The 121,436-nt window shown below is 40.4% G+C and overlaps 3 protein-coding genes across 10 annotated transcripts; 1 reads left to right on the top strand and 2 right to left on the bottom strand.

Moving 5' to 3' along the window:
* The first annotated feature begins 33,115 nt into the window (after window positions 1-33,115).
* LOC127649148 (rho guanine nucleotide exchange factor 4-like) lies at window positions 33,116-96,016 on the top strand. 7 transcript variants are annotated; one of them, XM_052134110.1, is made up of 15 exons: window positions 33,116-37,896; window positions 41,734-42,048; window positions 43,009-43,138; window positions 44,954-45,007; window positions 72,868-73,013; window positions 82,582-82,758; window positions 83,035-83,229; window positions 83,801-83,980; window positions 84,073-84,305; window positions 84,479-84,608; window positions 84,692-84,823; window positions 85,038-85,281; window positions 92,780-92,857; window positions 93,094-93,341; window positions 94,681-94,820. In XM_052134110.1, the coding sequence occupies exons 1-14, from the start codon at window positions 33,196-33,198 to the stop codon at window positions 93,333-93,335; spliced, it is 6,957 nt and encodes a 2,318-aa protein (XP_051990070.1). In that variant the 5' UTR covers window positions 33,116-33,195; the 3' UTR covers window positions 93,336-93,341; window positions 94,681-94,820. The 7 variants fall into 7 exon arrangements, with proteins under 7 accessions (XP_051990070.1, XP_051990071.1, XP_051990073.1 ...); XM_052134111.1 differs by lacking the exon at window positions 44,954-45,007; XM_052134113.1 differs by lacking the exon at window positions 41,734-42,048.
* Window positions 96,017-96,091: 75 nt separating this feature from the next.
* Window positions 96,092-106,132, bottom strand: LOC127649156 (endophilin-B1-like). 2 transcript variants are annotated; one of them, XM_052134127.1, is made up of 11 exons: window positions 105,761-106,132; window positions 105,185-105,326; window positions 103,580-103,708; window positions 101,201-101,334; window positions 100,999-101,091; window positions 100,541-100,627; window positions 99,429-99,452; window positions 98,651-98,740; window positions 97,102-97,202; window positions 96,651-96,876; window positions 96,092-96,512 (listed from the first exon to the last, which is right to left on the bottom strand). In XM_052134127.1, the coding sequence occupies exons 1-11, from the start codon at window positions 105,821-105,823 to the stop codon at window positions 96,405-96,407; spliced, it is 1,197 nt and encodes a 398-aa protein (XP_051990087.1). In that variant the 5' UTR covers window positions 105,824-106,132; the 3' UTR covers window positions 96,092-96,404. The 2 variants fall into 2 exon arrangements, with proteins under 2 accessions (XP_051990087.1, XP_051990086.1); XM_052134126.1 differs by lacking the exons at window positions 99,429-99,452; window positions 100,541-100,627 and having other exon boundaries at window positions 96,100-96,512.
* A 657-nt stretch (window positions 106,133-106,789) lies between these two features.
* Window positions 106,790-112,903, bottom strand: LOC127649158 (crystallin J1A-like). The gene is made up of 10 exons (XM_052134128.1): window positions 112,828-112,903; window positions 112,578-112,644; window positions 112,107-112,283; window positions 111,881-111,979; window positions 109,523-109,615; window positions 109,065-109,221; window positions 108,721-108,836; window positions 107,854-107,931; window positions 107,621-107,760; window positions 106,790-107,378 (listed from the first exon to the last, which is right to left on the bottom strand). The coding sequence occupies exons 2-10, from the start codon at window positions 112,642-112,644 to the stop codon at window positions 107,277-107,279; spliced, it is 1,029 nt and encodes a 342-aa protein (XP_051990088.1). The 5' UTR covers window positions 112,828-112,903; the 3' UTR covers window positions 106,790-107,276.
* Window positions 112,904-121,436: the final 8,533 nt, after the last annotated feature.

Genomic DNA, 121,436 nt, shown 5'->3' on the forward strand with positions numbered 1-121,436 from the left:
AAAAAAATGAACTTAAATGATTTTAGCAAATGGCTGCAATATAACAAAGAGTGAAAAATTTAAGGGGGTCTGAATACTTTCCGTACCCACTGTATATTTTAAAAAAAAAGTATATCTTGAATGCACTGAAAATTTATTAGGATTAAAGTGCCTGTCAAATGCATAATTGTACATGTAAATTTCCTTCATATCTATGCTACTTTAAGTTGACAGGTGTAAGAAATCAAAGCTATCTGCTGGTTTTTGGACACACTCCAAGCTCCCAGATTTTAGTTAAAATATCAGTTAAATTGCTTTGTTTTTGTTTGCATCTGATGAATTCCCTAGCAGGGATTTCTAGACCTTTACGGTCCATTTTTGTATTTCCACATGCATACAGCAGAGGGCACCCTGCAATGTTAAAAAACAATTTGCAAAAACTATCTTTAGGGGGTACAACAGCTTGTCACTGGGGCAGTACCCTCAGTGATAACTGTTCCCAGTTTTCACCTTAATCAACTAATACTATGTACCCTTTAGGGACAGATAAGGTTCAATTGCATTACAACTGACATGTAAAGGGTACAGTGGGTGTACCTTTAAGGGCGTTGCCTTAGTGAAGCTGTTTTTGCACTTTTTTCTTTTCTGTGTTTTAAGAGATAAGATTATCACAAAACCAGATTATTGATGAGTGAAATTTAAAAATTGACACTGAAACTGTATCAGCCCACCTGCCATCATGATGCTATTGTCATTCCAACATACTTTGTCATTGACATTATTCAGCAGGCCCTGTTGAATGTAAAGTACAGTAATTTAGTATATTTGAATAATTTGTCCTTCCTGTGCATTTTCCAAAACATATCTCTCCTCATCCAACAATCCCAGTTTTCCTTTTAAAGGGAACATATTCTGAAAGACAAGGTTCTACTACTATCTACTATGTAGACAGATTTACTCTAACATTCACAACGCAGAGCTCCAGTCCACCTAGACTATATGGAAACTAAGCTGCAAAACAGGCAATTTAATTCTACGGGTCTGAGAGAAGGTAGAAAATCCTTGTGTATAAATAAATTACAACCATTTTTGATGCAAGAGGCCTTGATTAATATTAAAGTGAACCTGAAAGTGTAGAACATGTCTCTTGTAAAGGTTATGTGTGTTATTTTTCCATGTTAAAATACTTTCTCCTGTCCCAGTTGAATACAGTGTGCACAGAGTAGTATTAGTAAGCCATTCGAAGGTTGATTTACCCCAGAAAGTGTACACACAAAGCAGCTCTGTGGCACTTTAAAAAGTTTGCTTTATTTGAGCATCCTGACCATAGAATATAGAAAAGAGAATATACATAGCGGCACTAGTTCAACCACAGTGCTGGGTGTAAGCCAATTACAAATTAATTAGTTTCTGTAATCAAATAATTTTTTTAGTATAAAAAGTAGTGTAATGCATTACATTTTAAATTCTTGTAATCAGATTACCGTTACTGACTTACAGTTAATTTAATTACTTTTAAGTACATTATAGGGTTATGCTTATTTCTAATATGTTATTTATGTGGATTACATGAATTATGGCCCCGTAATGAGTCATTTTGAAGGCGCTGAGTGTATGACTTGTGTGTTTTAGAAAATAACTTCGTAATTAGTAATCTGAATACAATGTTAGAGAAATAATGACCTTTGTAGTGGATTACTATTTTTAAGTAATTTACCCAGCACTGCTCAACCAATGGCGTGAGTGCCATCTGTTTCTTTGACCAATGACTGTTTGGTGATTCTTGTGATACAGAATTATACAGCACCTTTATGTGTACTTTTTCTCATAGGATAAATGGGAAATACTGATTCACTTTTTTCATCACCTGATAGGTCAGTTATTAATCATCTGCTATGAACTCACTGGATATTTCCTATATTAGAGTTTCCATTCTGATGTCCTGCCCTTGGGGGTTCAAACTCACCACAATTTTTTTCCAGCACCTCTTATATTCACTGTCATAAATACACATGAAAACTGCAGCATGTGCCCACTTGATCCCACTCAAGTAACAGCCAAGTGTCAATAGATTTTCTTCACACTTAAAGTGTTTATACAGTATGAATTAAGACATTACAGGTACCGTTGCTGGGTTTGGTGGGTTAAGATTTAAACATTAGCTCGGACACTGGCCGTTTCTCAGACATGTGTTTCAACAAAATTAATACTGACATAAAAAGGACAAAATGACCTCATACACTTCCTCCCACAACACAATTTTTAATCTGCCTCAGCCTGGCTTGCACACTGTTATTGTTACTCTCAGACACCTCACTACCCTCAAACCAGGCCTCACTAATTTAAGATGTTTGTTATTGCCCCTATTTTGCCATTGCAAAGCCTTTATATCAAACTAATCAGAGAAGTTAAATTACACCACGTTATCTCGCATTGGCACTTGGTATGGACAAAAGTGTCCAGAGTGTTTAATTTGGACATTTATTTAAATGTTGACTTGAGTATATGGCAGAACCCTAAATTATGTATTAATAAGTTCCCTTTCTGCTGGTCAGAGTGGATTGTGAGGGGGTTAATACACTCAGTAACCTAAATGAGAGTGGAGTTTTGAGATCTTTTGAAAATTTGGTTCAACATTTGTGATTCCCAGATCTCACAAAAGATCAAGCGCTACAGAGCATTTGATTGGACAAAAATCTGTGTAGTGAAAAATTTGTCAATATTAAAACTGCTTAAAGTTCATGTTGCCAACTTTTAGGTGTACACTAGCATATAGATAATTTCAAAGCTAATAGATTTGGACTACAAGCCACAAAACTCACCGTTTTCACAGGGTCTTTAAATGGTTAAACATGTTACATGGTTAGCCCGGTTGTTTTTATGTAGTTTTACGTATATATTTGAACCGAGGAGTTCTCATTGTTGGCAAACTTAAATAGTTGGCATGGCTTGACAGGTTCAGTCTGTCACTCGGTCTCTATCTCTCTCTCTAACACCCCCTTCTGGCCATGGCTTGAGTCTTAGAGCTCTCCTAAATAGCAACAAGTAAGCATGCGGCAGCAACAGGCTAGGGAAACTGTCCACAGGGCTCATGAATACAGAAGGAGAAAGAGAGATAGAGAGGGAGAGAGAGAGTTATAGAGGGAGTGAAGGAAGTTTGAAGCCGTCGCCTCCTCAGTACACTCACAATGTTCTATATACTTCCTATTCCTATGATAATTATATACTTTCTACGCAGCTTCTTTGAGGTAAGGATCTTTCAGCTTGTTTTCATACCTTTGTGTATGTATGGAATTGTTAGCGGAGTTACTTATTGTTGGGACAGATAAACATCAAATTGTCACCCTGTTTAGTTATGGCTTTCATTTTCTTTTGAACTGCTCTTAATATGCTGGTAACTTCATTTCTTGGAAAGAGAACAGTGTTTAGTGCAATGGAAAATATTTGAAGCATTTGCTCAAGTCAAAGATGTGTTGGTGTTTTGACTGAAAAGTGTTGTAACACTATGGGCATGTAAGGCTCTGATACATTGGTGTTTATTATATCATGAAGTCTATTGAGTTTTGATTTTGGGTTCACAAAATAGTAATTTTTTCTTTATAAATGTCTTACCAAGTTGCTATAATAGCATTTTGGTGTCTTTGGATTTGTTTCTTGAGACCACATATGTCTCTGATTAAATGAAGGACGCTTGGTTCACTGCCTGGATTTTCTCCCACCTTACACTCAATGAGTCAGTGAAGCTTCACCAGTGGATTTATTAGTGTGTATGTGTGTGTGTGTTTGTGTGTGTGTGTGTGTGTGTGTGTGTGTGTGTGTGTGTGTGTGTGTGTGTGTGTGTGTGTACTCACATTGGTAAGCAGTATTTGCAGCCCATATAGTGTTGTCATGGATTTGGGGAGGTGCTTTTAAATTTTTTTTTAAACGTTTTCGGTGGCACAACAAGGCAACTTGTTTTTCATCTTGTTCAGAGCCTAATTGAGAGAGAGAGAGAGAGAGAGAGAGACTTAGAATTTTTTCTCGTAATTATGAAATATAATCTTGCAATTGCGAGATAAAGTCACAATTGTGAGATATTTAGTCAGAATTACTTTTTACCACATGATGGGATTAAGGCACCATAGAGGTTACAATAAATGTAAAAAGTATTTGAACACTTAAGGTGCACTTACAGATGTATAAATGCCATTATTTTACATAACAAAAGACAAGTGGTATTTAATCTGAAGATAGATTTAAAACATGTAAAAAAAAAGTTCAAATAAGGACAAAATATTTGTAAACTTTCCAGTTGTCAAACTTGCAAAATGTCTATAGTTTAATGAACTATACATGTGGTTCCTCTGCTAGGACAACTGTGTTCAATTTGTGTTGAGGGAAATTTACTTCATTACAACATCCATTAAAAATGACCTTGACACCAGTTGGTTTAAAGTATTTTAAAAAATGACTAAGAAACATGTAGTTAGTTATGAGAAAACATTAGCATAATTTGTTTGCAGATTGGTTTGTTAGTTTATCAAATACAGTCAACTTCACAGGGGTGCACATAACTTTTTAGTCTGGTTCTCTGGGGAGCACTAGCAGATTATGTTTGGTACTCACCCTATACGCAGTGTGGTCTGACTAAGCATCATCTTCCTCATTGCCCTCCTCCTCACTGCCCTCCTCACTGTCTCCCTAATTATCATCAGTTTCAGGTAGTAGAGGATGATGTACTTGCTGCTTCCTGGATGGTGGAAGATGATTCACTTCCCTGGTTGAATCTGCGATGGGCTGTTTGTATCCCTAGGTGTACAGCTGGCTTCGGGTCAAATGTGCTCATCTTTGACAAGTGGATGCTCATCAGGGCTGAGAGATGAGAATGTGACAGACGGGATCTGTACTTGTTTTTTATTATATAGAGGTGTGAGAAACCCCTCTCACAAGCTGCACTGCTCAAAGGAATACTAAGGGACAATTAAAGTATCTTGTAGATGTTGGAGTAACTGTCTGGATTGCTTGTATTTACTACCTTGACCAAGTCATACACAGAGGAAGCTGCCAAGCATTTTCCTGCTTGCTTTAAACACATTCATTCTCTTATAGTAAAGTCTCTGCCAATAGGGAAGATGGCCTCATACTTCTGGAGAATTGTGCTGATTATTGTATTGCCAAAACTGTGGAGGGCTTGCATTTCTTGAGGCGAAGTTGAAGGATCAAAAACATAAAAATTATCTCATGACTTCAGAGATTTATATCGGTTTTCAAACTCTCCAATTAAATCTCTGAGTAAATTAGTTTTGTCCCTCTCAGTATCAGCATTGGAAATAGTGTTTTTCCTATGCAGGCCTTCACCATCAAGCAAAAGCGTGAACTGTCCAATGGCTAGCATGAGTTCATATTTACATTCTCCTTTAGTCATCTTTTCTTGCTGAAACCTTTGAGATGTCACCTGCAAAATGTTGCAAACACTGGAAATGCTCAGTGCAGATATGCTTAATTCACTGTCATCCTTCGTATCCAGCTGCATTTGAATGGCTGGCCACAGATTTGATATTTGTAAAATTTTCTCATGGCTCCATGCAGGCCATATGTTATTAAGAAACTTTCCTAGTTTTAAAAATTATATACCATTCTCGTCACACAACTTCATTAGCACTTAAAAAATGTTTGATCCACCTTTATATAAATAAAATTGCAGCAGCTGGACAACTGAGTGATTAAACTCTCACAATATGAAACCATGCGATCAGCTGATTTTGCACAGTGTGTGTGCGCAGTGCAAAAAATATGCACAAGGGAATCCCCAATCGCAGTCATTTTCCCTAGATTTGGTAGAACACTGATGTACTGTACATACCGATGTTGACAGCAGCCTCATCTCTACAAACATCGACCAACTTTGTCCTCCATTCATCCAACCCTGTGTCAAGGAATAGATTGGCCAGGCTGTCCATTATGTCCTGTGCCATTCGTTTGACGCCCAATTAAATTAATCCAAGGAAATCAGAAGTGAACTCTCCATTGGTGGAAACACACACAATGGAAACAATTTCCTGCTCTGTTTTTGTTATGTCTTCCATTCTGTCAAAAAACAGACCCTAGAATTCAGCTGATTTCAGCTTTTCCTTAAATTCCGTACTTATAGTCAGTGCAATGCTTTGCATTATTCATGCTCTGCCTTCATGTGAATGATATGCCCCTCTGACAGTGTCTCCTAGCCTTTTTAATAATGCAATATCCTCAGCATACAAATACATAGGATGTGTGTGTTAAGCCTTATGGAAGGCCAGGAGAAAAACATTACACAGAGCTTTTCACAGTTTGTCATTCACCTTGTTTTGTCATCTTTCGAGCAGGTGACTGAATTTTTCATCTTTACTAGCATGTCTGTTAGCGATTGCATGTGCTACATTTGTATGCTCCAAACTTTTTTCGTGCTTATCAAATGCTGGATGACTGAAAGTTTTTGTACCTGCATAGAAAGCAATAGTTATATCTGCTAGATGGATGTGAATGACAGATTTTTCACCACATTTGGTTGCCCTCATCGGATTCAAGCCACTGTACTCCTTGGAGCCACTTCTCTGAGAAAACTCTCTTCTTTCACTCTGGCCTGGTCTGACATTTCTTTTGAGGTGGAGGAATGCCAAAGAAGTTACTTAATGTCTGTTGTTTTTTGGACATCTCTCACAGTCTTACATTTGTTCGACCCAAAACGGTAACTGTGTATTGACACCTGTCATATACGTTGATGGTATGAAAAGGAGCGGTCAAAAAAACCTGCGCACCAGTTATGGGCACTCCTGCAAATTAATACATTTTAAGTGTGGTTAGATTTTCAAATAATATTCAAGACCATTTTACATATTGTCCACTACTTAAACTGTCAAGAAACGCAAGCAAAGTCTACATAGGTTTGTTGTTATTGTGGGATATTGAAATGTGCCCTACAGATCTTACCACCTGACATATGGATCATAGAACACTACAGATGTGAAGTAATGAAGAATCTCCTCCTCTAGTGTCTCTGCACTTATGGCACCATTAAGGCACTCTGTAGTGTGGCTTACGCTGCGCCACTATTGTCACCAAACAAAAATAACACTTTGCCGCCTTTCGTTGGTCAAACAAGAAGATATCCTTGATCCAAACTTACACCATTGGTTCAGCCAATGTTTCTATATTGGTCTGGTTGGGATTCTCCAACAAAGAGATCAATGATTTGAAAGTGCTACAGAGTCACAATATTTTTAATTTACAGGGGAGTCAACCTACGAATGGTACTTAACTTACTGTATGTAGTTGCTGGGAGGGCCAGTGCCTATCCTAGTTCTCTCGGGACTAGCTACTTTTTTATTTGTCTCTGCATAATAAGTTGGGAAAGGACAAAATATTTTAACATCGAAAAACACACATCACTTTAAATCTTTCCATCATCTGAATGTCTGCAAACTTCATGCTATGAACACAAACAGCCATGAACTTTTATATCCCTACACCCCCGGCTGAAACCAGAGCCATGAAACAGCACTATTCCCAAACATTTCGAACAATACTGTTCTCCAGCAAAGAGCAGTGTGACAGAGGATCCCTCCCAAGCTCATCTCCCGCCAGGAATTTCACTGCTCGGATTGCATATGAATGAGAGTTGTTTTTGCATCTGTGTTTTCCTGAGGCAGTTTGATTTTCTGGTTACTCTTTAGATGCAGTGTTTGGTATGTCAGAGCTAGGCATTGTGTGTAAAAGTGTGGGTGTGAATGCATGTATTAGCATGTATGTTGTTGTTTTGTTGTGGAAATGAATTAATCACACAGTGACAGTGGGACTGATGGGTGCTTTTGCTAGTGTGTGTATGTGTTTGTCAGGATTTGCCCACATTGTAGGGACCAAATGTACCCATAAGAAAATCAAAACCTGAATTACCTTATTTATTTATAAAAAAAAAAAATATTTGCGCTGGTTCTGCCTAGTGGCTGGAGTTTGTTTTGTGGAGGAACACACCTTTGGGACAGTTATGTGGATGAATCTACACATTCTTTGTGTTTATTCCACCTATTGGCCGGACTTGGTTTTATAGATTATCTTTTGTTTTGTAATTGTATCTCACAAAATTTTTATAGAAACACCGGACTTGAGCAATCTGACAGCAAAGTTGTTGCGTTGGCTCTCATAGGCGTACATGGACTGTTTGAGTTTAGAGGGATGGATGCCAGTTGGCACCGTCGTGTTTGGGGTTAATGCGCACATTTTTCTTTTTTCTGTTTGTTTGGTTCTGGGGGAAGTTTGGGGTTTGATTGTTGCTCTGATGTTGGAATGTGGTCTTTATAATTTAGTTTTTGACACAATCTATTTTCAAAATGTCAAATGTTAATATGTTAATATTCCAGTGGAATGTGAATGGGTTGGGGCACCCCATATAAAGAAGGAAGGTTATTTATCTTCTTAAGCGTAAGAAATATGATATATTGTTTCTTCAAGAAAATTTTCTTTAGTGCTGGCTCAAGTAGGGCTGGGACGGTTACCGCATTACCGCAATACCGCGGTCACGTGACTCCAACCGCGGGTCTGAGCTTGTCACCGTCGTCACCGCAAAAAAACAAAAACAAAAAAAACATTGGCCTGCACATGTGTGCACGTTGTGTCTAATGACATGGATTCGTTGTGTCTAATGACATGGATTCATTGATTCTAATGATATGGATTATGTCTAATGATATTAGCCTACATGGATTCAAGGTTTTCTAAACAAAACTTATCAAAATATGGAGCAAATCCTACCTTTCGTGAGTTGGGGAGCGCAATGTTCCATGACACATAATAACATTCCATTTGTATTAGAGATGCGCGGATGGGCTATTATTATTTAATCCGCAACCGCATCACAAAACTCATCTGTCCGCACCAACGTTTTTTGATAAATTTTCAAAACCGCATCCATGGCGCTGACTGTTTTAAGGTCTGAGCGATGCAAGGCGCTGATGCCGCGAGGCTAGAAAGCTCTTGGCTGTTCTAGAAAGGAGACTGATCCAATGCAGCAAAGATATTTTAAAGGCTAAAGTCCCTAGTAGGCTATAGCCTATTGGCTATGTTGTATCCCCAGAATATCAGCAGTGAAGTCCGTTTCCGATTGGCGCACAGGGATAAAAATAAATAAATAAATAGTAACACACATCGGCAAACCTGACTACTAGGCTACTGTAGCCTAAAATTTTATCATTTTGTTTTGAATTTTGTTTAAAATGCATTTTAAGATTTCTATTTATTTCTCATGTCTGTGAGGCAGTAGGCCTAGCCACCGAGTTTCGGTTCATTTATGAGAGAGCTCACGCGCAAGAGATTGCATCGGCGCTTCCACGTCCTGCTGCTGATTATATGTCTGCTATATTTGCTTCTTATTTATTTATTCCAGGCAATTAGTTAATGAAACAGTGATTAAAATTAAGATACAATTTATACAAAACGAAATTTTAAGTTAAAGAAAGGCTTTCTACAAAACAAAACTTAATAAAGTGGTCAAAATCATGTCTGACCCATCTTCAATGCTGAATGTATCTGAGAATAATCTTAAATAAGGAAATCTATACAGTGATTAGTTCATGCCAAATTACTGCTTGATGAAAATTTGACAATTTAAAATTGTGCTCGTTTTTTTTCTTCGGATGTAGGTGACAATATTTAAAGTCTGTCTATCAAAAGCGACTTCTGATGTGTGCGCCAAAGTCTGTCGGGGGGGGGGACTTCTCTGATCCAATGTAATGTATTTAATGCGTTTTACCGCTATACCGCGGGAATATCTTGCTTTTCAACCGCGGTTAGAAAAAATCCATACCGCCCCAGCCCTAGGCTCAAGTAAGAGCAGGGGAGTTATTACACTGATAAGTAAACATCTACAATTCAAATGTCTCAAACAGATTAAAGATAAATTAGGAATAGTAATTATTGTTTTAGCAGAAATTCGGGGGTAAAGTCTTATTTTGGCTAATATTTACGCACCTAACATTGATGATCAGGGCTTTTTTATAGATCTTGAAAGGATGTTGCAAGCCGCTGGCACCCTTAATGATATAATATTGGGTTGAGTCTTTAATATTTTGATGGGCTCAGTCCTTGATCATAGTAAACCAAAAGTGTGTAAGCCCCCTTACAGGATGTGTAAAAATCTTGGTCTTAGAGATATTTGGAGACTTTTGAACCCACCTGGTAGGGACAATACATTTTTTTCATCAGTCCATAAGATTTACTCTAGAATATAATTTTTTTTTTGGCTCTGACAGCATACTGTCCAGTAACTGCTTTTCAGCCGTGTGTCTTCCAGTGGCACAAATAGGGCATTTTATTCCCAGCAAATTTGTGTGATTTAGTTTGTTCATTTTTACCCTTTAATAAAAAGGTTTAAGCGATGTGGACAGGTGGGCTTTATTACATTTATCTATGATTGGGAAGGTTAATGTTATTAAAATTAATTGCATTCCAAAATTCAGCTACCTGCTACAATCTCTCCCTGTAGATGTCCCCCTCTCTTATTTCAAGCAATTTGATAGCATAGCGAAGCCCTTCATTTGGAATGGTTTACATCCCAGATTACATTTCAGTAAGTTGCATAGGCCGATTGAAAAAAGGTGGGCTAGGCCTACCCAAGATTTTGTTTTATTATTATTATGTAGTCCACCCGAGATAGCCCCTCCCTGGTTTTGTATTGGACAGGAAGTTATTGCCCCTATTTCGCCATTGCAAAGCCTTTCTATCAATCTATTCGGAAAAGTTAAGTTACACCGCGTTATCTCACATTTGCACTCGGTATGGACAAAAGTGTCCAGAATGTTTAATTCTGACATTTATTTAAATGTTGCCTCGAGCATATGGCTGAACCCAAAATTATGCATTAATAAGTCCCCTTTCTGCTGGTCAGAGTGGATTGTGAGGGAGGTTAATACACTCAGTGTTATTAGTCTTATTACTCCCTGTTAATTCATAGTCTGAATGTTAATGGATCTTCAGCTTCTCTCAAGAGATTATGGGAGACAGATTTAAACTTGGTATTGGACTAGGGAGTGTGGGCTAGGATTCTAAAAAAACGGCATGTCTGCATCTAAAAATGCAAGGGTGTGCCTCTTGGAATTCAAGATTTTACATAAATTCTATTGGACCCCCTCTAGATAGTCTATATAGCCAATCAGAAGATGGAGACACAACCCATGTTTTTTGGTGGTGTGTTAAGATCCAATAATTTTGGTTGAATGTTCAGAGTTTTATGTGTGATGTATTGGGCACTCAGATTTCATTTTGCCCCAGACTCTGTGATTTAGGAGATGGGGCGGTCATCAATATAGGAGATAAACACATCAAAAATTGGGTTCTAACCAGTGTCATGATCAGCAGACAAATTGTTTTTAGGGATGGAAGTCGGCTGGAGTGCCATTATTTCAAGAATGGTACACAGAGATTGGGAGTGCGGCAGCTTTCGAGGAAGCGTCATGTAGAAGGTTGTGGAGTTGGGATTCATTTGATGGGTGTTTTTGGATGGCTCTCAGGGAGGGGAAGTGGAGAGAGAAGTTTAGTTTTAAATCTGTGTGATTATATATATATATATATATATATATATATATATATATATATATATATATATATATATATAATTTTTTGTGTGTGTGTCTATTATCATTTGTGTCCACAGGGATGTTGTTGAGTGTCAGGGTGGGGGTGGGGGTGGGGTTGGGGATTGGGAGGGTTAAAGGTTGATTCTGTATTTAGATGTTTTTCTTTTCTTTGTATATATACACTCACCTAAAGGATTATTAGGAACACCATACTAATACTGTGTTTGACCCCCTTTCGCCTTCAGAACTGCCTTAATTCTACGTGGCATTGATTCAACAAGGTGCTGAAAGCATTCTTTAGAAATGTTGGCCCATATTGATAGGATAGCATCTTGCAGTTGATGGAGATTTGTGGGATGCACATCCAGGGCACGAAGCTCCCGTTCCACCACATCCCAAAGATGCTCTATTGGGTTGAGATCTGGTGACTGTGGGGGCCATTTTAGTACAGTGAACTCATTGTCAAGAAACCAATTTGAAATGATTCGAGCTTTGTGACATGGTGCATTATCCTGTTGGAAGTAGCCATAAGAGGATGGGTACATGGTGGCCATAAAGGGATGGACATGGTCAGAAACAATGCTCAGGTAGGCCGTGGCATTTAAACGATGCCCAATGGGCACTAATTGCCAAGAAAACATCCCCCACACCATTACACCAGCCTGCACAGTGGGAACAAGGCATGATGGATCCATGTTCTCATTCTGTTTACACCAAATTCTGACTCTACCATCTGAATGTCTCAACAGAAATCGAGACTCATCAGACCAGGCAACATTTTTACAGTCTTCAACTGTCCAATTTTGGTGAGCTCTTGCAAATTGTAGCCTCTTTTTCCTATTTGTAGTGGAGATGAGTGGTACCCGGTGGGGTCTTCTGCTGTTGTAGCCCATCCGCCTCAAGGTTGTGCGTGTTGTGGCTTCACAAATGCTTTGCTGCATACCTCGGTTGTAACGAGTGGTTATTTCAGGCAAAGTTGCTCCTCTATCAGCTTGAAGCAGTCGGCCCATTCTCCTCTGACCTCTAGCATCAACAAGGCATTTTCGCCCACAGGACTGCCGCATACTGGATGTTTTTCCCTTTTCACACCATTCTTTGTAAACCCTAGAAATGGTTGTGCGTGAAAATCCCAGTAACTGAGCAGATTGTGAAATACTCAGACCGGCCCATCTGGCACCAACAACCATGCCACGCTCAAAATAGCTTAAATCGCCTTTCTTTCCCATTCTGACATTCAGTTTGGAGTTCAGGAGATTGTCTTGACCAGGACCACACCCCTAAATGCATTGAAGCAACTGCCATGTGATTGGTTGATTAGATAATTGCATTAATGAGAAATTGAACAGGTGTTCCTAATAATCCTTTAGGTGAGTGTATATATGAATGAATAACAAATATTTTAATCAGAAAAAAAAAAACCCTGAATCACAGCAGATTAAAAATGTCTTAATAAACATACTGAATAATGAAGTAAGGATAATATAAAAATGCAAAGAGGTTCTGTATGCGTGAGTTATAGGGATAGGGTTTTGGAGTTAGGGGGTAGAAAAGATCATTATTTCAGTATTAAAACAATAGAAGTAAATAGAAATTCCACACCATGATAGAAAAACTAATGTGCATGTGTTAGTGCTCAGGGCCCTCAATCCCTGTGACACATTGGGTTAAGAATGCAGATTACATACCACATTCAGTTACTCAATACATTGGCTTGTGACAGGGAAACAGACTTTAAGATTAAGAGATTAATCGAAGAAAACATGAAGGGAACAGTGAGAGATTTATGTGCTTCATTTAAGGCAAACAAATCATTTAGTGAGTAATTTGAGTCTCGTGGCATCAGATCCAATTGGCTTCAGTGTAACCCTTCTACAGTTTTCATTTCATGCCGATACTCTTAGTATTCCAGGCCAAATTTGACAGGACATTGTGAACATGTTTTATTTTTTTATTGTTTTGTTTATTCAATTTTTAAGAAATTTTATAAACTAACTTCACTAAAGTAATAACACTAAACGTATGCATTTCTTCCGAAATGTTATGGCATTTATACCTAATTTACATCTAAATGTCTAAATTACACCTTTTATTTTCATATAAAATAAACATATTTTATATGACTTTCACTTAATTAAAAACATATAATTCATTAAACTGAAAAAAGAGAAAAATATCAAAATGTGTCATCATTTGGAGCATCTGCTGTCATCTGCTGGAAAAAATATATACAATTAAATGAAACAACATTTATAACCAGTAGATGGCTGCAGTGATCCAAACATGCTGCCTGGTCAGTGTAGACCAATGTTGTTAAAAAAGTTAATTTCTAGATATTAAGTTAAGTTAAGACTATTATTTGTCAAAGTTTAGCATGTTTTCGGTTTGCAGTCAAACTTGACCATTGTGTTACATAGTGAAGACATTTGTTGCAAACCATTTATTTTGCAAACATGAAAATTCAAATCAAATTCAGTCAGTGAAGTAAATTAAGTATTCAAATCACAAGATTTTCGCAAGAATTGCAAGAACAGCAAAATAATGAACAGTAATATACAAATGATTCATTAAAACAGTAATAAACAGTGAATAATAATAATAATAATAATAATAATAATAATAAAGTCTTGTTTGTGATAAAGTATTATAATAAATATTAAAGTCTTCACACAGACTCATAGAATCAAATTATTTGTGTTTGTGTTGAGATGGCAAGTTTAGAAAAAGTCACCAAGCCTTGTAAAATTTAGGAGGAAGCCATTGTTATTACAAAATCAAATGTCAAATCAGTCAAAAATGACCAAGCAGTAATGTAAGAACACTATTTCATCATTGTGCTGCTGAAATAGAACTGTGAGCAAGGCCCAAGAAAGCCACATTTATAACTTTACTTAAAATAAATTTCATAATAGATGAAGTGTTTTGTCTTGATGATGTGGCTCCCACATCTAAGTTCTGTGTATATATATATATATATATATATATATATATATATATATATATATATATATAGGGCTGTCAATCGATTAACATTTGTAATGTTAATGTACAGTCAGGTCCATAAATATTGGGACATCGACACAATTCTAATCTTTTTGGCTCTATACACCACCACAATGGATTTGAAATGAAACGAACAAGATGTGCTTTATCTGCAGACTTTCAGCTTTAATTTGAGGGTATTTACATCCAAATCAGGTGAACGGTGTAGGAATTACAACAGTTTGTATATGTGCCTCCTTGAACATATTGTTCTTTTCATTTCAAATCCATTGTGGTGGTGTATAGAGCCAAAAAGATTAGAATTGTGTCGATGTCTCAATATTATGACATACAGATGTCTCAATATATTGACATACAGTTCACAGCAATCCATTTCAGTTGAAATTCAAGTGAATTTGTCAATCAGTTGGAGATTTATTATGAGAGCTTGTTTATGGATCCGTCAATGTACACCTGCATCAGACATTTTTTTTTTTAATAAACTAGGGGTATACATAGTACACAATATTACAGATATATTTTACAATAATGGCAAGACATTATATTCATTACGTAGTGCAATGGTTTTCAGTGCTTTGGAGTTGTTGGAGTTACAAAGAGTATTTAAATAATATTTCAAGTCTTTACAAAAAAGTGCAAATCGGGGCTTTATAGACATAAATTTACACTTATGTATAAAAAAACTTGGCAAGAAAAATAAACAGATTAATCAGAAAAGATTACCTTAAGTTATCAAAACTGTGAAAACCAAATAAAACTTCTTTATAACGCAAAGAAAAACTAGTTAAAATAGAGGTACGTACAAACAAACAACATTTTCTCCAAAATACTACTGCGTGGACACATTCCCAAAAAATGTGAGGGGCAGATTCATCTACAGCATTACAGAAGGAGCAAAGTGGATCTATTTCAGGGAGCATGTTTCTTAAATAAAGATTGACTGGGTAAAAACAGTGTAACAGTTTAAAGGACACCTCCTTAACCTTGTTTGTAATTAAATATTTGTGAGGTAAAGGCCATACGACCTGCGTCAGACATGCTTGTGTCGCGTCTTGTGTGTGTTGCTTCATAAAAGTTAAATCACTGTATCAAGTTAAATATAGTTTAATACTCAATCTTTAAACACATCTTGAGATCCCTTAGTTCAGATTTGCTCTCCATCAAGTGTTTTGAACGCAAGAACGTAAAGCATGTCTGTGTTGTTCTGTCTGTTGGATTGTTGTTTTCTTCACTGTATAAACAGCTGAAATTTCACTTACTGCCCTCTGGAGTAAACAGGTGGTACTACAAGCTTGCATTTCTCAGGAATTTCTCAGGAAAGCATTGCGATTAATTGCGTATTTTTTAACGTTTTATTTTTTTGTAAAATTAATCGCACGTTATTAACGCGTTAAATCGACAGCCCTAATATATATATATATATATATATATAGGCTGAGGAAGTTAAAGTTTTTTCTTATGCTTGGTCAAATTTGACCAGGAACGCGAAAGGTGTAACATTGTTTGATAAAACCATTTAAATTTATAGAATCGATTCAGAATTTGTTTGTGTGTTCATATGGTAAATGTAGGAAAAGTAACCAAGCCTTGTACCGCTCCGATGGAAGAAACCATTTTATATATATATATATATATATATATATATATATATATATATATATAGGGCTGGGATAAACGATTATTTTTTAAACGATTAATCTAGCGATTTATATTTTCGATGCATCGATTAATCTAACGATTCACTTTTTCAGTCCGATTCGATTTCGTTTCGATTAATTGACTTGTGACAACACCGGTAATACCAGTTTCATCGGGGGTGGGGGTGTATAAAATGTAAAAAAAATAAAAAAAAAACATTTGCTGGGAGTTTGACTGGCGATCTGATCAATCAATCATAATACGCCATTTTTGTCCGACAAAGTAGTCAGGATAGAGAAGATTAACGTCGGTGGATTTGAATTTGAATAATCTTTCCGCGGTTAAAACAACAGTCCTTCTGATGTAGGCTACATTCATGTTTAGCCTATTTGATGCTATAAATTAACCAAGGAAAAGATGATCGGTTCACGAGCAGCTTTAACTGAGGCAATCTGTCACGACACATTAAAGAGCCACAAAATAGTAGGCCTATTTATGGTTTAATTTTCTTTGAATGACCAAATTTGAAAGTTGAGACTTTATTAAATGTTACCTGCTAGGTCCTGTCTGTCAGCGCGTTGTCAGTGTCCTCTATGTATTTTTCACGACATTCATAGCTATAAGCGCATTATTAATAGCTATAAGCGAAAACTTTAGGTGTCGACAACGTACTCCAGCCTACTCCAACATCGAGTGCAAAGTGGGGAGTTGAAAAAAAACTTAAGGTGCTCTGTCATCTGCAGTTGCTCCCGGGTGGCGCCTCTTCAGATGCTGGTGAATTGCCGTGGTGCTAGAATGGAAGGCCATCTCCATTTTGCAAAGACGACATATCACGGAATTGTTTCCTTTTAAATTAAAGAATTCCCATATTTTAGAGGAACGAGTGCATGCCGCCTTGCACTTCTGATAGTCTGAGGAGCCACTTGTGTTTGTACTACTCACCGGCGACGCCATCTTTGTTTTGGGTCCGACGAATCGACGCGCATATTTTGCGTCGACGTATTTTTCGCGTCGACGTCAGCGTTGTCCCAGCCCTAATATATATATATATATATATATATATATATATATATATATATATATATATATACACATATATATACATACATACACATACACACACACACACTGGTGGCCAAATGTTTGGAATAATGTACAGATTTAGCTGTTTTGGAAGGAAATTGGTACTTTAATTCACCAAAGTGGCATTTAACTGATTACAAAGTGTAGTCAGGACATTGCTGATGTAAAAAAAACAGCACCATCACTATTAGAAGTCATTTTTGATCAAATCTAGACAGGCCCCATTTCCAGCAGCCATCACTCCAACACCTTATCCTTGAGTAATTATGGTTCTAGAAAATCACTTTCCATTATATCAAACACAGTTGAAAGCTATTTGGTTCATAAAATTAAGCTTAACATTGTCTGTAACAGATGGTTGCTGAGATGACACGGGAGATGCTGGATCTAAATGCAGGCTTTTAATGAAGATGATAATATTGAAACAAACAGACAAGAACTCATAAAGAAACAAACAAGAACTGACAAAGGAATGCAAAAACCAAAAAAGTGTATTTATACAAACAAGAGCTAATGAGGGAATGGAAAACAGGCCAGAACAATAAGAAACAGATGGCAGTGATGAGGGCAGTGCATACTGGGTAACGTAGTCCAGGGGAATCACTTCAAAATAAGATTCCTAGGAAACACGAGGGAGACTGTGACATTGCCTTTTTGTTTGTTTTTGAGTTGCCATATTATGCAATAGACTGGCATGTCTTAAGGTCAATATTAGGTAAAAAATAGCAAACAATAGAAACAGCTTTCTCTAGACACTCATCAGTCAATCATTGTTGTGAGGAATGAAATCTATACAATGCTTTAAATTGCCAAAAAACTGAGAATTTCATACAAAGGTGTACAATACAGTCTTCAAAGACAAAGGACAACTGGCTCTAATGTGGAAGGTCAGATGTACAACTAAACAAGAGAAGTACATCAGAGTCTCTATTTTGAGAAAAAGACGCCTCACATGTCCTCAGCTGACAGCTTCATTGAATTCTACCCACTCAGCTACTGGTTTCATGTACAACAGTAAAGAGAAGTCTCAGGGGTGCAGGCCTTATGGGAACAATTGCAAAGAAAAAGCCACATTTGAAACAGAAAAACAAAAATAAAAGGTTAGAGTGGGCAAAGAATCACAGACACTGGACAACAATGATTGGGTTCCTGTGTAGTAAGTGTTACTTCTTAATTGCTTATGCCTCAAAAGTATAGAAAATGGCTATTATTCCCCACAAACATTGCTTTTGTGGTCAGGACAGTGGTATTTTTAAATTTACCTATTTTCCAGAACATTCCAGATTTATTCAGTGCTGAGTAAACGTGGAGTAACTTATAGAACTTTCCAGTAATATAAATAGTAGTATAAATACAGGGGCCTTAAGCCCACCAGTTCAGTTTAGTTCCAGCTGCCCTGGTGTGGATACATATCTGGTACTTATACTTTTCTGAGATGGCATCAAGAGGCTGCAAACATCCGGCAGATGCATTTTGCTATGTTTGTGGCCAGTTTATAAAGATAAGAGCGAATAAGTACTCCGTGGAAGCATCTGCTAGGATGTACCAAATGACAGTTGTTTTCCAGTAGCTTTCAGCCTTTTATGGCCTTCCTACAGTTGCAGAAAACATTTGTGAACCCTTGGATTTATCATGGAGTTCTGCCTAAATTGGTTACTAAACTAAAACTAAGTAGACAAACACAGTCTGCATAAAAAACATATGCAAACAATAATACATAAAAAAAATTTAAAACACGTTGTTCAATACAGTTTCCTGCAATTTGCTATAGAGTGGTATAAGTACAGGAAATTATTAAATCATGACATGATGTTCATTCACAAGGAGAGATGCATGGATTTTGTGTTTAAGTAAAAGTAAGTTAATATATTTATTAAAAACTGTGTTATTGATACTAGGTCATAGACACGAAATAATTTTTTCTGGTTAGTTTGAGGCTATGAAGTATTGGTCTGGCAGTCATGTCCTTCTTGTGTTATGTCTGTTTTATAGTTCTAATGGGGCACAGTGTCTGTTGAAAAAATATATATTAAGGAATGTTGACTGCTGTGTCTACATTACATTTGCCTTGTGCATTCAGGTTAAGATTGTTGTCTTTGGTGGTCAGATTAGTTCATTGCTTCTGTCCATTCCAGTGTTTCTGAACTGTGGGAAGAGTGATGTGTGAGGCCTATGGTGAAACTAGTACATTTACATTTACATTTATGTATTTGGCAGACGCTTTTATCCAAAGCGACTTACAGTGCACTTATTACAGGGACAATCCCCCGGAGCAACCTTGAGTTAAGTGCCTTGCTCATGGACACAATGGTGGTGGCTGTGGGGATCGAACCAGCGACCTTCTGATTAACAGTTATGTGCTTTATCCCTCTACGCCACCACCAAAACTAGCTCTTATGGCACTATGTTTATATATATGACAATCTTTAATTTGTGTGCTATATGAGCAATGTTAATGTCTTGAATTTAAAGCAATTTGATCATGAAGTTTGCCGTTGTAAGGCAATAATTGACATCTATAACATTTCTGTGACATTACACTCATCTGTATAATGTGTTATGGGCACAGCATTTAATAATATGTATTAAAAATCTTTGATGCTTTCCCATTCTCAAAGCGCATGGCACATGCCTGGTTTAGGATTGTAGGTAGTGAAGAGCTTGGGACTGTATGCATTCTTGTGGCACCATCAACCAGTAGTTAGCTCGGCTCCAGAGTGATTATGACATGTATCAGTGTGTGAGACCCTCTATGTCTCCACAATCTCAGATTTTGGAGAATATTTGAAATAATGTAATTATGGGCTATGCTGATAGTCAGCATATACCGTACCTGTGGGTGGCAGTGTTCTGAGGATAATTTTTCAAACATAAAACATCAGAACAGGATGTCATTACAAATTTCGTTAGTGATGGAGTCCTTTATGCCACCACGATCTCAGTTTTTTGAGAATATTTAAAATTATGTTGTTATGGGCTATGCTGATAAGCTGATTTTGTACCTGTGGGTGACAGTGTTCCGAGGACCCTATGTCAAACATAACACATCAGAATGTGATTAAATTGCTATTTTCATTAGCGTGTTGTGAGACCCTCTATGCCACCACGATCTCAGATTTATTAGAATATCTGAAATAATGTTGTTATGGGCAATGCAGGTGCAATTGGAATATCCTGTACTATACTGTGCTATGGGTGGCGGTGTTCCGAGTATCATATGTGAAACATAACACATCAGAATATGATGAAATTGCTATTTTCATTAGTATGTAAGTCCCTCTATGCCACCATGATCTCAGATTTTTTCAAGTATTTGAAATAATGTAGTTATGCTGATAGGCGGCATATATTGTACCTGTGGGTGGTGGTGTTCTGAGGAACCTATTTAAAACATAACAGATCAGAATATGATGAAATTTATATTTTCGTTAGTGTATGAGTCATCTATGCCACCACAATCTCACAATCTCACAATCTTCTCTATGTCACAGCAGGGCGTCATATTTACTACAGTCTTTAATTTTAAAAGAATACATTTTTATTTAATTTAAAGAATAGCATGGAAGGTCAGAATTACATACTGTTATCACACATGCCACATTAGAAGATTTGTGTGTCAACAGTTTATTCAAATACCTGCTGACCACAGCCTCAGATTTTCAGTACAACTGTACCTTTAAAAAAATACAACCATTGAAAATAAGTGGGCGGTCCTATTTGCTACCCACCATTTTTTAAGGTGGAACGGTTATTTTGGCAAATAAGGAGCTGGATTCAGCCTCATGTGATTTGGCTCAAAAATGTCCGTGCCCAGAACTGAATGCTTAAGAGCAAAAATTGTATACTTGTGGGCCGGGCAACATCCAGTCCTGGTTATGTGGATGTATTTTTGTGTCCATAGTTATTTGCCCCTGCCCTGCAAACCTGATTTGGGGAAAACAGCTCCCATGTGTTTAGGTTATGTATCCATTGATAAAGAATAGAATATGATTCTGTTTCGTAAACAGGATAGTGAAACTGGAGATTAGAACAGCCAAAAGGACAAGAGGAGTTTATAAGGCCTTGCTCCTGTGCATTTTGGATTTCACTCTTTTTGTCCTCAACACCCCAAGTGAAAGTTATCAGAGCACAGCCTTTAGATCTTACTCTCTCAGCAGGGGAACATTGCGTAAGCTGCTCATCACCTTCTCATTAGGGACAAGAAACAAATTGTTGTTTAGTCCTGTGGTTCAGCATACCGTACCTCTATCTGGGATTCCTAATATTTTGCAGAAATCGCTGGGATGAGGGTGTATTATCTTCTCGCGATTCAGTGTGTCTTGAGGGATTTGAGATAAAATGACAATCAGATTTGGAATGTAATAAACAGACCGCTGTCAGACTCCTGTGAGAAAATTCTGATTTATAGTAAATCAGGTGTTATTAAAAAAGCATGGACTTTCTCAGAGAGAATATCACATGAACCAGTACATAAATATATAGTGTTCCACTGATTGTCATTACAATACAGTTATCAAAATACTAGTGGTTGGCTGATATAGACTTTTCAATGGCAGATGCAGATAATTAGAGTGGGGTGGTCAATGGTCAATATTATGGTGATGTAGATGTGGTATAGAGTATTACAATTTAATTTTACTATATTATTTCATGCGTACAAAATGCGCTGAAATTAAAAAAATATTACACAATATTTCTACCTGGTCTCAGAGAAGTTTACTCTCAGTTTACTGTTACAGGGTCTCAGAGAAAAATTTTTGCTAATTGATTTTTACATGGCTCATTGTATTTAATGTGGCAGTTTCCTGGTGAAATCCAGTAATAAGTTGACACGTGACCCGGAGGTTTAAAAGAAGCACCACAAAATGATGATGGTTGCTTCAGCAATTGCATTTTTCATGTCAATTTAGCTTTTTTGACACTAAAGGTTAGGTTTAGGTTTAAGGTTTAGGGTAGAGAGATTTAAAACTAATAGCTGATCTGTTGAGAGATTTGAGAACTACTGCAATACTTGGATGGAGCCACATAATATAAATTTGAAAAAAAGTAAATAAAAATAAAATGTTTCCACAGTCATGTATTTTCATGGGATCAGGCTCCATTTATTTGTAATTTACAAAAAATAGGGGGCCTGGGTAGTTCAGCGAGTACTGATGCTGACTACCAGCCCTGGAGTCGAGAGTTCGAATCCAGGGCATGCTGAGGGACTCCAGCCAGGTCTCCTAAGTAACCAAATTGGCCCAGTTGCTAGGGAGGGTAGAGTCACATGGGGTAACCTCCTTGTGGTCGCATGTGGTGAGCAACTGAGATTCGTCCTCCGCCACCTGGATTGAGGCAGTCACTACGCCATCACAAGGACTTTTGGAAATTAGGCCTTACAAATTGGGGAAAAAAGACCAGAGTATGTAATAATGTTTGGTGAAACACCCATGTATATATGGGATAAACAATGTATTTAATGAAATCTGCCAGAAATACAGGCAGATAAGTCTCATCTTCAAATCAAGCAGTCTCACAAAATGTACTTAATGGCATAGGCTTATAATACGTAAAGAACATAATTGTAATGAGTAAAGGACTGGGCCTGGACTGCCTGGCAATTTTCCATGGGATGCCAGGGGAGTAATTTATGTTCATGATTCATGAGTTTATGTAACATTCATCAGAAAGTGCTACCTGATCAACCCTTAAACCTAACCCTAACAAATGAGGTGGAGCTTACCTAATTAATATTACTGAGTTTTTCCTTGCCATCATATGTTTCGAAAATCCGCCACCCACTGTATTTCCTACAGACACATTTTTTAAATTGCATAGAAAGAGACTAGTTGACTTCAGGCTGACATTAGTTAGAGTCGACTTATCTGCAAGCCCTAGTACAGATGCAATATAGGTTTTTTATAAGGTTATATTCTGTCTCTCACTATTAAATGCATTATAAAATTGTAAGTACATTTCACATGTATGAGGATACACACCTGTGTTTTATGATTGTCAGAATATAAGGGGGCTGAAAATATCTGGGCCCAATTTCAGATCTTTGATAGAGAATGATCATTTGGATACAGAATGATAACAACAAATTAATGATTTGTGGATAGGATCACACTCTTGTCATAATAATAACACTCATTCTAGATTTGATTGCCTTTATTAGACCTTAGCTACGTTAGGGTGCTCCACCCATGTGTTTAGGAGTAAGGGATGTCCTGATGTGTAGTTGATACAAAATCCTCACCATTCTGTGGATTCAAATTCATTTTGTGTCATCAGTTTGTGCTAGTTCCATCCTCAATGTGATAGAAAATCTTTTCAAAAGCCTCCTACATGTGTGTGTATCTCCTGACAGCAAATGCCCAATTCCCAATGTGCTCTAAGTCCTTGTGGTGGCATAGTGACTCAGTTTCTGAGACCGTCAATCTGTGCATCTTATCACGTGTCTTGTTTAGCACGTTACCGCAGAGAGGCATAGCACGTGCGGAGGCTTCACACTATTCTCCGCGGCATCCAAGCACAAATCACCATGTGCCCCACAGAGAGTGGCTCCAGGGGTGGTAGTCCGCATCAATACTCGCTGAACTACCCAGGCCCCCTGATGGTCTGGGTTGAGTATTTATGTAACTGCTGATCTCTTGGGATTTTCACACAAAACAGTCTCTAGAAATTACACAGAATGGTGCCAAAAACAAAAAAGGTCAAGTGAGCAGAACTTCTACGGATAGAAACGCCTTGTTGTTGGGAGAGGTCAACAGAGAATGGTGAGAAGAATATGATCTCAGAATGCTATTCTGAGATGCGGGTTGGTGCTGTTTTGGCAGCACGAGGGGGACCTACACAATATTAGGCAGGTGGTTTTAATCTTGTGGCTGATCGGTGTCAAGTAATTTTTGTTTGTATAGTGCCTTTCACAACATACATTGTTTTCATCAAAAATGTATCTATAATATCTATAAAGTCTTAGAGTGGTCATTGTGTAGTTTGATTAAATATGATTGTAAATTGTTTATAAAAAAAACAATAAAATAATAATTGTATTTAGAACCCTTGTGAGCAAGCTAAAGGTGACTGTGGCAAGGAACACACAAATCCATAAGATGTTGTTTAATAGTGAAAAATATCCTTGAGAGAAACCAGGCTCAATGTGGGGGCCAGTTCCCCTCTGGCTAAACAAAATGAATATAATGCCAATATTAGTTATTTGTGTGCAGTGCAAGATCTATCTATCTATCTTTAAAAAGATCTATATCTATTAAATGATAGTCTAGGTATTAATTTCAAGAGTGTATTCCATCAAGAGTTAAAGGTGATGCAGGCAGAGATCAATGAGGTGCATTGCCGTTTAACTGGCAGGTAATTTCGTTGAAGTTTGGTGGGTTCCAGTTTGTATTTGGGAAGTTCACATGTGAGGTTTGCTTTGTAAAAAATCTCCAAGTATAATAATAACTAGGTCCGGGTATTGTTGTTCCGTGTCTGTGATTTGATCAGTCAGCTGTTGCAGTGCGGCACTCATGTACGCGTGTGTAGGGATGTAAACACTCACCAGTATAAACTAGGAAAACGCCTGTGGTGAGTAGAAAGGCTTACAGTTAATAAAGAGCACTTCCAAATTAGGACAGCACATTTTCTTTAATGTTGTTATATCTGTACACCAACATTTATTGATGTAAAAGCATGTTCCACCACCTCTTGTTTTCCCTGTTAAATCTGCGATGCGATCAGCTCTGAACAGCTGAAACCCTGGCAAATTTAACACGCTGTCCAGAATGGCTTCACTCAGCAAGGTTGAAGCACAAGGCAGCAGAGTTTGAAAAGTCTGTGTTTGTACGGGTGAGGAGATGCAGTTCGTCCATTTTGTTAGGAAGAGAGAGGAGATTCACTAGATGAATACTCAGTAGCGCTGTTCGAAAGCTGCACCGACGGAGTTTGACTAGCGTTCCAGCTCGTCTCCCTTGCCTGCGTCTCTTGAACAGCACAGCTGCACCTCCGGTGAGAAGACATAAAGATTTTTTCACCCTCTTCAGCGTTTTGCAGTGAAATAATGCATATCACTTATTAGCATTTGCGTGAAGGCATCTCAACGCTGTTATTACAGGATAAACTATAATTTTTTCCTGTTATGACTATTTTCATGACAAGCATATATCTCTGTTAAGCTATTCAAACAAGTTTGACAGATTCGCACTGATGAGGGACTTTCAGGTGAGATTGAGAGTGTGCTCTCTTGATTGACAGGCTGCGAGTGTGCGCACATACTCTTTCTATTAACGTGCCCACTCAGGGACCACCACTCTCATTAAACATAGCCGTGCTCTGATATGGTTGAGTAACCCTGATTTAAATGATCACACTGCATTGTTTATTTTCAGTTTTTGCAAATATCTTATTTGTTTTGTTCTGGCTAGACTCTAAAAGTTACCGCTTGTCATTTTGCCTTGACAATTAAAAAATGCCGCTACTGGAAATTCTTCAGGACCAGACATGCGCAGTAGTGTTCTAATTCCTTTGTTGTTGAAAGGAAGTGAAATAAAAACAATCACTGACACCTCATGGGGATTTATTGTATCTTAATCTTTCATCATTGACAATATTTATCCTTACATTTTTAAAATGTAGTGGTTGTGGAGGGCTGGTTGGGTGGTGCTCCTCTATGGGGATTGATGGTATGGATGCTCTGTGGATCCATGGGAACTGCTTTAAGCGGGTGACAGCACAACTGTGTACCTGTCACGATTGAAGGTGGAGGCAGACACAGGATGAGGATCTAGTCGCAGCGGAGGTTTTATTTAGACAACAAGGGTAATACAAAACATGAACAAAAGTAAACGTCCACGATGGGAAAAAGATAAACAAAACACGAAAGGCAAACAAAGGGTTAACATAACACGGGAAGCATACACGGGGATAACAACGGAGAGAACAATGATGGAAGCATGGGAAACAGGCATCAACTTACAACAAAGACCGACAAGGGAAAGGAGAAACAGACACAGTTAAATACACGAACACAATGAAGACTCAACGAGACACAGGTGAGAACAATGAAGAGTGCAGGCAGTGAGAGGGGCCGGGAATTGTGGGAATTGCAGTTTTACGCTCGGACAGTGAGACTACAGGCGGACAACAGGGAAAACGTGACATGGAATGGGAGTGGTGACAGGTGAGACGGAAAATACGGAGCAGACCAGGAAACATGACATAAACGTGATGGGTGAAAACATAGGACAGACAACACCGGAACGTTACATAATCCCCCCTCAAAAGGACCGGATTCCAGACGGTCCTAAGAGACAGGAGGGAAGAACCAACAGGAATAAACAGATGTACAGGGCGAGAGGGGCTAGAAGGGAGGAAAAACTAACAGACCAAAGGGGACACAAGGCACACAAAGACAGAGTAAGGGGGTACAAGGAGCAATTAGGCAGTCCATGGGGGCACAAGGGGGAAATTAGGCAGTCCACGGGGGCACAAGGGGAAATTAGGCAGTCCACGGGGCACAAGGGGCAGTTAGGCAGTCTGTGGGGGCACAAGGGGCAATTAGGCAGTCCGCGGGGGCACAAAGGGAAAGGTTTAGGAGGCCAGGGAGGTATCGACCAGGCAGGGACAGGTTTCGGTGGTCTGGGAGGTGTTGCCCGGGCAGGGTCGGGTTTAGATGGCCCGGAGGCTGGCCGTAAGGCAAGGGCCGGTTCAGGGGGCCTGGGAGGAGGCCAAAGGGCTAGGGCTGATCCAAGGGGCCTTGGAGATAAAGCTGAGGGAGGCTCTGGGGGCTCAGGAGACGGTGCTGAGGAAGGCCTTGGAGGCGGAGCCAAGGATGGCTCAGGAGGTGGAGCCGAGGGCGGTGGCGCCGTAGGCAGCTCTAGAGGTGGAGGCCTGGAAGGCTCTGGGGACGGAGCTGAGGAAGGCTCAGGAGTCGGAGCTGAGGAGGGCTCAGGAGACGGAGCCGAGGAGGGCTCAGGAGGTGGAGCCGAGAGGCGGTGGTGCCGTAGGAGGCTTAAGAGGTGGAGCCGTAGAAAGCTCTGGAGTCTCTGGGAGCAGAGCCATGGGAGACTCGGGAGGCGGAGCCGTAGGAGGCTCGAGAGGCAGAGCCGTAGGAGGCTCAGGGGGCGGAGCTCTAGAAGGCTCGAGAGACTCGAGAGGTGGAGCCCTGGAAGGCTCGAGTGACTTGAGGGGCGGAGCCCTGGAAGGCCCGAGTGACTTGAGGGGCGGAGCTCTAGAAAGCTCGAGAGGAGGAGCTCTGGAAAGCTCGAGAGGCGGAGCTCTGGAAAGCTCGAGAGGCGGAGCTCTGGGAGGCTCGAGAGGCGGAGCTCTGGGAGGCTCGGGAAGCAGAGCCCTAGAGGGTTCGAGGGGCGCTGGCTGTTGGACGGTCCTGGCTGCTGGCGCTGGCTCTTGGACGGTCGAGGCTACAGGCGCTGGCTCTTGGACGGTCGAGGCTTCAGGCGCTGGCTCTTGGACGGTCGAGGCTTCAGGCGCTGGCTCTTGGACGGTCGAGGCTTCAGGCGCTGGCTCAGGGACGGTCGAGGCTTCAGGCGCTGGCTCTTGGACGGTCGAGGCTTCAGGCGCTGGTGCTGGCTCGTTGACCGTGGCAGGCGTGAGCTGGAGAGCGGAGGCTTTCCTTCTCCTCCTTCTCCGGGCGGAAGAAGTTGGCTGCGCTGGCTCATCGATCCGGGAAGGCAGGGGCTCAGGCTCGACAGCCGGAAACACAAGGAGTGGTTATTCGGGTGCGAGTTTCCTGAGGGTGAGACTCACGTACTCCCTCCAAGTGTGCTCTCCGAATTCCGGCGCTTCCCACCACTGGGCTGATGGTAACCCGCTCCGGTAGATGAGCTTCAGGGAAGCGTCGTCGAACCCGGTGTGGATGGCGACCGTGGAGAAGAGCTGTGAGTACTCGCAAACGGGAAAATTTGCATGGGCCAGTGTGGTGAAAACCGCTGCTAGATCCATTTGCGGTTCGGTCTTTCTGTCACGATTGAAGGTGGAGGCAGACACAGGATGAGGATCTAGTCGCAGCGGAGGTTTTATTTAGACAACAAGGGTAATACAAAACATGAACAAAAGTAAACATCCACGATGGGAAAAAGATAAACAAAACACGAAAGGCAAACAAAGGGTTAACATAACACGGGAAGCGTACACGGGGGTAACAACGGAGAGAACAATGATGGAAGCATGGGAAACAGGCATCAGCTTACAACAAAGACCGACAAGGGAAAGGAGAAACAGACACGGTTAAATACACGAACACAATGAAGACTCAACGAGACACAGGTGAGAACAATGAAGAGTGCAGGCAGTGAGAGGGGCCGGGAATTGTGGGAATTGCAGTTTTACGCTCGGACAGTGAGACTACAGGCGGACAACAGGGAAAACGTGACATGGAATGGGAGCGGTGACAGGTGAGACGGAAAACACGGAGCAGACCAGGAAACATGACATAAACGTGATGGGTGAAAACAGAGAACATAGGACAGACAACACCGGAACGTTACAGTACCCTGCTGGATGGTTCTGACTCTTTCCAAAGCCTCCTGACTGTTAGTAGAACTTTCTCATGATTTCTTATGTTATATATTCAAGTGTAGATACAGTATGTGATGCTTGTGATGTATTATAATAGTTATGGAATGTGCTGAATTTTGTTTGCTGTCATTTAATTTTAATTAGCTGTTTTTTTTATTGTTGACTGTTGTTTCTGCTAATGACTCATACAATCTGTTATGCTCTCGTGTTTTTTTGTGTCTGCGTCTTTTCTTCATTATGATCTCTACAGATACAATACAACAGATACTCTATAAGCAGATGCTCTCTAAAGGGCTTTTATTTAGGTACATAATGGAGCTTATGGCTGAGTGACACATTAGAACCAGGTGCAGAGGGGACAAAATTTAAGATGTAATTGAATAATTATAATATTTCCTCTTTAGACTGTAATTGATTGTGGAACAATAAAGAAATTAGTGCTGTAAGATTAATCATATCGCAATCGCAATCTCGATGTCAGCCTGTGCGATTATATGATGGCAAAATGCTGCGATTTTATTAAATAAATAAGTGTATGTGTGGACGTGACAGCCCATTTTCTCTGAGACCAATTTGCTAATAAAAAGATGACCAGTCTATAATGATGACACGTGAGACGAGAGGAGCGCTGCAGTTTCTGATAGAAACACAGATCGCAGCATGACGATATATCTTTATTTCATCCTTAATTAAGCTTCAAATAATACGGGAGCGTGCCATGTAAATAAGCACAAACTCCAAAAATGTCATTCTCTGTGCGGTAAGAGCTGCTTCAACCATTCGCGGAAGAGACCCAATCTGAGTGGGAGTCGAGACTGGGCGGGTGGAGAGATTTAATGTTCTGCCGGCTGATGCACACTCTAACACCCCCGCTGTCTGCTGCTCGCAACGTCATCATCATGAGATCATCATGATAAGATCAATCTTGTGTGAAAAATAACACTAAAATTACAACAATTATATATATATATATATATATATATATATTGGTTTTGGATAAACAAGATTGACAAATGCTTATCAATAAAACTCTTATAGCTAAAATGTTTACAGTGTTCAGTGACTAAAATATCAATATGACTAAATGTTACTAAAATATGCTAAAATGTCACTAAAATGTTACTAAAATATACTAAAATGTCAACAGTTTTCATTGACTAAAACTACATAAAAAATGCCCAGACTTTGTCAAACAAAACAACTAAAAACAATAAATATAAATAGGATAAGGATGACTAAATATGATAAAAACTAAAAAGGACATTTGACACTGGATTAAGACTAAGATTAAATAAAAAAAAAACAGCAGACAAAATTAACACTAGTGTTCAGTTGCCAGGTCATTAGAAGTGTATTAATGCAAAGCCAAAGTTTACATGTTTTTAACGTCACTTTTTTGATCTGTATGGTACCACCTCCGCCTCATTTTGAGCCAGGAAAAACCCTGGTTATATGGTGATATTTTGGCTTTAAGATAACCGACACTGAGCAGAGAGAGGTACAGTGCAAAATTAAAGTTTCTACATCACGTGGCAACATGTCAAATTTATATCAGCACCTGAAACAGCACAGAGAAAAGTAGAAAGGTGAGATTTCAGAGAATGATCAACACACTGGACAAGAGATACCAGCGATAAGTAGAACTTTTTAGAAAGAGGATTTGGAAATACCAGTTGGTTATTTTAAAAAAACAATAACAATCATTTTAGTGGTTTGAGTGAACCACACTTTTATATCCAGTTTCCTTTTCAAAAGAGTTTATAGAAAGTATGTTATGTTTGGACAATCTTATTTTCATGAAAATGTGTATGTTCTTATTTATTGTTCTATTTTATTTAGGTGTAATATTGAGAAAATAACAAGTTTGCAGTAATGCAAAGATGTTATTTAATTTAGTAAAAATATTATTTTAATTTGAAAACACTGTTCATTTATAGTGGTTTTTGTTGCTAGTTTGTATGTTTGAGTTGAGAAATACACATTTCAGCATTATCAGTAATCTATTTGTGCATTTTCCTTGATAACCAAGCAAGTTGACACATGATACCATTTGTTTATTATATCGCAATCGCACCGCAATATTAGCCTCAATAATCGCAATATGACATTTTCCCCAAATCGTGCAGTGCTAAAAGAAATAATAACTCTAAAAACGTTTCTCTTTACTGGTTTTAAGTTTACTCTCCAGCAATTTTTTATTGTATACAGTCTTCTTATTTTGTGTATACTGTATATTGTATATTATTAGGTCTATATTGTGCTGTGTAATAAGATGTGTAAATTGTGCTATGTATATATCAGATGTTTATTGTAATTGTCATACTGCTATGTTGTTTGGAACTGCACCCAAGACTTTTACCCACTGTTGCACTTGTGTATATGGTTGAGTGACAATAAAGGGATTGGATTTGATAAGGGGATAGTTTACCCAAATAGTGAATATTCTGTCATTGTTTACTCACCCCTATATTTTTCTCAACTTTTATGTCTTATTTTATGTCTTTTTTAGAATGGAACACAAAAGAAATGTGAGGCATAAATTTAGCCTCAGTCACCTTTCACTTTCATTACATCTTTTAAGAAAAAAGAATAAAAGAAAATGGTGTTCGAGGTTGTCTTTCTGCTTAACATTTCCTTTTGTGTTCCACAGAAGAAAGTCATGGAGGTTTAGAAAAAAAAGTTGAGTAAATGAATATAGAATTTTCATTTCATTAGAACTTTTATCAACTATCCTTTTATGAACAACAAAATAATGCCAAAATTCTCTTTCTCCTCTTAGGCCCTGACTATAGAGGACTCTGGGAATGAGGCAGGCTGTCTGGAAGATGGGGAATCTCAGCAGGAAGCGTGTGGAGAGCAACAGGGCCACCAGGAATTGTGCGAACCCATTCCTGAAGCAGCACAGGACACAGCAAAGGAATATTTTGACACACAATCATGGCATAGTGACACTTTCTTGGACCTCATCCATGAAACTGAGGACTGCTGTAGGACATCGCTCAGCTCTGAGACCAGATCTTGCTCTGGGGGTTGTCTGGACTCACATTCTCCCTTTGTCCAACTTTCTACTTCTGTCAAAAAGAGAGGTCTCTCTGAATCAGCGAGGCATCACACCTTCTTTGGCAGTCGCCATAGGACAGTGTATGGAGAGCAATCACAAACACAGACTGGAAGTAAGGAGATAAGGCAAGTAGGAGTTGATGGTACTGGATTGTATGATGCTAAGGATGTCCCTGAGTGTGAGGAGGCTTTCATTAATTTGCCAGCAGGACCTGGACTTGATTCTTCCTCACAGAATGATCTATCCAATAAAGAAACACCCTTTTTGGCATCAGGGGACTATGTAGAATCACAAAAACTCTCTAAGCTAAATACTGAAGAAACATTATTGATATCAACTGACAGTGATGAAGCTAAGTCTCAGCCTGTTGACACTCTTGATGGAAAATCTCATCGTGATCAAATTGGAAAAAATATGACAGACACTCAGCCAACACATAAAGAGCAACATACACAAATTATGACCCCAAATGAGAAAAAAATACATTGTATTGATAATGATACAAATAACACTGAAATAAAGTTGTTTCCCAATGCCACAGTTATAACAAATTCAGGCAGTGAACATGAGTTAAACACTCAACAGTATAATACGAGTTTAACTGTATCACAGCTTTCTCCTATAGATGCCACTGTATCGGAATCAATTTTGAAGCCTATTAAAGAACAAGGGGAGTCAACAGTGCACAGCCAATCACAGTCTTTTGTAGAGGCCTCAATAGAACATATCCAGTTAAAGGCTTTAGTAGAACACAGTCAATCACTGTGCTCAATAGAACAGAGCCAATCACATGCCTCAGTAGAAAACAGTCAATCACAGGCCTTAATAGAACATAGGCAATCACAGGCTTCAGTAGAGCACAGTCCATCACTGTGCTCAATAGAACACAGCCATTCACAGGCTTCTGTTGAACATAGCCAATTACAGGCTTCAGTAGAACACAGTCAATCATTGTGCTCGATAGAACAAATTCAAACACAGGCTTTAGTAGAACACAGACAATTACTGTGCTCAATAGAACACAGTCATTCACAGGCCTCAATAGAACACAGTGAATCACAGTCCTCAATAGAACACAGCCAATCACAAGCCTCAGTAGAACACAGGCAGTCAGAGGCCTCAGAAGAAAACAGTCAGTCAATGTGCTCAACAAAATACAGTCAATCAAAGGCCTCAGAAGGACACAGTCAATCACTGTGCTCAATAGAACACAGCCAATCACTTTCTGAGCTAAATGCTGAAGACATATTATTTACATCAATTGACCATGATAAGGCTAATTCTCAGCCTGTTGACACTCCTGATGGAAAACCTCAATGTGATAAAATTAGAAAAAATATGACAGACACCCAACCAACGCTTGAAGAGCTGCATATACAAATTATTACCCCAAATGAGAAAGCTTTGAAGTGTATTGATAATGATAAAAATAAAGCTAAAATGCAGTTGATTTCCAATGCCACAGTTATGGAAAATTCAGACAGCGAACATGAATTAAACACTCAACAGCATAAGGTAAGTTTAATTGTTTCACAGCTTTCCTCTATAGACGTAGCTGAATTTGAATCATTTGAGAAGCCTATTGAAGAGACAGAGGAGTCACTAGAGTACAACAAGTCACAGGTCTCTGTAGAGCACTGCCAATCCCAGGCCTCAGTTGAACACAGTCAATCACAGGCCTCGGTAGAACATTGCCAATTACAGGTTTCACAAGAAAACAGTCAATCAATGTGCTTAACAGAACACAGCCAATCACAGGCCTCAGAAGAATATAGTCAATCACTATGCTCAATAGAACACAGCCAATCACAGGCCTCAGAAGAAAACAGTCAATCAATGTGCTCAACAAAACACAGTCAATCACAGGCCTCAGAAGATTATGGTCAATCATTGTGCTCAGTAGAACACAACCAATCACAGGCCTCACTGGAACTCAGTGAATTACAAGCTTCAGTAGGACACAGTCAGCGACTTTGCTCAATAGAACACAGCCAATCACAGGCCTCAGAAGAACAAAGTAAATCACTGTGTTCAATAGAACAAAGACAATCACAGGCCTTTGAAGAATACAGGCATTCACTGTACTCCATAAAACACAGCCAATCACTGGCCTCAGAACAACACAGTCAATCACTGCGCTTAACAGAACACAGCCAATCACAAGCCTCAGAAAAATATTGTCAATCACTGTTCTCAATAGAACACAGCCAATCCCAGGCCTCAGAAGAAAACAGTCAATCAGTGTGCTCAACAAAACAGAGACAAACACAGGCCTCAGAAGAAGATAGTCAATCACAGTGTTCAATAGACCACAGCCAGTCACAGGCCTCAGTAGAACACATACAGGCAATTTCCATGAACTCTCATTGGCATGTTGTGAATGAGTCAGACTCTGTTTTCATGGGTGGCAGCATTTATGAAAATGAACAATTAAAAAAGGACTACAAGGACATTTACACCACCTGTGAAGTCAACCAATCCTTAAAAACATCTGAAAAGCTGTCATCAATGCACAGGGACAAAGAATTCGATCTGGCCATAGAAAAGAACGACAGTCTGATTTTCGAAAAGGAGGGCTTGAATGAAACCACAGCTGTTTTCACTGAGTATTATGCACCTGGTAGCGGTTCCTCAAATGTGCCTTATTCAATTTTTACTGGAGTGTCGGATTTAGTGCATCAGTGTGTGATCAATGACCAAGCATCAGTACTGTCAGACTGCACTCATTTCAGCCACCAAAATGGCTCAATATTACAAAATGATACTGAAAAAGATGAATACTTAATGAACAGATATCACATGGGCAATCACGTTTTGCAAAAGAGTGAGCAAATATATTTAGAAGACTATGAGTCTGAGGCAGATTTTTGCAAAACCCAGCAGTGCCACCCTAATAGTAAAGTTCCTTGCAACAAACAGGATGAATTCATCAAAGCACAAGCTTGTGTTAGCACTAAAAGTGCTGATAATGAAGATTACACAGATGATGTTTTAGAAGAAACAAATAACAACATGCAACATCATATTGTTATAGAGTGTCCAAATGAATGTATAATTGTTCCATCATTTGAGCAGTCAGTAATTTACTCTGATAATTTGGGATGCATGGAATATACCAAGCACAAGTCAATGAGAGTTTCAGCAGTTGATGGGTGTCCAAGTAGTCCTGTAGACAGTCATGTCGAGTCTCTGGACGGTCTGTCTGAGATTTTGTCTGACAAATCTCCAGTCAATGCCACAGACATTTGCTTGGAGCTCAGTAATGACCTGCATATGAACTGTAAACAAGTAGCACATTGCTTTGTAGATGTTATGTCTGACACATATGAAGATTATACAGAAACCTCTAAACAGTTTCACCAACCCGGCAACCAGTTTAACAAGCACACAAGACAAAATAAATCGATTAAGTTTGAAACGTTTGAGCCTGCCAATATATCAAATCTTAACGTTGATATTTTGTCTAATGCACAGTCAAATCCGTGCACAAACACACAATCACCCTTTGATTATTCCCAGCTGAGCAGTAGAAATGAGGCTTTGAGGACAACAGGAGAATACAACTCAGACACAAATAACAACATTAAGACCATTACTCTAGAAGACAGTGCCTCAGGTCTACAAAACTCTTTACCTAGTTCTTTGATAAAATACAATACGTTTACTAACAATACTAGATTTTTAGTCTCAGAAGGGGTTGATCACTTTAAAGAGAATGCCCCTCCTCTTTTAAACAGCTCAGCTACCCCCTTAAAAGCAACTGAAATAAAGACTGCAATGGACTATAAGGATAATGTTGCAAAATCACCTGACCTTAGCGCATGTTTCAGCCACAAAGATGTTACACAAAAGCAGCTCTGTGATTGCTGTGGTGGGAAGGATTGCCAGTGCTTGTTTGCAGTGGAGGGAGAACAGACAGCCAGAGCATTTCAGTTTAAGGACACCGACGGCATCAGGCAGTGTAGCACTACAGTGTTACAAACCTCGAGTACCATGTACACAGATGACCATCATAACACACATGGAATTTTTAATGCAGACTCTGCAAACTGTGAATTTTCACATGTTTTCCATTTGCATGCACACATCCAGGAGGCAAATATGTTACCACTGAGCAGCTCTGCGCTCAAGGTCAATGACACTTGTACATCAGAATACACAGGAAGAAGGCTTCAAACTTCTTTCAAAACAAGCTCTCCTGGAAGCACTGTCTCATTATGTGAACCGTCTGCTTGCAGCAATCCTCTTTCTACACAGTCTTTCCAGATTTCAAAGAACTCTGCGACAGAGAGCACATTTGTTGAATGCTGTCCCATGTTTCCCATCACTAGTTTAGAGGCCATTTTGGAGTCTGACAGTTCACTGGAGAGTTCATTTGTGATGGAAAATGGATTGGAGAAACAACAGAGAGGAAGTCCATTATCAGAAGGTGGATTCAATGAGGAATGGAGCTCCTGTGATGAAATTACAAACCGCAATGTTCCTCACAGTCCATATGAAAGCAACATTTCTGCCATATGTACAAATGTAAGTGAGATGAATGCTAATGTAGCCACTGTTAAAGAAGTAAGTACTGTTATGAATCAACCAGATGCTGAAGAGACATTGGCACCTCAATTAAATGGGGTTGATAACTGTGATGGCCATAGTTTGTCCAGTAATGTGTCACAAGATCTCGATTCCAGTACCAACAGCGAGGAGACGGAGGACAGCACTCAGTCACCTTCAAGCCTCCACGGTTTTGCGAGAATTAAGAGAAACCAGTCAGGGAAGGGCTCTATGTTTTCAGTTTTCTCTAGAATGCCCTCGTTTCGCAAAACTAAGCGAGAACACAAGGGCAATAACAAGGTAGATCAAGAGGAAGGAGAGGGGCAGGAGGAGGTGAGGTATACTAAGACACCCATATGTAACAATGCACACCCTTCTCTCTACAAGAGCCTGATGTCTCAGAGTACAGATCATTTTACAGATATTATGAAGGATGATGACCACTCCAATGATGATATTTTTGAACAGGCCGACGCCCTGAATTTGCAGATCAGAGAGAAATACACACAATCCCAAAATTCTTATTACTCCAGTAATGTACAACATCAGCACAAAGATGTTGGCGCACTGCATTTTACAGCTTCCTCAATGACAGAGGGATTACAGCAAAGGAAAAGCAAGAGTACTGATAACTTGAATTTACGCATGAAGCTCGCAATGGCTCATAGGTCTCTGTCAAGCCTGTTTGAGTCCAAATGTCCTGAGAAGGAATACCAGGAGCAGATCCTGCACTCCGAGAAAGAGGAAGGGAAAACCAATCAGCCCTGGAAGAAGATGAAACGTTCTAAAGAAGCAGAAATTTACAAAAGAACACTATCTATTCCTGAGACAATTTGTGACAAGTCCGCACACCAGAGCCATAGTGCCTGTGCTTACTGTGCTCCTCAGAGCAGGTCCAGGCTTCACAGCTCACCTGGTTCCCAACTACACTTGAAGAACATTTGCCATTCTGACCAACTGAGCTTGAAAACTGCTCCTCAGGACCAGTTAGGAGGTACACTGGAGAAAAAGTGTCTGGAAGGAGGCGAGCTACCTAGTGCTGCTTCCTCTGACTCTGACCAGGCGTCGGTAGAAAGCTTTGAGGCTGTTCGCAAAGTGGATGATAGTTTGCAGTCTTCTCTACACCCTACAAGTCTTGCTCTTGCAAATCAGATGTCACCATCCTGGGGGAGGTCTCTGAGCTGCTTCGAAGCCACTGATAATCCGACGAGGCCCATGAGCCCCAAACCCAACAGTCCAGGGTTGTTGGGACAAAGGAGGAGCTTCCGTTACTCCTCTCGATCTGTGGCATCTTCTCTCTGCTCGCTCGGCCAAGGAGTGAGCGTTGAGGGTCTCTCTGACCCGCCTCAAAGGCCGAAGTCTCTGAAACCAAGGACAGCACAACTTATCACAGCCCACTCCTTTGATTCTGAATACTTACTAGAGGACAGCAGTTCAGACAGCCAGTCGCAGACCAGCCTGATATCAGGATCGCTGATCAACAAACCAGAGGTAAGTGAATAGCTGACATTAAATACTTTGGTAAAGTTTTGTAAAATGCTATGCATTCCATACAAATAAGCCATGCATTGCATACAAGAGACATTACAGGTCATGCTAGCTACTGTACAACACTCATGTCAGAACAACATACTAAACAAACAGATATTTAGAACGTAGGGCTTCACATAATTTTATAATAAAGAAACAATAACATGAATATGCATGATTTGTTTTTCCTTCAACATGGCAGCCAATATGAGTAATGAAGAATAACCACTGTCTTACCTAAAACAGCAAAGTCCAACACTTGAACCTGCATCATATGTCATCATGTGCTGTGCCCATTGACCACGTTAGAGTCAACTTGTGTTTTTCAAAAGTCAGGATAACATTCAGTGGGGAATACCAGCCGAACATGTTCAAGGAATAAGTCTAATGAATAAATGAATATTTTTCACTTACATCATCTCAGTGCAAGCTTGTTTTCAGTCGATCCATGGTACGTACAGACACCACAACTTCAGAGGCGCATGTTGATACAATTTGAATGGGATTGTTTTTAATGCTGCTAAAATGCATATAATTATTTGTTTAATTAATGAAACTACTTGTTTATTATAAAACAAATATGTAGAATATTTTTGGGAAACTAAGACATTTTCTTTGCGTACACAATCGATGTAGAATGTTGCTCGAAGCGACTGATCCAGAGTCTTTTCTCACCCCATTCTCCCAGTTATAGGGAGATGTAACACGGAGCAGTTTGGCTGCATAAGTCAGTGAATTGAGCGAGTATTTCACCCTGTGTATCATGTTGTGGCCAGTGGAAGACTAGTCTTATAATCCCTCTGCCTAGGCCCATTTACTGATTTTTTTAATGCAGTGTGTATTAACACATGAATCAATCACGTTTCACTCAACCGAATGTTGACCTCATATTATACTAAAACACGAAATGCGCATGCGCGTTAGTGAAGTGACAGGCGATGTCTGTATCTACAAGGTAATTGGCTCTTTTACCAGCAAGGCAGGACTTCCATTCTACATCCATTGACTGTTCGGTGCTAGAGCTTCTTGGTTGGGCATTCCAATTTCTCCCATTAATTTAAATAGAAGTGACTATTGTTAGTCTCTGTCCTCACACTCTATAGAAGTACAATGCCCATCATGCACTACGTCTCCTCCCTAAAGTTTGCACAATTTTACTCCTGATTTCTTGAAATACAGGGACAGTAGAGGTGTACAAATAACTCAGATATTATGGTCTAAAATAAAAAAATAATTGCGCTAATTTACTCGTTACTTGAAAAAAGTAATTTGATTATGTAATGCATGTTACTTTTATTGTATTACCCCCAACACAGGTTGACATCTGTTGCAACATGTTATACACCATCTAAACCTATTTAAAATTGAGCTAATTCTGTTTTAAATTGCCATTAAATAAGCATGCAACTATTTTACTTCATATTAATTGAGAGACTTCTTGGAATATTTGTTCTTTTAAAAATGTATTTGGACCATTTATAATTAACTAGTGAAGGCAAGAATGTGATTAAAAATGGTGACCAGTTGCAAGAACCTAAATTAGGTATGTACCCAAAGCTGAATACCTTATTCAGAAAGGCACAAATAATGTCTTAAACATGAATACAAATTCTACCAAATAATAGAAAAAATATTTGTTCGACTGATTATCCAAAGAGCACGGGCATAGAGAGATATTTATATAATAAACATATATAAAATAACAACGCAATAGTAAGTCGGTGAAGTTAATATGAATAAAGTTTAAACTTTTTTAATTAAAATGCGCACGGTGTGAGTGGGTGAGGTGAGTTACGTTAACATTAACTAAGCTACCATATCATACACATTTTCCACTTTTTGAAATGTAATTTTGAAGTTAGTCATTTAAAAACTTCCGAGTGAGATATATGACAACATGCCTCTGTGTCTCACTCGCTCTTCTATCAGGTGAGCAGGCAGTGTGTAAGGTGATGGTGGGGTGAAGTTTGTCATCAATAAGAGCAATTTCTTTCTAAAACAAAGCAAATGCAAGTAACCTGCAAAGAACAAGCACAGACAGTTGTGTAAGGCTGTATAGGGTTGGGATATCATCGCAATGATTTTGCTTGTTATATAAAATTAAACAATATGATGAATATCACAATGATTATAAAGCACTTTTTATTTGGGCACTTGATTTCCTAAAGAGTGCACAATAAGACTAATTTTAACGATCCTACAGGGCTGTACTATTAATCAAAATAACATCAAAATCGTGATATGGTCATATGTGAATTTTAAACCACAAAAAAATAATTAAATTAAATGAAATGGTTTGTGTGCTCTACAGAGTGTTTTGTGTCACATAGGGCATCATGTCATCATGATTATGCTCAGAGCAGTTTGTCTAATATAAATTACTATTGCATTGTCTAAAACAAATCTAATCCTCAAAATAATATAATAATGTACAATCATTATTTAATTACAATAATATTGAACTGGGTTAAAAATTAGTTAAGTTTAGTTAAGCACCTTGTTCATTCAGAGAAAACATGTTTTCAAAGATGTATAGTATATATATATATATATATATATATATATATATATATATATATATATATAGGCAAAAAATTTATTTTATTACTGTATTGTTATATATTTGTGCATATAAATGAAAATTATTAAATATTAACCTTCTTTGTGTTTATTCAGTGAAAAAAACACACCTTCAACTTGACGTTGCCTCTGATTAAAAAAATTACTTTTAAGCCATTTCAGATAATTACATAATTATATACACACACACACACACACACACACACACACACACACACACACACACACACACACACACACACACACACACAGGATATACTGTATATCAAATAGGCTGAAAAATGATTCAAATGGAATCTTTTTGTATAGCTTTTTTTTGGTTGTTTGTTTGACAGTATGGATGATGATGGAAAGTAATACACAGTTTCACACATTTTCAGCATTATCTTGTAAGAAAAAATTATATAGTTAAATATAATAATAATAAGACGAAATAATTGCATGAATTATAAAAGACATATTTGTTATATGGGAACTATAAATAGAAAAGTCCAATTTGACTCTTACGGTTTTAGCCCCACCCAAATCTGGTGATATCCGAATACAGACACAGATAATTTTACCATTGCAACAGATACAGATAACGGCTTTGCTGCACACCCCTACCCAAGATATACATTTTCACCTGAAACCTTGATGTTGATAAAAAAAAGTCTATAGACATGGTATGTGACAGCTATCCATGTAAAATGTCAGATATTATTATATTTTATTGTATAGATATTAGATTGTATTGTGTATTTTCTATCTATGAATGTTACTCTTGTATTCAAGAGCATTGATTACATCCACATAACTGGGAAGATATTAAAAGCATTGTGTTAGGAGAGCTTAAGTGTGTCCTTTGAACATATTGGACAGGAGCCCTCTATAATTTACTCACTTTCTATATTAAGCTTTACAGATTGGACATAGTAATCCCACTACAGTTTGAGTTTTACCAAGGCTCTACATACTTGAAAGAAGTGGATTGTTAAGGTGCATAGGCATAGACAGTCTAACCCATATCATTATGTCCAGGAAATACAATGGTTGTTAAATGTTTTGTTAAAAGATTTTTCAGAAACAGTGACACCTAGTGGTTAATGACTTATGATTATTGTGGCTCAAACATTTATCATGCTATGTAACAAAATTTGACAAACTTAATCCTTCAGTGCAACTTTCATCAAAAGATATCTGTATAACCTCCTAAATTTGCACTCAAAACATGTACAGCACAGTGCTGAGCCAGCCGCCCATTCATCAGGGAGAAGACAACAAGGACATGGATGTGTGCTTCGGACGAAGAACAGAGAGCAGAGCAGAACCACACCCAGACCCATCTCAGACATCTACGGCTGGGTGGGGCCTCTCCAGGGCATCAGAGAGGTGGCACTTGACCAAGAGAGGAAAAGAAATTCCACAAAAGAACATTGTTGCTCATGCTCATATGAAATGTTGGCTGATGCAGAGAACATCTATAAAAAGAAACTTGGCGTACAGAGAAGTTTGCGGCAGCTTAGCACTCCAACATCTGAGAATCATGAGAAAGTAAGGAACTCATCAAAATGGGAGAAACACCTTGCCATCAGCATCTTCCAGTGCATCCTCTCTTGTCCTGTTCTGCTTTCTTCCTGTTCCTACACATCTGGACTCATTATCTTCTACTCTGCTTGTAGTGTCTTTAGGATTTCAGACTTCTCTTCTATTTCTTGTGTTTTGCCTGATTTTTGGAAAGTCTGGCCAACACTTTAACCTAAGGAGTCTCAGAATTTCACAGACTATTTGAAGTTCTTTTATCTAGTTAATAGAGGGACAAAAAGTTTACACAAAAGGGGCTGTTCACACAGGACACATTCTTGTATTTCATTTGTGCTATTTTTTCATTTTTGGTCTATGTACACATGCACATGCAGGATAGATGTTTTTTGCCATTACAGGTGACGTGTCTCGCTGCATGTTCGGTGTCTCTGGCCTTAAGTGCCACATAATACACAGTGTCAACAAGAGATCAATCAGATGAATCTGGTGATGGGTTAAATGTGTATTTAATATGTATATTAGCAATTGATGTATGAGAGTTCAAGGGATAATTAACCTAAACATTAAAATCATCATCATTTATTCACCATCATGTTTTCCCAAACATTTTTGGAACACAAAGGGACAAGTTCAGCAGAATGTTTGGAACTGACAGGCTGTCAGTCACCATTCACTTTCATGTATGGAAAGAATGCAAACATTCTGCCAAGCATTTCCTTTGTTTTCCACTTAAGAAATTCAAATTGGTTTGGAACAGCATTAGGGTGAGTAAAAAGTAGAATTTTAGTTTTGGGGTGATCTGTCCCTTAAATGCATCCATAAACATGCATTTTGTTAAATTCCATTGAGCTCTTTACTTAAAGAACGTGCCCTGTGTAAATACCCCCTGTCAAAGTGTTTAATTTTTTTTTTTATTGTTAACATGTTTAATTATAGACATGTGTTGTGTCTGATCACTGTCATTTATAGGTGCGTACTAGACTCTCTCTTACGTCTCCTGAGCAGTTCCCTTCCATCTCTTTGAAAGACCACTTCTTCTCCCAGAGCACACCTATAGGCCTCGACTGTTTGGGCTGGCCCCATCGTGTGTTGTTTTCAGGTCAGTAACATAAGCTTTTTGAACACAACATGCACCTTATCACTGTATCACAAACTTTTATTAATATGGGAACAAGTTTAATGTCTTCCTAAATCTTTGAGTTCCATAGTGTCCTACAGGGGGCAATGGTTGCTTTTATTCTAAAACCTTTGCTTTGATAAATCCTGGTGAGCTATTTATAGGTTTGTTTGTGACATTTGGATCCCGGAGACTTGCAAACGTCTTTGATGTGAATTTGTAGTCTTTCTTTATCAAAGATTGTTTAATTTATTTTCATATACCTGGACACAAAGCTGAGGAGGTCTGTGCACAAATGCAAGCAAACATCTGTGATTAGATATTGAAAATGACTTCATTAAGGACTTACATCTACAGGCATCTGAAATGTGTGGTTTCTTAAGAAGAAGCTTTATTTAGTCATGTGTGAATGTAGCAAGAGCTCAGAGGTTATCTTTGTGCAGTAATGCATGGAGTGTGGAGCTCAGGGGCCCCCAGCGCTGATCCTCTCTCTTTCTGCCAAACAATCCTGCTGATTATTTCTCACCCACTCACTGGCGTCAGGCCTTCTCTTGCTTGCTCTCTCTCTCTCTGAGCACGGAGGTAGACCTGGCTTGAGTTTACAGCACCCCTCTGCCCAACACAAACACACTTTTAAAAGTAGATTTTGATTTAGGAAAATTTAGTTCAATATCTAAATAAAGGTGAAGTCTTAGATGTTTTTTTAAACAACTTACCTTGACTGACCTTGTTTGGATTTATTTTGTTCAACCTGGTCTCATAGAATCATGTTACTATACCTACATTTTTGCAAAATTCATTTTTTATATCACATATAGTAAAATAAACACTAGGGGAGCTGCAACAACATCTTTTATTAACTTTCACACAAATCACATATACGTCAAAATGGTAGATTATCAGTTCCTAATAGGGTTACCAACTTTCCCCAAGCGAATACGGGACGCTTCAGCATTTTGAGCACATTCAAATGTTGTATTTTGTCAGTGTCCAGGGATCCCCTGAGCATATAGCCACTTAAGTATGGGACATGTGGCAACCTTAGTTCATAAATACTTACTTTTCGCTCTGTTCCTCATATGGTGCTATCTTATGAAAACACTTTAACTATAGGCATGACTTGAAAGGTGACACATTTTAACATTTGTTTTACATAACCTACTACATTACATCATTGGTTAGGTGTAAAGTTTGGTGTAGGGAGGTAGGTTTTATTGATATAAAGCTCGAAAGACCATTAATCTCAAAAACTTGTTTAGGGGAACATTTAACTCTCTTTTAGGGCCACTCACTGGACATTTCAACTCGGAACAGCAATACTTGTTAAGTCATTTTGCAAAAATGGTCTCCACAGTCACGTAATTTTCCTGAGATTAGGCTGGTTTTATTTGTCTTCTCTTTGCATCATGTTTTTATAATAAAAATCAAACCTCAAACATGAGCCTGCTATATATTTACATTTTTCACTCTCTGATCTAAGATGTGGCTTCTGCATATCTTGTTTACTTTTATTGTTCTCATCAAAATAGTCCTCCCACTATTGATGTCTTGTCTCTATGACATGCTCTGTGCTTTTTGCAGGACCTCTGCAAATGCCTTGCCTTATTTAATATGGATTTCTATGAGGAGAAATACACAATGACCTCATTTTGTCCCTGTCTGACATCATGCCCACTCTACGACCTTTCCGTACACTGCATGACAAGCCAGTACAGAATTCCTGGCCATTATGCTAATGTAAAACTTGAGTCTAACTTCATCAGAGAAACTAACACAGATACATGCTGCTCTCCACAGAATCGAATCTTACCACTCCATCACAAGAGTCACATGGACCGACCGCACCTTTGGGTGAGTTCACTTGATCAGAACCAACATATGAACTTTCTGCTTTCAAACAGAGCCTGTCTGGTTTATGAATGTATTGAAAAAACATCCAAACCTATTTGTTTAATTTGTGTCTGTTGGGTTAAAAAGATATTCTTCAGCATGGAATTGTTGTAAGCATATTGTAGATTTAAGATTGGGACATATCCTATTTATATTTAGATGGCTTTCATTTTGGAATGACATTTTTAAGTGTGCATGTGTGTGTGTGTGTGTGTGATCTGAAACAGTGATAGATCAGATCTGTCATATACATGAATGTGAGGAATGTTCCCCTGAGTTTTAACTTTGATCTGCATCCAGTTTCCAATGTTCTTACATAAAATGTATTCACAGCTGCAAGGTCTAGAGCAAGTCAATATTCTCAAATTTGTGTCTGATGAGAAAGGTCTGCTAATAAACCACATTCCTTCTATTAATAGTTTTGAGAGATAATGAGCATTTCTGTGGAAATTGTGTATTTTAGTATCAGTCTGGTGTGCTGCTCAAGTATGGTTTCGTCAAATGCTTTTGTTGTGATGTGTTGTGCACATTTTTGGGCCTGCCATTAATGTGATATCTGCTAATTAGGGGTTAAATTCTTAGAAGGTGGTTTCAACTCTCGACATTGCTAGTGCTCTCTCCAGGCACCGTCTTTTGGTTTACTAACAGCTTGGCTTTAACAGTGGATGAAGGGGGGGCTCAAGGGGGTACTGCGGGGAAGAGAAAGGCAGTCCGTTTCAGTGCCAAACTGAGTGCTTCACATTGAATCATTTGAGTCATACGAGTCCTCTTCCCCTTAGAGGATCCCCGGTGATGCCAGCCTGTGACTGTATGTGTGTGTATGTGCGTGCGAGAGAGAGAGGGAGAGAGAGAGAGAGAGAAAGAGAGAGCTGATTGTGTATCTGGGCGTTTATGTTGAGCTCTTTGAGACTGCAACCAAGAGTGAAGGTAAAAGAGCAGGAGAGCGAGTGAGGAATGAGAGGGGAGAGCTGAGGGCTCGTTGCAGACTCTATAAGCAGTCGCGACTGAGAGCTCAGTGGTTGACTCGAGCCCATAGACGTGCACACACGCAGCACGGTTGGAATTAACACCTGCCGAAGCGACACCACCCTTCTCCCTGTTGGTGTGCGGCCACATGCGCACCCAGCACAGTGCCGGTGAGGTGGGCGTCCCGCTGGCAGGAGGAGGCTGCAGTGGTGGGGGGAGCTCAGAACAGTCACCTGGCTCTGGCTCAGATTGCAGCCCCGCTAAGGGACTGCCTGGAGGGGTCAGGGCAGTTAGAGGGGTCATGTCCCATTACTGGAGTCTGGAGAGCCTTCATTCCACCAATGGTAAGACATTTCCACCTTTGGACATCAGAGATCAAATGTGTTATTTGCTGGAAATGGGATGCTTTGAGCTTACCTGCTGAAAAGACCAACTTAGCTAGCTGGTTTATGCTGATTTTATGCTGGTCTAGCATAGCTAGGTTGTTCACCAGCAAAAAATGCTGGTCAACCAGAATACGGTTCCAGATGAAGCTTTTTAAACTAGTTAAGAAACCTGGTAAGAACACCAGCATCCCATGTTGTGGACCTGCATCCAAAACACAACAAATGCTGGTCTTTTCAGCAGGGCTGATGTGCATGTCAGTTAACACTCATGAAATGGGTGACATTGCCCATGAGGTTTTTGTGACAGCGCTTGTTCATTGTATTTCAGTCTTTTGGTTTATGTGGCTGCATTGTCTTCAGCCCTTTATGGGCAAAAGGAGGTAGCTGAAAGAGCCACTGTCTCTATGCAAATGTAAACACATGCGTTCCTGCGTTTAACATGCCAAAGCAACAGGAGTTTGTTTCTGAATCAGTTTTAATCAATGTGATTAAAAACAAGATTAGTTTGAAAGCTGACTAGTTTACAGCCAGTGATGTTGTAATTCACATTAGATATAATGTTTTACAGTTGAATGAAGAAGTGCCACTCTCTTTACTCTCTTCATCCTGCTTAGGTAATTGCAGTTCTGTCACGACTCACGGATGTCATCTATTGATTTATGTTCCTTCTGGCTCGTAATTGGTTAAGTGGTCGTGTTGTGGAAGGCTCTGTCAATTGAGCAAATATGTATTCTGGATATATAGATGGATGGCTTAAGAGCGAACACTCAGAGCGATGTGACAGCGTTCCCTGCATTCAGCAGCTACGCATTTTCCCTCACAAGATATTAATGTACAACAAAATTAACATGCTATGAGCTTTTCAACACAAGGTAGCCTTAATGATTGCATTAATCAATGTAGCCATATCACGCCAGCTTTGCTATACAGTCAGTCTCCATGCAAATCTCACATACAGTATGTGAGCTATAATCTGTACTATAATATTAATTCTGCAAAGCTCCTGAAAGCAGAATCTGTGTTAAAAATATTTCAGGGGGGAACCATCACTGCCTGTTTTGCTTTTAAAAGCCCCTTTGCCTATAGAGTAGATATATTGATTAACACAAATTCTTCAGGTTTCTTCTCTAAGAATAGAGCACCTCTCAAACGGCACTACTCGTTTGATCCTTAATACTTGCCTGCGTCAGTGCCCATCTAGAAAATTGTACAAAATGAGTGAGATGTTTTTAGATGAGGTGCCAGTTTGAGGTGCTCATTATATTTTCTCAGGGTTGGCATGGTGACAGACAAGCCAATGACCATCAGCCAAGGTAGCACTGATGTCACAAACGACCATCGCTATTCACGTCAGCTGTAATTTGGATGTTTTTGTCATTTTGTGCTTTGTCCTGTGAGAGATAGGATGTGACTTTCTGCAAGCGAGGGAAATAAATGGTGCACTGCGAGCCGGCGGCAATAGCTACAGACATTTCAAACTGCACTGTCACCTCGTCACGGTCCACTGACCTCATTAAAGTGCTCATACACTATCCATAGCTGATCATAGAACAGTGGTGGGAAATCAGAGGAACAGCACGTGTGAAATACTCCGAACGGAAACGTTTATATATTTGAATATTAAAAATATTTAATAGCACAAATGAGAGTTTGCTTTCACACAAAACCCAAGGGACTGCTTTTAGCATCTCATAGAAGGGCTGATACATCCAAGAGAGACAGAGATGGTTTTGGTTTGAGCCAGACTGAACCTCCAAAACTTATACTCTCTCATAGCCCTTTCCCACTGTCAGGTTGCTGGTGCTGGAGCCTAATCTAGACTTTTCCATGTATTCTTGAATGTTCTTGTCTCAAACCAGGAACCTGGTCTCAAACCAGGAATATGTCAAGCTTCAGGGATGGGATAATGTCCTCACCAAGTAAAATTTTCAAATCTACAATAACACTGTCTGGCATGACTAATGCAAAAAAACATTTATTATGAACACCTGTACACCTACAGGACTTATTCATGCGATTATCTAATCATCCATTCGTGGGGCAGCAGTGCATAAAATCAGGCAGATATGGGTCAGGAGCTTCAGTTAATGTTCAAATCAACCATCAGAATGGGAAAAATGTGATCTTAATGATTTTGACCATGGCATGATTGTTGGTGCCAGATGGGCTAGTTTGAGTATTTGTGTAACTGCTGATCTCCTGGGATTTTCATGCACAAAAGTCTCTTGAGCTTACTTAGAATGGTGGCAAAAACAAAACATCTAGTGGGTGGCAGTTCTGCGGATGGAAACGCCTTGTTGATGAGAGAGGTCAACGGAGAATGGCCAGACTGGTTTGAGCTGACACAAAGGCTACAGTAACTCGGATAACCACTCTGTACAATTTGAGTGAGCAGAATAGCATCTCAGAATGCACAACATGTCAAACAGCAGAAGACCACGTTGGGAACTTTAGGACCATAGTGTTCTTAATAAAGTGCTCAGTGAGTGTCGATCACTCCTAATATAATAAACAAAGCTGTCGACACTTGAAATGCCCGATTTGGCGATATAAAACACTTTCAGTTGATGGACATTCTGTTCCTACGTACTCTGTTGCAAACAGTGGCTTCTGCCTCTTTCTGTGTCTGTCTGAAAAAATTGATTGCTATGAATTTTTAACTGTTGTCCATTGCATCAAAGCAGTTTATGATTGCACAAGCATTGAATTCAATTACTTTGGAGGCTAAAAAAGTTCTAAAAACTCGCAAGTTATGTTTTCAGTTGTGTCACTTTTCAACTCTCAAATTGAGCCAAGCACGGCTCAGGCACCAGAACCAGCGCCATTTTAGTGGAAAAGGGTGTGGGTAGTTGATATAACATGTCCATTAATTATTTATTTATTTTTTTATCAATATCAAAACTTTAGGTTAACATAAATGTACAGTACTGTTCAAAAGTTTTAGGCACTTGTGAAAAATGTTTTCACGTAAATTAGGACGTAAAGGGCTTGGTAACTACTAGATAGTTTGTAAATAAGACAGTACTTATTTCGGTTTCACCACCTGTTCTTAATCCAGAACTTATCTAGTAGGTCGTAAGCTCTCTGTATAGTGATGCGTAGTTGCACAGAATGACGTATTTTTTTGTAATCCAATCAGCAGCCTTCAAATTTGTAAACAGGAACCGTACGCATAAGCTGCTGCCTTGCGTGAACTGTCAAAACAAAGACGTACAATTTTAAAAAGTTATATATTGATATCAAATCAGTTATACGCATTATTCCCTTTCTTTTAAACCGCAAATGAGCATATATGTTCACATCATCATAAATATCCAAAGGACGATGTCTGTCTCGTAAAACTCGTCGATGAATTTGCGGTTCATTATTTTCATCATCAATGATAATCTCATCGATGTACTCCAATCTGGCTGCCATCTCATTCCATCCATCCATTCATTATTCACGGGCTAAGGCTGCCGTAAATATTTTGTTTATACGTAGGGTTATGTCCTACTATCTATTTAGGCTGTCTCAGTTGCTTCTGTTTCTTCATGTAATCTCAGACTCGATGGTCAGTGGGGGGCTTTGTGGGGCCCATTACATCTGTTGCAGGGCTACATGTTCTTCTATTCTATTTGCAAAAGTAATGTTTGCAAGTCTAACATTAATATTTCCTATTAACACACTAAAGCGGAAGATATAAATAACCATCTTAAAACAAATGCTTTTGTGAAACATCTTATGTGCCTAAAACGTTTGCACAGTACTGTATAAGGGAAAGTGTATATTTTAGGTGCTATGATTGTTCACCATTTCGCTTAATGTATTCACAATTTTGAATCACCTTTTGACTAGTTCATTTGAAGTGGTGATGTGACATGTTTTTTTTAAAATGTTTTGAGTTTTGAAAGTTACAAATATTCTGTTTAGTTTCTCATTTAATATGGTCATACAAACTGCATACATAATTATATATAATAATTGATACAATTCTATTTCAAATTGAGATTGCTGCAAATTGAGACACTTTTAGAAATTTTGCTTTTCCTGGAACTTTTAATTATGATCCAAATGCCATATAACCTGATATTAAAGGGGTCATGCTTGCTTCAGCAGCCTGGGCTCTTTATTTCTTGCCACAATAATGGCACTGACGTGAGGGTAGGTGGTCGATCTGAGGCCCGTGCCACTTTAGTCTAGTGTCATAGTATCAAGACTTTCCAAGTCAGAGGGCTTGAGTCCTAGTCAAGTTGCAACTTATTGTTGTCAAAGTCTAAGTCGAGATGCAAGTCTTCTTTGATTATGTTGAGTCGAGTCACAAGTCATCACATTTTTGACTCGAGTCCTGTTAAATTCCATAATCAATGTGATGAAAGTTCATCATAACATAGATTCATTTTACATGCCTTCTATTATCAAAGGAATAGTTCACCCCGAATTTTTAATTCTCTCATCATTTATTCTCATGTCATCACAAATATGTGTGACTTTTTTTCTTCTGCTCAACACAAACAGAGATTTTTAAAAGAATATTTCAGCTCTTTACATTTACATTTACATTTATCCATTTAGCAAATGCTTTTATCCAAAGTGACTTACAAATGAGGAGAACAACAGAAGCGATTCATCCCACAAAAAGGGCAACAATATAATAAGTGTTGTAATACAAGTCTCGCATAGCTTAGGGCAGTACACAAGGAAAGTTTTTTTTTTTTTACATTTACATTTACATTTATGCATTTGGCAGACGCTTTTATCCAAAGCAACTTACAGTGCACTTATTACAGGGTGTTAGAAATAAAAGTTCTTCTAAACCACAGCAGTGCCTTTTTCTCTCCGTCTTTTATTGAGTCGTGAATGAATCAGTACAAAGCATCCAACGTTGGGGAGCGAACAAATATGCAGCTCGCTCTTCTCCTGTATAACATGCAAAGATATACTGCAAGAGTGAAAAAGGGAGTTCACAGCACTATCCAATAAGAGCAGACATTACCTCATACAGATATCACAGATAGCAATTCCATATGGCAAAGGCTCCTCTATTCCTTGAGAGCCTAGGACCTATATGGAAAAGACTCCAAGTTCCGTAGGAGCCTGTCGGACCCTTGCCATATACACTAATACAATATACACACACACACAGACAGAGTGAGGAGGGTGCTCAGCTCAACTCCATGCTGATATGAAACAGATGTTTGATAATGCACACACAGCATTTCTTTCTTGGACAGAGCTGAGATAGAAATAACATTTCTATTTCTTACACAGGGGCAACCTGGAGTTAAGTGCCTTGCTCAAGGACACAATGGTGGTGGCTGTGGGGATCGAACCAGTAACCTTCTGATTAACAGTTATGTGCTTTAGCCCACTACAACACCACCACTCATGAAAGAACATCACTCGTTAAAGAACATGAATGTAGTGCATTAGTATGAATGGGTTGAGTGTTCACAATAAAGATTTGTCTTTAGCTGTTTTTTGAAAGAGGCTAATGAATTAGCCATTCGGGCAGGCCATTCCACCAGTGGGGAACAGTCAAGGTAAAGGCCCGGGATAGTGATCTTGTGCCTCTATGAGATGGCACCACGAGGCGCTGTTAACCCGCAGAAGGCAGGCTTCTTGAGGTTACATAAGTCTGGAGTAGTGAGTTTAGATAGTGGGGTGCGGAGCTAGTGGTTGTTCTGTAAGCATAAATGCCTTGAACTTAATGCAAGTAACCATTGGCAGCCAGTGCAGTTTGATGAAGAGAGGTGTGGATCAATTGCAGAGGTTTGACAGTACATGCTGAAAGGCCTGCCAGAAGAACATTGCAATAGTTCAGCCTGGATAGAACAAGAGCTTGGATGAGGAGTTGTGTAGCATGCTCTGATAGGTAGGGCCTGATCTTCCTAATGTTGTACAAGGCAAATCAGCATGATCAGGGAGTCCTTGGTTGTGAAGTTCAACTGATCTTCAAACACAACTCCAAGATTTCTGGCTGTCCTGGATGGTGTTATCATTGACGAGTCGAGTCTTTAGGTCCTCACAATGCTAGTGAATGGGTACTACAATTTGGAAGCTCCAAAAGCACAAAAAGATAGCATAAAAGTAATTCAGTGGTTAAATCCATATTTTCAGAAGCGATATGATAGGTTTGGGTGAGAAACAGATAAATAATACATGTTATGCTGCCCATATGTTTTTTTGGAACTTCAGAATTTTGGTCTCCATGCACTTGCACTCTAAGGACCTACAGAGCTCAGATGTTTTTCTAAAAATCTTAATTTGTATTCTCCAGAAGAAAGAAAGTCAAACATATCTGGGGTGGTATGAGTGTGAGTAAATTATGTGACAATTTTCATTTTTGGGTGAATTATCCCTTTAATCATTAAAAAAAAAAAAAAGTGTTTGTTTGGGTGTGCAAGCTGACGTTTTGGTTGGCATTTGCAAACCTTTGCACACACTTGGCTACACCACTGGTACTAATGATCTACAGCTAGGTTCTCCGGGGAACATTTTAATCACAGGTTAAAATGTTAATCTCTGATTTGTTAAACCATATTTAAAATTAAGTGGTACAACATAACTTGATTTTAAATTTAAGAGTTTAGGGATCAACCAACCTTTAATTATGTCCTTATTGGTACAACCCACACTCAGTTTGAGTTGATTTATTTGTGCAGGTTATTTGTGTATATCATTTGTGAACTCTTCTTCACAGTATGTGCAGTACATGATCTCATTGTATGTTCCATATGTTGTTTAACTTTCCTGTTTCTCTTCCTTCATGCTAATGCATGCACCATGACACATTTGATGCCGTGAGGGGCTTTTAGTATTTGATCTGGAATAAGAGTGTTGAAGGTTGGGCTGGGTTTAAACACTGCAGGTATCAGATGCGTTGTAGAATAGGCCTCGTGCAGTGGAAACAGTCTCACAGGATGTGTCACTACCTCCCATCAACATGTTATGCTTCTGCAAAGCCACATCTCTTCTGCTTTCAGTATGTGTGTGAAATGCACCATCACTTGTCACTGAGCTGGAAATAGAAAGTCTCAGTTCTTCTCAAAAGCTTTTTCATTAAATTCTTAAGTTTACAATCTGGAAGGAGAGCAGATGTATAGTTGTCCATCTTTTCTCTGGGGGGTATTTTGTCTGATTGTGGAATTTTGACAAGCCAGTAAGAGCTAGGTCAAGTGATGGGTTCATTTCTTCAAAACTTGGGGCAAAAGGTCAAAAAAACTATTTAATATAGATTTTTCTTAAAATAGTTCTTATATGTTTTGTGGTAGTTCTTAAAATTCACTGTAAAAATGTTTTTTCAAGTAACCTAAAAACGTGTGCCTCATGTGGTAACATCTAAATTAACTGGTCAAAAATATTAACATTAACACATTTAACATGACGGAATCAACCTGAATATCTAAGGTTACACCAACAAAAGTTAAGGGTGTTATGTGCAGACCTTTTTTAAAACCAGTTAGTCAACTAGTTGCTCAGGCAACTCACCGTCTATGTCAAAAATATGTAGTTTGCACATTGCTATACTGTAAATTTGTTTTCTTCTGTTCACCCAAATGATATACAGCTTGTGGTAACATCTAAATTAATTTATTTTAGTCAGAAAATATTATTTACTATGACCATATCAACTTGAATATAATGGCTTATACCAATTAAAGTCTTTTTAAGGGTTGGATTTGGTAGAAAAATCTTTAGATAACAAGAACTTGCATTCACTGTTTTACATTGGAGATCAATCGTTGCCTAATCCCCAATGATTGTTACTTATCTACACACAGGGTGATATGGCATTTAACTTATAATTTGATCAAATGTATTACACTCAATAAGCTATGCCTTTAGCTTTCCATGATCCAACAATTGTGTTGCTAATCCAGTTAATGTGCATACAGAACAGCGGGGTCTGCAGTATGTTTAGATGTGCTAACCCTCAGGCATTCTCACAACTGACGGCAATGAGACAGATGGTGTTTCATTCACACCTTTATTTATACAAACCACCAGCATACAACACAGTAGTTCAAAGTCTGAATAATCTTTCCCCCATACACCTAAGTGTCTTCTGGGTTCTGGTATGCAGAACAAAGGTGAAGAGATAGATAGTGTTTAACAAGATCTGGTGTGTGTTACATCTCTAAATAGACATTCAAATGGCAGGGTGGCATCTCTGCAGGTTTCACCATATGTTTGTTACAAATAAAGGTTAATAATTTATTCTTTGCAGCATTTTGTTTCAGCAAAACCTAAGCAGGGCTTGATACACCTGGCGGAGAACCTCACCTGGTCCCTCAACACCAGCTCTATCACCAAGAAAGCCCAGCAGCGTCTCTACTTTCTTCGAAGGCTGAGGAAAGCACATCTCCCACCCCCCATCCTCACTACATTCTATAGAGGGACTATTGAGAGCATCCTGAGCAGCTGCATCACTGTCTGGTTTGGGACTTGCACCGTTTCGGACCGCAAAGCCCTGCAGAGGATAGTGAGGACAGCTGAGAAGATCATTGGGGTCTCTCTTCCCTCCATCAAAGACATTTATAAAAAACACTGTATCCGCAAAGCAACCAGTATTGTGGACGACCCCACACACCCCTCACACAAACTCTTTACCCTCCTGCCGTCTGGCAAGAGGTACCGAAGCATTTGGGCCCTCACGGCCAGACTGTGTAACAGCTTCTTCCCCCAAGCCATCAGACTCCTCAATACTTGGAGACTGGTTTGACACACACACACACACACACACACACACGTGTCCTGAGTCGCACTTTAAATTACTGTCACTTTATAACTGTCTGCTACCTCAATAACTGCTATGTGCATAGAACACTATCTCATAGTATGTTATGTGTATGTTTTTAGAAACTGTCATCTTTTTGCACTACTGAGTACTGGTCGGCGCTGCACTGTGTCTATTGTCCTGTTCATTGTCAGTAATTTGTTGTACTGTCCCGTACTTTGCACATGTTTGCACGTGCACTTTATATAGGTATATATAGGTATTTTATATAGGTATTTTATTTCGTTGTGTTGTCTCATGTGGTCCTGTGTTGGTCCTTTGTTGTTTTTATGTAGCACCATGGTCCTGGAGGAACGTTGTCTCGTTTTGCTGTGTACTGTACTAACTGTATATGGTTGAAACGACAATAAAAACCACTTGACTTGACTTGACATGGAGTACCAAAGAGGGCAGTGGGCTGTCACTGTGGAAGCAATTAAGTTAACTGGTAGATTTGGCGGTGCCAGAGACAATCTGAAAGGAAGGACTTTGAATTGATATGTCATCCATTCGAACGCAAATCTCAAGAACAGCCTGTGGCGCGGTACAATCCGGATATGAAAGTACCTTCAGATCTATTGATGCAAACCAATCCTGTGGGCGGATGTGCGATAAGATCTGTTTCTTATTTAACATCTTGAATGCGCGTTTTGCCAGCATATGAGTAAAGCATCTCAGATCTAGTATCGGCCAATGCCTGCTGTCTTTAATTGGAAAGAAAATTTAGCAGCTGTAAAACTAACCTCTATCGCATCTTTTGTGAAGAGATTGTGAATTTCTGCACATGATAAAGGCACGTCCTGTGATGGAACCATCAAGGACATAACGCTGTTGAAGCAAGGCGGTCTGCGTGTAAATTGGATCGAATACCCATGTTCGATCATTTTAGCACCCAATCTGACATGTCTGTGAGCGTCTGCCATGCGATCACATAACGTGATCGCATGCACTTTATATTTTTCACTAATTGTGATAGCGTGCCGCTCACCATTGGGAAGCGGTTGTGCACAGTGTGTGAAATGGGGAAGCAAGGCAAATTCTCAACAATGGTCTGAGCCAAAGTTAATAAATACACTAAGGTATGGTTTATGAGCGTGCAAACATAAGAGAGAGAATTGTTCTTATGTGATCATTATGAACAGAACTCAATTCAAATGTCACGGTTTCAGATAGACCTGAGGCCACCGTCTTTCTTCATTTTGATGAGGAAATAATGGCTGTTGCCATTCTCTCTCTGCACGGTATGGGGAATGACCCCATTGCCTCTCTCACAAGGAGATTTATTACCTCGGAGCACAGAATGGGCATGTCCTGCATTGTGGCATGGAGGATAGAACACTGTTGAAGCAACGCGTCGCAAACCGGAATGTATAACCACACACTAATGTTTTTAAACACACTAAGAAATGCTCGGTACGCGTGCCACACGACCACGTAATGCTCTGGTGGACGCAGAGTTTCGCGCATGTTTTGAGGGGAGCTGGCTTTTATAAGACGGGAGCATTTTGTGTGGAGTGTGAGTTGATTTTTCTCTGAGATGCCCAGAAACGTTTATGAAATGCTTGAGCGGGCACAGATAATGAGCACAGATAGCTGCCGCTGATCAAACGGGAGCTTCTCATGTAGAGCGCATCACGCATTAGTGTACAGCGCTTATAGTGTAAAGGCTTGAGTGAGCAAACAATAGACAACAATCACCCGTGGTTGTCACGGTGAGTGAGTTTGCTTGGAGAGGAAGAAGAGCTTTTTCAGCCGTCTGCGCATGTCGAGCAACCGCTATTCGCACACTATTCATGCAATGCATAGGAAGCATTGCAATAAAAACTTGAGTCGTTCCCAGCGAGAATAGTGTTGTATCTGGACCAATCAGACATACAATTATTCATTATTTAATTAATAATTCAACAGACATTTCAAAGACTGTAACACGCAATGTTCCAAGTAGGCCCAAGCAGACTCCGAGATGTTTGCTCCCCCACTGATCATTATCAGCCTTTACAGTGTCTTTGACGACACTGGTCCAGCAACTAGTGGACATGAGTGACATTCCAAGTGGAGGAGGGTAGCCACATGCAAACGCAACAGACTTTCCTTCATTAATTTTTACAAGCTGTTCTATAAATGAGCATGTATATCCTCAGGACATTGTGTGTATGATCATTACTGTCTTGTATAGTTTCTTTTGTACTGTATACTGCTTTATGCATACCTTATGACAGAACCACTGGATAATTTAAAATTATTGGTATCATGCTTTCTATCAAATTAATCCTTGTGTGACGCCCTGCACACTGGTGTATATCACCTCCTTATAGCATGCATTGTATGCTTGCTATATACATCAGAGTGCATAAAGGGGCATAAACTGCAAATGAGTCAGCTTCTAAACAAAGGAACTTTTCCCACTGGAAAATTGCACCTTTCTCATTGGACAAGCCAAACTCCAGAGGAGTGACCTCCCTCAGGAGTTCAAAGGCACTATTGGAGTGACCTCCCTCTCACTTCCCTGTTCTCTCTTCTGCTGGTTGCTGGTTGTGTGGGACCGGGAACACCCAGTCTGACCGCGAGGTCGCAGGCCAGCAGGCCTCAACACATCAAACCATGTGGAGCATCCTTGACCATAATAGAGTCAAACTAACATCGAAGTTCATACTAATTTCTTCATTCAATGCAAAAGACAAATAATCTAGTTATTTGTCATTTATCTAATTTATAATAGTTGTCGAATGTGAATAATTCCATTATAAATTTCCTTGCATAATAATGGAGAATAAGGACAGTTTAATTTAATTCCTAGCTCAAAGATACTACCAAATTCGCTACAGTAGCGGGGAAGGCAGAGTAAAACATAATAGAAAATGGCATGAGCTCTAGATGCCTATAAATGCTATACTTGCAGGGGTATCCTTCCCGCTGGGAACTGACAGCGCTATTTGCCTTACAGAACAAAGACACTGAAATATGCCTGAGGACGGCAGTCCCACCGATCTCTGTGTGCGCCAGGTCCCAGTAAGCTCTGTGTGAACCTCAGGAAAAGAACAACATTGCTTTCCTAACCACAGTCTTTTGACGGCAGACAGTGAGGAAACACGCAGCCCTGCCGTGTTCCCTCATGTGGTTCCTCGAGACTTAACACAGAGGAAGCGGTCGGGAGGGTGCATGAGGTGGAATCGTCCCTCCAACACATTCTCACACCCCAACTTTTCACATACGGACGCTCGGGCAGGACCCCTTTGCGTCGCTTATTTACGCGCCGGGTGTACCTTTGGCGTCGTTTTACCCGAGACGTAAACCGAGCTTACCCGAGACGTGACATTTCAACGCTGCACGCTCCGGTTCGGAGATATGTAGAACGTGACGTCTCCGGGGTTTTAAACGTCACAAAACAGTTGGAGGGCCATTGCAGCCTATTCCTTTTGATTGTTATTGATCGCGGTCTCGACTGTCCACCCGTTCGAGGCGTGAGCTTACCCGAGACGTGACATTTGAACGCTGCACGCTCCGGTTCGCGGAGATGCATGGAAGTCTATGGGACTGCCCTGCGCGTCGAAAAATGACGCCAAAGGTGTACCTGGCGCGTCAATATGCGACGAATGTGTTAGTCCCTCAGAATGAGAATGTGTTGGTCCCTCAGAATGAGGGTGACCCTAAAGCAGAGCCTTGAGACTCATGTCCTCACAGTGAAGGCAGTCTGCCCCCATTAAAGCTGGACATTAATTTTGAACAAATAATTTGTGACTTCGAAGAACGAGTAGTCTCAGAGAGTGATTAGTTCATTTTGTGTTGGTCGCACATGCGCAATGCGCAACCTCCATTCGTTTTTTACTTGAAAACCGCATAGGCACTGTACAGGAAACAGAAATTATTCCGAAACATTCCAAACTTTGGTCCAGCTCATTCGTTCTTTTGTCACGGGACAGCCATATACGCTATGCATTTCTCACAAAGGAAACAGAAATGATTGGTTCACCTCTCGAGACATCTGTGCAGTGCATAGCATATATGGCTGTCACATTACAGAAGAACGAACGACTCAGACCAGAATATTTGAGAGGTGAACTAATCATTTCTGTTTCCTCTGTGTGTGCATAGCATATATGGCTGCTACGTAGCAAAAGAACGAACGACTCGGAAAAAAAGATTCCAAAGGTGAACCAATCTTTCTGTTTCTCATAATTTGTCCTTGGCTGCACGTGTTGGGGGAGATTTGGCTATTGAAAATTTAAAACAATAAAACATTTTTATTTAATTCTGCTCAAATGAACGAAATCACTTGAATAAAGATTCATTAATTTTGCTGAACGAGCTCAAAGATCCAAGTCAGTAAAATTATCCGATCTTCCCATCATTAGAAGAAATGGTGTGTGAGTGCCTGGTTATATAGGGCAAATGCACACCTAAAAGGGCAGGGCTCAAACATCATTGCCAATCATAAGATTGGCGTTATGGTACAAAGGCTTCAACTAGGTAGTGGAAAAGAAATTCCCCAAAGCATTCAGCAATGTCTCATGAACCGTTTTTTTGTGTTTCTCAGTATAGCATTGTGGTTGTGATTTTTGAAACTTCACTCGCACTTTTCAGGATCAGGATTGCTCAGGATTCTGGGTTCTTTAAAGCATCCTTACATTGATGGTTTTCTAAATAGCTACAGAATAACTAACTTAAAAAGAGTTCTCCTGTGTCATCAGGGTGCAATTTTATCTATATCTACCTTGTCATCACTGTTACTATACACAGTGTTTGTTGCCTGTACCTTCTGTGAATCAGTTGCTAACAGTAGCATTCTAATGTATTTTGCTCCATATGTGGGTGCAGTGGCACTGCAGGCTAGCCATACAGTGCTGGTTACATCCACAGCGACAATGAACTGAGGCCCACATGGCCAGAGTGTACCGCTGCACCGACCAGAGGAATTCATGCATTGTGTGAACGCCTCAGCTTGGCTCATAAACAGATTCCAATTTGTTAAACCAGGCAGCTCAAAAACTGCTTCTTTTTGGCTGTATTCTTCCTTAATATAGTGTAATAAATTCTCATGACAAAAGCGGTAATATTGTGTATTGTTATACATTTTGAAGAAGACACAGATGTGTGAAAAGGTGTTAGTGAGTGGCTGGTGGGTGTCTCAACTGTAATTAACTCAGAAATCATTCTTGAATTTTTCCATTCCCAGTGAGTTCATGGACCTTACTTGGTATTATTTTTTCTACATAGAAGAGAGAAGTTAGAAGAACTCAGATTATGATCCTTAATCCTTAATGTTCACCTCACCTCTCTGTTTACTCTCTGAGCAACACTCTGCCCAGAATTTCTCAACCATCATCACTCTGTTTGGAGTGCATCAAACTATCCTGGTAGCTTAAGTGCACATCATAGGCCTTTTCAGCTTAAAGTGAGGAATATCATGCAGCTTTAATTTGTCAGTAAACGGCATGTGCTTGTTTGTAGTACATACAGCTTATCAGTCCCTCAAGCCTGCTCTCAGACAGGCACCAGCGAGACTCCCAAGTTGAGCTGTGCAAGGTACGGCCTGCTCCTTTCTAGCCCTACTACGGGCCTCGTCTGCTACTCAGGAAATTTGTTCTGAGCTCTTTTGAGCCAGCTACCATAAAGCTTTGTTTGTGTAAAGTGTCTGAGGCACAATAAGAAAATCATGTTCTTTTAGGATACTGTTTATGGTGCAGAACTTGCAAATAAAGTTCAGCTCCTATAAAATATGACTCATTAAACTGGTTACAGAGGTCTGTGTGAATTCAGACAATTCATAAGCCACTTGTGAATTGAACAAATACAAAAATGTATTTGAATGCACAGCCTTCAGTGGATTATTGATTTTACTAAACAGTGACAATAATATTTAACAATTAAAAAAAAATATATATATATTAATATATGTATATAAATATTTGTAAATATGTCTTTTTTAATAATAATCAACAAACCTTTTTTCTGCAAAGTAATATGGTTCATTCATTTAAGAAGACTTGAGTGTTTGCACTCGGTAACTGTTAGGGTTACCTTGTCTTGTTTTACTGTTGCCCTTTGGTTTCCATTTTTGTCCCTTTTTTTTTTCCGTATTTTTCACTTTGTCCCTTGTTTAGCTCCACTGTCTCACTAGTCTATTGTTTAAAACAACTACACTTCCCAGTATCCACCTGTCATCATCACTGCCATTTTGTTCATTGTTCTCACCTGTGTATCATTTGTAATCATCCTGTCCTTGTGTATTTATATCCTGGTTTTTGGTTCAGTCCTTGTCTTTCGTTGAATGTTGTTAGCCCGGTGTGTGTTCCCTGCCTGTGTTTTCTGTGTTTTCTGTGTTTTCTGTGTTTTCTGTGTTTTCTGTGTTTTCTGTGTTTTCTGTGTTTTCTGTGTTATGTTTATTTCCCCATTGAGGGTTTTCCTTTGTGTTTTTGTGTTTCAATAAATTAAAGCTTGCACTTAGATCCGCTCTCCTCGTCTGCCTTCTCTGTCTGCATTCAGTAACAGAACGAAAGACCACAAATGGATCTAGCAGCTTACCTCATGGAACTGACCCAGACCATCCGCAAGTTCTCCCACTTCTTGTCCGCTGTTGCCCCCCACACCGGCTTTGACGACGCATCCCTAAAGACCATCTACCAGCTCGGGCTACCAACATACCAGCTGAGGGAATTGCCGAACTCCGGAGACCTCACGTGGAGGGAATATGTGAGTTTAGTCTTGGGAGAACTCGCTGCCGGGGAACCACCACTCTCGATCCCGGTTTCCGCCTCTGGGCTTTCCGTGCCTGCCACGGCCAACGAGCTAACGTTGCCAGCTTCATCCGCCCGGCGGAGGAGGACAAGAGGAAAGGCTTCTGCTCCCCAGTCTCCGCCTGCCACGGCCAGCGAGCCAGAGCCCACGCCTGCCACGGCCAGCGAGCCAGAGCCCACGCCTGCCACGGCCAGCGAGCCAGAGCCCACGCCTGCCAGCGAGCCAGAGCCGTAGTCTCCGACGCCAGCAGCGCCTGTAGTCTCCGGCGTCAGTGAGCCAGCGCCTGTAGCCTCCGACGTCAGCGAGCCAGCGCCTGTAGCCTCCGACGTCAGCGAGCCAGCGCCTGTAGCCTCCGACGTCAGTGAGCCAGCACCTGTAGCCTCGACCGCTCCTGAGCCAGCACCTGTAGCCTCGACCGCTCCTGAGCCAGCGCCTGTGGCCTCGACCGTTCCGGAGTCAGCGCCTGTGGTCTTGTCCGTCCCAGTGCCAGTAGCCATGACCGTCCAAGAGCCAGTGCCAGTAGCCATGACCGTCCAAGAGCCAGCGCCAGTAGCCATGACAGTCCAAAAGTCAGCTCCTCCCGAGCCTCCCGAGCTTTCCAGAGCTCCGCCTTCCGAGCCTCCCGAGCTTTCCAGAGCTCTGCCTCCCGAGCTACCCGAGCTTTCCAGAGCTCCGCCTCCCGAGCTTCCTAGAGCTCCGCCTTCCGAGCCTTCCGAGCTTTCCAGAGCTCCGCCTTCCGAGCTTTCCAGAGCTCCGCCTTCCGAGCTTCCTAGAGCTCCGCCTTCCGAGCCTCCCGAGCTTTCAAGAGCTCCGCCTTCTGAGCTTTCAAGAGCTCCGCCTTCCGAGCTTCCTAGAGCTCCACCTTCCGAGCCTCCCGAGCTTTCCAGAGCTCCGCCTTCTGAGCTTTCCAGAGCTCCGCCTTCCAAGCTTTCCAGAGCCCCGCCTTTCAAGCTTTCCAGGGCTCCGCCTCTCAAGCCTCCCGAGCCTCCTACGGCTCCGCCTCCCGAGCCTCCTACGGCTCTGCCCCCAAAGCCTCCTGAGCCTTCCTCGCCTCCGCCTCCTGAGCCTTCCTCGCCTCCGCCTCCTGAGCCTTCCTCGGCTCCGTCCTCAGAGCCTTCCAGGCCTCCTGACCCGTCCCCTGTCCTGTGGCCTCCTCCCAGGCCTCCTTACCCGGCCCCTGTCCTGTGGCCTCCTCCCAGAGCCCCTGACCCTGTTCCTGACCTGTGGCCTCCTCCTAGGCCTCCTGACCCGGCCCCTATCCTGTGGCCTCCTCCCAGGCCCCCTGACCCAGTTCCCGTCCTGTGGCCTCCTCCCAGGCCTCCTGACCTGGCCCCTGTCCTGTGGCCTCCTCCCAGGCCCCCTGACCCATTTCCCGTCCTGTGGCCTCCTCCCAGGCCTCCTGACCCGGCCCCTGTCCTGTGGCCTCCTCCCAGGCCCCCTGACCCAGTTCCCGTCCTGTGGCCTCCTCCCAGGCCTCCTGACCCGGCCCCTGTCCTGTGGCCTCCTCCCAGGCCTCCTGACCCGGCCCCTGTCCTGTGGCCTCCTCCCAGGGCCTCCTGACCCTGCCTCTGACCTGTGGCCTCCTCCCAGGGCCTCCTGACCCTGTTCCTGATCCTGTGGCCTCCTCCCAGGCCTCCTGACCCAGTCCCTGTCCTGTGGCCTCCTCCCGATCCCCAGACCTATCCTTGCCCTGTGGCCAGCCCCAGACCACCTGAACCTGTCCCTATCCTGTGGTCAGCTCCGGCCTCCTGAACCTATCCTGCCCTGTGGCCAGCTCCCAGGCCTCTGAACCTATCCTTGCCCTGTGGCCAGCTCCCAGACCACCTGAACCTGTCCTACCCTTGTGCCCCTAGGACTCCTGCTTGTCAGCTGTGCCCTGGCTGCCTGCCCTCTGAACCCCCTGACTCCTGCCTGCCCCTGTGCCCCCTGGACTGCCTGTCTGCCCATCTGTGCCCTCCTGAACTGCCTGTCTGCCCCTCTGTGCCCCTGGACTGCCTGTCTGCCCTTTGTGCCCCCAGGACTTCCTGCCTGCACTCTGTGCCCCATTGACTTCCTGCCTGCCCTCTGTGCCCCGTGCCATCATTTTGTTTTATGGGTTCCTTTTGTCTTTGGTGTTTTTCTTTAGGATCGTCTGGATCCGATCCTTAGGGGCTATGTTAGGTTACCTTGTCTTGTTTACCGTTGCCCCTTTGGTTTCCATTTTTGTCCCTTTTGTTTTCCGTAGTTTTCACTTTTGTCCCTTGTTTAGCTCCACTCTCTCACTAGTCTATTGTTTAAAAGAACTACACTTCCCAGTATCCACCTGTCATCATCACTGCCATTTTGTTCATTGTTCAAAATATCCTGGTTTTTGGTTCAGTCCTTGTCTTTCGTTGAATGTTGTTAGCCCGGTGTGTGTTCCCTGCCTGTGTTTTCTGTGTTATGTTTATTTCCCCATTGAGGGTTTTCCTTTGTGTTTTTGAGTTTCAATAAATTAAAGCTTGCACTTAGATCCGCTCTCCTCGTCTGCCTTCGCTGTCTGCATTCGTAACAGTAACTAGTCGGTGACTGGTCCGTTACTAGAAGTCTGGGATGGCATGAGGGTATGTGTAAAGTAAATGATGAGAGAATTTAAATATTTTGGTGAACTATTCCTTTAATTGTTGAGGAGAATCCAAAGGCATTTTGGCCAAATACAACATTAAGATTAATTTAAGATTAGCTGCTTTGAACTCTTAAATGGGTCAAAAATGACCTGAATATCTCAAGAGGGTTAAGTTGCTCATCTTATTTTGAGTGTCAGGTCCATTGTACCTAGACACATATTTATCCAATGACTGTGGAGTGAATGTAACAGTCTTTAAGAGGATGTGCAGATTCCTTATAGGCCTGCTGTCTCTTCACTGATACTCAAGGAATGTCATTTTCTGATGGTTTGAATGTTTTCCAGTGCGGATCTTATCTGTGTCCCTCTGTCTTTTTTTTTCACATCCTGAACAGACATGGTGGTGCATTGATCCAACTCTGTTAGGAAGAGTGTGTGATGAATATAGAATAGTATCTGTATGTTTGCCTTAGGCTGTTGCTGGTGAAATTTGTTTCCATGACGTTAATGCAACATCGGCAAGTTACGTTGTAGCTTCTGTGCCCATAGAACAGGGGAGTCCAAACTTTTTCTACTGGGGGCCAGATGCGAAAATAATTAAGGTGTTGCGGGCTGCACCATTGCAATAAAAATAAAAAGAATAAAAAGATAGATGCCACTATTACATCACCTTTATATTGTATACTTAATATTATGCAAGTTTTAATCACATTTTGTTAATGTATTAATAAAGGATATTTCTCTCACCAATAATGCTTGTAATAGAACAGTGATGCAGGGTCTGAAATTAAAGGGAGCTTGGGGCAAAAATGCCACCAATAGTGACAAAAATACTTAAACCATCCCATCTGGCACCAACAATCATCCATGCGATTATCTAATCAGCCAATTGTGTGGCAGCAGTGTAATAAATAAAATCATACAGATACGGGTCAGAAACTTCAATTAAAGTTCACATCAACCATCAGAATGGGGAAAAATGTGATCTCAGTGATTTGAAGCGTGGCATGATTGTTGGTGCCAGATGGGCTGGTTTGATTATTTCTGTAACCGCTGATCTCCTGGGATTTTCACACACATCAGTCTCTAGAATTTAGTCAGAATGGTGCCAAAAACTAAAAACATCCAGTAAGCTGCAGTTCTGTGGATGGAAATGCCTTGTTGATGGGAGGTCAACAGAGAATGGCCAGACTGACAAAGTCTATGGTAACTGAGGTAACCGCTCTGTACAATTGTGGTGAGAAGAATATCACCTCAGAATCCTATTCTGAGATGCAGGTTGGTGCTGTTTTGGTGGCACGAGGGGGACCTACACAATATTAGGCAGGTGATTTTTATGTTGTGGCTGATCGGTGTATATATATTAACGTTTACCAGGGAGATACATTTACAGTGAAAATTATAGTTCCTCCAGGGATGCTTGTGCATCAGATGCTGGAAATGTCATGACCCTTACTGAAATGGAAAATATGATTGGTTAGCAAATATCTAATTTTGTCTGAAATGAATGTTCTGATTGGTGGATCAGTTTAGTCAGACTGTCTGTCTTGCCTGTGCCATCAGTTACTCTCCCGCAGCTCCATGCGCATTTAGAGAGAATCTCTGTACACACAAAAAAAAAAATAATTAATTATATATATATATATATATTAGAAGGCGCAGCTGTGTTGTTTAAGCACGCTATAAGACGCAAGCAAGGGAAGTGAGCCAGCGCGCAGGTCAAGCTCCGACATTGCGGCTTTCGAACAGTGCTGCCGAGTATTCATGTGGTGAATCTCCACTCTCTCCCGAACAAAATGGACGAACTATATCTCCTCACCCGTACAAACAAGGACTTTTAAACTCTGTTGCCTTGTGCTTCACAGAAACCTGGCTGAGTGAAGCCACTCCGGACTGTGCGTTACATCTGCCAGGCTTTGAGCTGTTCAGAGCGGATCGCATTGCGGAGTTAACAGGGAAAATGAGAGGTGGTGGAACATGATTTTCCATCAATGAGAGTTGGTATACAGATGTAACAATGTTAAAGAAGATGTGCTGTCCTAATTTGGAAGGGCTCTTTCTTAACTCTAATTCTTTCTACTCACAGCAGGAGTTTTCCTTGGTTACTTAGTGTTTATATATCTAATGAGCGCAGCACAGCTGGCTCATTAGATCACAGACACAGAACGACAATACCCGGACTCACTTAATATTATTCTGGGAGATTTTAATCAAGCTAACCTCACCCGTGAACTGCTAAAATACAGACAGCACATTACATGCCCCACCAGAGACAGAAATACATTGGATAATTTCTTCACAACATTAAAGAATGAATATTGCTCTGTCCCTAGTGCAGCTTTGGGACTCTCTGATCACTGTCTGGTTCATCTTCTTCCAACCTACAGGCAGAAACTTAAATCTAAAGCTAAACCTGTAGTAAAGACTGTAAAGAGTTGGACCAATGAAGCAGAGCTGGAACTACAAGCCTTCTTTGAATGCACTGATTGGAGTGTATTTGAGGCTGCCGACACCAATCTGGATGAGCTCACAGATACTCTGACATCATATATCAGTTAGTGTAAGGATGTGTGCATTCCTACTAGGTCTTATTTAACATACTACAATGACAAACCATGGTTAACAGCAAAACTCAGGCAGCTTCGTCAGGCCAAAGAGGATGCTTACAGAAGTGTGGATACAATTTTGTACTATCAGGCCTGGAACACAGAATTCGGAGTGGCTTAAAAAAGTTACTCTGATAAGCTGAAAAATATGTTTTCCACTAACGACCCTGCATCAGTTTGGAGAGGCCTAAAGTACCCTTCTAACTCCAAGACACCATCCCCCAACACTGTAGGGAACCAACATCTGGCTGACGACTTGAATGTGTTTTACTGTATATTTGAAAGGCCTAGTCTCACACCCCACACCTGCTCTGACCTTCACTTCACACTAACATCAACACCTCCTGCAACCCCCCTCCTCCCCCTTCCTGTTACTCAACCTGCACTTAAGATCTGTGAAGAGGAGGTATGCCATTCCTTCCGGAAACAAAAGACAAGGAAAGCACAGGGCCCATACGGTGTTTCACCCACTTATCTAAAATCCTGTGCTAACCAGCATCTTCACACAGATCTTCAATAGATCATTGGAGCAGTGTGAATTTCTTTGCTGCTTCAAATGCTCCACCATCATTCCTGTCCCAAAGAAACCCAAAATCACAGGACTTAATGACTACAGACCCATCTCTCTGACTTCTGTTGTCATGAAGTCATTTGAGAGTCATTTGTGTTTGCCCACCTGAAGGACCTCACTGGACCCTTTGTAAATCCACTTCAATTTGCTTATCGAGCAAACAGGTCTGTGGAGGATGCAGTCAACATGGGATTGCATCATATCCTGCAACATCTGGACAGACCAGGGACATATGCAAGAATCCTATTTGTGGACTTCAGTTCGGCTTTCAACACCATCATCCCAGCTATTCTCCTAAATGACACCAACTCTCTTTTCCCAAGTCTATCTGTCAGTGGATCACCAGCTTTTTGATGGACACGCAGCAGCTAGTGAGACAGGGGGAATGGACTTCCAGCACCTGTATGATCAGCATTGGTGCCCCCCAGGGATGTATGCTCTCCCCACTACTCCTCTCTGTGTATGTCAATGACTGCACCGCCAATGACCCCTCTGTCAAGCTCCTGAAGTTTGCAGACAACACTACAGTCATCGGCCTCATCCGAGATGACGAGGAGGCTGTATACAGAAGGGAGGTTTAACGGCTGGCTCACTGGTGCAGTCAAAACAACCTGGAGCACTCAAAACAGTGGAGATGATAGTGGACTTTAGGAGGAACACCCCAACATTGACCTCGCTTACCATTCTAAACAGGACTGTGGCAGCTGTGAAGTCATTCAGGTTCCTGGGCACTACCATCTCACAGGACCTGAAGTGGGAGACCCACATTGACTCCATTGTGGAAAAGGCCAAGCAGAGGTTGTCTTATTGTGTATTTCTATATACTTATATTTTAATATTGTTATTCTGTTTTTTATTGTTGTTGTATTGTTTGTTCACTGAAAGCTTCTGTTACCAAGACAAATTCCTTGTATGTGTAATCATACTTTGCAATAAAGCTCATTCTGATTCTGATCTGGATGATTCTAAACTCCTGAAATCTTTCAATGGATGAAGCTTGTGGCAACTAGTGGAGACGTATGTGCTGTGAAATTTGGCTGTACATAATAGCAACACCCAGCGCTCAGAATACAGATTTCATATAATTTCTCAGTTGCGGGTCAAATTATGTTCTATTCCCAAAATCTCTTGCAGGCTGCATCAGAGCAGTCGGCGGGCCACAGATGGCCTGCGGGCCATAGTTTGGACACCCCTGCCCTAGAACATCCTTGGGTTATCTATTGCTCAAGGGCACAATGGGGATAGTTCATGAATTGCCCACTACAAGTCTCAAACTTTCAAACTTTTGGTATATCTGTCCATTTTCAAAGTTATGCAGGGCTTGTGTCTTAATTAGATCAAACTTGTAAGTACACTTTTGAATCATAAAATAACACATGAGACACCCTAAGGCCTACAGTCTTCACAGACACATAAGCTTAGGCCACAAGACTGCAAGCCCAGTCAAGTGCAGAATTTGGATCAAGGCCATAATGTGCATTATACATATATTATATAGTAGTGTGGCTGCTTTCATTTTAGAAGCAAATTAGTCTTCTCAAATCAGGTGCATTAATATATAATGTTCCTTAAAGGAACTTCCTTCTCAGCATTTATTTAAAGGAAGCAAGCCAACTATTGAATAGCATAAACTTGCTCCCATTTAAAATGTGACAATAAGAAAACTACTGAAACAAAACAATGTCCAATATGTGATTTAAAATATGCTAAAGTAAACTTCTGAGGTGAAGTGATATCTCGCTTTTTGGCATTCAGTGTATTGTGCTACTGTAACTAGCTAATGTACTTCTAGATTTTGATGACTGGTGTAATGGAAGTTAGTGTCATATTAGAACTCTGGGCCTTAATGTGTAACGTTGATTAGGCTGAGTGGAAGCTTTGCTTGCATGTCTCAGTGGTAAATTTGCTTGGTCGGATGACTTTATCTGTGGATGTTGAGTTATAAAGAAGCAAGTCAGTGCACATTCACAGTCCTGCCTGTTTTACTGGATCCATAAATTACCCTCAGCTCATCATAAATCGTATATATAGAGAGATTTGTGTGTGTGTTTAAACTTGCACAAGTTAGCATTCTTCGGTGCAAGACTGTTATCACTGTGCTTTTCAAGATTTGTGCCTATGCACTCTGAAAGCAAATTTGTTAATGCATTTAATGTATAAAGTAGGGGTGTAACGATTTACTCATCTCACAATTCTAACCTGTTCACGAGACTGAACTCATGGTTCAGTTTGGTTCACAATATTTTAGCCTGAATCAAGAAAAGTTAGGATTTAAAGTTGTTTATTATTACTTTAAAGACATTTGTAAAAGAGTTCTATTCCTTTAAAATTTAGCTAAAAGTAAATTTCTTATGATCCATCAGATATGTACTAGAACTAAAACCAACCCAAAATGGGCAGTGGTGACACCAAATGAAAAAATTAGCTAATAAATCTGCTTACTTATATTACGTAATTATGTTAGATACATATGCTGCTTACATACAGTCACAGATTACATACATTTAAAATATTTTTTATTTAAATTGTATTTTCCTAAAATATTATTGTATATCATATATTATATTAAATATAGTTAAACCTCTGTAAACATTACTTTAACATGTAGTCAGAGCAGATCATTATCACGCTTCAAACTGACATTTGATCCTTTGCGCTGAAAATGCGCCTCTCTCTCCTGCTCACTCCAAAAAGGGGCGGGAGCTCCAAACCGCCAGCAAAGATATAAGGTGCCCCTTACATAACCCTTTCCCTAACCTTAAATGTGTGTTGAAGTGACACCCCCTTTTGGAGTTTGCTCAACCCTCTTTTGGAATAATCCGTCCCCCTTCTGTAGTAACCCCGCCCTCCTTTGGAGATTCAGCCCCCATTTGGAGGTCTCTGGCCTGCAGCTATACCTGCTTGCTCATTTCAGCAGCTTTAGCAGAACTCAATGTACAACACCTATGGCTGCTAGTGTGCGATCATATTTTAGAGCTCCATGTGTGCAAAGAAGTGATTACCATTTGTATGCCAGCATTACATAGATGTAGGAGGTTGCACATATTTGATAGAACAGATGCTAAAATAATAATAAGTAATAATAAAAAAGTTCCATCTCCAGAATGCAAATCATCACATTTTTGAACCGTGATGTGTAATGCCACGATAAACTGTTACACCCCTAGTTTACAGATAATGCCCATTACCTTTCATTTAATGAATTTGCTCACACCTGCAATGGAATGCAATGACATGGTATTGGCATTAGTTAGTAATAAGAAATGTTCATAGTCTCACCATGCTGCAAAAACTACTGTCAAAGTCACCTCATTAATAATTTGAGAGCACATAAACTCAGTTGGGGAGGCAGTCCTAGACAGAATTGTTTGGGTTACCCCACTGTGACCATCTGACCTGGAGCTGTGAGTGAACTATATTTGATATCACTAGCCCAAGTGGCCCTGGAAATGCTTGACTCTGTTGAGCACACTAGTCAACACCTGCTGCTGTACTGCTCTATGCTTTGGGCCACACACTGAACAACAGTAAACAAATCAGGGTGATTTGATCAGGTCTGTTTCCCTAATCAATCCACAGGATTTTACAATTAACCTATATAGAACATAACATGATTACCAAAAACATTTTCAGTTCATGTTGTAATGAGAGCAAATCCACAATTTTAAGTGTCATTTTACTGATCTTGCCCGCCAGTTCTGATCGCATTATAGCAGCAAATGCAGCAGACCACGGCAATCTGGTACACTCTGCCCGGACTGTACTGAATCACTCCACTACTTTGATTCTGACACCTGAATCAGCTCTTTAACGTGCCAAAAGTGCTCATGACTACACCAATAGCAATGGATATATGCCAGGTTATAATGGTCTTTTCCATCATTAGATAATTATTTGATGAATTACTACTGCCATGATCGATAGACAATGTACACAAATGTCTTTTACAATTCTTTTTACTGCCTGCGTTCCTCGGTTGAAATAATTGCACCAGGTAAATAGCACCGAGCTTGTGAATGTAACGCAATCTATAATGAGCCTAATTTACATAGAAAGGAGGCATGTTTGTGCAGAAAGAAATGACGATGGCTTGATTTAAATTTATTTTGCCTGCTAAAACAAGATTGCGAGTGGTTAGTAAATAAAATGTAGTTTGTAAAGCTGAAATACTAAGCACAAAAGTGGCACAACTGTTTTGTTAATTCACCTCTGTGGTGCTATTAAAAACAGTGGTGCCACCAGTGCTGTGAGTTTGGGATAGGGCTCTTTTTGTCTGACCAGTGATGGGTGAACATTTGGGAGACATGTTTGAAAACAATAATTATTGCAATTCTTTTTGGTGCTGCTAGTGTTGCAGAAATTACATACTTCAACATTGAATTTGGATGGAGACCTCCCTCGCCACAGTTTCTGCAAGTAACTTAAGCAGATTCATTAGCAGATTCATGAAAGTAGTGGGGTTCTTCATAACATCTACCCAGTTTAAGATGCTGTTCTCATTTACCTCTATTTTCATCTACAGTCGCCATTGCCAGAACAATGGATATTTCAGGGGTGTAAATATGAGGCTAACTCCATTATCTCCCATCCATTCATTATGAATGAGACAGGAAGTGAGATGGTTGTGTCGGCCAGGTCTGCTCTTCCTCACTTGTTTACTGCATACTAATAAATAATGGCAGTCCTGTTTGTGTAAAAGCCAGCCAGCTATGGCATCAGATAGTCTTTCCACTACTTTAATAATACCAAACGCATGCTGTGGCTGGACGAGCTCATTCTGGATGAGCTCAGTTATGTGCTTAATCTGGAGCCATGACATAAAGTAAGGCAAGGTTTAATTAAAATATTTTTATTTTTTTGCTTTTGTGTGATACTGTTCATTCCCATACTGTAGGTGTCCAAGTTCAAGACCACTGTCATATTGGTCAGCAACACAAACAAACATTTTTAGTGTACCTTTAAATTAATAAATCCTACAGAAATGTTCACAAAGATGGCATTTCATGTAAAATAAGCCATTTATTCTGACTGCTGATCAGTTGCTCTGTGATCAGAATTGAGTATGTCTACAAAAAATGCATGTTTTAGCCTTAAAAAAATGCTTTCAATCATCTTATCCCACAGAATTACATTTCAAGACTAGGTTCAATCTGTGCTTGAGACACTAGTCCCTAAATGCTCCAGGATTGAGACTGTTTTGTGTTTTACTTTACAGCATTGGTGATAACTGATGGACCACAGGATAAGTCTGGCCTTGCTGATGATGTAGGAAGTGAAGATGAGCTGTACAATGAGTTTCGCAGCTCCTCAAATCGTTTTGGACACCCAGGAGGAGGAGGAGAGCAGCTGGCCATAAATGAGGTAGGGCATACAAACTGAGTGTGTGTTACTATTTGTTTGTGTTTACTGATTTGGACCTTTGTCTCTATCCATTGCAGTACATTCAAAACCCCACAATGTCCACATAGAAGGACAATATTCAACACTTTTGTTCAATTGTATTATTATTTTTATTTTAGTTTTTTGTTACAATAAAAAGCTAAATAACAACTAAAATTATAAGCTCTGTCCAAAATGGCACACTTTATGTGGATTTGCTACAGTCTTGGGACTTTAGTAAGGTGTCCAGTTTCAGCAGGGTGCTCATGAGCACCCCTTTGTGGCAACTATACGCCCTCAATGCGTCCTGTTGTGAAGCCTGCATTGTTGTGCACTTAATAGCAGACTACTACCCAACAGTGTACACAGCATTTTGTCACCAAATTGTGGAGAATTTGCAGTAGGACAGAAAGAGCGAGAAAGAGAGTGTTTAGGAACACCAGCTTTTATCCTACATCTTCTTTATTGCTTAATCATGCCTGAACAGGCCAAGTTGGAGAATACTGAATAGCTATCACAACATGGCCGTTTTTAAATTGTTGTCATTGAGATGTCATTTAGATGATGAGCTTTGTGTCTGGGGAGAGAGATATTTGGGGAGTGGAGTATGAGTATTTATGTTGGAGTCTTTTTACATAGTACATGGAGAATATGCATAGTGTCTGAGTATGATTTATGGCTGTTTGTTATTGCTGTAGAACGTCGCTCAGTAAATGCATTCAGCGTTTCAAAGAGAAACAGCAGAAAAATCTAATCAAACTCAGGCCTCTGGGAACTTAGTGTGCACTGAACTGTGCACAAGCTCTGTGCTGATGCTGTCGTTGTTGTTTTTAGGTCTTCTGTCCTGAAAAAGTATTAATCTGACAAGAGACAGACTGATGGGGCCACAGCAGGACAAATCACGTGCCATTGTTCTGCATGGAAGATACAGCTTAGGGCCCAGTTTCCAGAAACTTCTTAAGTTAAGAAAACCCTTAGTTGTAATTTTAAGTGTATTTTCACAAAGGGTTTCCTTAACTTAAGGGTTTTCTTGCAACTGGCTGCAGATTATTAGTGGTCTCACCAAGGCAAGCATCACTAATAATACCATTGCTCATGCTTAGGGTTAGTGATTTGAACAAACTTCTAACCATGCTTACACTTCCTGCACCATTTATGCGATGGACATGAATGATACCTCAGAGCTTGTTGAGAAGAGGTGTACTATTGTATGCCAAAGTGATTGGGATGTTTACAATGTTCCCCTGGCAAATAATACAATTGGCAAGAAAATCCCATAGATGTATTTTTGTGATGAGAGATAAAGGTGTTTCAGTGTTGAAGAATGTAAGGGTAGACTTAAAGGTGCTATATGTAAGATTGACAACAAGCGTTTGAAATCGGTACTGCTGTCCAAATTCAAAATATTGGAGAGTTGTCTGCCCCACCCCAGACTCGAAGCACATGCAGGTTGACACCCAACCCCCCCAATACCCACACACACACACACACACACACACATTAATGAGGGGGTAAGACCATAACACACACACACACACACAATCTAACACACACACACCCACACAGAGAACAAAGCACATAGTCTGAGTCTTCTGTTTTATACACTAATTGAATTTTCACAGTCCACTGCTGTTCATTTCGGTTTATTATTGTTAATTTTTATTGACATTATTATTAATTTACTTATGAGTTATTACATTTTGATGTTTGAAATGAAAGCTTTGTTACAAAATTATTATTATAGGTTTCACCATTTTTACCACCAGGTCAGGTTTTACTGAAAGCATTATATGACATTACTGCAAAAACTGAGACTTAAAAGCAGTAAAAAGAAAAGAAAAGAAAAAGAAAACAAATTCTAAACTTTGACAAATAATAGTTTGATAGTGTCTACATACATATTGAAATGCATAACTTAAGTAAGATTAGATAACATTTTAAATTATTTCAAAGTAGGTTGCTGCATTGAACACTGCAGCCATCTATGTGCTATTATTGTCATAACACAAACTCATATGTTTAAAATGATAGAAGTGCTTATTTGCATATGCAAATGAATGGTGAAATTGATAAGATCTAAAAACATAAAATTCCAAAACAAGATAATTAAAATAAATAAATAAAGAAATCATCACAAACGGTAAAATAAGCAGCCCTTCTTTAACACAATGGAGGGTTAAAAGAAGTATTGTGCTGTGTAATAGTGTGACAAAGGGGGTGGGGCTCTGAGACCACAAAAGAATGAGCAGGAGAGAGAGGACAGCAGGTTATGAGAATCAGAGACCTACACTAATCCCATTAGCTGTGCACAAACTGATGCAAAGGGAAGAGACGTGTGGGAATGACTGCATTAATCCTACCTTGCAGACACTGTCCATGATCAGGAAATTAATGCTCAAGTGGTGTTTGGCACACTACGCAGACTTTAATTAACATCTCAAACAGCATTACCATCACTGTGGCACTGCCTTAAAGAGACAGGTCAGGGTGTGCTTGATTTTAGATGGGAAGTGTGTGTGACGGGCAGCCAGCACAGCCAATGAGTGCCTAGAATCATGCCAGAATAGACAGGATGTATTGTGCTGCATTCTCTTGCCTCTCTCCCTCCCCCACTGCCGCCCCCCCTCCTGCTGACACTAAGGCCAGCCTCCGCTACTCTGGTATCCTAGATATGCTCCACAGCACTGCAATCTGATTGGGTAAAAAGGATAAGAAGGAAAAAAAAAAGGAGGAAAACAGAAGTCAATTCAGGCTGATGAATGGATGGTTTTTGCTAGTGCTGCTAAGCACAGATGCAGCAACCATTTGTGGCCCTCAGGTTTTCGGTTTTCCTTTTCATATGTGAAGGTATAAAGAAAAAAGGCTTTCATGTGCATTAATCGGATCCAAAGGAATTAACACAGCAGTGTATTTAAACAGAGGAGTAAGAGGAGAACAAGAGAGAGGCAGTAAAAGGGAGGACAGAACGAGACGCAAGAACACCACGGAAAACAAGGAGGAAGGGTTAGAACAAGTGAGAAAAAAACATAAAAGGAGAAGAATAGATGGAGGCGGAGAGACACATCCACCCCTGCTCCTGACATCAGCAGTGTACGGGCAGAGAATCAAGGCGAGTGACGGAAGGGGAGGAGAAGGAGAGCACACGTGCGAGAGAAAAAGCAAGAAAGGGAAGGGAAAAGGAAGTGAGCAGGTAACTGTGGACGTGGAGACTTCCTCCCCTCCCCCTCCCGATGCTTTTCTTGGAGAATAACTAGGGGATCTGGGAGCAAAACCGTGTGCTGTGAAGTGTTTGTGCGCAGATCTCTAGCCGAGGAGGGTTTCGGCGCCATGGCTCGCGGAGGCCAGCGAACGGCATCTCGGCTGAGCCTGACTCACTTTCTTCTGCGCTGTAACCTCAGCCCAGAGGCCCAGAAGGTGGTGGTGTTCGTCATCATGATGTTGCTGGTCATCATCAACGTAGTGCTGATGTTCCTGCTGGCCTTTCAGTAGGGCGCAGCCGCAGTGAAGAGGACAAGGGGAAGGGAGGGGGTGGAAAGGAAGACGAGGAGGAGGAGGAGGGTAGAAAGTTGGTCCATCTTACTCACTAGTGGATGGGTTATCAGGAAGCAGACATCACATTGCAGGTAACAGAAAAGGGTGTGACTGTGGATGTGTTTGTGTGTGAGAAGTTGGCAGCATTCAAGCACAAGTAATGCAGAGACGGCAGTGTTAATTATTTACCTGCCTGTCAGAGGGTGGTAATGCCATAAACTACTCTTGAATGGTTTGTGGGGGAAGGTTGGGGTCAGGCTTTTATTACGAGTTATCTGAGGGCTTCTTCAGATGCTGGTTCTGTGAGTTCAAACTTGTTGCTTGGGTGTTTCTGTGTGGAAACCTTTGAATGCTAATGTTTGTTTTTTTGTATAAATATCTCTATGGGTTTGATGTTGGTGCAACTGTCAACAGCTATATTCTGAGTAGCGAGAACCAAATGTTTTGATGGCTTGAATGTCAGGCTTTGGTTTATGTTAAACTCTGCAGAGACATGTGTGCCCTTGTCCTGAATTATCTACATAATGAAATGTAATTTGGCTATTAAAGCTGTGCAGTATAGCAGGAGTCTGCAGATAGAGGTTACATTGGTGTTGTGGATATGACTATGAGGGGTTTTATACCATGATGTAACCACATATTCAGGTATGTAGTTATAGAAGTATAAATCACTGAGAAATACATATTGGTATACCACTAATCTAGATGTCGGGGAGAACATCAATAGAGCATTATTATGGTTTTTAGTAAATACCTTACACATGTGTGTCGACCATGTACAAAACAAGACACAATGCGTAATCGAATATTTGAAGGAAGGATGTCAAATACGGCAGGTTAAATACTGGTCTGATTAAAGCATATAAACGGTGTAAATCCGACTTACCGACATACTGCATGTCATGGTTTGGGTAAGCAGAATTGTTTAATTTCTCAATGGCAGCACTGTGTATTTAATTCAGTGCCAGCCACAGTTGGATACCAGAAGAGCCAGACTAGTTTCACAAAAACAACAAAACCCTTATGAATTCACGATTAGCATATTTTCATTAGTTTTTATTTAATGCATGTAAGATGTATGCTAAGGCTGTCTCTGGTAGCATTTTTGAAGAAACAAAGAGGCTGTAACTCACAGGCCATGAAAAGGAGGCACATGGGAATGTATGTGGGTGTGTCTCTAGGCAACAGGCTACATAGGCACAGCTGTGGTGAGATGAGAATGCTGAGCTCTGGATTCAGGGGGTGGAAATTCAGCCTTCTAGTCCATCAATGTTTATAAAAGTGTGGACAGAAAACTATGTGTGATTATACTGTGTGGACATTGGATTATTTTTACATCATCGCATTATAGATCACGTTTAGCTGTGCAGTTAAGATGGTTAGATGGAGACCATTAAGCTTTCCTGGATTTCACTTCATTTTCTCTATAGCCAAGATGAAAAGTGTGGCAATATATTACTCCACTTTTTGTTTTATTTGCAAAAAGCTGAACCTCAAAATGACTACTATGGGAAAATCCCGACAGCAGACAGAAAAAAGGCTTAATTTGGCAACGCTTCATTCATTGATACATTGCAGTTTGGTTTTGGTTAAGTGGATGAAATTAAGGGTTGTAAATCATTACATGACAACTGACTATGCCACTGAAAGGCTAGACTATACTGTGAATTTGAACACTGTGTATTGCTGCACAATGCTTATTGATGCATATCAGGGTTCAATAACCTTTTTGACATGTTGTATACATTTCCATTTTGTCATATCAACTTCTATTTGTATTATTTTTAGGGCTGTCAGTCGTTTAACATTTTTAATGTTGATTAATCGCATAATTTTTTGTAGTTCATTGCAGATTTTGAAAGTGATCAAAATGCATTTATTTCCCTCTTATGACAGGAAACAAAACAATGTGTAATAATATAATGCTTTATTAACATTTTCCTATCAAAGACTTCCACATTATAAAGATAGAAATGCACTAAAATAACACCAATTCATGTAGCAATAAATGTTCCCCAAAGGCTAAGTGGGAGTTTGACTAATCGAAAGAACTAGACTCCCCATAGGTTGGATATACATTGCAATGGGCAATACATCTCTTAAACTCTCATTCTCCACAATATTAATCTATGTGGCTATCTGCTTTGTTACAGCAATTGTGAAGCTGCATTCTTGATTCGCATCAGGGCGTCAGTGCCAACCTCAAGCTGCGCTTTGAACTCCACATGAAAAGTGCTTGCTGACAAAAAAAAAGTCTCATTCTGCATTTTGAATATAGTTGACACTTGACGTGCTTCTGTGCTAATTAAAATGTGCCTTAACAAGGGCTGAAAAATACTTTCTTTGACAAGTCCCATTTGGGCTTGTTTTATTCAATAAACAGCATCAAGAGCTCCTTGCCCCATCATTTTATCACTGTCATGGAATCACTGTTGTGTGTTTTTGTGGTGTGTGAGTCAGTGTAATGACTCCGGGCGGACATTTCGCAAAGGTTCTGCCCTTCCAACCAGCATTCATTCTAGTTTATGCTGTATTATCGGTAGCTGCGTTAATTGCGATTAAGACAAATAAGCCTGTAAATATTTTTAATCGCATGCATTAATGTGTTAATTTTGACAGCACTAATTCTTTTACATAGATACATGTTGAAGTAATATCCCCTTATTTAATTTTTGATTTAAGAGCAAAAAAGTACAAAAGAGTATAACTTCTACAGCACCGCCATGAGCGCAAGTGTGACTGCGCTACCTGACCATACAGAGTCACTCATAAGACAGCTGATTTGTTTACTTGTGCAGCCCACTGTAAATGCAGTGTGGATCAGTTAATGTTTCACGCTGCACTGTCTATGCAGAAAAATCAATCAATTGTGCAAGTAAACAGATCTGTTTTCCAGTGGGACACGCTGAACAGATGGGTCTACTTTTGAAATCTTTCCATAAAGCTTAAAACTTAAAACCCTTGGAATATACTGGAGACCAGGGCTAGTTGTCACACTTTTTACTCCGCTGAATATTTCTCAATGAATGTTTCTCAGGATACTGTGGGTTTATTTTAATATACAATTTCTGCTTAACCACATACCTTGTCACAATTCTTGGCTTAAAATTTTTTTTTCAACAGTTTATGAATAATATCTTTGTCCTAACATCACATTTAACCCTTTTGGTTAAATCTGCCTTCATAATATAGTTTAATTTACTTTGGAGGGTAGAATTAACCAAAAATATTCTAATATAAGTCTATTAATCTTATATAAAACAAAACCTCTTCTAGAGAAAATACAAATTTGCCCAACTGGACTTTTGATGCCAATCAAAATGTAGTGTCGTTACTGAGATATTGCTCTTGTAACAACTAGCTCCGTTCTCCCCTATTATTGCAGAGTGTATTTAACAGGTGTAATCAATTCAATGTACCAGCTGAAGATGTCAATTAAGCAAGGGGTAATGTACAGACAGATGGTGGTTATCACACAATAAACCCTGACAGGGGCATCAAGACCCTGACGCAAAACGCCTATTACACGGCTACTAACCAAATAAATAAATACATGGACATAAAACATTGATTTGCATTGAAATTATGTAAATTGAGAAGAAAGAAATGGCTAAACAGCTGAAATCAACCTCCGGTTTACGTCAGAGTTCTGTTAGTGGGTTCTTCCTCATTATTCAGCCTTTTACAAGACTAATTGCCAGAAAAACAAATAAATAGACATGACACTTTGATTTGCGTTGAAATTGTGTAATTATGTGAGAAGAAATAAATCCATGAACAGCTGAAATCTGAGTTTTCATTTTGCGAAAATGGCCGTCTGCCTCCTCATTATCCAGGCTATTAAAAGGCTTCTTGCCAAATAAACAAATTAATGGAAATGAATAATTGATTTGAGTTGAAAATAAAAATCTTAAATTGCTTGAAGAGATCACACAGTGATAAAAAAAAAAGCAGGAGAGATGGCTCGCAAGGACCCAGATGAGCAGTCTGATATGTGGGGCTGTGTTGGTTACAGAGCAATAACAGACCACTAGATGGCGCCATTGACCAACCAGAATCGAATATTCCAGGCTGCCGTGAAATAAGTAAGGAATAATTGACGACGGGCCGTTGAATTATTAGAAAAATAATGCACACCCGGGGTGGTAATGCGGTCACGACGCGAAGCGCCGTTACACCTCGGGTGTGCATTATTTTTCTATTATACTACAGGGCTGTTGAATGCTTGATTCTGATTGGTTGAGAACGTTCTAAGGTGTGCAATTATTTTCAGGGAAACGCACGGCTAAAGTAGTTCCAGGCAGATCTTGACCGCATTACAGTTCCATATCACTTTGCGTAGTCAACCGTAATAACGGAAAATAGGATACAATTCATAACAAGAAGTGACAGCGACAAATCCACTTCAACTTCAAGAGGAAAAAAAATGACAGACTATTTTGATTTTCCGGAAGTAAATTTTAATATTTATGGTGAACATAAACATTTTAACAACTGGGCGACCGCAGTATTGGATAGCTCAGATGAAAAAACAAATAAACGGAAGAGGACATCAAAGGCAGCCGGCAACAACAAAAGACATAAAACAATCAGCGAAGAACAGCTAGACCGACTCGAGGGCGAAAAACATGAAGAAAACACCAAAAAAAACAACAGCTTGGGCTGTCAATGTGTTTAATGTGCAGTTTAATTTTAATAAATAAATTCCTTCGAATTAACAAATTAATTATAAGGTATGAATTAATAAATAAATTAAATAATATGACGCACATGATTTTCTGTCTCATTATTGCAACCTCTGTCTCTCTAATAACTACACTAATAACTGCATTAGTCTGCTGTCAGTGGCTCAAACCTCCGTTACTAACTCTAAAATGACGTTTTGGAATTAGCAACGGAGGCATGGGATTAGATGCGTAAGAAATTAGTTCTACATACAAGAGCGTTTTAATGACAAAAACTTGACAAACGTCTAGAATCACATCATCTGAACAATGTTTCGAGGTGTGGTAACTGTAGTATAAGCGAATAATTGACTCCGGGCCGTTGAATTATTAGAAAAATAATGCACACCCGAGGTGTAACGGCCATTCCGCTTCGCGTCGAGACCGCATTACCACCCCGGGTGTGCATTATTTTTCCAATAATTCAACGGCCCGTCGTCAATTATTCCTTACATAATTCAACGGCGAAACATTGTTCAGATGATGTGATTCTAGACGTTTGTCAAGTTTTTGTCATTAAAACGCTCTTGTATGTAGGAATAATTTCTTACGCATCTAATCCCATGCCTCCGTTGCTAATTCCAAAACGTCATTTTAGTTCGTTAATTCGAACGAATTTATTTATTAAAATTAAACTGCACGTTAAACACATTGACAGCCCAAGCTGTTGTTTTTTTGGTGTTTTCTTCATGTTTTTCGCCCTCGAGTCGGTCTAGCTGTTCTTCGCTGATTGTTTTATGTCTTTTGTTGTTGCCGGCTGCCTTTGATGTCCTCTTCCGTTTATTTGTTTTTTCATCTGCTATCCAATACTGCGGTCGCCCAGTTGTTAAAATGTTTATGTTCACCATAAATATTAAAATTTACTTCCGGAAAATCAAAATAGTCTGTCATTTTTTTCCTCTTGAAGTTGAAGTGGATTTGTCGCTGTCACTTCTTGTTATGAATTGTATCCTATTTTCCGTTATTACAGTTGACTACGCAAGTGATATGGAACTGTAATGCGGTCAAGTCCTGCCTGGAACTACTTTAGCCGTGCGTTTCCCTGAAAATAATTGCACACCTTAGAATGTTCTCAACCAATCAGAATCAAGCATTCAACAGCCCTGTATTATAATGAAATATAACTTTAAAGTAAAATCTACATGATTGACTTAATTTTCTGGTGGATACTCTTATGTTACCTGATCTTACAAAGTTCTAGAAAATACTTCCTAGAAGATCTGGCAAACCATTTCTGTTATTGTAATCAGAATTTTTAATTGTTCTTTTTGCCTTTATCATGGGTTTCTCAATAGCTGATCAGTGATGGCAGTGTGTGTGCGGAGGCTCTATGGGATCACGTCACCATGGATGACCAGGAGCTGGGCTTCAAGGCTGGGGACGTCATCGAAGTAGTGGACGCCACAAACAAGGAGTGGTGGTGGGGGCGAGTGCTGGACAGTGAGGGTTGGTTCCCCGCCAGCTTTGTTCGGGTAAAAATAACAGAGTTTCTGCTCATGATAAAAAGAAGAGTAGATTACAGTAACAATATGTCATCTTTGTTACCTTGAAGAGTCGTTGTTACACTCATATTCTTTTTGCAAGCTCTTCAGCAAAAAAGCAACTACACAATGAATATATGTAAATGTATGCATCTTAAAATAAGTAGTAAGTGCCAGATATTGATGAATTGACATAGAAACTACTTCATGTTTTAGTATAATCATTTTTGTTGTGATGCACTTAATTAATATTCCTGTTATTGGTAGTTACGGGTGAACCAGGATGAGCCCATGGATGAGTACTTTGCCCATCTGGACGGAGCCTCAGAAGGTGGTAGTGCCAGCATGGTGTGTTCCCTTGGACCCGGTTTGCCCTGCAAGGAGCAAATGAGAGCCAACGTCATCAATGAGATCATGAGCACAGAGAGGGATTACATCAAACACCTGAAGGACATCTGTGAGGTCAGTTCCTCTCTCAATTTACCACGTAGCTCAAATTGATTAGTTCTACCTCAATATGTTTATCATGTTACATATTACAGTGTCTATAGGGTCATGAGAGTATGACCTGATTCAAAGCACAAGGCCTACATCAGAATAAAAAGTGTAACTTAGAAATGTTTGCATTAGAACAGATAAAATAGTAACTTGGGACATGTAATGGCACTTAAACACTAGTTTACATTGCATTTTAATGCTCTGAATACTTTGATTTTAATAGAGATGGTGCATGGCAAAGATGAATAGAAAAAAACAAGGGTTTGTGAATGTGACACTCTGTCATGCAACCAAATGTTAGCCCTAACGTACTCTGACGTAGACATCCATTGACCAATGTGAACTTCATAAAGCTCAAGTTGTAATCATTCATTTGATTTCAAAATGACTTGGTTCTTTTCACACCATTAAAATAAACCTTACATATACCTATCTGTCAAATGCTTCTTCAGAGCTTTCTCTAGTATGTAACCACATTTAGTTTCAACCTTGTAGTGCTTGTAACATGCTGGGTCGTACTTTTCATGACATCCAGGGCTACATAAAACAGTGTCGGAAAAGGACAGACATGTTTACCGAGGAACAACTGCGCACTATATTTGGCAACATTGATGAGCTCTACAGATTCCAGAAGAAGTTCCTGAAAGCCTTGGAGAAGAAATTTAACAAAGACCATCCTCACCTCAGCGAGATTGGCTCATGCTTCTTAGAGCATGTAAGCTGAATTTAAATTCATCCATCACTTCCTGATTGGTAAGTTGCTGAGGATTCTTCTCTGTTAACTTCATCTCCCCTTTCCCCATCCAGCAAACAAACTTCCAGATATACTCAGAGTATTGCAACAACCACCCCAATGCTTGCGTGCAGCTCTCCAAATTGATGAAGATCAAGAAATATGTGTTCTTCTTTGAGGCTTGTCGCTTGCTCCAGAAGATGATTGACATTTCACTGGATGGATTCCTGCTTACTCCTGTTCAGAAGATTTGCAAGTATCCTCTACAGCTGGCTGAATTGCTGAAGTACACCAACCCACAGCACAGGTACTGAACCTTCTTAGTCTTAGGTCCTGTTTACACCTAGCTTTAATATATATTTTGAATGATCCTATCACAAGTGGTGAAGTGATGCTATACAGTTAACATCCATGAAGGTCCATGCTTAATGAGTATCAGATTAAAGAGACAAATACAATTTCGTATGTTTTGCTTTTCAGAGATTATAAGGATGTGGAGGCTGCCTTAAACGCAATGAAGAATGTGGCCAGACTGATCAATGAGAGAAAGAGGCGTCTGGAGAACATTGACAAAATCGCTCAGTGGCAGAGCTCCATAGAGGACTGGGAGGTAACGTACATGCTTCATTATGGGCAGAGTTTATGCTGATTCACTCCAGATCTGGCTGGTCTTATATCTTTCCCTCTCATTAGGGTGAAGACATCTTGAGCAGGAGCTCCGACCTGATTTTCTCTGGAGACCTGACCAAGATCTCCCAGCCACAGGCCAAAGGCCAGCAGCGAATGTTCTTCCTCTTTGACCATCAGTTGGTTTTCTGTAAAAAGGTCAGTGTCGGTCAATCCATCACTTTGATCTTCATTTTTGCATGTCAATGTTATTTTGCGAGCATTCTTTCTATTATATCTGGGACACAGTGTTGTTACTATGTAATTGTGCAGCCAATATTATTATGAATTACTAATAATACAGTATTTAATACTTTATTTATGTACTTGATGTTATCAAATAAGTGGTTTTGCTGTCTAATTGGCACCACAGGATCTGCTTCGGAGGGATATCCTGTACTACAAGGGTCGGTTAGACATGGATCAAATGCAAGTGGTGGATGTAGAGGATGGAAAGGATAAGGACTTTAACGTGAGTGTGAAGAATGCCTTGAAACTGTGTTCTCCTGGTGGAGAGGAGGTCCATCTTCTATGTGCCAAGAAACCCGAGCAGAAACAGCGCTGGCTGCGAGCCTTTGCAGATGAACGAGAACAGGTTCAGCATGACCTCGAAACAGGTGAATATCATTATAATCTAGTTAGACTCTTGGAAAAGCAATTACTGTAGAAGCACTGATTTTATTTCCTCCAATCTTTAAATTGTTTCATAATTTTTTATATAAAACAGTTAGTTCTGGTCCTTGAATCTGATTGGATGAGAGATGTTCCATGAGCACTGATGGTCTGACACCATCAGCACTCCAACGCTTCACTATGTGTGTATCACTCCGCTTGTGTTCATGCCATTCTAAACTAAAGTGTAAGAGCAGTACAGATCTGTTAAGAGCTAGTGTTGGTCTTTTAGTGTTGGTCTTTTACAGGTAATCACTCCGTCTCTCTCTCACACACACACACACACACACACACACACACACACACACACACCGACACTCACACACACACACCGACACTCACACACACACACACACACACACATACACACACACACACACACACACACACACACACACACCGACACTCACACACACCGACACTCACACACACACACACACACACACACACACACACACACACACACACACACACACACACACACACACACACAAACACACACACATCCTTGTTTATCCAATAACTTGTTCGAAACAGCACAAGCCATGATACTATTTCTGAAGTGACATTTTTTAATTACTAACAGAGGCATGGACACATCATTTGGTTTCAGCCAGCAACGTCAGATTCTGATCCGCCACGTAATAAAGTAGTTCCATGCACAAATGTGTTTTTATGACCGTACTCAGTTTTTCCTCATTTAAAAAAATGTACTTGTTCGTTGAACTGTTGTAAGAAATATCGCACTCACAATCATGCTATATTGCCCTAAATCAGCACTGCTGTGATTACCTATGGCACTCAGCCTGCGGCCGAATCACAGCAGATGCTGATGTAGGGCCATATTGCACTCTTGCTTGTGTGATATTGCTTAAGTAACACTTTACAATCATTTTAATTGAAGATATTAACAAGCATTATTTCACAGCTCTGTGGAATATTTGACTGTTTGGTCAATCACAATGTTTTTGTGTTATGATCGCTTAATTATAAAATTGACTACAACAGGCAACAATTTCCTAAATACTTTCTTAGTACAAGCTACTTCTAGAAGATAATCTACAAGCTATTAAAATAATTTCTACTCGATTCTTCATGTCCATTTATTTATTAATTGTGTAGGAAGCCATGATATAATGGGATAATGTACAGTCAGCAAGTAATTATTGGACAATAAGCCCTTTCATGGAGATATAAGTTCCTAATCACCCTGGCTGGGTTTATTTTGCAATTCTGATTGACTGACTGAACATTATCCTTTACTCATTACCCTGATATATTGAATAAATTAGTGAAAAATTAGCTTATGTATATTTAACCCATATGTGCTCCTCTGGTGATTTCTGTCCCTTTTCATTTTTGTTAATTTAATAAAAATGTTGTCCTTTATCTGATTGGTATGAGACTTGGTGACTTTTCCTCCACTGGATATTTCTATAAGTCTTAGTGGTCGTTAAAAGATGTTTTTACTCCTATCATTATGAGAACTTTCTATAGACATAATGATTTTTATACTGTACAAACTATATATATTCTATCCTCTAACCCTACCTCTAAACCTAACCCTCATAGAAACATTTTGGCATTTTTACATGTTCAAAAACACGTAGTTTAGTATGTTTTTTTTTAAGCTGTTTTAATTACAGGGACACAAGGGGTGTTATCATAAACCACATTTATAGTATAATACCCTCATAATTACTAGTTTGTAACCTAAAAAAATTTCCTCATAAACCACACCACCTCACACACATACACACAAAAACACACATACAGCTCAAAGGCTGTGTTTGAGACAGTTTACCTTGTCGAAGGTGAGACAGTGTTCAGGTTTGACTGTAATCATAATGTGATATCATTGCAAAACAGACACTTCAAAACAATACCTGTATTAGTCGTGTTTACACCTACAGCTTTTTCCAGAAAATAACCTACGGTACAATTTACAGTTATAGGTCATGTATGAACTCTGCCCTTTTGAAAATACTGGTAAATTTGGCTCTAGCAGTTTTCTTGAATGCAAATGTTGTATTATCACCCATACATTTCCTTATTGATGGTATGAGTGAACAGCACATTTGGTACATTTTCCAGTAAAGGCAACCCAATGATTTTCCTGTAATTTAACTGGGGCTGGTTGCATAAAACTGTTTTATAAAGTCTTACTAGTTAGTCATCTAAAATGGTGGTCTTAATTTCATTCAGTCAGTTGCATAGAAACTTAGATGGTTCTAATTTAAGACTAAAATGTAAGACAGCACACCCCTAGGCTAACTTTTGTTTACATTCCATGGAAAATAAATGTCAGCTGAGCCAGTGGGGGCTTGAGTTGAGACTTTGACATCAATGATGGTAACAAAATGTCATGCATTTTTATTATTTGGGTTAAAATCACTAAACTTGTTCATTAGTATAAATTTTGAAACACTGTAGTCCTCTAATAAGCAAATATTTTCAGCGAAGGAAAACAGTATTGAGCATCCACTGTCGGACATTTTTTTTTAAAAGCTGTTCAGTGTCATACTTTTCCCACAATGCAATTGTAATTAGACTGTCTTACTAAAAATAACTAGAGCTGTCGATTTAATGCGTTAATTCAGTACGATTAATTTGACTAAAAATAATGCGGTAAAAAAATCAACGCAATTAATCGCAATGCCCCCCTGACCGTAATAAGGAATTCCTGAGAAATGCAAGCTTGTAGTACCACCTGTTTACTCCAGAGGGCAGTAAGCTGTGTCGGCAATGCACAGTTTATAAAGTGAAGAAAACAACAATCCAACAGACAGCATGATACAAACATGCGTTACATTCTTGGGTTCAAAACACTTGCTGGAGAGCAAATCTGAACTAAGGGATTTCAAGATGTGTTTAAAGATTGAGTATTAAACTATATTTAAATTGACACAGTGACCTAAAAATGTATGTTTATGACGCAACGCACCCAAGATGCTACACAAGCATGTCTGACGCATGTGTACATTGACGGGTCCTTAAACAAGCCTTCATAATAAATCTCGAACTTATTGACAAAAATTTTGTGAAAAAAAAAAATTGTGAAATGGATTGCTGTGAACTATGTGCCAATGATTGACTTATGTTCAATAATATGGTAGTAAACAATACATTGTATTCTAGAGCCGTTTTTTGTATTGTCTTATCAATGATTAACTCTTCTACCACAAGAATGGAATGCATTTTAATTATTAATTATTTTATATATATATATATATATATATATATATATATATATATATATATATATATATGTGTGTGTGTGTGTGTGTGTGTGTGTGTGTGTGTGTGTGTGTGTGTGTGTGTGTGTGTGTATATATATATATATATATGTGTGTGTGTGTGTGTGTGTGTGTGTGTGTGTGTGTGTGTATGTATGTGTGTGTATATATATATATATCCATCCATCCATCCATCTTCAACCGCTTATCCGAAGTCGGGTCGTGGGGGCAGCTGCTCCAGCAGGGGGCCCCAAACTTCCCTATCCCGAGCCACATTAACCAGCTCTGACTGGGGGACCCCGAGGCGTTCCCAGGCCAGTTTGGAGATGTAATCTCTCCACCTAATCCTGGGTCTTCCCCGAGGCCTCCTCCCAGCTGGACGTGCCTGAAACACCTCCCTAGGGAGGCGACCAGGGGGCATCCTTACCAGATGCCCAAACCACCTCAACTGACTCCTTTCGACGCAAAGGAGCAGCGGCTCTACTCCGAGCTCCTCATGGATGACTGAGCTCCTCACCCTATCTCTAAGGGAGAAGCCCGCCACCCTTCTGAGGAAGCCCATTTCGGCCGCTTGTACTCGCGACCTAGTTATTTCGGTCATGACCCAGCATTCATGACCATAGCTGAGGGTAGGAACAAAAATTGACCGGTAGATCGAGAGCTTTGCCTTTCGGCTCAGCTCTCTTTTTGTGACAACGGTACGATAGAGCAAGTGTAATACCGCCCCCGCTGCCCCGATACTCCGACCAACCTCCCGCTCCATTGTCCCCTCACTCGTGAACAAGACCCCGAGGTACTTGAACTCCTTCACTTGGGGCAATACTTCCTTCCCTACCTGGAGTACACACTCCATCGGTTTCCTGCTGAGAACCATGGCCTCAGATTTAGAGGTGCTAATCCTCATCCCAGCTGCTTCACACTCGACTGCCAAGCGATCCAGTGAGAGCTGAAGGTAACGGACCGATGATGACATGAAGATAACATCATCTGCAAAAAGCAGCGATGAGATCCCAAGCCCACCGAACCGCACACCTTCCCCACCCCGACTACGCCTCGATATCCTGTCCATGAATATCACAAACAGGATTGGTGACAAAGCGCAGCCTTGGCGGAGACCAACCCCCACATGGAATGAACTCGACTTTGTGCCGAGGACCCGGACACAGCTCTCGCTTTGGACATACAGGGATTGGATCGCCCTAAGAAGGGACCCCCCCACCCCCAGCACCTCCTACAGTCTCTTTCTTCTGCCTTCTCCAGATCCACAAAACACATGTAGACCGGATGGGTATACTTCCAGGCCCCCTCCAGGATCCTTGCGATCCGTCGTTCCACGGCCAGGACGAAAACCGCATTGTTCCTCTTCAATTCGAGGTTCGACAATCGGCCGAACCCTCCTCTCCAGCACCTTGGAGTAAACTTTACCAGGGAGGCTGAGAAGTGTGATACCCCTGTAGTTGGCACACACTCTCTGATCCCCCTTTTTGAAGAGGGGAACCACCCTGCCACTCCTTAGGCACTGTCCCAGATTTCCACGCAATGTTGAAGAGGCGTGTCATCCATGACACCCCCTCCACATCCAAAGCTTTCAGCATTTCTGGTCGGATCTCATCAATCCCCGGGGCTTTGCCACTGTGGAGTTGTTTGACTACCTCAGTGACCTCCCCCAGGGAAATAGAATCTGATCCACCATCATCCTCCAGCTCTGCCTCTAGCATAAAGGGCGTGTTGGGATTTAGGAGTTCTTCAAAGTGTTCCTTCCACCGCCGAATAACCTCCTCGGTTGAGGTCAACAGCGTCCCATCTTTGCTGTATACAGCTTGGATGGTTCCCCGTTTCCCCCTCCTAAGGTGGCGGACGGTTCTCCAGAAGCACTTTGGTGTGGACCGAAAGTCCTTCTCCATGGCTTCTGCGAACTTTTCCCACACCCACTGCTTTGCCTCCCTCACGGCCAAGGTCGCAGCCCTTCGGGCCTGTCGGTACCTTGCAACTGCCTCCGGAGACCTCTGGGACAAGAAATCCCGGAAGGCCTCTTTCTTCAGTCGGACGGCTTCCCTGACCACCAGTGTCCACCACGGTGTTCGAGGGTTACCACCCCTTGAGGCACCTAAAACCTTTAGGCCGCAGCTCTCCACCGCGGCTTCGGCAATGGAAGCTTTGAACATTGCCCACTCCGGTTCAATGTCCCCAACCTCCGCAGGGATGCCTGAAATGCTCCGCTGGAGGTGTGAGTTGAAGAGCTCATGGACAGGGACCTCCTCCAAACGTTCCCAGTTCACCCGCACTACTCGCTTGGGCTTCCCAGGTCTGTCCAGAGTCTTTCCCCACCCCCTGACCCAACTCACCACCAGATGGTGATCAGTTGACAGCTCTGCCCCTCTCTTCACCCGAGTGTCCAAAACATATGGCCTCAGATCCGACGACACGATTACAAAATCGATCATCGACCTTCGGCCTAGGGTGCTCTGGTACCACGTACACTTATGAGCATCCTTGTGTTCGAACATGGTGTTTGTTATAGATAATCCATGACTAGCACAGAAATCTAATAACAAACATCCACTTGAGTTCAGATTGGGAAGGCCGTTCCTCCCAATCACGCCTTTCCAGGTGTCCCTGTCATTTCCCACGTGTGCGTTGAAGTCACCCAGCATCACTATGGAGTCCCCTACTGGGGCCCTATTCAGGACTCCATTCAGGGTCTCCAAGAAGGCCGAATACTCTGAACTGCTGTTCGGTGCATATGCACAGACAACAGTCAGAGTTTCCCCCCCCACAACCCGTAGGCGTAGGGAGGCGACCCTCTCGTCCACCGGGGTAAACTCCAACATAGTGGCGCTCAGCCGGGGGCTCATGAGTATCCTCACACCTGCCCGTCGCCTCACACCCTGGGAAACTCCAGAGAAGAATAGAGTCCATCCCCTATCCAGGAGTACAGATCCAGAGCCAGAACTGTGCGTTGATGTAAGCCCCACCAGATCCAACTGGTAACGCTCCACCTCCCTCACCAGTTCCGGCTCCTTCCCCCCCAGTGAGGTGACATTCCACGTCCCCAGAGCTAGCCTTTGCTGCCCGGGTGTGGTCCGTCGAGGCCCACGGCCTTCACTGCCACCCATATGGCAGCGCACCCGACTCTTGTGGTTTCTCCAATGGGTGGTGGGCCCAAGGGATGTAGAGGGGGGTTTCACGTCGCTTTTTCGGGCTGTGCCCGGCCGGGCTCCATGACAAGCCCGGCCACCAGGCGCTCGCCGACGAGCCCTCCATCTGGGCCTGGCTCCAGACGGGGGCCCCGGGCTTCCTCTGGGCAGGGTAACTCCTCCTCCTTCCGTTTTTGCCATAGAGTATTTGTGAACCATTCTTAGTCTGGCCCCTCACCTGAGACCACTTTGCCTTGGGAGACCCTACCAGGAGCACATGGCTCCAGACAACACAGCCCTCAGGATCATAAGGACACACAAACCTCTCCACCACGATAAGGTGCTGGTTCCCGGAGAGGGTTATATATATATATATATTATATATATATATATATATAACCCTCTCCGGGAACCAGCACCTTATCGTGGATGGAGAGGTTTATGTGTCCTTATGATCCTGAGAGCTATATATATATATATATATATATATATATATATATATATATATATATATATATATATATATATAATTTTTAAATGTTTAAAGATAACTATGTATCATTATTTCATAATTATATATTGAATTATTGTTATATGAGGGGCTTTCTCAGCAAATATTTGTATATGCGATTAAATATGATTAATCGCGATTAATTAATCGGGACACCTTGTAATTAATTCGATTAAAAATTTTAATTTATTGACAGCCCTAAAAACAACTGTGAGCTTGTTTTATGCAACAGGCTTTCTATGGTGCCTTTAGCTAGTCAAATTAATTGTTAGACACAGTCTAAAGTTAATGGTTTTGATTATGAAACTGGCCTCTGGTTGCATGTGTGAATGGGGCTATTAAAGTTAGTGTTATTACATTTCTTTCATAAAAATAAGAAATGACTCTTTTATTGTGTTCAGGTCAAATTTGAAGTGGGATAAAGGGATAAACATTTAGAAATGTCATGAAATATTTATGAATTATATTCATTTTTGTATGCATTATATAATGTTTGTTTGAGGCTTATTAATGAAAGTTATGGATGCTTATGAATGTTATTGTTTCTCTTTTAAACCAGGTTTTATGATCACAGAAGTCCAAAAGAAGCAGGCCATGCTGAATGCATCCAAAAGTCACCCAACAGGGAAGCCCAAAGGTAACTTTCATCTGAATTTGACATTTGTATTCCTCATAATCACTGAAAATCTATATTATATGTTTAGCGAAAAGAGACACACTTAGTAGCACAGATGCTGAAATTATTCCAGTTTAGCGTGTTGCATGTACTAAAAGTTCTGTCATGTGTGGTCACTTTTCATTTTATTGCAAAAATGTCTGATCTGATGTTGTGTGTTTTTGTTTCAATATTACCTCTGCACTGCCTTGGAAAAGCATTAGCTTTACAGCACTTGTTGGCTCTCAGAACTCCTCCTCGTCTACACCCAAAAACGTCCAAGTGCCTACGTTTTTCCGAACCTCCAGGACCTCTGGCTCCCAGGGCCACCTTAACTTCACCTCTCCTCCCTGAAGGCCCACAGCGGAGGCAGGGGCGGGGGGTTAGGGTGCCCCCTGGGGTCCTACGCAGGGCAATATCCTGGGCAATATCCTCTCAAAGTAGAGAACCAATCGAGTAGTCCAGGGTAATTTCCGAGTGTGTTAATTTGATTTTCGCTTCTAAGGCTTGACTAAGTTAGGCTTCTAACTCATACCTGCCAACACTCCCAATTTTACCAGGTTTCTCCTGTTTTCACCCCTCCCACTGTACTCCTAATTTGCAATTACTCCCAATAAACTCACGATTTTCCGCATCCTTATTTTGCTCATGAGAATGTATTAGACCTCCAGGTAGGGATAGTTGCGACAGTCCTGTAAAATATGGAATCAGCCTATATTTAAATATGAAATGATGCATCCTGTATCGAATCAATACAGGATGGGATTTGTCCTGTAAGCTGGTAAAATGTCATCATGGCAGAATTGTTCCAGATCGTTAATTGAACATTGCTATAAGTTGGATATTTTTCACACAGTAAGGAGTCATTTGAAAAATCCACACATTGTTCTAAAACGGTGGATATTTTATAGAAAAAAGAAGGCAAATTTTTCAATAAGATGTACAAATATACACAGATACATTCATTTATGAAAACAATCACTGAGTCATAAAGACAAGAAGTACAGATGAAGGAAAAACAAATTATACAAAAAAACATAACACCAGAAACTCCACCGGATACCGTTCCTCACACATACAAACCATGTACAACCCCCCTATTTTTCACAATCTGATGTTTACAGGTATGTTCTAACTTGACTGTTCAAGTCTAAATATTTCACTGGCACTCCATACTTTCCTCATAATTGGACAATTAAAAATGCTTTTATAACACTAAAACCATAACAGCTTACTATTCCATAATATTACTATCCTTAGAACTGTCCCAGCTCAATACTAGCCAACCGAAACAAGTTTATTAAAATACTCTTACTAAAACCATACAGTGGCCCCAAAAAGTATTTGGACACTTAATCCACACTTTAAAATGTATAAATATCTTTCAATTATATAGCAAAAAAGCAAACCAAGTTGTAAACACACTTTTCAAAACAAATTATTTGAACAATTTCTGGTTGTCAAACTCTGTGCAACATGTCCATAATGTGATGAACTGCATCTGTGGTTATTCTACTACGACACCTGTGTGAACTTGGTTCTGAGAAAAGCATCTAGCATCATTTGTTTGCAGATGCCAATGTTATTTTTTTAATTTAATGCAATGACAGTAAAACATTTTTAAATGTGATTTAGGTATCCAAAAGTGTTCAGATACTTTTTAGGGCCATATTTACTCCATGTCAACATCTTTTTTCTTCACCTTATTATCTATTCAATGAAAGAGGATAAAAGAAATAGAATGTTAAGAGAAAATGATGCCTGTTCCTTGGGATTTGACCTCTTGTTTGTCTTCCAAACTGCAGCTGTGACCAGGCCCTACTATGACTTCCTGCTGCGTCAGAAGCACCCCACACTTCCCACCTCCCTGCCACAGCAGCAGGTCATCATGTTGGCTGAACCCAAACGCAAGACCTCCAATTTCTGGCACAACATTGGACGCTTGACACCGTTCAAAAAATGAGGGACTGCGTAGACCTAAGGTTGTGCCTGAACTTGTGTTTCTATCCCAGTGTAAAATTTCCATTTGTCCAATTGCGAAAGCACTTTATGGGTTGGTTACAATCACAGCGTCACTCCCAAACATTGTTGAACATTGTGGGAGGGCATTCCTGATATGTTATTAACAAACGATGGCTACTACTGCTCATCCGCTCCAGCTGCAACTCCAATTTCCAGCACTAACGTGACTACTGCTGCATCATATGGACATGCTTCTATATTGAAAGAGCCCTGCTTGAAGAGATGAATTCTTTATATGTTGGTTAATTTATTATCAAATTTTCAATGTATGCCAGCTATCCACAGTGCCCAACTACTAGCTTTTGTATGTAATTTGATACTTTTGTGTGGCCCATGATGATGTTTAAAGTTTAAAAGGGTTCCGTTCAATATATAAGGAGACTGTGTTGAGATTTATTACTGTAAAAATTCCTCAAGGCTGTCACAAGAAGTCAGTTGATATCACGTCATTCTGTGTATGCAACTTATCCAAACTTTCCAACTTTCTCCTCTCTAAATTATACTTACACAAATAAGATTTTCATGTATGTGCTCATTTGATTCTGCTGCCTATTAACTCCTGTGTTACGACCTTCTCTTTGAAGTGCCATTCGAAACGTAACCCAGATATTGTGATGGGGGTTGCATGAATTTGCTGTGAAATTCGACCCAAATAATATTCTGTCATTCTTATAGATAATTGTACTATTAAATTAAGAGTATGTTTGACATCTGTGTTAAATATGTATGGTTATATTTGAGCACAAAACAAAGTGTTTATAAAAAGCATTTGTAAGTGTAATGATCCTGATATTTGGAAAATTTAAAGGGGATGTTATTTTTTCTGTTAAAATATTTTATATGCCAGTTTAATGTTCAGAGAACTAGAAGTCATTTTTAAGTTAATTTACCAAAACTGGTGTTTTGTGTGACCAAAGCTGTTTGGAAACTAATTATTTTTTCACTTTCACTTGGTGTTGTAGTGTACAGTAGTAGTCACTTTTTGTTTCCATTTTATCTGTCACAGAAAAGAAATATTGCCACCCATCGGTTGAGATTCATGTCAGTTTATCAGTTCACTTTAACCATTGACTTTATCCACAATTAGTATCCTGTGTGCATAGCTTGGTCTTTGATGGAGAGACAGTTGAAAACAATACATAATCGTAACATTAAAAAGATTATAAATATTTTTTTAAAAAGTTAAAAAATACAAAACAATAAATAGCACCTAGCTTGATTGTATAGTTTTTATTCAAGCACCATAGCACATTATAGCACAATCAGTTAGTTTAGCAGAGAAAAGAAGAAAATCCATTGGCACATAAATCATAGTTGTTGGCAATCTCAGACTGCTTTAAGTTTAGATAAGGCTACTATGAAACCCCATGAGGAGGCATTCACACATTCACACATGGCAGTGTAGAAGACTTTTCTATTGCGTTGTACTACATTAAATGTATAACTATCTGATCCTATCTGGAGTGTTACTGCAGTCAAACTCATATATAGTGTTTTTCCTTTGATCTTAATTGAGCAGCTTCAGGTAAGTAATTGGCACTTTGCCATTTTGATTCCCCCTCTGCCCCATCAGCCAATCAGAATCCATGCCTGGAACACTGCTCACTGTGATCACCTGGCAAATAAAGAACAGCACAAACATACACATTAAAACCAGTAATAACTTGCCAACCATTCTCATTCAACTCAAGTTTATCAAGTGAACGCATGTCTCCGTTTCATGACAATCTTAAAACATATGATTTAAGCTCACCTCATCAGCAAGTAAAGAGAGCTCCTTGCTGCTGGCGGCATCGTAGTCGTACAGCACACGGGCCTTACGTGTGCCAGAAGTGCTGCGGAGCTCGTTGAGTGCGGGTGAGGCCTGGCTGGTTGGAGGAGCGGGCAGTGAGGCGGCCACTGGTACAGTGGGAACTGAGATACTGGCAGAGGAGCTCCTGGCTGGCTGATTGTTATTAGGGCAGACTGTGGAAGGGAAGCTGGAGGAAAAGAGGGATTGGTTACTAACAGTCTTCTGCACTGGTGGATTAAATATAACAACCAGATTTGTATATCCTACTCAGAAATTAAAAAACAAATTTGCAATTTGACTGTTTGTGAGAAAAGATGTCCACATTGTGGATGCATGTAGAAACATTGAGGAATTAGTGCAATGTTACAAATATATGCAGAAAAATATAAATCATAAAATATACAAATCCAACCTTCCCAGCTGTTTCTGCAGGTTGACCATGTACTGATAACACTGTGCATAATAAGTGGCTTGAGCATCCACAAAATCATTCAGACAGTGCAAGTGATGAGCCTGAAAACGGGAGAGCATGGCCATCATAACATATACAGTACATACATATAATATACATACAATTATATTTAATCATCCTTGATTCTGATTGGTCAGTCACAGCATTCAGCAGTCAAATGAGCACTAAACGGTGTAATTTAAAGTTGTCCAAGGAACTGATTTACTACATATTTGTGCTAGTTTCTCTGCTGTCTTTTTTTCTTCTCACATAATTTAAATTTAGTTTGTGTGTGTGTGATAATGACAGTCTGACTGTACATCTCTTCCATAATATCCATAATTTTCATTTGGATATAAACTGGGGCCAAAAGTTTGGAATAATGTACAGATTTTGTCTTATGGAAAGAAATTGGTACTTTTATTCACCAAAGTGGCATTCAACTGATCACAATGTATAGTCAGGACATAAATAATGTGAAAAAATACAATTACAACTTAAACTAAAGAGTTCTCCTCAAAAAATCCTCCACGTGCAGCAATGACAGCTTTGCAGATCCTTGACATTCTAGCTGTCAGTCTGTCCAGATACTCAAGTGACATCTCACCCCACACTTCCTGTAGCACTTGCCATAGATGTGGCTGTCTTGTCTGGCACTACTCACACACCTTACAGTCTAGATGATCCACAACACTCTTTTCCAGTTATCTGTTGTTCAATGTCTGTGTTTCTTTGCCCACTCTAACCTTTTCTTTTTCTGTTTCAAAAGTGGATTTTTCTTTGCAATTCTTCACATAAGGCCCTTAACCCTGAGTCATCTCTTTACTGTTGTACATGAATCTGGTGTTGAGCGGGTAGAATTCAATGAAGCTGTCAGCTGAGGACATGTGAGGCGTCTATTTCTCAAACTAGAGACTCTGATGCACTTAACCTCCTGTTTAGTTGTACATCTGACCTGCAACATATCTTTTTGTCTTCATTAGAGCCAGTTGTTCTTTGTCTTTGAAGACTGTAGTGTACACCTTTGTATGAAATCTTCAGTTTTTTTTGGCAATTTCAAGCATTGTATAGCCTTAATTCCTCAAAATAATGATTGACTGACCTAATATTGACCTTAAGACATGCCAGTCTATTGCATACTGTGGCAACTCAAAAACAAACACAAAGACAATGTCAAGCTTAATTTAATGAACCAACTGGCTTACAGCTGTGTTTGATATAATGGCAAGTGATTTTCTAGAACCAAATTAGCAATTTATCATGATTACTCAAGGATAAGGTGGAAATGGGGCCTGTCTAGATTTGATCAAAAATGACTTTTTTTCAAATAGTGATGGTGCTGATTTTTACATCAGTAATGTCCTGACTACACTTTGTGATCAGATGAATGCCACTTTGGTGAATTAAAGTACCAATTTCCTTCCGAAACAGCAAATTCTGTACATTATTCCAAACTTTTGGCCACCAGTGTATATAAATATATATATAATATATGCAGATTGAAACATACATGAGTGCTGCTGATGCCCTCTAGTAGAAGCCTGGTGATCTCAGCTTGCCGGTCAAACTCACTCTGTGCTATCCTCAGTTCTGTCTCTGCCTGGAAAAAAGTAAAAAATAAATAAAAATCACAAACACACATACACAAAAATGACTATTACTGTACACCTGCATTAAATGTACACCTATCAACAGGGGCGAACTGGCCATGGGGAGAACCAGGAATGGGGTGGGGGGGCCTTATACCCCCACCCCACAACTTTTGGGCCGGTTTTTAATTAAAATCCAGGGCTAATTTGTCTTTCAGTCCGTCCCCTGCCCATCACCAACAAAAACCTCAGAATAAAATGGACGTTATGCCTGTGCTATTTGCTACAGTGAACATGACATTGGCAGGTGGAAACATTAACAACTTTGGAGCTCCCTCTGGTGGTCACAAGCATGATGTTTGATCTGTATGTAAAAAGAGCGGTTTCTCGCTCATCAAATCATACAGGAAAATTACTATGACTGAGATGCACTACTACCACCAATATTATAGACACATTGCTTAAGCTTGCTTTCTGTGCAACAAAGTATAAAATATTAAGCACAACAGGAATATAAACAACTCTATAGCTTCCCCTGGTGGACACATATACAAACTGTTTGTAATAAAGCAGTTCCATGTTTCTCAATCCAACTTGCAAGGTGTGCGTGCTCATGTCAAAAAGTGCTAGCGCAAAATACCAAGGTAGTTTTTTATAAAGGCGTGTATTCCTCCATATGGTCAGGTGAGGAAAACTCACCTGTTTGACTTCCACAGCCCACATCTGGCCAGCATTCAGAGACAATGACAAACTCATCAGGTAATGGTCGAAGACTACACCCAGACCAAACAAACTAATCACTACACACATAACAATCCACAACATCCAGAACTGTCTGGATAAGTTATGTAAGAGGAAAGTAATGAGTTCACCACTTATGCACAAACACATTCAGAGGAAGTAGCATAAACGAGGAAGCGGTTTACTTTTAAAAAGGAATAATGGTAGCTCAATAGTTAACATGAATTCATTTGGTAAATGTTAATTTCTATGTATAAAAACATTTTTAGTTTTTTACATTAAAGCTGTATAAGTTAACATTCAATAATGCATTATGAACTAACAACGAAAAATACATTTGTATATTAATGTTAAACCATAATTTATAAATTATGTAATAAATGTTTATTGTTAGTTCATGACCACAAATGCATTAATAATGTTAACAAATAGAACATTATTGTAAAGTGTTAATGGAAATACATACGAAGCACAAAACAAAGGATTAAAACATCCACTGTCAAAGCAAGTATGAGCACAAGATAAAACATGCAAAACACTGAAATATGAGTCAAACTGCCTAACCGGACAAGTGTGGACTTACCAAGTTTACTTGGGTATTAAATCTTGCATTCTAAATTATTCCATTTCATTTTGTAAATGCATTTTGTAAATTGCACATTATAAATTATGAAACTGCCAACAAAATATATATATATATGACATCACATAAGACAACAGACACAGACAGTGATTCAATTTCTCTAAACCAAAAAAACTGACACTCAAGAACTGTATTATGTTTGCCCTCATAAAGTTAAATAAATTCAATAAATGGAGTGTCAAGGATATTTCAAAAATTAAGATGCATATTTATCAACTATGAGGTTTTTGAGGATATGAATGAAGACAAAAATACATGCTAAATTGATATAGCTATTTCTGTTCTGTTACTTTGGACAGAAATACAAGCATAACAATGTATTTAAACCATGTTCTATCCAGAGATGATTTTCAGTGTCTCTCCAAAGATGGCAGGTTTTGTTAAGGGCAAGAGAGGGCAGATGTTATATTAGACACAGCAGACAAACCTTTAGCCACCTGACATGCAAGAAGCTGAGCGTGTAAGAAAAGTGAGCCACATACTCCTCTCCCAGTGGAGGGGTTGAGTTCAGCTCCTTCAGACGGAGGCAGGCAAGCAGAAAGAGAGAGATATAATGAGAGAGAACTGGGGAAAATAATAGAGGTTAGAGATCCACAGACAGTAAGCACACAAGCATAGGGAAAATACAGTCATTAGCATACACCAGTTGCAATGCAAGAATCATGAGCATCACCTGTGTTAATTATACTGCGCTAAGAGCAAAAGATAGCCGGCAGCCAGCTTGGGAAAAGATGACAGGTCATCTTGTACTATTTGAGTTTCTCTTCTCTATGGCCACATCTCATATGAACAGACTAAAAACAAAGTATGGTTAAACTTGAAATTCTACTGAAGTATGAAACTGCTGATCATTCAGTTCTCGAAGTGCGTTTGTGTAATACTAACTGCAGAGCGAGCATCAGCCACTCTAGCCTTCTTCAGTCTGTTTTTGGCCGAATCCAGATCCAGACGCTTATTCTGAAGCAGTTTTCGCTCTTTCTGTAAAGAAATGCCAGATTCTTGACATCAGCTATGGACGGTAAAGGTATAAAGCTGTTGTATGATATATATAGAGGTAACACTGGTGCACCAGCACGTCGATACTTACCACTATGGTTTTAAAATCGCCCTCGATGAAGTTCCTAAAGGGAGTGAGAAAATTGATTGCCGAGCTCTGGATGAATTCTTTCTCTGCACTGCCTACCAGCTTCTCAGTTTCCCCACATTTAATGAGAGCACTCCCTGCAACACATCAGAGAATGAGAGGACATGTTTGACATTGCATTTATCTAAAGAAGACATGTTTTAGCTTTGAACTACAATAGATGAGTTTAACTTAATATGTGAGGCATAATCTTTTAGGGACTCTTCACCCAAAAATGAAAATACTCTCATCATTTAATCACCATCATGCCATCCCAGATGTGTTTGACTTTTTTTCTTCTACTGAACACAAAGATATTTAGAATATTTTAGATATTTCAGCTCTGTAGGTCCATACAATGCAAGTGAATGTGAACAGAGCTTTGAAGGTCCAAAAAGCACATAAAGGCAGCATAAAGTTAATCAATAAGACTCCAGTGGTTAAATATATATAATCAGAAGTGATATGATAAGTGTGGATAAGTCCTTTTTTACTATAAATCTCAATTTTCACTTTCAAATTCTTTTGTTTTTGGCAATTCACATTCTTTGTGCATATCACTACCTACTGGGTAGGGAGGATAATTTATAGTAAAAAAGGACATAAATAATGATCTGTTTTTCACCCACTACTACAGTGCATCCGGAAAGTATTCACAGCTCTTCACTTTTTCCACATTTTGTTATGTAACAGCCTTATTCCAAAATGGATTAAATAAATTATTTTCCTCAAAATTCTACAAACAATACCCCATAATGACAACGTGAAAGAAGTTTGTTTGAAATCTTTGCAAATGTATTAAAAATAAAAATAAAAATCACATGTACATAAGTATTCACAGCCTTTGCCATGACAGTTAAAACGGAGCTCAGGTGAATCCTGTTTCCACTGATCATCCTGGAGATGTTTATACAACTTGATGTGAGTCCACCTGTGATAAATTCAGTTGATTGGACATGATTTGGAAAGGCACACACCTGTCTATATAAGGTCGCACAGTTAACAGTGCATGTCAGAGCACAAAACAAGCCATGAAGTCCAAGGAATTGTCTGTAGATTTCCGAGACAGGATTATATTGAGGCACAGATCTGGGGAAGGGTACAGAAAAAATTCTGCAGCATTGAAGGACCCAATGAGCACAGTGGCCTCCATCATCCGTAAATGGAAGAAGTTTGGAACCAGCAGGACTCTTTCTAGAGCTGGCAGCCCGGCCAAACGGAGCGATCGGGGGAGAAGGGCCTTAGTCAGGGAGTGGACCAAGAACCCGATGGTCACTCTGACAGAGCTCCAGCATTTCTCTGTGGCGAGAGGAGAACCTTCCAAAAGAACAACCATCTCTGCAGCACTCCACCAATCAGGCTTGTATGGTAGAGTGGCCAGACAGAAGCAACTCCTCAGTAAAAGGCACATGACAGCCTGCCTGGAGTTTGCCAAAAGGCACCTGAAGGACTCTCAGACCATGAGAAACAAAATTCTCTGGTCTGATGAAACAAAGATTGAACTCTTTGGCCTGAATGGCAAGCATCATGTCTGAAATATTCTTCAAAAACCTTTGTTTGTGTTCAGCAGAACAAAAAAGTTTTACACATCTGGGATGGCATGAGAGCGAGTAAATGTTGAGAGAATTTTCATTAACCTAGTTCTATCCACTTTTTTGCACTGCTTTGTTATCGACAAAGTGAAAATGCTTAAAAAAATTCATTCAAATGGCCTTTTATCGATAAAAATGTGTGTGTGATGACGTCATTCTTAAAATAAAACAATTTGCTAAACTCAAGTTTTGGTTTATCGCAAAAGAAATATGCCCGTAAGCCGCATTTTATTTAATTTAATACAGGGAATTTTGTCAGCATTGATTAAAAAGTAAACAACAATAACTTTATAGAATGTTATTGTTCCAAAGAAAGCACACTGAAGCTTTTCTCCTTGTATTGTGAATTTATTTTTTATTTAAAACATCTTTGTGCACAGAAATAATATGTTTTATGTTTTGGGGGCTAATTCCATGACTGCCATCACTCTCATGTTGTTCCAAACACATTTGTCTTAGGTTCTTTTGTGGAACACAAAAGGACATGTTAATCATTAGCCTCAGTCACCTTTCACTTTCATTCCATTTTTCTCTATATAATGAAAGTGAATGATGCCTGAGGCCAACATTTTGCATAACATGTCCTTTTGTGTTCCACAGAAGAAACAGGTTAAGAAGTAAGTCGTATGGAGTACCCTGAGGGTGAGTACATTTGTATATCTCTTGAAGTATGTTCTCACAAAAGTAAACAAAAATGGCAGCTAATAATGCCATGAAACTGGTACCAATATATAATTTGTAATAAACATACCATATGCTGTTCCAGGTCCAAACTCGTGCCCCGAGTCGATCATGCACTCCCCCAGCAACTCGTGGTTGTTGGCACGTGTTGGGACTTTTTTGTCCAGCATCTCATAAAGGAACTCCTCCATCCTGACATCTACCCACATCACACAAATTCAATTAAGACCAGCGAGAGTCAGATGGGGCCCACATGCATTCTCTTAAGCAAGGCCCATTAACCACAAGCACACATTATTACTGCTAAATTTCAAACATACTGTATCTTATAAAGTTTTATGGTAGATGCTTGTGATTGTCATGGGAAAATGATGAGCCTTTGCCTTTATGTTGTCATCAAATGCAGCCATTACAAAGGGATATTTGTCTATAAGAAATTGTCTAGGCCATAGGGACTAAACTCTACAACACTTAAAAATCTCTGGAAAAAATTAGAGACCACTGCAAAAGGATCAGTTTCTCTGGATTTATTATTTATATGTATGAGTTTGAGTAAAATGAAAAACACTTCTCTCAAATTCCTCCACCAAATGTCACAGTGGATGTGTGACACTGTGGCTTGAAGGCCTCCGTCTAACCATTAGATGACCAGGTTGAGTATTGGTGATGATCTGGGATGCTTCAGCAAGGCTGAAATCAGTTTGTGAAGGACGCATGAATCAAGCCACGTACAAGGTTATCCTGGAAGAAAACTTCTGCTCTGACAAAGTTCCCCAACTCTGAGGATTTGTTTTTCCAGCAGGACAATGCTTCATGCCACACAGCCAGGTCAATAAAGGTGTGGATAGAGGACCACCGGATCAAGACCCTGTCATGGCCAGCCCAATCTCCAGATCTGAACCCCATTGAAAACCTCTTGAATGTGATCAAGAAGAAGATGGATGGCCAAAAGCTATCAAACAAACCGAGCTGCTTGAATGTTTGCGCCAGGAGTGGCAAAGTCCCAAAACAGTAATGTGAAAGACTGGTAGAGAGCATGCCAAGACGCATGAAAGCTGTGATTGAAAATCAGGGTTTTTCCACCAAATATTGACTCTCTAACTCTTCCTAAGTTAAAACAGTTTAGTATTGTATTGTTTAAAAATGAATGTGAACTTGATTTCTTTGCATTATTCGAGGTCTGAGAAATGTTGTCAGCAGTTTATAGAATAAAACAGAAATGTTAATTTTACTCAAACACATACCTATAAATAGTAAATCTTAAATTATCAGAAACTGATAATTTTGCAGTGGTCACCTCATTTTTTCCATTGCTGTATAGTTATCTTACATTACGAAGAAAAATGTAAGATCACAAATGCAAGCTATAGTCCACATTGTTCTCATTTCCTGGCTACAGAGGTCACTCATTATTAAGACTGGGACTCTAATCACTAACAGATTGCAAACCATTGCAAGTAACAGATGTGGAACCTAACACTCTTCTCAAGCAATTAGCTTGTTTACAACAGTAGCAGCATGACTAAACAAACTATCAACCTGACTTGCAGAGTTCACTTCCTCTGTACCAACAATACAATGAGCATGTTTTTTTTTTTTTTTTTGTTTTGTTTTAACAGTGACCAGTGAAATTGTTGACATACAGTCCTGTTTGAACAAATGTATTTCTTCTTACTGGGGTTTGGCTGCAGCAGAACTTCTGTCTGTTTCATGATCTTCTCTGTCCAGTGTTTGGTGGACTCCGCCCGGCCCATGAGGGTCTCTAGGTGGGCATCTAGCTCAGTCCTCTCCGCCTGCCCAAACTTCTCCTCTGTTAACTGCAACACATAGTCCAAACAGTTATTAAACAACATTTGGTGTCAAACCCAAAGGTGACTTCTCTGACACACTACATTTGAGTGTTTTCAGTTGACTTATATTACTTCACACATTACATTTGACTTGTTATATTTTATACATTACTGTCGTGTTTCAAATCCTGCCAAACCACAGAGCATTTTACAATCAAATGCTGCCTGCATTTGACTTAATAGTTAACAATTTACACATAACATTAGATTTGCATATATGATAAGCTGTGCCAAAAACGGGCAATAATCGATATATTTAGTATATGTCATTATACATTTTATTACAGTGTTTATAACATGCTAAAACAGCTAAGGTAATACGTAAATGTGAAAACGACCAAAAACCAAACAGAAGATTAAACGAGTCGTCTTTTGTGTTTAAAGACATTTAAATACATTACCTGTACAGCACGGCTGAGGAAAGTACCAGCATCTGCTGCCAGTCGTCTAACGTTGAACTCCATGTCTGTATGTTTATGAATACACTGATGTTTAAAAGTCACTACTGTATTTTTGCAAACGCAGATTAGCCTGCTATAGCCTCTCTTCGCCCTGCCAAAACACTTAACAATTCAGCTCGCTTTTCCGTGATAAGCGTGTTGTCCATGTAAAAGTCGAGACTGGGAGGAAAATTACCAAAAATAACAGTCTAAAACTGTCGTTTTGGCTGTCCGATGTGGATATGTGGTTTAATCTATAGTGTAGCTGCTAACGTTGAGAAGCAGCTGTTCTTCTTCTTCTATTGTAAGGCGGATCACAGCTTTACAGTGTATTACCACACCAGCAGCTGTTGGGAGTGAGTGTGAAGAGGAAGAAGGGTCAACGGTCTCGGTGTCAATCCCTAGTGTACTGACTACCTAGGGTGCGTTCCATTCAGAAGTGATCATCCCTATTAAGCCCTATTTTCTTCTAAGACGAAAACATCATTTAGACCGTTTGGATCGTAGTGCTAAGCAACAGTTTTGGGCAGTTTGTGTGTTTTCGTTTTTTTTTTTAAATAATAATAATTTAAAAAAAATAGACAAAATTTTTGTTATTATTAGGTTTTGAGCCAAAGCGTCTGTCATGAGAGGAAGAAATAAAAAAACTACAGTGAGACCAGATGGAGACACATTCTCAGACTGACATACTAACAAAGTAAAAGGAAATAAATAATAGAATAGAAATGTATAGGATATTGACAAATAATGGGATGTATAAAATAAAATAACAACAGGATATAAATAAAATATGAAACAAGAATATAAAATACTTTATATAAAATTATAAAAATTAACCCTTAAATGCATGGGAATTTCACCAAGCACTCTTACATATTCAGGTCTTTTGAGACCGGCACTAACATCTATCATTAATGGATCTACAAACTGCCCTGATAGAGTAACATTTTAAATATATTTTCAAGACAAATAGAATATAATACAATAAAATCAATTATGTTTTATTTTTCATATATATTAAAGAGATAATGCCACAAATAAGGACAAATCAGAACAGGATTCATTGTTTTCACACTGAAATTTCATGAGATGCAACTGGCTGTTTACATTTCTGAAAATGGTTAAATGTATTGTATGCATTCGTGTTTCCTATAAAGCATGTTTAGCGTAATGACAGCAGTTTTCCTAATTTCCACTAGATGACGCCAACATCCAGAACAGGTACTCTATCTATTGAGTAGTAGAGCAAACAAACAGTGTTCTCATTTTAACAGTTGTGTAATGCCACATTGGATGTTATTTTCAGCATGCCATGCTGTGATTTAACAGATCAAAAGACATCAAGTTCTAACCTTACATTGTTTCGAGTTAAAACTTTCATGAATTGTCTTATCAAATCACAACAGCCATGGAAGATGAAACAAAAATCAAGAAAACGTATGATTTTATATTTGTCCACTTGTTTGTGTTGAAAAGTTTAGGCATGCTGGAGACAGGCAACTTTCTTTGCAAGATCTAGCAAAGTGTTGTACCGCAGAGTCTTGCTTTTCCATGAACTTGGGATTTCTTCAAGTCCAATCTAAAAAAATAACAGTCACAGTATTAGATATTTAGAGCCGTCACAAAACAGGTGCAGAGTCATTCTGTCATGTATGACACAACCATCAGATGAATGATTGGAATAGATTGCTCAGTGAAAGACAAAGTGTTCAACATCAGACAACAGCATCAACAAAATGAGTTTGACCTTGCAGTACACACAGACTGTGTAGAACAGATGTGCTCAAATTGATCACAAGGTAATTTTGTCTAATGCATTACCTGAGCACCAATGCAGGCCCCAATGAAGGAGCTCCTGCTACAGGTGCATCCCCCACAGCTCATGGTGTCCCGGATAGCCTGCTCATAGCCACTGGATGTCAGAACCCCATGCAAAGCTGCCTGGAATGCACCGGGCAAACCTGATCGACATGATACAACTGATGAGACAACAGATCTCGAAAAATAACATCAGATCAAAGAGCTAAAATAATAATACACGCTGAAGCACTAACCTCAGGTGTTTGGGAACACAGTAGGAATGAGCTCTTTGGGTTTCTTGCTCAGATTCTCCTTTACTTGATGAATGTGCCCTAAATTAGAAAATGCATAGGACAAAAATACAATAATGTATTTTTTTCCTGACATTGTGATATATGCAGTTCGACATGAACACCAGATGATAAAGACAACATGATCCAGAACTAAACTATAGAGTCAAGGGTAATATATCCTCATCAATCATAATATTAGCAACAATAGCTAGGTTTCCACACACCTATTTTATGCCCATTTTGGGATATTGCATAAAAACTGCTGAATGGAAACACCAAGACGCAAATTAAATCTACAATGATCATAAAAAACGTATACGCTTGCTTAAGGTGTAGACATTTTTTATTAAATGTGCATAAACTAGAATGGAACCCATTTACCAAATAAACTCTAACTGAATTTATTAGAAATACAAGATGCGTATCAAAAAAGTCACATGACTGAATAACTAGTTCATTACTGGACTAACCATAATGTTGTTCTGGTCATCCTAAAATAACGGTGTCCCTAAATTTCAAAGCCTGCAAAGAGTTTAAGTGTTAACGGTGTCGAAGAGCAGGTTTATTGACATTTCTGAAAAATATATTATAGATCATAAGGAAGGAGGAACACACACAAATAGTGCTCCCAGAACTGTGACACGCTGTCGATCCCCAGACATTTAATAAAAGACTCACAGTGGCTAAATTGTTCTGGATGTGACGATTTGATTCTTTTGAACACAATGGATGGAAATGCTGCTTTTATCGTACATTGCTTTTTTTGTTGTTGCATGAATTACATTTGAAACTTGGATGTAAACATAGCTATTGTCAAGTAGCTCATACAAACTACAGCTTGGTCCAGCTCCTGAGGGTTTTTTCTATTCGGGTCACTGAGCTGTTTCAGCACTGCATCCAGTGCTTCAGGATCAGGTCCATTCAGGATGAAATGCTCCAAGAACCTGAAGAAAGAGCCACTTTTAGCACCTGAATTTCCCTTATGGAGTGAAACATTTAAATAAACTGTTCTCAGTCCAGACATCATTTGCACACACATTTGAAATTGCCACCAAGTATCATATTGAAAACCAACTAAAATGGACTAGTTTCTGAAGCAAAAAATATACAGAGTAGCTGTCTGCTGCATTTGTAGATGTCAAATTTCTTGTTGTCAATCAGACACTACTTACCTAGCAGCAGCAAGAGTTACTGCCACACACATGTCGTTGTTCTGAGTGACACGGATGGCTTCCTCAACTCTCTCCAACATCTCTGGCTTTCCACCATAACATGCTACAATGGGAGCCAGCTTTGAAATGCCATCAATTTGATTATCAGTTTCACAACCTGGAAAGAAGCACAATGCAGATTAATTGTTGATTAAACTCTGTGATTTCACATCTGAAAATTCAATTGTTGAAATTTCCCCTCTAATTTACAATAAATGACAAAACATTTTAATATAGTTTGAAAACATATTAAGGACAAATCTCAAAAAGGTTTTTAAAACTAATTAGTATTCAATAACAAAATGGCTATGTAAAAGAAAAAAAAGGTTAGGATTCAGACTACATGTAATAGTTAGGAGAGAGTAATCTCACTCTCTCTTTCGCTGCAATAGAAGTGACCATGTCCCAAAGGACAGTACCTGTCTCTGCATTGCCAGCATCCACATTTTTAATAAAGCTCTTAAGGCTTGCCTGTCTCCAGGGTCCCTCAATGGGTAGTTGAGGCCTGGGAGCTTGGGAAAAACAAATGTCATGAATAATTTAGGAAAACACATATTTGAAAACAAAATAAACACACCATCTGTCCAGAGTTTACATACAAAATGACAGACAGATGTGCAGTTCTGGTTTAATATCAAAGTAATAATTCTTTTTTTACACATTTTAACAGGAAAGGTTGTCTTCATGTATACAATTATATACAACATGAAATATATGTTTAAAAATAAACTAATGAAAAACTTGCAGGAAAATGTTTTTTTCAACTGATTTGCTGGTCTCACATTCTGGCTAGCTGTTCTGTTGGCTAGGGATGGGTGATACCACTTATTTTCTTTTCGATCCGATACCAAGTACTATCAAGACCAATATCACTGATACTAATACTGATAGCTCTATTAAATAAAAATAAAAAATGTCATTTTAAAGGAATATTCTGGGTTCAATATAAATTAGATTCAATCAACAGCATTTGTGGCATTATAGAGATTACCGAAAAACAAAAAACAAAAAACAAAAAATGTATGGGTTCCAGTGGGGGTCTGGGTAGCTCAGCGAGTATTGACACTGACTACCACCCCTGGAGTTGCAAGTTCGAATCCAGGGTGTGCTGAGTGACTCCAGCCAGGTCTCCTAAGCAACCAAATTGGCCCGATTGCTAGGGAGGGAAGAGTCACATGGTCACACTCGTGGTCACGACTAAGTGGTTCTCGTTCTCAATGGGGCACGTGGTAAGTTGTGTGTGGAGAGTAGCATGAGCCTCCACATGCTGTTAGTCTCCACGACGTCATGCACAGCGAGCCACATGATAAGATACACAGATTGACGGTCTCAGAATCTGAGGCATCTGAGTCTTGTCCCCCGCCACCCAGATTGCGGTGAGAAACAGCGCCACCACAAGGACCTACTAAGTAGTGGGGATTGGGCATTCCAAATTGGGGAGGAAAAGGGATAACATTTTTAAAATAAATAAAAATAAAAATATCTGGGTTCCAGTGAGGTACGTACAATGGAAGTAAAAGGGGCCAATCCATAAATGTTAAAATACGTCTTGTGGCTAATCTTATAAAATAATATAATACTGTATGCATGTCAACATGATTTGTGATTTTAGATAAAATTGCTTGCTAACCTTTTCTGTGTAAAGATAGAAAACTTTACAACCTCATTACCATTACAATGTTATTTCAACAAACCCCTAAAATGACTGTAAAAACTATGATTTAAACAACTTAAATCAAATATAACATGATTTTTATCTGAACAATTAATGTAAATGCTTTTATTAAATTATACTGTTCACTTTTCTGGCTTTAAATTATCCCAAAATTCACTTCCATTGTAAGTGCCTCATTGTAACCTAAATTTTTGCTTTTTTAAAAGAAAAGGGCGGACGAGTTGAAATAATTTTTTTATGGTAATCAACATTATGCAAATGCTGTCAATTGAGCTAAACCTGTATTGAACCCGGAATATTCCTTTAAAAATTTATAATTTTTTTACATTTATAGGACTTAAATGTAAAATGATTAAACTTCTGTTTTGTTTAACCTTATGAAAAATGTGCTATGGTTTTACTACATTAATCACTGCTTTATTATAGAAAAGTGACCATAACCATAGTTGTAGAAAAACCATAGTAACCACAAAATGAACCATGGTTACTACAATATTATTATATAAAAAGCATGGTTCATTTTTATAATGGTATTATTTAGTAACAATAATTAAATAAAATATGATCAATGTTTTAACAACTTAAATAGACTTACAAACAAACCCATCACAATAATTGGCAGATTTAGATTTGTCCTTATTTAGTGTGAATTAACTTTAGATGATGTTTGTTTTTTATCATTACCTCAGCAAAGCACTGCTCCGTGCTCTCTCTTATTGAACAAGCACTGAAATCCTTGAGCGCTGTCTGTGACTACTTGTGTATTTCAGCAGTTCTTATAGTTATATAAAATAGTTCCTATCACAAGCAACAATGCTAATACCAGATACTTCTTTTTTCACTTTGAAGCTTGTGATATGCATTCATTTTAATGGTAACTAAAAACAAATCACTAATTTAAAAACAAAACATTACAATCAATATTTTTTTGTGAGGAACGATATTCTTGATACAACATCAGAATCGGAAGTGTTGATTCTTTAGGATCTATCTGCCATCCCATCTATTGGCTGGTTTAAGCTGTTTTTTTTGTTTCTGTTTTGTTTTTTGCAGTAAATGTAAACAAAGATTAAAACTTCCTGGTCCAAAAGATTAAGTTTACCTCCTTTGTCTCGGTAAGGATCATTGACTGGTGTGTCATACTCAGATCCAGGTCCAAAGAACTTGTAGGTACGCTTCTTCAAATCTTCCACATTCAAACCTATTCAAATAAATAAACAAATGAATGATCACTGTCCCAGTACTTTAACTACATTCTGTTGAATTAATGGAGGCACGAAACATCATCACATTCAGGCCTAATTACTAATTTCACTAACATTAAGTACCTCCATACTCAGACAGGGACTCCAGAAGCACAAATGCTTGATCTCCATAGCAGCTCTGCTGTCCAGTGTTCCTCCTGTAGAATGGGTTGGCAGAATCCGGACGAAACTCTGGCTGAGGAGTTTCAGAGAGTAACACACTCAGCTTCTGCATGTCATAGACCCAGTGGAGTGGTTGTGCTGCATTATAGAAAACACATTAAGAAATATTGCAACATTGTTTATTAAATTATAAGGTAATATCCATATTTCACTCATTACATTATAATTACTTATTACAGTAATGCAATTAACAATGTGAGACTATTTATCTCCACACAATAATTACCCGTTACAAATGTACATGTTGTTCATTAATATTACTCATCTTATGTAAATACACAGTGATATGAGTTGTAACTGTGAAATGTACTGTGTGTGAACAATAATACATTGTGACTGTTCTCTACAACTCTTCCTGGAACTAATGCAAACCTGCAGCATCGGCAACAGCTGAACCAATGATTGCTCCAATCGCCCTGTCAGCCTGGGCAAAGGCCATCTGTGACACCAAGATAAAAACATGTTTTCAACGCAACAGAAATATTGAATCTAACAACAACTCTACATGCACACTTTAGCTTCGAAAATATACAATGCAGTGTAGTTTGTAATTTATAGCTCCGTGGATAACTGAAACTTTTACTAATAGTTTATATCCTATAAGACGAAAGGGTTTTCTCACCTTGAATCCCAGAATACTTCAGACGGAGACTTGTTGTGACACAATGGAAGCGCTTGCGTAATGGAACTTGAATTTCCTTGCTGCTGATTGGACAGAAACAAGCACGTGACAATACGACACTACTCTGCGCATGCAACTACGGATGTTTCGTTAATAATGTGTTGACTGCAAATTATAATCACTCTCACTATATTTGCGTATTTAAATTACATTCATTGCCTTTCACAAATTGTTTTGTACGCAATGTCCATGTAAATATCTTACTGGTTTGCTTTACCCTAAAAATACTTTGACCTTAGTCACCAGAACATCACATTTGCATAATTATTTAATTCATTCATTCATCAAATCACACATGATGCGTTTTAAGTTTAAATTTTTTTTTCATTTTACTGAAAAATGTATTAGAGCACACTGATTCTTGAGATAGGAGACAAAACGTATCGGTTACCTAACGTAACCTCGGTTCTCTCTAGATGAGGGAACGAGTATTGCGTAAGCTAGCTTACGCTATGGGAAAGATTCATCTTTTCTGAGATATTGAAGCCAAAAAATTATCCTTAATTTTTGTATCCATTGTCAACGCAGTGCGGCAGCTGCAGACCTTGAGCGGGCTAGCTAGCGAGCTCATAGGTTGCTCTGTGGCAACTGCTGCAGCCTATAGACGAGCTTGGGCTGAACTCGCGATCCAATGAGAGGCGTCCGCGCTCACTGCATCAAAGCCCGCCAAAATGGGCGTGACTAGAGTGCATATAAGCGTAGTTCAGTAGGCTGGAACCCTGGTTTTCATTGACTGAAGCGAAAAGTCGCCGTGGCGCGAAGCACGGCCGGCTACGCAATACTCGTTCCCTCATCTAGAGAGAACCGAGGTTACGTTAGGTAACCGATATGTTCTCTTACGAGAGGTTCTCTCAGATAAGCTAGCTTACGCTACGGGAACCCATTGTCAACGCCGCGCGCCAAGCATCCACTGTATGAGCCCCAGGGAATTAAGGGGGACCCGGGGAGCCCTTATGAGTGGGGAAATAATATTTGGCCGGCAAGAATGCGGGTCATTGATTGTGTAATACATAAGCACATAGTGGGAAGGGAACGACAGAGCGGCGGTGCCGGTCTGTGTGGAATGTGTCCCACCAGTGCAGCTCACCAGGGGAGCTGTAGCGTATTAAACCGCTAGTAGTTTTGCCTGCAGAGCGGGCACTTCCATATTGTAAAATCTGACAAAGGTGGAGGGGGAAGTCCATCCCGCTGCCACACATGTCGTGAATGGAAATCCCGCTGGACCATGCCCACGAGGATGCCATGCCTCTAGTGGAGTGAGCCCTAATGCCCAACGGGCATGGCAGGTCTTTTGACGCGTATGCAGCAGCAATAGCGTCCACTATCCATCTAGATAGTGTCTGAAAGCAGCGGAGCGCGCAGTATACAATCTCAGTGCTCTGACCGGGCAAAGGAGATTGGCGTCGCGTTCGCTATCGGGTGCTGGCAGCGCCGATAGGGAAATGACCTGTGCTCTGAAAGGAGTACCGATCACCTTGGGAACATAGCCGTGTCTAGGCTTTAAAATGACCTTGGAGTCACTTGGTCCAAACTCAAGACACGCAGCGCTGACAGACAGCGCGTGAAGGTCTCCCACACGTTTGACTGATGACAGGGCAGTCAGAAAAACGTTTTTGAGTGAAAGGTATTTCAAATCCACGGATTGAAGTGGTTCGAAAGGGGGCTTTCATAGTTTCGAGAACTATAGAAAGATCCCATGATAGGAACCGATGGGGGCGCGGGGTTCATCCTTCTAGCTCCCCTGAGGAAGCGGATGACCAGCTCGTTTTTACCCCATGACTGGCCGTGCAGGGATTCAGCTGAACGCCGCAACGGCCGCCACATACACTTTGAGCGTGGATGGGGATCTGCCCTTATCCAGCAGCTCTTGTAGAAATACGAGCAGCGACGACACCCCACATGTCCGCGGGTCCAGGTCTCTGTCGGTGCACCATTTTGAGAACACAGACCATTTTGACGCATAGAGTCTTCTCGTGGAAGGGGCTCTAGCGTGTATGATGGTGTTTATTACTCCTTCTGGCAGAGCGACGGGTAGTCGTTGATCACCCACGCATGCAGTGCCCAGCGCTCTGGGTGGGCATGCCAGATTGTGCCGCAAGCTTGAGAGAGGAGATCTGCTCTCACTGGGATGGGCCACGGCGCTGTCAGTGACAGCTGCGTAAGCTCCGGGAACCATGTCTGATTCTCCCAACGCGGGGCTATGAGGAGCACCGAGTGACGCGTTTCCTGATCCTCTGCATTACCTGTGGCAATAGCGAGACGGGAGGGAAGGCGTAAGCGGGCGTCTGGGCCAGTCCTGGGCCAGCGCGTCCTCGCTTCGAGAAAAATATTGGGCAGTGAGAGTTCTCTTTGGACGCAAAGAGGTCTATCTCTGCTCTGCCGAATAGGTGCCATAACGTCTGGACTGTTTGAGCGTGCAGGGACCATTCCCCTGGGGAATATTGTCTCTGGACAGTCTGTCCGGGCCGTCGTTCAGGTGGCCTGGCACGTGCGTCGCCCTCAGCGGCGCAGGTGGCACTGGGACCAACTCAGTATGCGTTTTGTCAGATGGAAGAGGTTCCTGGATCTGACACCGCCCTGACGGTTTAGGTAGGATACCACAGATCTGTTGTCCGAACGGACCAGGACGTGGTGACCCTGAATGACCGGGAGAAAGCGCCGCGCGCGTACTCGACCGCTATCATTTCCAAACAATTTATGTGAAGGAGCTTTTCCTGAACTGACCATAGGCCGAAAACCGGAGAGCCCTCGCGAGACCGCGCCCCAACCCGTGTTGGACGCGTCTGTCGAGATGACTTTTCGGCGAGATACAGCTCCCATTGTCACTCCCCGCTGATACCATTCGGCCACTGTCCAGGGCTGCAGAGCTGATATACAGGTCTGAGTCACCTTGATGGGCTGGCGGCCTGTGGCCCAAGCCCGGCGAGACGCGCGGGTGTTTAGCCAATGCTGAAGCGGGCGATGTGCAGTAAACCCAGCTGAAGTACTGCTGCGGCTGAGGCCATGTAACCTAGCACTCTCTGGAATTTCTTCAGAGGCGTGAGGCTGTTCATCTGAAAAGATGCGGCTAGTCGCTGAACACGGCGTCGCGCGCTGTGTAGATAAGCGAGCCGTCATTGCCACGGAGTCTAGTTCTATTCCCAGGAAGGAAATGGTCTGACTGGGCTGTAGTGAGCTCTTGGTCCAATTGACTGCAAGACCCAAACTGTTCAGATGGCTGAGGAGAACTGCTCTGTGAGACAGAAGCTCCATATGTGACTGAGCCATAATCAGCCAGTCGTCCAAATAGTTCAGAATTCGCAAACCCTGATTCCGCAGGTGTGCGAGCGCCGCATCCATGCACTTCGTGAAAGTACGGGGTGCTAAGGACAGGCCGAACGGAAGGACGGTGTATTGATAAACCTGGCCGTCGAAGGTGAATCTCAAGAATGGCCTGTGACGGGATTTATCTGAATCTGAAAGTATGCATCTTTCAGATCGAGAGAAATAAACCAGTCCCCTGGCGCATCATGCGCGAGGAGTTTCCTGATTGTAAGCATTTTGAACGGTCTTTTGCAAGCACCTTGTTCAAAACCCTGAGATCTAATATGGGTCTGAGGCCGCCATCTTTCTTGGGAACAAGAAAATAACGGCTGTAAAGCCCCGACTCGCTCAGAGAGGGTGGCACTTTTTCTATGGCCCTTTTGAACAGAAGGCTTGCTATTTCTGAACGAAGCATGCACGCTGCTTCCGTGTTCACAGTGGTTTCGAGCCAGCTCTGAAGCGAGGGCGGCGATCGAACTGTAGCAAATAGCCCTGTTGTATTGTGCTTAACACCCACTTGGATATCCCTGGAATAGCTTCCCACGCTTTGAAGCGTAACGCTAGAGGGTGAATGGCCAATTCGCTCTGATTGCCGCACACAGAGCTGAACAAAATGTGTGGCGCGTTTAGTGTGTTCATGCATGATTGCTCGCAGACAGCATGAACAGGCTGTTTTGTGAGTGACTTCCCGATTGGAATGAATGGGGAAAGAGTCACATCTGTTACGTGATGCGCAAGCATAGTCATGGGCACGGGACTTACACACAGAGGAATGGTTGCTGGCCGTGTAACAGAGCGGGCAGAGAATGGGCGTGCGCACGCATTTGTGGGCGCCTTCATTGGTTCGTAACCGCTTTATGTGAGCGTGCTCTGGTGGGGACACGAGACATGCAGTGCTTGTGTGCAGAAGTGAACACTGGGTTGTGGGCACTTTTTCTACACATAAGACATGTTTGCTCTTTACAAGATTTATTTGGGTCGCCGTGAAAACGGCATTTGAGTGCAGGCAAGCGGGCAGTGTCACCGGCTTGTTGGCTGCTAAATTCACCACTGTAGTAGCCTGAGAGAAGGGGACTGACAGGGGGCAAAGCTTTGACGGTGGTCTGGCCGCGGCGGGACTGAGCCGTCGTTTGTTCAACAAAGTTAGGAAGATTTCGATTGCTCTGGTTTCAGCGTTACCTTAAATCGAGGCCCGCTGGGGCGGCGGTCTGCGGCGGCTGTCTGAGCGCTGATCGAGGGCGGCCGCCCTGTCGACGCTGAGAAGTCTGAGTTTGTTGAACTGGGCGCTGTGAAGAGGCTCGTGCAGGAGGCTGATCACGTGAGCGGCCTGCAGAGGAGCTAAGCGACGCGGCAGGAAGAGGTTCATGGCTTGGGTGGCTTTCTGGACTTCTGAGAAGCGGTCAACAATGCCACTCACCGCGGAGCCGAAGAGACCGGTCGGAGAGAGCGGTGCGCTGAGGAACGTGGAGCGCTCTGCTTCTCCCATGTCGGCTAGTGTTAGCCATAAGTGTCTCTCGGTCACAGTCAGCGAGGCCATGCACTTCCCTAGAGTTTGGGCTGCAGCTTTGGTAGCCGAAGGGCGAGGTCTGTCGCGCTCGTAGATCAGTAACAGCCTCTGGGTGCCTGCCTTTCTCATCCCACTCCGAAGAAGGTCTGCTTGAAGGATCTGTAAAGCGGCCTTTGAGTGCAGAGCAGATGCGGCTTGGCCGGCGGCGAATAGGCGCGCCAACATAGGCGGAAGTCGCTCTGCAGGCCTTAGACGGGAGCACAGGCTTGGAACGCCATCTCGCGGAGGGCGGACAAAGGTCTGCTGCTACCGAGTCCTCGACCGGGGGATGGAGGAGTAGCCGCTCTCAGTGGCGCCGTCCACCGACGCGAGAGGTGGAGACGTGGGAACGGGTCCTGGCTGAAAAGGAGCGTTCCACGACTTTGCAAGCTCCGTATGTAATTCCGGCAGGAAGGAGCGGCCCGGGCAGCGGGTGTAGAGCGGCGATGGCTTTGAAGAAAGCAGCCGTCGAGTCTGTTGGGTGCCTGCTCAGGGGGCGGTGACCACTCGAGCCCGAGGCGGTCGACGGCCTGTGTGAGGAGGCGTGTTAACTCCCCTTCGACTCCGGCGCGGGTCCTGCTGGATTCCTGGGCCGAGGAGGAGGCTTGGGAGCCTGACCACTCCTCGCTGTCCGAAGCCATGATGGAACAGCGGCCCTTATCGTCCGCCTCGTCATCCGAGATGGCAGCAGTGTGGCCGCTCGGCGGCAACTGCGCGTCCCGGGGGGGCGGGGAGGGTGAAAGCGATGCTCGGGGAGAGGCTCTGGCGAGGCAGTCGCTTCAACCACAGATTCCGGCAGCCTTTGTGAGCGGCGCTTCTTCCTGCGCGGCTGAAGGTAAGGCGGCGCGGCGGTTTCTGCTTTGAGCGCTTCGAGTCGAGCCCGCAGGGTCGACATCGGTAGCTCCTCGCAGAAATCGCATCCGCCCTCAGTGAGGGCGAGCTCTGCGTGCCCCAGTCCCAGGCAGAGAGCGCAGATGATGTGGCGGTCTCCTGTGCTGAGAAGGGCGCGACATGAGGCCCAAGTGGAGCGAGGCATCTTGAAAAAGACGCTCGTACTCTTTTGTGAATAGTTCGTGAGAACTAGCTTGCTGAATAAAAGGATACGTCGTCGGATGGCGTAGCTCGCAGGATGGCTGAAGGTGGCTGAGACGGCCGGCTTCTTCTAGCGCTGTCCACGCTTGCTTGATGCCCCTCGAACGGCGACGCGGCTTCCAGGTCAGCGATGCGAAGAGCTTCGCTGAAGAGATGAATATCAGGGTTCCAGTCTATGAACTACGCTTATATGCACTCTAGTCACGCCCATTTTGGCGGGCTTTGATGCAGTGAGCGCGCGGACGCCTCTCATTGGATGCGAGTTCGCCCAAGCTCGTCTATAGGCTGCAGCAGTTGCCACAGAGCAACCTATGAGCTCGCTAGCTAGCCCGCTCAAGGTCTGCAGCTGCCGCACTGCGTTGACAATGGATACAAAAATTAAGGATAATTTTTTGGCTTCAATATCTCAGAAAAGATGAATCTTTCCCGTAGCGTAAGCTAGCTTACGCAATACGAGAGAACCTCTCGTAAGAGAACATGTCCTACAAACCAAAGTCCTAAAGAAAATATGTATACTCAGGACATTAGTAATTATATTTTTTAATAAATTAATTGTATTTTTTTAAAATTTGGAAGCACTTCAATTTAACTGTCCTCATCTATGTTAAACTGCCAAACAATGTGTTTAAAAATTCAGCAAATTCATAAATATAAATATCAAATTAATTGTATGTATCTGTAAGATATCAAAAAATGCATAAAGTATATTTTAAATTCTATTTTCCCCCCAAAAAAATCTAAATTGCGTTCTCAGTTTGTGTCAACAATTTTTTTTTTTTAATCCTGAATAAATCAGACAATGTCATAGTCAGCTATAACTCTGAGTATCCCTTTACCACTTCCTGCTCAGGGCAGATGCAACAGTAGGACAGACGGTCTGGTCATTTTTATATTTTTTATATATTTCAAACAAACAATGTTTAAATCTCTCCAGTCACAGCTTCAACATGTCAACACCATCATTCAAGAATTGTGGGATAATTTTGGCATTTTAGTTTAGGTTATAGAGCCAGCTTCAGCTAAGGAAAAACAAAAACAAAATGGCTCCAGTATACAACATGTTTAAGATGGAAAAATATTCAATTTTGTCAATTCCATCAGAATTTTCAGAATGGTAAAAAAAAAAAAATGGATGAAAGAAATTGTATTCATAGAATGTATTTGATCACTTTACTTCTTTTCTGAACACCATTATTAGATCATTAAAGACTTTGCATTCTTGTTGGATGGATCAAATTAAACTTGCATGTGCTTTTTAGTGTGTCTGACGGAGTTGACACAAATGACAGTAAGATGTAATGAAGTGAATAAATGTCAAGTTTTATAAAACCCTGTTCGCTTATGGTTCGTTAGCTGAGACATTTGTCTACAAATATAGACAATTCAAATGAATGTATTTATAATTTTAAACAAATTATTTAAAAACATGTTTTACCCCTTATCTCAAGAATCAGTAAGTAATTTAGTTCATTGGCAGTGCATTTCACTTATTAGTATTAGATAATTGCTAACATAAGAAAATAAATATGCACCACTGCTGAGGATAAGAGAGCACTGCATTAGATTGCTCCTAAATCCACCTCTCCATCTTTAGTGAATGAGCAGCTCTCAAAGCTATGTTTAATCCTTCTGGAATGTCCTCTTTGCCCAGTTTGTGCACTAAAGGGCTACTTCCACTTTTAAAAACTAGAAAGCACTGCTTTACTCTCATTAACCTCCTATTGTCTTAAGAAACTGCACAAATCCTTGATTACTGTACAACGACACTATAGAACCCCATTGAGAAAATCAGTTTTGTTGTGGTCCCAAACTGATTGGGGGGAAATAGCAACATTATGAATATGAACAAATTAACATGATAACATTTTAAAGAATAAAAAAATAAATAAAAAATGAAAAGTTAAAAAAAACCTCACAAAGATGAAAGTCAGAAGATGAAAGGCCACATCTGGTTTTTCCTCATATGGGTCAAATTTTTCTCAAAAACTATTTAAAAAACTGCTTTTAAATAGTTATTTCATAAACAATTATGTAAAAAATAAAAAATATATATATATATATATATATATATATATATATATATATATATATATATATATATATATATATATATATATATATTCTTTCTTATTTTTTTGTTTTGATGGTCTTGAGAAAGTCACACATTTTGGTTTCGGTACAAAAATGCAGTATTTACAATCTATTCTTTATGTGCAAGGTCAAAAATGACGCTAAGACAATAGAAGGGTTAAACTACACTTAATAATAATAATATGTATTCTTATGTGTAGTTTTGTGTATTTTATTAATTTCTGTTATTCTAGACAGAATATTTAGACTACATTAGACGAGAATGATCGACAAATAAATGTTTACAGTTGTTACAATAGGCTACTGCCTTTAAAGTCTATAGATGTGGGACAATCTAAAGTATATAGTCTTATTGCAGTTGCGACGATATCAGATAGTGAAAACCTTACGGAAAAAGAAACTGAATTGATAACCCGATTGGGGCGAATTTACTCAATTTACTATGGCGAAGGCTTGACTCTTAATATACATGAGACGAGCGTTCGACATTGGAAGATCGCAACACACCGTCATCAAT

The sequence above is a fragment of the Xyrauchen texanus genome, chromosome 9, assembly GCF_025860055.1.
Source record: "Xyrauchen texanus isolate HMW12.3.18 chromosome 9, RBS_HiC_50CHRs, whole genome shotgun sequence".
Lineage (NCBI taxonomy): Eukaryota > Metazoa > Chordata > Actinopteri > Cypriniformes > Catostomidae > Xyrauchen > Xyrauchen texanus.

What these genes read in the sequence shown, in the direction of transcription:
- LOC127649148 (XM_052134110.1), top strand. Translation starts at nt 33,196, where the DNA reads ATGACAGACACCCAACCAACGCTTGAAGAGCTGCATATACAAATTATT. An exon ending in TGGACCGACCGCACCTTTGG is followed by an intron (nt 45,008 to 72,867) that starts GTGAGTTCACTT and finishes TTTACTTTACAG; the next exon opens with CATTGGTGATAACTGATGGA. An exon ending in CCCAACAGGGAAGCCCAAAG is followed by an intron (nt 92,858 to 93,093) that starts GTAACTTTCATC and finishes GCCTTGGAAAAG; the next exon opens with CATTAGCTTTACAGCACTTG.
- LOC127649156 (XM_052134127.1), bottom strand. Translation starts at nt 105,823, where the DNA reads ATGGAGTTCAACGTTAGACGACTGGCAGCAGATGCTGGTACTTTCCTC. An exon ending in CTGCAGAAACAGCTGGGAAG is followed by an intron (nt 96,877 to 97,101) that starts GTTGGATTTGTA and finishes CTTTTCCTCCAG; the next exon opens with CTTCCCTTCCACAGTCTGCC. An exon ending in TCTCTTTACTTGCTGATGAG is followed by an intron (nt 96,513 to 96,650) that starts GTGAGCTTAAAT and finishes TTTATTTGCCAG; the next exon opens with GTGATCACAGTGAGCAGTGT.